The sequence below is a fragment of the Silene latifolia genome, chromosome 1 (assembly GCF_048544455.1).
Source record: "Silene latifolia isolate original U9 population chromosome 1, ASM4854445v1, whole genome shotgun sequence".
Taxonomy (NCBI): domain Eukaryota; kingdom Viridiplantae; phylum Streptophyta; class Magnoliopsida; order Caryophyllales; family Caryophyllaceae; genus Silene; species Silene latifolia.
In genome coordinates, this window is record NC_133526.1 from 1 (window position 1) to 137,500 (window position 137,500).

At 38.9% G+C, this 137,500-nt stretch overlaps 15 protein-coding genes, 2 long non-coding RNA genes and 1 other non-coding gene across 23 annotated transcripts; 10 read left to right on the forward strand and 8 right to left on the reverse strand.

Annotated features, from left to right (window-relative positions):
- Positions 1–5,117: 5,117 nt before the first annotated feature.
- Positions 5,118–10,615, forward strand: LOC141590943 (squamosa promoter-binding-like protein 1). Its single transcript, XM_074411453.1, has 9 exons — positions 5,118–5,948; positions 6,071–6,525; positions 6,614–6,688; positions 6,788–6,895; positions 6,982–7,096; positions 7,188–7,329; positions 7,449–7,596; positions 9,281–9,898; positions 9,971–10,615. Exons 1-9 carry the CDS (start codon positions 5,390–5,392, stop codon positions 10,385–10,387), a joined length of 2,637 nt encoding a protein of 878 aa, XP_074267554.1. The 5' UTR covers positions 5,118–5,389; the 3' UTR covers positions 10,388–10,615.
- A 788-nt stretch (positions 10,616–11,403) lies between these two features.
- LOC141590964 (autophagy-related protein 8i) lies at positions 11,404–13,023 on the forward strand. The gene is made up of 5 exons (XM_074411469.1): positions 11,404–12,101; positions 12,183–12,238; positions 12,320–12,372; positions 12,565–12,683; positions 12,785–13,023. The coding sequence occupies exons 1-5, from the start codon at positions 12,062–12,064 to the stop codon at positions 12,892–12,894; spliced, it is 378 nt and encodes a 125-aa protein (XP_074267570.1). The 5' UTR covers positions 11,404–12,061; the 3' UTR covers positions 12,895–13,023.
- A 632-nt stretch (positions 13,024–13,655) lies between these two features.
- LOC141590953 (uncharacterized) lies at positions 13,656–17,396 on the reverse strand. Its single transcript, XM_074411461.1, has 6 exons — positions 17,087–17,396; positions 16,482–16,987; positions 16,347–16,395; positions 16,160–16,249; positions 15,831–15,893; positions 13,656–15,612 (listed from the first exon to the last, which is right to left on the reverse strand). Exons 1-6 carry the CDS (start codon positions 17,252–17,254, stop codon positions 13,918–13,920), a joined length of 2,571 nt encoding a protein of 856 aa, XP_074267562.1. The 5' UTR covers positions 17,255–17,396; the 3' UTR covers positions 13,656–13,917.
- Positions 17,397–43,524: 26,128 nt separating this feature from the next.
- Positions 43,525–44,679, forward strand: LOC141590987 (short-chain dehydrogenase reductase 3b-like). Its single transcript, XM_074411479.1, has one exon. It carries the CDS (start codon positions 43,614–43,616, stop codon positions 44,418–44,420), a length of 807 nt encoding a protein of 268 aa, XP_074267580.1. The 5' UTR covers positions 43,525–43,613; the 3' UTR covers positions 44,421–44,679.
- LOC141590975 (putative protein phosphatase 2C 49) lies at positions 44,659–46,866 on the reverse strand. Its single transcript, XM_074411474.1, has 3 exons — positions 46,537–46,866; positions 45,539–45,963; positions 44,659–45,468 (listed from the first exon to the last, which is right to left on the reverse strand). Exons 1-3 carry the CDS (start codon positions 46,630–46,632, stop codon positions 44,892–44,894), a joined length of 1,098 nt encoding a protein of 365 aa, XP_074267575.1. The 5' UTR covers positions 46,633–46,866; the 3' UTR covers positions 44,659–44,891.
- A 2,009-nt stretch (positions 46,867–48,875) lies between these two features.
- On the forward strand, positions 48,876–55,923 carry LOC141591014 (nuclear cap-binding protein subunit 2-like). 2 transcript variants are annotated; one of them, XM_074411490.1, is made up of 9 exons: positions 48,876–49,032; positions 49,377–49,404; positions 49,967–50,190; positions 50,775–50,913; positions 51,006–51,039; positions 53,307–53,417; positions 55,032–55,088; positions 55,187–55,290; positions 55,610–55,923. In XM_074411490.1, the coding sequence occupies exons 2-9, from the start codon at positions 49,387–49,389 to the stop codon at positions 55,685–55,687; spliced, it is 765 nt and encodes a 254-aa protein (XP_074267591.1). In that variant the 5' UTR covers positions 48,876–49,032; positions 49,377–49,386; the 3' UTR covers positions 55,688–55,923. The 2 variants fall into 2 exon arrangements, with proteins under 2 accessions (XP_074267591.1, XP_074267596.1); XM_074411495.1 differs by lacking the exon at positions 49,377–49,404 and having other exon boundaries at positions 48,918–49,032.
- Positions 55,924–57,126: 1,203 nt separating this feature from the next.
- Positions 57,127–62,837, reverse strand: LOC141591001 (boron transporter 1). The gene is made up of 12 exons (XM_074411485.1): positions 60,411–62,837; positions 60,222–60,304; positions 59,903–60,095; positions 59,672–59,810; positions 59,383–59,548; positions 59,118–59,284; positions 58,862–59,035; positions 58,670–58,765; positions 58,441–58,578; positions 58,030–58,349; positions 57,674–57,941; positions 57,127–57,585 (listed from the first exon to the last, which is right to left on the reverse strand). The coding sequence occupies exons 1-12, from the start codon at positions 60,512–60,514 to the stop codon at positions 57,283–57,285; spliced, it is 2,151 nt and encodes a 716-aa protein (XP_074267586.1). The 5' UTR covers positions 60,515–62,837; the 3' UTR covers positions 57,127–57,282.
- A 6,712-nt stretch (positions 62,838–69,549) lies between these two features.
- Positions 69,550–69,622, reverse strand: TRNAF-GAA (transfer RNA phenylalanine (anticodon GAA)). The gene has a single exon. It is a non-coding gene; the product is annotated as a tRNA-Phe (tRNA).
- A 2,890-nt stretch (positions 69,623–72,512) lies between these two features.
- Positions 72,513–75,758, forward strand: LOC141591033 (heavy metal-associated isoprenylated plant protein 26-like). Its single transcript, XM_074411503.1, has 2 exons — positions 72,513–72,844; positions 75,174–75,758. The coding sequence occupies exons 1-2, from the start codon at positions 72,755–72,757 to the stop codon at positions 75,555–75,557; spliced, it is 474 nt and encodes a 157-aa protein (XP_074267604.1). The 5' UTR covers positions 72,513–72,754; the 3' UTR covers positions 75,558–75,758.
- A 2,885-nt stretch (positions 75,759–78,643) lies between these two features.
- Positions 78,644–81,138, forward strand: LOC141591065 (putative pectinesterase 53). 2 transcript variants are annotated; one of them, XM_074411519.1, is made up of 5 exons: positions 78,644–79,089; positions 79,801–79,990; positions 80,104–80,307; positions 80,425–80,660; positions 80,769–81,138. In XM_074411519.1, the coding sequence occupies exons 1-5, from the start codon at positions 78,767–78,769 to the stop codon at positions 80,923–80,925; spliced, it is 1,110 nt and encodes a 369-aa protein (XP_074267620.1). In that variant the 5' UTR covers positions 78,644–78,766; the 3' UTR covers positions 80,926–81,138. The 2 variants fall into 2 exon arrangements, with proteins under 2 accessions (XP_074267620.1, XP_074267621.1); XM_074411520.1 differs by having other exon boundaries at positions 78,650–79,089; positions 80,774–81,050.
- A 553-nt stretch (positions 81,139–81,691) lies between these two features.
- LOC141591096 (uncharacterized) lies at positions 81,692–82,896 on the reverse strand. Its single transcript, XR_012520656.1, has 3 exons — positions 82,822–82,896; positions 82,217–82,292; positions 81,692–82,113 (listed from the first exon to the last, which is right to left on the reverse strand). It is a non-coding gene; the product is annotated as an uncharacterized LOC141591096 (long non-coding RNA).
- Positions 82,897–83,637: 741 nt separating this feature from the next.
- On the forward strand, positions 83,638–88,700 carry LOC141591045 (SWR1-complex protein 4). Of its 2 annotated transcripts, none has more exons than XM_074411511.1 (17): positions 83,638–83,907; positions 83,999–84,085; positions 84,196–84,261; positions 84,344–84,403; positions 84,577–84,633; positions 84,808–84,937; positions 85,027–85,094; positions 85,210–85,302; positions 85,430–85,477; positions 86,240–86,380; positions 86,619–86,729; positions 87,443–87,538; positions 87,618–87,689; positions 87,849–87,903; positions 88,009–88,043; positions 88,149–88,233; positions 88,391–88,700. In XM_074411511.1, exons 1-16 carry the CDS (start codon positions 83,791–83,793, stop codon positions 88,221–88,223), a joined length of 1,311 nt encoding a protein of 436 aa, XP_074267612.1. In that variant the 5' UTR covers positions 83,638–83,790; the 3' UTR covers positions 88,224–88,233; positions 88,391–88,700. The 2 variants fall into 2 exon arrangements, with proteins under 2 accessions (XP_074267612.1, XP_074267616.1); XM_074411515.1 differs by having other exon boundaries at positions 83,652–83,907; positions 88,149–88,226; positions 88,389–88,611.
- A 1,313-nt stretch (positions 88,701–90,013) lies between these two features.
- On the reverse strand, positions 90,014–91,600 carry LOC141591085 (nifU-like protein 1, chloroplastic). The gene is made up of 3 exons (XM_074411528.1): positions 91,141–91,600; positions 90,465–90,601; positions 90,014–90,341 (listed from the first exon to the last, which is right to left on the reverse strand). Exons 1-3 carry the CDS (start codon positions 91,454–91,456, stop codon positions 90,153–90,155), a joined length of 642 nt encoding a protein of 213 aa, XP_074267629.1. The 5' UTR covers positions 91,457–91,600; the 3' UTR covers positions 90,014–90,152.
- A 556-nt stretch (positions 91,601–92,156) lies between these two features.
- On the reverse strand, positions 92,157–96,685 carry LOC141591107 (putative pre-mRNA-splicing factor ATP-dependent RNA helicase DEAH2). 3 transcript variants are annotated; one of them, XR_012520672.1, is made up of 7 exons: positions 96,248–96,685; positions 95,214–95,416; positions 94,039–95,123; positions 93,350–93,566; positions 92,849–93,087; positions 92,616–92,734; positions 92,157–92,504 (listed from the first exon to the last, which is right to left on the reverse strand). XR_012520672.1 is itself a non-coding variant. In XM_074411537.1 (7 exons), the coding sequence occupies exons 1-7, from the start codon at positions 96,551–96,553 to the stop codon at positions 92,378–92,380; spliced, it is 2,205 nt and encodes a 734-aa protein (XP_074267638.1). In that variant the 5' UTR covers positions 96,554–96,685; the 3' UTR covers positions 92,157–92,377. The 3 variants fall into 3 exon arrangements, 1 of the variants encoding a protein (XP_074267638.1); XR_012520668.1 differs by having other exon boundaries at positions 93,350–93,574; XM_074411537.1 differs by having other exon boundaries at positions 93,350–93,475.
- A 7,274-nt stretch (positions 96,686–103,959) lies between these two features.
- Positions 103,960–107,224, forward strand: LOC141641327 (uncharacterized). The gene is made up of 5 exons (XM_074450154.1): positions 103,960–104,524; positions 104,757–105,003; positions 105,175–105,409; positions 105,754–106,340; positions 106,609–107,224. The coding sequence occupies exons 1-5, from the start codon at positions 103,960–103,962 to the stop codon at positions 107,222–107,224; spliced, it is 2,250 nt and encodes a 749-aa protein (XP_074306255.1).
- A 7,944-nt stretch (positions 107,225–115,168) lies between these two features.
- LOC141642563 (uncharacterized) lies at positions 115,169–119,074 on the forward strand. The gene is made up of 2 exons (XM_074451742.1): positions 115,169–118,425; positions 118,906–119,074. Exons 1-2 carry the CDS (start codon positions 115,169–115,171, stop codon positions 119,072–119,074), a joined length of 3,426 nt encoding a protein of 1,141 aa, XP_074307843.1.
- A 2,434-nt stretch (positions 119,075–121,508) lies between these two features.
- LOC141641384 (uncharacterized) lies at positions 121,509–124,319 on the forward strand. The gene is made up of 3 exons (XR_012543136.1): positions 121,509–121,653; positions 121,751–121,820; positions 124,125–124,319. It is a non-coding gene; the product is annotated as an uncharacterized LOC141641384 (long non-coding RNA).
- A 10,145-nt stretch (positions 124,320–134,464) lies between these two features.
- LOC141591128 (putative glycerol-3-phosphate acyltransferase 3) lies at positions 134,465–137,411 on the reverse strand. The gene is made up of 2 exons (XM_074411545.1): positions 136,602–137,411; positions 134,465–135,753 (listed from the first exon to the last, which is right to left on the reverse strand). The coding sequence occupies exons 1-2, from the start codon at positions 137,352–137,354 to the stop codon at positions 134,893–134,895; spliced, it is 1,614 nt and encodes a 537-aa protein (XP_074267646.1). The 5' UTR covers positions 137,355–137,411; the 3' UTR covers positions 134,465–134,892.
- Positions 137,412–137,500: the final 89 nt, after the last annotated feature.

The following is a 137,500-nucleotide window of genomic DNA, read 5'->3' on the forward strand; positions in this document are numbered from 1 at the left end:
ACAATTTGTCCACCAGCCTAGTGTAAGTTGCGCCAACGTTTTTCAAACCGAACGGCATCATTTTATACATGTATGTGCGTGTATGGTGATGAATGCGCACTTAGGCATGTCTTCTTCGGCCATGAATACCGATGGTACCCGAGAAGGCGTCTAGCAGGCTTAGCATAGTGTAGTCTGCCGTTGCATCAATTAAGCTATCTATTCGAGGCAAGGGATAGCAATATTTAGGGCATGCTTTATTAAGATTTGTAAAATCAACACACATCCTCCACCCCCTGATGACTTCTTCACCATTACAACATTTGTTAGCCACTCGGGGTAAGTACAGGCATGATAAAACCCGCCTCAACAATTTGTCTACCTCGGCCTTGATGGCCTCATCTTTCTCGGCCGAGTAGTTCCTCATCTTCCGCTTGCCGGGCGAGCGGTGGAGAGCACGTTCGGCTTGTGAACGATTACCTCTCGGCTCACGCCGGCATCTCGGCGGGCGAGTACGCGAAGACGTCTTTGTTCTTCCTCGGCGGTCTAGGAGATCGGCTCGAATTTTGGCTCCAGGCCGGCAAACGATTATGGTGCGTCCTGGGTCAATTTCCACTTGCTCGGTCTCGGCTCCCTCGACCATGCCGACGTTGTTGGTGCTCATCGGATCACCCTCCTGTCGTAAGGATGGGCTCTTCCCTTCTCTGATTTCTTCGCCACTTTGAGGGATTGCATGTTACATCCTCCTGCGCGAGATATTTAGACATTGACAATTTCGTCTCTCTCGTCCTTTGAGACGAGCTTTTGTGCCTCCCCCGGTCCGAGACATACATCAATGTCGGGCCCGAATGGACATTCTGACATCGGCCTCGCTCAAAGTGACCCGGCCTATTAAGACATTGTAGGCGGACGAACCATCAATAACCACGAACTCGGACCAAACATTTTTGGCCGCATTTGCTTGCCAAACATCACCGGAATCTGATTGACCCAGGGGTACCGTAGCCGGCCCCGGAGAAGGCGTATAGTGGGTTGGTGCGGGGGCTCGGGTCCTCGATCTTGGGCCGAGATTGAGGAAGCATTCCCTGAACATGATGTTCGTGTAGGCGCCTGTATCAATTAGCCACCTCTTAACCAAGTGGTTGGCTATGTCCAGCTGGACTACCAGCGGGTCGCTGTGCGGCGCTACGACTCATTCGTAGTCTTTCTTTCCGATGGTTATATCGGGGACGGTGGAAGCGGGGATCGCTGTGGTGGGCACAAAGTTGATGGCTTGGTAAAGCTCATTTAGGTGCCGTTTGTGCCCATTAGCTGACCCTCCATTCTCGTTTCCTCCGATAACAACCTGGATCACTCCCATCCTCTGGAATACTGATTTCCTATTCGCCCCGTCGGAGCTCGTTTCCGGGACTCCAGCTACGTACTTGCTGAGGGCCCCCTTTCGGATCAGCTCCTCGATGGCATTCTTCAGATGCCGACAGTTGTCGGTCTTATGGCCGGGCTGGCCGTGGTAATCGCAAAATTGGCTTGCGTCGCCTTCCGCCCTCGTCTTGGGGGGTCTTGCCCACTTCTGCCCTTCATTCTTGCTCAGGGCGAAGACCTCGGCCGGAGATTTGACCAGGGGGGTGAGACCGCTGTACCGCTTCTGGGTGTATGGTCCCGAACTCCCCCCGGCGCCCGCCGAGTTCTGTTTCCTATTAAATCTCTCAGGCCGTGACCGATTCATGTCACGGCGACCTTCATCAACGTTGTCCCGGCGGCTCCTCCTTTCTGGGTGCCCAACTTCACTTTGGCCTACCCAGGTCTTGTGGTAGTCTTCCACCTTTACGGCTCGGTCGGCCATCTTTCTGGCGGAGTCCAGGTTGAGGACCTCGCACTTGATCAGCTCATTTTTGAGCTCGCCTTTCGGGAGGCCTTTCATCAGTGCGAAGGCCGCCAGTTCGGTGTTCAGCTCACGGATCTGCTGAGCTTTTGCGTCGAACCTCTTCACATAGCTTCGTAGAGACTCGTCCTCCCCCTGTCGGATAGTGAGGAGATCCGATGTCTCCACGGCCCTCCTCTTGTTGCAGGCGTACTGGGCTATGAAGTTATCCCTTAGGTCGGCGTAACGATATCTGAACCATTAGGCAGCCCCTTGTACCAACTCTGGGCCATCCCATGCAGGGTTGTTGGGAAGACTCGGCACCATACCTCATCAGGCTGCTCCCATACCGACATGTAAGACTCGAAAGCCTCGGCATGGTCGGTTGGGTCACTGTCCCCTTTGTATGATAGGGACGGCAGCTTCAGTTTGGTCGGCACAGAGACTTCGAGGACATAGGCACTGAGGGGCTGTCTTACCACGTGTCGAATGACACGTGGCGATCGGCTCCTCGCAGCCCTACTCCGGCTTCTCTCCCCGTGGCGGGAAGGGCTTCTTGTTGTCCGACTTTGGAGAGTCGGACTTCTTTCTTCATTTCTTCGGGTGTGGCCTCGTTGTTGCCGCGGCGACGCTGTCCTCCCGCGAGTGGGGGAAGGACTTTGGTCTGCCACTGGCAGCACAGGCTTCGCCGGCGTCCTAGTATGCATGGCTTCTTGTTACGCCCCGGACAAGTTGTTCGGGGTCACTTTATGGGCCGTGGTCACCTGTGGGTGTGCTGCCGTCACCGTCGTTGCGGCGGGGGTGATCGGCGTCTACCCATCGAGTCCGAGAATAACTTCGGTTGGGTGCATCGACCACATGTCCCATGATAGTGACTGGCCGTGACGGCGGTGTTTACAGCTCACTTGGCATCCGTACTTCACCGGCTCAATCACTCGGCGGTGGGGACGCGATCTCGAAATTAGGGAATGTGTCATCCTGGTAGAGTTCGGTTTCTACACTCACAAATTAAATTTTTTTGACATTTTCTTAGCTTTTTGAATGGTTTTTTTTTTTTTTGGTTTGTTTTTTTTTTAAAAGGTAGGTGACCAGCTTTTAGTATGGTTTCCCACAGATGGCGCCAATTGTTCCGGGTGTAATTCCGGAGCAGTGTTTGTGACCACGTAAGCTTGATGAATGACGTCTTTGCTTGACTCTTCCTTTCGGCCTCTCCTGAAACAATGAACAAACGAGGCTCGGCTTGTGCAGGCGTACTCGTTCCGACGCTCAAGTCAGTAAACTTAAAGAGATTAAGTTGTATGTTACTTGGCAAAGTATATTGTAGAGAGATAAAAGAGTTTATACCAGATTAATAGTGAGTTTATGGATGAATTGTGGATTATTGGATCGTTTTCTCAATGAGGATTGAGAAGTATTTATAGACTTTCACCTTTTGTCACGTAGTGGCCAAGTGGCGAAGCGGTGGAAAGATCGTTCTCTACCCTCGCCCAAGGACCCATGGCGGCCGGTGACTGGTTGACTCCATCTTGGGGACTTGGATGTGAGTACGCGGATTTGTCTCCTACCGGTGTGGTTTGCCTAGCCAGAGACCAGTAATGATAGGCCATTTGCGTCGGTTAAGGGTCGAGAGATGTTGACTTGCTGTGGATATCCTTGACCATGCTCAATATGTTGACTCGGTCAGCGGGTGCAGAATATGCCCCATCAACGGCACTTAATGAGATTTCGAGACTATTCCTCTTAAAAGTAGCCCTACAAATTTAATGACATCATTAAAACCCTCGATTAATATAATTTATTACCGAAAAGCCTAATCAGTGTCAAATTTATGGTGTATATAAATGGTTATGAACGGTAATAAACGGCCTTGGACGTTGGTCACCATTAGAGTCGCAAAACTCAGAGCCCGACCTGTAGACCCCATAAACCCAGTTAAGCCACAATACAAATGAAGTTCGACGACTGCTTTCGGTTGCAAAATAAGTTTTTAAGATTTCCGTTATATATACACTTCATTGATTTAGGTATTCATATCCTACCCTATCATTCTTAATCAGTATAATTGTCAATTTATTCAAGGTTACTATATTAATTGAATCATTCTTAATCAATTTGGCTTATCTCCAATTTTAATTTTGTACCTCAAAGTCATTTCAATTGTTTGTTTTTATTTGTATTTAAGGGAACTTGCTTTACTTTCATGCTCTACGCTGACTCAAATGTTGTTGTACTCCATCAATTCAAAGCTGAGGTTAATTTGTGTGCTGTGAATTTGTGAGAATGAATGGACAATTTTTTGCTGTTAATGAATTTTGGACTTGTTGGTAGACACAGACCGACCCAGATCCAACGGGTATGGGTTTGGGTCTGCTGATTTTGGACCCTTGTGGAGTTGCGGGTTTATGTCGGGTTTGGGTCCAAGGTGAATGTTGCTGGTCCGGGTCTTATAGGATCCAACCCAAAGCCAACTCCCGTCAATCACTACTTTTTATAATAAGGTCATTAAGGTTTTTTGTAATATGATTTTTTTGAAGGTGTTCAAGTGTGAGCTTGGGCCGGATACAAGCGGGTTAGTGGTTTGGGGACGGATTAATAGGCTGGTCTTCGTATTTTACTTAAAATGTCTTATTCGTACCTATTTTTTTAGCGGGTAAGATGGACCAGGTTTAATGAAAGAGATGACCAATAAACAACTCTAGATTTTTTTGTTTGGAGTGTTACACTAACAAGGAAGAGTTGGGTGCACATGGGTATGTGGATGGGTTTGGGCAATCGTAATAAAGTAGAGTAGTAGTTAGTTACACAAATTCGGCATATATCCGTCACTCTTAAGTGACGGATACCATTTTACCTCACAAAATAATCACTTTTTTTCTCTCTGCAACATTATTTATGTGGTCCCCTTTCTCCACTAACCCATTTTGTTACCATTTTATCTCACAAAATATCCGTCACAAATGGTAACCCGTCACAAGGGAGACCAATTGAGTTAGTTATTACGGCAGTTAAAAAAAAGACACAAAATCTCAATTGTGACGGCACGTATCCGTCACTTTGGAGTGACGGATACCATTTTCCCTCACAAATGACCCAAATAGAGGTGAGAGGGAAGCACATGGGGGTGCTCCCACCTTATCCCCCTATCCGTTTTGTGAGTGGTATTATCCGTCACTTACCTCGACCCGTCTTCAGCAAGACTAATTGAAAAAAAGAAGAATCCTGATCAAGACAGGGAGACAAATAGGTCTATCAATTCATAAAGCACCCAACCCAACCCAACCCAACCCACCTCTTCTAACTTTGTGTTCCTCTTTCTATTTCACTTTCCATGCTTGTATCTTGGACAATTGGCTTCTATTCTGCCCATCCTTTATTTCCCTCTTTCTTCTCTTATTTTTATAATAATAATATTATATTCGTTTGGTTGTGTTAATTTGATTGAATTGAGGAATCTGGTGAAATGATGAATTAAGCAAGCAGCTGCTACTAGTGTTGTTTATTCCCTAGATTTACAAGTGATCAATCTCTGTTATTGTAATTTAATTAAGAATGGAGATGGAAGTTAGGGGGTCGGGGAAGAGAAGGTTAGAATGGGATTTGAATGAGTGGAGATGGGATGGTGACTTGTTTATAGCTTCATCATCATCATCATCCACCACATGCTCATCACATGAACATCAACATGAAGATGCTTTGGGTTTCAACCTTGGGGGGCCTTCTAATCCTAATATTCCTAATATTCCTACTACTACTACTACTAAGGTTGGTGGTGCAGGTGTTGTTATTTCAGTGTGTCAGGTTCAGAACTGCGTGGCTGATCTCTCCAAAGCAAAAGACTATCACCGACGTCACAAGGTGTGTCAGATCCATTCCAAATCAACTCATGCTCTTGTCAATAATATCCTTCAACGTTTTTGCCAGCAGTGTAGCAGGTTTCATCTTCTTCATGAATTTGATGACGGCAAGCGAAGTTGTCGACGTCGCTTGGCTGGCCACAATAAGCGCCGTAGAAAAACACACCCTCCTCCTCCTCCTTCTCCTCCTGGAACCCCTATCACTAACAACCTTGTCTTAATTAGCTTGCTCAACATACTCTCCAACATCCACTGTATGTTTCTTCCTTTTTCTATTATATACACTACATTTACTTTTCATTACCCCTCCTCCATATGTTTTATGCTCATAATACTCATTCTTCTTGTTTATTCTGTCACACACTCTGTTGTTCAGCTAATAACAGCTCTGCCCACCCGGACCTAGTTGCTCAGCTTTTAACTACCCTTGCTAACCCGTCTGGACTGCACAAGGGCAAACCCATTTCTGGAGTTTTGCTGGATTCCCAAATTACAAGAGAGACACTTGATAAGAGGGGCCTGGAATTGCAGACTGCCTCTCCTCAAAGTCCCCGCAGCTTGTTCCCTATTAACCAAAGTCCTCCCGCTGCTTATTCTAACACCACTCAAGGCCGCAAAAACAACATGAATAATTTTGACCTCAACGACATTTACGTTGATTCCGATGATGGAATGGACGATTTGGAGAGATCGCCAGTTACTCACAACAATGCTAGTGGTTCTACTGCTTACCCTCCATGGGGACCTCATGATTCACACAACTCAAGTCCACCTCAGAATTCTGATTCCGCTTCTGGACACTCACCTTCTAGTTCTAGTGAAGAAGCACAGGTAGCTCCCTTTTCCCTTCTACGTGTATTGCTATTCCCATGTTTATGTAAAACTATAAGCTTTCTTTTTATACGTGTTACCTTTGCAGAGCCGTACTGATCGAATTGTTTTCAAGCTATTTGGTAAAGAACCTAGTGAGTTCCCTATGGCGCTTCGTGGACAGGTATCAAGGACTACAAGTTTTAAAGTTCAATACTTCAATGATTGATGTCGACACAAACACTGACACAGGTGCTGATATCTAGAATTTACAATTCTGCAGATCCTTGACTGGCTGGCCCATACTCCTACTGATGTCGAGAGCTACATCAGGCCTGGCTGTATAATTCTGACTGTCTATCTTCGTTTAGCGGACTCCATGTGGGAGGAGGTAATAACGTCTTTGTCAACCGTATGTTACTCCTATTTGTTGGATAATACTGTGTAGTTACTTAGTTCTTTGACTACTGTATCTAGATGCGCTCGGATCTTTCATCCTGCTTAACTCGACTATTGGACACTGATGACTCCTTTTGGACTACTGGATGGGTATTTGTTCGGGTGCAAAATCAAATTGCATTCGTCCATGATGGTTAGCTGTCTTCACCATTCTCCTTTTCCTGCTTATCAGTAGTTTGTTTGTTGAAGTCTACTCATTTCTTTTAAAATGTCTGTTTTTCCAGGCCAGGTCCTCTTGGATAAGTCATTATCTCTTGAGAGTAGCAAGTGCCGTAGGATATTGAGTGTCGTACCTTTAGCAGTATCTGCCGGTGAACAAGCACAATTTCACGTTACAGGTTGCAGCCTCTCTCGTTCAGGGACAAGGTATGTAGTGCACGTGCTTCATTAGATTTAGGGCTTTGTGCTTACCTTGTGCTGCAAGAGCCTGCAACCTTAACAGAATTAAAGGGTATCATTATTTTTCCTCCATGACTTTTTTTCAGATTACTCTGTGCACTGGAAGGAAAATATCTTGATCAAGAGCCAAGTCAAGACGTTGGTGAGGATGGTGACTGTGAGGACGAAGATGATATTGAGAATGCCAATTTAACATGTCCCATACCCAACGTCGTTGGCAGAGGTTTTATCGAGGTATCACTTGCTCTAATGGAAGTTTTACTATTTTAGGCATTTCAAGATCATTCAGTAAAAATAAGTTTTGGTTAAGCCTAAACTCTGGAATTATCAGTCATGTGTAAACATGGGAAATCAAAGAAAATAAATATTTTCGGACGACCCTTGATCTTATACAGCGGGCAGCGGCAGTCAAGTTTTTGGTTCCATTTCCTGGTTCAGTTCAGGATGTCTCCTTACAAGTTCCTCGAGTCTTATAGGAGGGCTGGCCGTCTCATATAAGTTTAGAGTTACCAGGTCATTTGGTTTTATTTTCTGACCTTTTTAGGTGAAATCGGTTGAATGATTCATTGTTAGCAGACTCCAAATCCTTTGAGGATTAAAGCTCTGATGTTTTGTTGTCTTAGACGATATTGTTTTAAGAACGCTAAGGAGGTGTCGCTCATGTTATTTGAAACCAGCCGGTATATTTGTTTTTATCTCCCATCTCTTTTTCTGCCCCTATTCTATCCTTTTAATATAGGGTTATTTAATAACAATAATCCAACCTAAGGTTCTTCTTCCCCATTTAATCCATCTTATTGATTATCCCATATTAATCTTATCTTTGCTATCATTTATCTTATTTTACACCCACTTTTATGTTTACCGGCTGTGACATGTTATGCTTACTTATTAGCAGGTATTTTTTTTAAAGACTTCATCTTCCTGTTCTTCCTTCATCTTCAACCTTCCTTTTTATCTTCTCCATTTTATTCACCACCATGGCTGCCAAATCACCCAACTATTACCATTACCTATAGCCTTCCGACCTCCATGCTAACAATCACTCTCCTCTAATGGCTCTATACCACATGACCCCACTCACCACCGCCTTATGAATCCTCACCGTCCGACATCGCCGCCACCAGCAGCCACCCCAACACGATTACACTATGCAAATCATCACCCCAATTTCAACCATTGAATTCGCACACCATCACACCATATAAACCATCTTATACACCACCAGTACCAAAGCCCCTCACAACCCTTACGCACCACACCTTCAAGCCATCATCGTTCACCACTAACAAGAGCACCATCTTCAACCAGCGAGCACTTTTTATCAATCAAACACCATCATTCACGCCACCAACAGTAGTGAGAATTTTCGAACCTAGATCCCTAATTCAATTTGGGAGTAAATTTTAATTTAGGTTTTGGGTGATTGTGTGATGGTGGTGTTAAATTGGAGAATGAAAATGAAGAAAAAAGGAGAAATGATACTGATAATGATGAAAGAAGAAGAAATGGAAGATGGCAAAAAAAATTAAGATGATAATGATAATGATGAATGGAGAACAAGATCTGGGAAAATGAAGGAAAAATTGGAGAATGAAAATGAAGAAAGGAAAGTGACGAAAGATAAAGGTGGTGTTAAATAAAGGGGTGACCCGTTTAACAGGTTGCCCTTCCAAAAGATCAAAATATGATAAATGATAGCAAAGATAAGATTAATATGGGATAATCAATAGGATGGATTAAATGGAGAAGGGGAGCCTTAGGTTGGATTATTGTCATTAAATAACCCTTTAATATATTATCCTTGGGGAGAGTTGTTGTAGATGAAATCACTGAACTTCTAGGGCAATCCTATTCGAACTTATCAATATCTTGTGAAAGTTGACGCACTGACGGGCGCTCACTTTTAACTATCCAGGTTGAAGATCATGGCCTCAGCAGTAGTTTCTTCCCTTTCATTGTCGCAGAACAGGATGTATGCTCTGATATACGCAAGCTAGAAAGTGTCTTTGAATTGAAGGAGAATACTGAAGATATGTATGAATTCAACGAAAACTCAGAGGCTAGGCGTCAAGCCATGGACTTCTTAAATGAGATGGGATGGTTACTTCACAGAATCCAATCGAAATCTCGATTGGGACACCTAGATCCCAACACGGCCACATTTGTCTTTAAAAGGTTTAGATGGCTGATGGACTTCTCTATGGATCATGATTGGTGTGCGGTGGTTAAGAAACTATTAGATGTTTGGATGACTGGAAGTGTAGGGTTTGGAGACCACCCTACCTTGAATGCTGCATTGTCCGAGATGAGTCTCCTTCATCGAGCTGTACGTAGAAATTGCAGGTCTATGGTGGAGCTTCTGGTTGGATATGTGGCTACAACTTGTGCAGAAGAGTTGCGATCAACCAATGATGGAGACTATTTGTTTACGCCTGATGCCCAGGGACCTGGTGGGTTGACACCATTACATGTTGCTGCTGGTAGGGATGGGTCTGAGGAAATTTTGGACGCTTTGACTGATGATCCTAGAAAGGTATAGTGTTCTTCCTTTGTTTGCATCTTACATTCGGTTGACTGGATTATCTGACTGTGCTTGTGTGCACAGATTGGGGTTGAAGCATGGAAAAATGCAAGGGATAGCACGGGGGCCACCCCAGAGGATTATGCACGTTTACGAGGCCACTATTCATACATCCATTTGGTCCAGAGGAAATTGAAACGCAGCGCGAGGGCAGGGGGGGAGCAGGTGGTAATAGACATCCCAGGAGAGAGTCAGCAGGTGGATAAAGTGGAGAAGCAATTTGAGATTGGATCAGTGGCAATAACATGCAAACAATGTGATAGGAAGATGGGGTATTACGGAAATGCACGTACGGCAATGGTGTACAGGCCTGCAATGCTGTCAATGGTTGCAGTAGCGGCAGTGTGCGTGTGCGTGGCACTGTTGTTCAAGAGTATGCCTACGGTTGTGTGTCTATTCCAGCCGTTCCGTTGGGAGTCACTGAATTATGGGTCCAGCTAAAGTGGGTAATCCAACATATATATACATATATATATATATTGTATAATAGTACATGTATTTGCAATTCTATATGAGTAATGTAATTGGGTGGTAAAGTATGGTATTTCAATCAAGAATGTACAAGATGTGGCGCCATCACCATGTGAAGAAGACAATGCATTTATTATAAGAACAAGGAAACCATGTGAATGTGAATGTGGGCAATGCCTACTGCATTTGTGATTTGCCTAATCTACTCTATCTACCAAGACAGAAGAACAAGCTTAATGGTAGCATGTGCTAATAAAAATAAACCCACAACTTAAGGAACTTGTTTTCAACTGCCTCACATGCTCTTGTCCTCTTCATAGCATACTAGTACTACTATAACCAACTCAACACTTATAAGTACCAAATTTACACTAGTTATTGTATTAAGAATTTATTTCTCCTAAATTGGATTTTCCTAATTACATTTTTACGACCATCAATATTTTTGTACGCAACCTCGCACTTAGTGACTATGAGAGATTAAGAGCGATAGCAATGACGAAATATGAGTTTTATAAGTACTATACAAGGAACATCTTATTATCTTAACTATTGAGCTAGAAATCATCTAGAGTGTCTATATTTGAGCCACACTATTGCATTCCTAAGAGGCTAAGATCCGAAAAGGAATTCTCTCTGATGCGAAATGCGGAAGCGGAATAACAGAAAAATAAAATAAAAAGGATATTTGTCTTGAATTCATGTGTTGAATTTAAGTCAATGGGATATTTACTCGGTGCTAGACCTATAACACGAGTAATGGTGAGAATACTCAAGACCTATTGAATATTACTCGGGCTAAACCTTGATCGCGTCAAACTCTAACAATTTTTATCGAATGCATCGATTTTTTTTTTCATCTCAATTCTCTCTTCAATATGTATCTTACAAATGATGGCAAAGACCTCTATTTATATTAAAAGAAATAACTACTAACATTGAATCTAGTCTCTACTACTTGTAGTCTAAATGCAAAGGCTTGAAAAAAAGACATTGAACATAGTCCAACATCAAAAACAATAAACCTTAATACATTGAACATAGTCTCAGATGAATGATAGCGATATTTGTATCACTCTCATTAGCTAAAACACCACATTAGTAGGATGAGAAGAGAATTTTAGACGTGTGTCTAATGCACAAATAAGATTATACATCCAAATGTCTGTAAGTTGTCACAACTTCTATAAGAAATCCAGAACTTTATATGTATTTTTTAAGAGATAATTCAAAGTTCATGCTTTTAATGTGTAATTGAATGAGTTTAATACTTTGTAATAAAGCTCGTGTTATTTAACATAGCTCGTGTTATTGAACATAAATCGCTCAGATTTTACACCGTATAACATATACAACTGGTTATACTCCCTCTATTTTTCTATATATGACTTTCTCACATTTCGAGACACACACTTCTCTCTTCAATATCTCTCAAATTATATGCTTAAATAATAATAAATTTGAGAAAATAAAAAGGAGTTACTTTTGACTTAGGCATATGCTTAATCTCAAAAATTGAGTAAGCCAAATAATATGGTACTCGAAAATAATTAAGAAGATAGCAAAAATTCCTTAAATTATAAGTTTGGTAGCGTATTAAAGAGGAAGACGTGTATTGAAAGGGAGAAGCAGGCAAAGAGAAAGATGGGGAAGATGAAAGGTTTCAAGGAGGAATTGAGTTTGGGTATGTAATTTGAACTTTGAAGTGCGTTTGCCTTCCTTATGTTTAATTAGATTGAAAAGTTGTTAATGGTTGGTTTTGCAGATGAAAGGTGCCATGAATCTACTGATATGCTTGCCAAGTATCCTGACCGTCTTCCTGTTAGTCTTATTTTTCGGATCATTTTATTTTTAATTTGTATGTAAATCACTATATATATTAAATAATTGATTGATGTGCAGGTGATCGCTGAAAAATATTCAAAAAGTGAGCTTCCTGCAATTGAGAAGAAAAAGTGGGTATCCTTCCTTGTTCACTTTTCAACTTATTAGATATTTCTGCCTATTATGTAGTAATCATTCATTCATTTTGATAACATAGCAATCAAACAAGGAACAAATTGAATACAATATAATACACCTGAATCAATCAATCAATCAATCAATAAAATGAATGTGTCATGCTTGTTTGTTGAATGTTGATCCAGGTTTTTAGTTCCTAGAGACATGTCTGTTGGGGCATTCAATCACATATTAAGCACCAGGCTTCAGCTCACTCCGGGCAAGGCTCTTTTTATTTTTGTCAACGATACATTGCCTCCAACATGTAAGTCCGACAATATATTATATGTATTTATTAATGTCAAGTTTAAAAGCAAGCCAACATTCTCATTTAATTAATTAATTAATTAATTGATGTTGTTGCAGCTAGTTTGATGGAGTCTGTGTATGAATCATGCAAGGATGAAGATGGATTTCTGTATATATGTTATAGCACTGAAAGCACCTTTGGTGGAGCTGCCTCCACCATCTATTAATTCACTAAATAAATATGGAGTACTTCCTTTTTCACTTGTTGCCCCTCATCTTAAGTTACTCTTGTAATTTCCAACAACATAAGCATACTCTGTAAATTAATGACTTAAATTCCCGTTATACTTGCTGTATCTGTTAAGTCTGTTTCCGATACTGATGCAAATCACTGAATCAAAGTCGATAACATACGACTTTGTTGAAGCTTATGCTAGCATTCACACCATTCATCACAATTACAGCCAGCCCAACCCCATAACACTCCTGCAAATTGGTCGTTTTTTAAAGGTCTGCGGAGCATCTAAGCGAGTAAAAGGGGCTAACTTGGATGCCCGGGCATGGGCTAGACTTACATTCCGAAAAACCTAAAAGCTAATCCCAAAGATTCCTGGAGTAGCTGTGAAAGTTGAAATCAAATAGGTGGTGTTTGCTTTCATGGAGACGCTGATCCAGTGCTCAATTCACCGACCTAAGAGGATGGCATTAAGCTCTAGGTATAACATCAATCGCTAAGGTCACTACTGAAGTAGAAAAGGGTACCACTAATGTTTTGGAAAAACAAGGGGTGCCATGTAGAATTTGAAAAACGAGGATGGTACCACATAAAGAAAAAAAACACCACTTTTTTGTGCTCTAGAGCTTCGGGACAAGTAGTGCAAAAACAAAACAGGTATTCTAATCCCCAAGCTTGCAAAATATGTGGAGAAATGCAGCTTATTGTCCTGCAATTTCAGGACACTAGTCAAATTTTCGGGGTAAAAAAACATAACAAAGCATTCCGATCAGTCATAAACCAAGGTTAACAATCATACTGTCTTACAGCAATTATTATTTTCTCATGTATACACTTGTATCATATCATACTACGTAATAAACTTGAGCTCGCCCTCGGCTAAAACAAGGCAAAATTAAGCTTGTGACCAAAACACAACATGATGCACAATATCCAAAAAGCATCTCATGACATGAAAAATGATATCAATCCAGACTGAATAATAGCGCCTCAAAAGGCATAGGCAAAACTATCATCACTTTGTAAACAGTCTCTGCCCACCTCCACCACTCCATACGCTGCGAGTAGATGCCCCTTTAGATGGGTTCATGGCCTCATCTGAAGTGGCATCGGTATTGGAATTCCTAACATCTAAAGTGGCTGCGGGGGAGTTATCTCCCAGTCGCAGTCTGTGAAACTTTGATGTCTTCTTTTTCTGAGTCTTTGCTCCACCCCCGTCCACTGAGCTTTGACCATTTTTGCTTCCAGCTGATTGCAAAGGAGGTTGCTGGTCTGCCATAGTTGACTTCCCTTTACTTCCCCTGTAACCATCCTTTTCTAAAACCTCCACTTCTTCGGTGGGCTTCAACTGAGACTGCAAACTTCTCACAGTGCTAATGACACTCTCTGCCAGCGACTCTTGAGAATTCATCGCCTTCTTCCCTTTGGTTATTGAACTACTGCTTCCCTTCATATAAAAATTGCCGTCATCCCAAAATGTTTCCCGTGACCCATTACTCTGCACAGTAGCATTATAAGCCTCAAGAAGCTCTTTCTGTTTCTGAATATCAGGCAACAATCTAGCCAAGTCGGGAACAAGGTGTGTCAAGTCAAACTGCTTCACATATTCCAGATATTCCCATGTATCTACTGAACCTTGGCGATATTCTTGAGAAATTCCCTTGAAAGCATTATATTTGCCTTCATCGTAATCTAAAGCAGCCCGCATTCTCTCCACGACGGTCTTATTAGCAGTATGAGCATCCTCTGTTTTCTTTTTTCCACTAGAATGCAATCTATTATGTTGTGCGGCTGAGACAGGCGGAAAATCAGTTGCAGAATCTAATGATCTACTATCCATGAGATTAGGAGCTGAGGTAGAGTGGTTCAATCGACTACTACCCCCTGAATTCCTTAAAGTCCATGAACCGCCCATTGCACTACCGTGCTCATCAGCTGATCGCAGAGAGCTGGCATAGCTAGATGACTCAGACCCATTAATTGCTACTGCCTTTGTTGAACCAGCGGTAGAATTAGGAACAAGAGAAGGCCATGGGGTTGAAGTAGCAGGAGCAGGCCCGGCTGCAGCAGCTTCCTGAGAATACTGGGTTGCTGAGGTAGGGGTGGCAGTGCGTGGGGCAAGCAGCGAGGCAGCAGGGCGTGGGGATGGGGCCGTAGGGCGTGAGGCTGGGGCTGGGACCACAGAGCGTGAGGCTGGGGCTGGGACCGCAGGGCGTGAGGCTGGGGCTGGGACCGCAGGGCGGGGCGCCGGAACAACTGGAGCATGCCAGGGGCTTGAAGAAGCAGTTCTAGGCTGCGCAGAATTAAGAACGGTTGCCTTATTCTGACGCCGTAGCTTGGCTGCCAAAGTGTTCTTCGATTTTGGTTGAGACTGTTGTTGGCTGCTGCTGGGTGCAGTTGATAGTGGAGGAAAGGAAGATTCTACAAGAGGTCCTGCGGGTGAGATCTGAGATACAGCCTGACGGTATCTTAATGAAGATTCAGACTCACTAGTGCCCAATGATTCAAATGATTGCACAAGGCTTGGCTCGGAGGAAGCTGAGGTTGAAGAAGGATCAGGCAACACGACACTTGAGTTAACACTCTCAACAATGTTTTGGAAAGCCATATCTTGCTCACTATCCGGTGAAGATTCACGACGGAAAGATCGCCTCCGTCCACGATGATAACCCGACTCATTGTTGCTCCGGTATCTAAAACTGGTTGGTATCTGTGAGCAGAACAAGGAAGAAGTGATTGAACATAAATTGCAATGACACGGCCCTGAGGTATCAACCTCTTACATGCTTGCATTTCAGCCCCTCAAAATGGAAATCAGTTCTTTATTTATTTGAGGGTTACATCAACTGATAATCCCCACCCGATGGCAGTAACAATTCCCGACAACTATTGGATTCTGGATAAGCCTACACGTAACTTCGAGCATACCTGAAGCACAGCATTCCGTTTCGACCTAGACATGCGGCCTCCATGTTCCAAAGCATTATGTCTCTGCATAAAAGCATACAAAAAAGGTAGTCCCAATCATTAAAAGGTAACAGTACAGCATTGAACAGATAGAGTACTTGGGAATCCGTGGATCAGGATCCAAAATTCCAAAGCATGCAGAAACAAGACACCAAAAAGGAGTCATTTAAAATTCCCTAATTTTCTATAGACATAGCATACGGTAGCATGGGGTGAGGTTTGAAATTGAAAACTGGAAAGACAGATTTAAGTATTTAACACAATTGGCCAGCCCAAATTCTCCAGTATACCTTTAAATCTTCGGCTGTTTGGAAAGCGATAAACTTTTTCCGAAGGCATTCTTCATCCTCACACAGGTGATGAACATGACGAAAATGATTCTGTAACAAAAAAAAGAAAGAGAAAGTAACATAAGATATGCATGGGGTTGACAATGTAGAAGGGTATTCAAGTTAAGTATGGGAGAAGAGTCCTTGCCTCAAGGTCGTCATAATCTTTAAAATATTCGTATCGCTCAGGATGTTGCCTGGGAAGTAATTGGCAAAATGTTAAATGGGTTGAGAAGCAAGTGATAAAAGCAGGGAGAAAGAAAGAAAGGGAAGTAAAAGAAACCTTTGACAAAAATGACAAGTGAAGTGTTCCCTGGACATATGATTATAAAGTTCGTTTTCTCCGTAAAAAGAAGTGCGACAAAATTCACAAATGGGATGACCAGCAAATCCACCTCTTTCGGTTTCAGTTCCATCGACGAGGGAATCCCCAGTGCGTTTATGCTGATTGAGCTGTGACCTGGTATAAAGCTTTTGCTCGCAGATAAACACCTTACGGCCTTCCAAACAAAGGTCACACATAAAGAGCTTGTGTTGGTGAGCCAAGTGACCCTTGAGCTGACCAATGTTCCTAAAGCGAAGGCGCTTGGTAATGTTGGAGTCTTGATCACAAACACTGCAGGAAAGCCTGCAGGTAGCCTTGATCATGTTGTATTGTTCAACATCGTCAAAGTAAGCCTGAGTATCCTCGTGGTACCAGTATGACCCCACCTTCCCTTCCCTCCCTTGTGATACACCAGGCAGCTGCTTCGAGAAGTCCCCTATCATTTTCGTATAATCCCCCATCGCCTACATACATACATACATATATTCACAGCTAAGAATTGTTGAATTAACAAGTGAAAGGAAAGAATGAAATAAAGAAACAATTCAGGAATTGTTAGTTACCTTGGTGACGAAAACGACGTCGCAGAGTGATTTGCAGATGCAGCAGCGGCGATCGTCGCAGATGAAGCGAAGACGGGCGACGCAAGTGGAACAAACATCTCGGTGTCCGCATGCTCCGTAGGCAACCCATTCAAGATTATCCGCACATACAGCACAACTGTCGTCCATTGTTGATACTTTCAATTCTGGGAATTTGGGGGAATTTTTAGGGTTAAGGAGATTTGGAGATGGAGAAAACAATACGGAGTATAAAAGAGGAGAGAGAGGAGCTTTTATTCTTTTATTTTAACTTTAAACAAGATTCTCAATTGTTTGTGATTTCTGAGTTCCCCTATTTGGGCTCCCAATTCCCAATTCCTAATTCCCTACCAGGCTTAGCCTAAACTCCTAATTCAGCCCGTCGGCCCACTTCTATTTATTCAAAATATCGTTAATTCTTGTGACTAAAACCACTTTTTATCTTATTAAACTAACCTCCAATATTTAACCATTTCCTTAATTGATGTTTCCTTCCTTTTTATCTACCACTTTTACTCCATCATATGTAAATTAAATCACCTCGTTTTAAATTTGTCAACATTAAAATTGTCCTTACGAATTATAAACTAGTTTTGTCACCCATAAAAATCACGGGTTTGACTTTTTTTGTTATTTTGTTTTCGTTGTATTTTTCGTAAAAGTGTTTTTTGACTTTTTCCTACACTTTCTTTTTGACTTGGAGATATATTATAGTTAGGGTATTTTGAAATTTTGTGATATTAGTCAAAACTATGTAATGAGGATTGACACCAAAACCCTTGAATCTATATGATGGTTTGATTTGTCTTAATGACAACCCCTAAGTTAGTATTCCATTTTAATATCCGAGAATTGTAACCACTAAATCAAACTTATTTAAAGGAAACAAAAATAATTGGTATATATGTGAAATAATAGAAGAATTAAATATTAACGTCATTGCTCATTCATGGACATGTTTTACTTATTCATGGACATTTTGCCATAACTTTTCCATTCATTGTCCTTTATCAAAAATCAGAAGAAAATAACTCTTTCTTCCTCTAGCTATCAAAGTTGGCCAAATTTTCACCAAATTTCTCAATTAGAAATTGTAATTCTCATACTAACCAAGTAATAATTCAAACTCCATCAATCAAACATCAATTTTGTAATTCAATTAAGTAGGTGTAAATCGAATTAGGATTTAAAAAATAATCAGAGTTTATTAAAAAATTAGTTTAGGGGTGGCAGGGAAGGAGGGGCACAGATCGGACGTCGACAGTGGAGGGTGGTCTGTCGTGCAAGGGGGTCAGATACGGGGTAGGGCCGTACGGATGGTGGTGTTGCCAGGGGTGGAAGAGAGGTGGTGGTTGTTTTATTTGTTAATGTTTATTTTAGCCGGGAATGGGAGGACTGTCGATTTTGTCGAAGTATCTGGCATGAGAGTGCGTGTAAGAGGGGTGGTGCAGAAGGTGGCGCATGTTGGTGTTTTATGGTGGTTGAAAGGTTGAGGGAGGAAATTGAGTTAGGAACAAAACTGTAAAATCTTAGAAATGGGAGGGATAAAGTTGTAAATCGTGTCCATGATTAAGTAAATCATGTACATGAATGAACATGACCCAATATTAATTGTTTATACCTTGACATTTCACATTTAGATCCTTAATAAGTACACTCTGAAAATAAATAAAAATAAATTAGAATCCAATTGAATAGAGTGTAAAACTGTAAAAGACTAAACAAAATTATGCAAATAAAAAGTTATAGGTGAATGGAAGTCTCGCCGCCTTTTGTGGTCTTATTTATAATTTTGAATTAAATGGCTTTTAATTGATATATCTCTTGAGTTCTTCGGTTATAATTGGTCTCAATAAACCCTCCTAATGCTAATGATAAATGAGAGTTATTGAAATTAGACTTTAATGAATTAGAGGAAGTTATAAGATGTAAACATCATTTTAATGAGTCAATTTAACTAATTTTTATTTTTTATCTTTTTAGTTTCCAAAATCATTAACGATTGAGTAATGAAAAATTACTCATGCATATTTTCTTAAAGAGTTTGTGAAAGTTTTTAAATGATCACTTAGTCATTTTGATGGGGCATATTCTGCACCGCTGACCAAGTCAACGTATTGAGCAAGGTCAAAGATATCCACAGCAAGTCAACGACTTAGACAGCCTAGCCGATCGACCCATCGGCCGGTCACTGGTCTCGGCATGACAACCTGCCAGCCGGGACACATACCCGCGTACTCATATCCAAGACCCCTCGGCGGTGAGTCAACAGGGCCCGCCGGCCTGCCATAGGTCCCTCGGCCGAGGGGTAGATCAGTCTTTCCACCTGCTAGCCACTTGGCCACTACGTGACAAAAGGTGAAAGCCTATAAATACTCCTCAACCTTCATTGAGGAGAAGGGCCAACTAATCCACAACTAAACCTAAATACACTATTCATCTGGTAATATCTTCCTTATCTCTCTACAATATACATTCAAATTGAAGTAACAACTTACCCCTTAAGTTTACGACTTGAGCGTCGGAGTGAGTACGCTTGCACAAAGCCAAGCCCTCGCCTCGTTCATTGTGCAGGAGAGGCCGAGAGGAACGATTAAGACCAAAGGAGAATCCAACTCAAGACATCATTCAACAAGCCACGGGTGGTAACTATACTTGCTCTGGAATTACACCCGGAACAATTGGCGCCGTCTGTGGGGAAAGACACTAGAAGCTAGTCAAATTCATTCCCAAAACAACAAAAACCCACCCAAAAAGCTAAGAAGATGTCGAAACAATAAGACGCAGTCGTGACCGACGAAACCCCATTCCACCAGGATGATACCTTCAACAATTCTGGAGTCGTGCAGCCCTCCACCGGCGGAGTAATCCAACCGGAGTTCGGGATGCCAATAATGCCGGACACGCCGCGCCATAACCAGTCACCATCATGGGACATGTGGTTGACATAGCAAAATCGAAAATGGTCCTGGACTTAATTAGTAATACGCTTTGCTCACACTTTGTCACACCGACAAGAGCGGCGGAAACCGTCCGGAGACCAGGGGCCCAAAACGTGACTCCGAGGAATTTGAACGGAGCACTGGGAGAAGCTGACCCAGCCAAGTCGCCGGGGGAGCCCAAAGTGGGCGTGGTAGACCTAAGTCCTTCCCGCACTCATGGGAGGACAGCGTCCCCGCAACACGAACGAGGCTTACCCCAAAGGAACCGGAGGAGTCCGACTCGGCGAGTTGGAGAAGAAGCCCGAGTCGAAGAAGGAGTCCTTCCCGCTACGAGGAGAGGAGCCGGATTAGGAATGCGAGGAGCCGATCGCCGCGTGTCGTTCGACACGTAGTCGAGACCCCTCAACGCCTACGTCCTAGAAGTCCAGGTGTCGACTAAGCTCAAGTTGCCACCCCTATCATACAAAGGAGATAGTGATCCAGCCGACCACGCCGAGGCTTTCGAGTCTTACATGTCGGTATGGGAGCAGCGGATGAGGTCCGGTGCCGAGTTTTCCCAACAACTTTGCATGGGATGGCTCAAAGTTGGTACAAAGGGCTTCCCGACGGCTCGGTATACTATTACGCCGACCTAAGAGACGCCTTTCTAGCCCAGTACTCTTGCAACAAGAGAAGGGCCGTGGAGACATCGGACCTCCTAACTATCAAACAGGAGGGGGGGCGAGTCTCTACGAAGCTATGTGAAGAGGTTCGATGGAAAGGTCCAGATTCGGAAATTAATCCCGAATCGGCGGCCTTCGCGCCGATGAAGGGCCTCCCAAGGGGAGACTTAAAAAATGAGCTCATCAAGTGCGGAGGCCTGAGCTTGGATGCCGCCCGGAGGATGGCCGACCAGGCCATCAAGGTAGAAGACTATCACAAGACATGGGTAGGCCCCAAATGAGGCCGAACACTCGAGAAAAGAAGAACCGCCGGGAGGACAACCCGATGAAAGACGCCGTGACAACAATGGATCACGGTCCGATGAGAGACGCCGTGACAATAATAGGTCACGGTCGGACAAATCTGCGGGGGAGCTCGGGAACGTACTACAAAAAAAAACGTACGATGATCACACCCCCCTAGTCGTATCGGCCGCCGAGGTCTTCGCGTTGAGCAAGAACGAGGGCCAGAAGTGGGAAAGACCCCCTAGGCCGAGGAGTGACGGTGACACGAGCCAGTACTGTGAGTACCACGGCCACACCGGACACTTAACCAACGACTGCCGACATCTGAAGAATGCCATTGAAGAACTGATCCGTAAGGGGAGCCTCGGCAAATATGTTGCGGAGGCCAAAACCAGATGCCGGCGGGTCAAATAGCAAGCCCGTCTTTGAACGGATAGGAGTAATCCACGTTGTCATCGGGGGCAACGGGAACGATGGGTCCGCTCATGGGCACAAACGGCACCTGAATGAACCATATCAGGCCATCAACTTTGTGCCCAACACAGCCACCCCCGCTCCCAACATCCCCGATATGACCATCGGGCGGGAGGACTACGAGGAGTCATCGCTCCTCACAAATGACCCACTTGCAGTCCATCCGGACATAGCCAACCACTTGGTGAAGAGGTGCCTGATTGACACAGGCGCCTACACAAACGTCATGTACAGATAATGCTTTCTCAGCCTCGGTCTGAGGATTGAAGACCTGAGCCCCTGCACCAACCCGTTGTACAGCTTTTATAGAGCCGGTCTGGTACCCCTGGGGTCAGTCAGATTGCCGATGAGGTTCGGCGAGGGAGGCGCAGCCAAGAACGTCATGTCTGAATTCGTAGTCATCGACGGCACGTCTGCCTACAACGTTCTCATAGGACGGGTCACTTTGAGCGAAATCGACGCTGTGATCTCCATCCGGGCCCTGACATTGATATACGTCTCGGACCGGGGGGAAGCACATAAACCCGTCTCGAAGAACGAGAAGGATCCCGGTGTATGGGAGATACACACTAACGGCCCTTCCACGACGGATAGCTCGGAAGCCAGCATCGTTATTTTTAGCCCAAACGGAGACGTATTTGAGCACGCCTTGAAGCTTACCTCCGTGACCTCAAACAACGAATCCAAGTACGAGGCGAATAACCGGAGTCAAGCTAGCCAGAACCGCCAAGGCGGAGCATGTCGTGGTGAAAACAGATTCGCTCTTATTGACCAACCGGATCAAAGGAGAGTACAAGGCTCGGGACTATAGGACGACAAGGTATCTAGAGAAGGTGAGAGCCGCGCTTCAAAATTAAAATCCTTCCGATACAAAGACACTCCCGGGCCCGAGAACGACCGAACCATCGCATGGTTGAAGGAGCGAGAGACGAGAGGAGATGGAGATTGATCCAGGCCGCACCGTAACCGTCGGTGTCAACCTAGAACCAAAATTCAGGGCCAAACTCCTGGACTGCTAAGGAAGAATAAGGACGTCTTCGCCTACTCGGCGGCCGAGATGCGGTGTGAGCCGGAGGTAATTACTCACAAGCTAAACGTACTTCCCACCGCTCGCCCCGTCAAACAAAGGATGAGGAACTCCTCAGTCGAGAAAGATGAGGCCATCAAAGCCGAAGTAGATAAACTACTTACGGCGGGTTTTATTATGCCTTGCACTTACCCTGAGTGGCTAGCCAATGTTGTGATGGTGAGGAAATCATCGGGAGCATGGAGAATGTGTGTAGATTTCACCAATCTTAATAAAGCATGCCCCAAAGATTGTTATCCTTTGCCTCGAATAGATAGCTTAATCGACGCCACGGCAGCTACACCATCTTGAGCCTGCTAGACGCCTTCTCGGGGTACCACCAGGTATTCATGGCTGAGGAAGACATGCCTAAATGCGCATTCATCACCGCTAACGGCACATACATGTACAAAATGATGCCGTTTGGTTTGAAAAACGCCGGCGCAACGTATACAAGACTGGTGGTGGACAAAGTGTTCCAAAATCAAAAAGGGCGAAACATTGAGGCTTACGTCGACGATGCTATTGTGAAAAGCAAGTCCGACAACGAGCACACTGCCGATTTACACGAAACATTTTGTTCACTAAGGAAATACAAGATGAAGCTCAACCCAATGAAATGCAACTTCGGTGTCCGGGCAGGTAAATTCCTCGGTGTACTTGTCAGTGCCAGAGGAATCGATGCAAATCCAGACAAAATCCAAGCAATCCTAGACCTGCCGGAACCAAGGAATCGAAAAGAGGTTATGATGCTTGACCGGAGAATGGCGGCTCTCGCCCGTTTCATCTCTCGGTCAGCCGACAAGAGCACCCCATTCTTCAAAGTATTGAAAGGGAATAAAGACTTGGTGGGGGAGGAACAGAGCACGGCTTTCAAGCAACCGAAAGCTCATCTTCGGACTCTCCCAACTCTGTCCGGGCCGATCTTTGGGGAGACGCTATACCTATATATAGAAGTTACCTCGGCCACGGTCAGTGTTGTAATCATCAGGGAAGAAGACAAACAGCAACACCCAATCTACTTTGTCAGCCATACGCTGTTGCCCGCCGAGAGAAATTACCCACTAATTGAAAAAGCGATCAGCCCGAGGAAGTTAAAACCCTACTTCGACGCACACCCCGTGACGGTCCTAACCGATCAGCCATTGGAGAAAGCTTTGGAAAAATTCGAACAATCCGGCAGGCTCATCAAATGGGCAGTGGAACTCTCTGGTTTCGGCATTCAGTACAAACCAAGGCCTTTGATAAAGGGGCAAGCACTTGCAGATTTCCTGGCCGAATGCACATATCAAGAAGAACCAAACCCAGGCATATGGGAGGTTTACACCGACGGCTCCTCCACGACGAACAGCTCAGGAGCCGGTATCCTTATCATCAGCCCAAACGGAGACGAGTTTGAGTACGCCTTGAAATTCACCTTCTCGGCCTCGAACAACGAATCCGAATACGAGGCGGTGATAACCGGAGTCGAGCTAGCTAGGGTCAGCTGGGAGCGAGAACACATTGTGTTGAAAATGGACTCACCGTTGGTTACTAACCAAATCAGAGGGAGTTTGAGGCTCGGGACGACGGAATGGTAAGGTACCTAGAGAGGGTAAAAGCCGACATAGCGAAATTGAAATCTTTCCAAATCCAATGCGTTCCCGATCCGAGAATAACCGGCCGACGCTCTCTCCAAACTTGCCACTCAACCATCAAGAATGTCACCAACCGTCTTTGGTAGATATCGAGAATGCGAAGAGCATCACCGAGACCGTCGGCATGGTGGGCAACATAGAGACCGAGACAACGTGGATGACTCCGATAATGAAATACAAACTTACGGGTGAATTGGAGGGCCGCAATCCCTCGGCCAAAATAAAAAGGATCGCCGCCAGGTACTTGGTGTTCGAAGGGGAACTGTACAGAAAATCCGTAATAAGACCACTCTTGAAGTGTGTCGGTCCGGTAAACGACGCAGAACGAGCATCGACAGAGATTCACGAAGGCATCTGTGGACACCACATGGGGGCAAGAACACTAGCCCACAAAGCTCTCCGCGCCGGCTACTTCTGGCCCACCATGCTTCAAGACTCCGAACAAAGACCAAGAAGTGCACGAACCGTCGATGCATGCCCGGTGATACACGCTCCCTCCAGGGACCTACAACCGGTGCTTAGTCCCCTTCTTTTCGCACAGTGGGGGATGGACATGCTAGGACCGTTCCCAACGGCCTCCGGAGGAAGGAAGTTCTTAATCGTCGCCGTTGATTACTTCACCAAATGGGTTGAAGCCGTAGCATTACCGGCCAAGACCACAAAGCCCGTCGAAAGGTAATCTGGGAAAATGTTATAACTCGCTTCGGGTTACCCCAAGTTATGGTATTTGACCACGGCCGAGAGTTTTGGAGCGACTGATAATGAACTCGTTAGAAGAGCTTGGCATCAAGTTTGCGTACTCCTCGATGGCCTCCACCCACAGAGCAACGGGCAGGCGGAGGCAGCCAACAAAACAATCCTCAACGGTTTGAAGAAGACAGTTGAAGACCTTAAGGGAAGGTGGGCCGATGAACTACCCGGCGTCCTGTGGTCCCTTCGGACCACGGAGAAAGAAGCAACGGGTACACCCCTTCCACCTAGTCTACGGTTCCGAAGCGATCCTACCAATTGAAGCAACGGTGCCAACATTCGAACGGCTACCTTTAACCCGATTGAAAACGAGGAAGGCCTGAAAGCTTCCCTAGACCTGGTCGAAGAAAGCCGAGATACAGCACGCCTCAACTTGGCCGTATATCAAAACCGGATGAGAAGAGCCTACAACCGAAGAGTCCACAAAAGGGACTTAAAAGTGGGAGACCTAGTCCTAAGGAAGTCGGCTGCCACCAACAAAGGAAATATTCATGGTAAGCTGACGGCCAACTGGGAGGGTCCCTACAAAGTGGCCGAAGAGATGAGGCCGGTATAACCGGCCGACAGACATGGGAGGTGTGCCTTTGATGAGCCATTGGAACACCGATAACTTAAGAAAATACTTTGTATAGCGGCGGAGGTGTCCAAACCCATTGTGGACACCCCAACGCACGATCATAACAAACAAATGAATCACCCAAGTTCTCAATCGAAGTGCTTGTCTCCTCCATAATTGCCACCAGGCGGGCACTCAAAGAGAAGAACTGCTATCGAGCCATAACCCCGATTACCTCGGCCTTAGCCGAGAGCGACGGGGATACAATGACCGATACGCTAGAAGAACTGCTATCGAGCCATAACCCCGATTACCTCGGCCTTAGTCGAGAGCGACAGGGATACAATGACCGATACGCTAGAAGAACTATTTGTCGAGCCATAACCCCGATTACCTCGGCCTTAGCCGAGAGCGACGGGGATACAATGACCGATACGCTAAGAGCCGCTATCGAGCCATAACCCCGATTACCTCGGCCTTAGCCGAGAGCGACGGGGATACAATGACCGATACGCTAGAAGAATCGCTATCGAGCCATAACCCCGATTACCTCGGCCTTAGCCGAGAGCGACGGGGATACAATGACCGATACGCTAAGAAGAAGCTCGCTATCGAGCCATAACCCCGATTACCTCGGCCTTAGCCGAGAGCGACGGGGACACAATGACCGATACGCTAGAAGAAATGCTAGATGTTACGCAGTTGAGATATGCATTCTAACTGACTCGGCCATGCCGACGGTAAAAACGAAGGCACTCAATTAATAACGCAAAAAGGTAAGTAAAGGATCGTGATCAAAGTCCCGGCCAAGCCAAGGACCAAAAAGATAAAACTTTATCGAAAATGATTGCAAGGAGAGTACAGACGACGGCCGTCCCCATAAGGATAGCCTAAACTCTACCTACCAAAGCTTTACAAAAAGCAAGGAAACAAAAAAAAAAACAAAGGTTACAGACTTGTGAGTTGAAGCGCCAAAAGATGGCAGGGAGAGAAGGCTCAATAATTGGCCCCGAACAGCTAAAGCTATCCGAGACGCCGGATGAGTCCGGTGACGACCGCCCGTCTCCCTATGCCTCGTTGTTTGCCCTCCATCGATGTGCAAAGAAGATCTTCGGTGGCCGGCTCAGAAGAGGGCTCGACGTTTTCAAGTGCCTTTAGCCCCTCAACCTCCTTCACCTCTGCATCATAGGCCGCCTTGGCCTCAGCTATCTGAGCCGCCTTCGCCGCCTCCATCTTCTCTGCAGCCGCTGCCTCCGCAGCCTCAGCCATCTCGTCCAGAAGCTGGTCAAATTTATCCCACGGGAAGGAGCCCTCGGGAACGAGCTTTTTGATTGCCTCCCTGGTCGCCTCCTCGGCTGGTCCCTAATTGGGCGCACATTTTGGGAAGAAGATAATCTTGAAGCATTTCAATATCCTTCTCCCTTTGAGCAAGGGTAGCTGCGCGTCCCCGAGCACCTCCGCCTGGTTGTCGAAAAAATCCTTCCACTTTTCCCCTTGGCAACCGCGCGTCATAAGCACCTTTATACCGTCCCGCTCCTCCATCATCTTGGCAAAGGCGGCATCGCGTCCTCAACTTTGGCCCTCTCGGCCGCTAGCTGCTTCCCAGTCTCCTCCACGCGCTTCTTGGCAGCAAGGAGATCCAGTTTAGCCTTTTCGGCTTCCCCTTTTGCGGCGGAGAGATCAAGTTTAAGCTTTGCGATCAGTGGCGCAGCCTGGGCCATGGTTTTCTCCTGCTCCAAGATGTAGGAGCCGGCTTGATTGGTCCATTTGGCCAGCCTCTTATATAGTTTCACACCCTCTGCCACAAGCTCGGAGGGAGGAATCTTCTCGAGCCGAGGAGTCAACGATGACATTTCACACCCGCCTTCTCAATAGCCTTCTCAGTGCTTCTTCCCGATTGTCGTTCAGTAAGAACGGCGGTTGCCGAAGGAGGATCTACAAAAAATTTACACAGAGCATCCATGTCACCTTGCATTGACACATCGTAAAGCTTCTGGTCATCCGGGATGTCCAAATGAACCGCCTAAATCCGAACCACAAGTTAGATCCGTACCAGTTTGGACCCTCTTCGTTCGAGGGCCGGCTGAGTCAGTTTTCTCCCCGGCAACGGTGGAAGCAGACGGTGGCTCTTTCCTCTTCTCCCCGGCAACGGTGGAAGCAGACGGTGGCTCTTTCTTCTTCTCCCCGGCAACGGTGGAAGCAAGCGGTGGCTCCTTAGCAACGGTCACCGACCCCCCAGTAATATCAATGACCTCCACAGGCTCCTTCTGAACCACTGGGGTCGAAGAGGGAGTCGACCCAGACGCCTTCGCCACCGGACGCTGCCTTCTTTGCTCTCTTGACGCCACCTAGAACCCGCGCTTGGGCCGCCGTCAGATCCAGTGACTTCAGCTGCTTGTCCATAAGCTCGTTGGGAGCCGGTCTACGATCACTTTTTTCAGCCGTAGGATGCTGCTCAACGACCTTCCCGTCCTTATCAAGGCCTAACCTCTTCAAGGTACTCTCGGACAGATCCTGGCCAAACCGGTCTGCAAGAAACCAAACAAGAATTACATGAAAGAAATAAAACATAGCTCTAAAAACAGGAGCATAACAGGCAAAGATGGGCCTCACACCGACCCCACTCACCCTGGCTGAGGGCCGGTATGAGGCCGACGTGGCAGAGCAGCTCATCCTGAAGAATAATCTGAGTCGGGGGCAGCCATCCCTTCTCAGCATCAAACAGCTGCATCGCACGCTTCTCATCCTCAGTAAGAGGGACCATCGAAGCGTCCATTTTAACTTTACCCCGGGAGGTACACTCCTCATACTCTTCCCGGTTCTCACACCGCAAGTAAACAGGGCTCTGGAAAGACCGAGGCAGGGGGTAGTCCTCCGGCACTTGCACGTACACCCATCGCCGTTGCCAGTCCTTGCAAGAAGTAAGTTTGGACACGGAGACGAAGCCTGGCTCCGCCTGCACGCTATACCAACCCACTTTACCAGCGATTGACGGCCGTAGATGATGAAGGCGGCGGAACAAGTTGACTGTCGGATCTCCCCCTAAAAGACAAAGCCACACAAAGCCAACTATCGTCCTCATGGCCAGCGGATGCAGCTGGGCCACAGCGACGTTCATAGCTTTGATGATGGCCATGACGTATTTATTCAGAGGAAACCGCAGCCCATACTCCAGGTGCCTGAGGTACACGCCGGTGTGACCCGGTGGAGGGCAACAGACCGCCTGACCCTTCTTAGGGATAACGATCTTGTACCCCTCACCGAAGGAGAAATGGCCTCCGAAAAGTGTCTCGCCGGAACAACTGGCGAACTTATGAGACCAAGCACGGTCAAGACCAGTCGTGCAGGGCTCGCCATGATCCGGGATAGACAGCCTCCCACCATCAGAAGGAGTCCCCTCATCCTCATCAGCATCGTCATCCTCATCCTCCCGTCCCTCCAAAGTTGGTGGATCGGCTACGAGAGAAGGAGACCTAGGGCCACCAAACCTTATTGGGATGGCGTCTAGTATCCCCTTCCCATCAAGACGCGACGGGGAACCCTCCGGCACAGAAACGCTAGTCCCGGCGTCAGCAGAAGACATAATCGCAACAATTATTTAACAAAATAAAAAGTGAAGAAATTTGTTTGTTTACCTTGAAGAAAAACACTCGCCGGAGTAACAACTGAAAATCAGAAGACGAAGAAGCCTTTGAAAGTTTAGAGAGGAGAAAAGTTTTGGAGAATGAAATTGGTGGCCAATTTCACGGGATAACTGCCCTATTTATAGGGAAAAGCCCATAAAGAAGGACCAATCAACGAACAGCCCATGAAGCGTCAACCAATCAGCGTGCAGACACGTGTCGGACATGCAACCACGGGATGTCAATCGTTGCAACGAGCTTAGACGTCAATCAATGAAACAATGACCAAGCGTCTTCAACACGCCTATTCATATCTCCTTGCCTATTCACCTTCCTCAACGAATTCCCAAGCACCACTCTCCGCCGCCACATAATCAACCAAGTTAAGAAGCGCCGGCCGGGGGCAATCAAAAACAACCGGCACACTCAATCCTGGTCTCGGCCAGCGTCACTTTCTTTTCCACATCGGATGCCCTTTACACATCCATGTGGAGGGGGGATATGGTACGGCCTAAGAAAGACCAGGCCGAGGTAAAAGAGGCCGCCGCAGAAGAAGCCGATCGCGAAAAATTTTCCACAAATTACTTACGCAGAATATACGCTCAAACGTACATCGGAGCCCATACCACTAAGGCATGTAGACTACGCTGGGGCAAATTGATGGGGCATATTCTCGCACCGCCGACCAAGTCAACGTATTGAGCAAGGTCAAAGATATCCACAAAGAAGTCAACGACTTAGACAAACCCTAGCCGATGCAGCCCATCGGCCGGTCGGCCACTGGTCTCGGCATGACAACCTGCCGCCAAAATGGACACATACCCGCGTACTCATATCCAAGACCCCTCGGCGGTGAGTCAACAGGGCCCGCCGGCCTGCCATAGGTCCCTCGGCCGAGGGGTAGATCAGTCTTTCCACCTGCTAGCCACTTGGCCACTACGTGACAAAAGGTGAAAGCCTATAAATACTCCTCAACCTTCATTGAGGAGAAGGGCCAACTAATCCACAACTAAACCTAAATACACTATTCATCTGGTAATATCTTCCTTATCTCTCTACAATATACATTCAGCCAAGTAACAACTTACCCCTTAAGTTTACTGACTTGAGCGTCGGAGTGAGTACGCTTGGCACAAAGCCAAGCCCTCAGTTCGTTCATTGTGCAGGAGAGGCCGAGAGGAACGATTAAGACCAAAGGAGAATCCAACTCAAGACATCATTCAACAAGCCACGGGTGGTAACTATACTTGCTCTGGAATTACACCCGGAACACATTTATTTAACCAATTTTTATTCTTTGTCTTTATAGTTACCAAGATCATTACTCATGTAACTATAAAAAATTTAGTGCATATTTATCTTTCTTTGTCTTTTAAGTTACCAAGATCATTATATATTCATGGGGTTATGAAAAATTTAATGCTTATGTATGTTAGAAAAATTATAAAGTTTTTAAATGATTACTTAGCTAGAGTAAGATGATGTCACTTGACATTTTAAGGAATTGCTCAAAATATCATTTTTTATGTTATTGTATAGATGATGATGATGATGATGATGATGATGATGATGATGATAATAACAATAACAATAACAATAACAATAACAATAACAATAACAATAACAATAACAATAACAATAACAATAACAATAACAATAACAATAACAATAACAATAACAATAACAATAACAATAATAATAATAATAATAATAATTTCATGTAAACTTTTATATAAACTTTTATTTTTCTATCTATAAAAGCTGTGCGCATCCCTTTATAATAATAATAATAATAATAATAATAATAATAATAATAATAATAATAATAATAATAATAATAATAATAATAATAATAATAATAATAATAATAATAATAATAATAATAATAATAGTAATAATAATAATAATAATTCTCGGATTTTGTGTCTGACTGGGTTGTCGCTGATGCTGCGCAGCGAAAGTGTGCTAAGTATGGGGATTTGTGCGCGGTAGCGGGTTATGGTTTTCTTCCTTTCTTTTTCTCTTCACTTGGGGAGCTGGGTTCAGATGTTGTTGCCTTGCTCAAGCGGATCCAGAAATTCTCGGTATCTCAGGATGCGGGGGCTCGGGTGGCCGCTTACATTTTTACTAGACTTAGCTTTGCTATTGCTAAGGGTGTGGGAGCCCAGATTGTCTCTCGGCTCCCCACCAATTTCATGTAAACTTTTATTTTTATTTTAATGAAAACTGCGCGCATCCTTCTATAAAAAAAAAATATATAATAATAATAATAATAATAATAAAAGTTGCGGTGTTTTTATAAAATAATAATAATAATAATAATAATAATAATAATTTATGAATGAATGGATTATAAAAATTTCATGTGAAATAAAATTAAATAATTTAGGTAGCCTTTTGATTGTATAAATAATAATAATAATAATAATAATAATAATAATAATAATAATAATAATAATAATAATAATAATAATAATAATAATAATAATAATAATAATAATAATAATAATAATAATAATAATAATAATAATAATAATATAGTACGAAGTAATGGATTATAAAATGTCATTTGAAATAAAATTAAATGGTTTAGGTTGTAATACTCCGTATTTATAAGTCTTGGGGTACTCTATCGAGTAGCCCTTACTCTGTCGAGTAAGGGCAAGTTGCGAAATAAAATAGTTTCTGACCTGTTGGGTACTCGATCGAGTAGCTGGGGTACTCGATCGAGTAGGGGGTACTCGATCGAGTACCTTGGGTACTCGATCGAGTGTCCTATTTACGGGGAGTTTTCTCGGGTTTTGTTAATTACGCGATTAAGGTATTTAAACCAATTCGTCTTTGTTCTAAATCACTTTTTACAAAACCTAAAACCTGTTTAAGAGAGAAAGCAACTTGTCTTCTTCCTAATCGCGTTCTTGACAATTCCCGGAGTTCAGACGGTCGGTTTGCATTGTAGTTTGTGTCGTTGGATTCCTTGCGTCGAGGGTAAGCTTTTAATGTAATTTATATAATGTTTTGTTAAGATTAGTGAAACCCCAATTTAGGAATTGGGGGTTTTTATGAATAGTAATTGAATAGTAGTATCTATGTGTTGTATGGTAGGAGGAGAGTTCATAGAAGAGCGTTTTGAGACAAATTGTAGATACCGTCTGCGTGTTGTGCTATCCAGGTAGGATTTCCTACTCGCATTAGTCCCATAATGGGATATTGGTGATGTCTTTGTAGTTAGTGATTGATATGATGATTGTAATTGTAATTGTGTTTGTGATTGTGGTTGTGTTTGTTGATGGTTCTCGAGATGCGTTCTCGGCTGAGTGGGGTCACTTGCGGGAGTGATCTCACGCCCTAGTTTCGCCCTTCGTGGAACCCGCCATGAAAGGGGATGTGCACATTAATGGACAGGGTTATCGCTCGTACGATGAGCGGGGCTTAGGTGGGAACGGCCGGTCCCCCATCGCGGCGGTAGGTCCAAAGGTGGACGGTCGATATTGAGACGATGGGAGTTGGTGGTGTGTGTGTGTGTGTGTGTGTGTGATTCAGTTCAAATTGTCTGTTTATCTTATTGTTGATATATGTATTGAATTGTGTGATTAGTACTGACCCGTTTAAATGTTTTAAAAACTGTGGTGATCCATTCGGGGTGGTGAGCGATTATTGAGCAGTGTGATATGACGCGTATGGGATAGGCCGGATGAGTCATCACGTGGCAGTTAGAAGTCTTCCGCTGTGTCCGACGAAGTCTAGTAGCTTTGATAGTTTTAGCTGTAGACCGTATGAGAACCTTGTAATTCCTTTTGTTAGCTTTGGTTTTATAATGTAATCACTTAAACTTATTTAATAAAGTATGTTTCTTCATTGTCTTATGATTATCATGCCTCGGGTAACCGAGATGGTGGCATCCTTATACCTGAGTGGTCCTGGTAAGGCACTTGGAGTATGGGGGTGTTACAAATGGTATCAGAGCGACGATTTTGGAACCTGTAACAAATGAACATAATGAACATAGGGAGTCTAATAAAATGAACCTGGTGTATGTGTAATGGGAGCCCCTGACGATGCTAGGTTTTGGGTGAGTAGGCGCCCTCACTTCAAAATCTTGGCCCCATGATACTTAAGCCACCACATGGTATGGGAACGTGGAGTCCGTGGGTATATGTGTGACGTGTATGTTAATTGTGTTGTATATGGTTTGTTGAAAGTATGTTGCATGATAGTTGGTTGACATGTTGGTTGGAATCGTTGAAAAAGTATATGAGAATGATGAATGATATGGTAGAAAAAGAAAGTAGTTCGTATATGATGATGTGTGATGAAGTGGATTTGTAATGTTGTTGTATTAGCAACATGGAAATAGGATTTGTAGTGTATGGGTGTGGTTTGTGTTATGAAAAGTTATGAAAATTTAAAACATACGAGTAATACATGATTGAAAGTTGAATGTTATATGAGCATGATAGGTGGTAATATTTGACTTTTGGTAAGTAGTAACATGAAGAATAGAGGTTCAATGATATGTGTTTTGTATAACGAATTGGATGAAAAGCATGATGGTTGTTTATAACGTGGCACTTAATAACACGAAGTAGATTATTTTGTTAATTGTATGAGGAGTCTCGCAGATTTGAATGCGTAGTTGTAATCATAATGTTGAAATAATAATGAATGCATAGTACGTTAGGGTATGTGAGATAACATGCGGGTAGTATTCACGAAATCATGACTCGATCGAGTGGGTTTGATTCGATCGAGTGGGTACTTGTCGTTATTTTGACCCGAATCGTGTTTAGGGCACTCGATCGAGTACCTCGGGCACTCGATCGAGTATGGGGTCACTCGATCGAGTAGCCGCCACTACTCGGTCGAGTAAGTCGAGATCGGAAGGTCTATTTGGGTTCTCGAGTCGGGGCACTCGATCGAGCATGTTGGGCACTCGATCGAGTAGCCTCAACTCGATCGAGTAGGTTCGTACTCGATCGAGTGGGTCCGTCAGTGTCATATGCGTATTTCGGGTCATATGTTTGTCTTTTGACATTCGTTGCATATTACGTTTAATTCAAAGGTGTTGTATTACTTCTTTATGCATTGTTTTACGTATGTGTTGGTCCTGAAGCGTAAGTTACCCAATCTTATGTTGTAAAGAGTGGCACTATGATGAGTATGAGTTCGGTGGGGAGGACATGAATTATGAGTGATTATGATAGATGGTGGAAAAAGGAAAAGGAAGATTGGTATAGTTTATTGAGGCAAGGCGCACGTTTTGCGAGACGGGATGAGTGATATGATTGTGTGTTGAGTAATGTAGAAATAAGTGAATATAGACAAGGGATGATGTGAGTATAATGAACGTGAGAATGAAAAGATTGAAAGTAAGAATGTGGATAGTGGCAGCTTGAGATGTGTAAAGAGTTAAGGAGGGAAATGGTTAGGAGTCGTGTGGGTTATGGATTTAGGTAGTGAAAGTTCGTTTAAAGGGGTTGAGAAGAGTAATATATAGTGAACTTTGTGGAGACATGTCGCGAGGTGTATTTATAGACAGTGAGTGAGTTTGGGAGGTTTATTAAAAGATGAAACTACATGTGAGTTCCTTGGGTAATTGGCGGTATGAAAGGAATTTTGATTTCTAGAGATGTAAGAAGGAGATGCAATTGTTGAACAAGAACGTTGATTCTATGGATGTATTAGTGGCAAGGGTGATTGATGACATAATAAGAGAATATTTGTGGTAAGAAAGAGGGAGATGATATCGATATAAAATAATGGGATTTGAGTTTTGGAGCGATGAGAAGGTAATTGGTGCACAAAAGGGTTAGATAGAAGTAATAAGGAGTTGAGCTATTAAATTGGTATTATTGAGTGTAAAGAGAAAAGAAGGATAAAAGTAAGTTGAGGAAAAGGTTCACCGGAGTTATGTGATGTAAAGGTAAGGAATCATCGAAATGTGTGATAGTATCACGAAGATGTTAGCTGAAGGTTATATAGGAGTTTCAAGACAACATGATTGATAATGAGTTTCGAGGAATTAAGGAAAGTAAGAAGTTAGAAGAATATCCGCATGATATGAGATTTTGGTGGAGAAATGGATGATGATTCAATTAAGGAAAATATTGGGAAGAATGTTGAGATAATTTTGTTCATGGATTCGATGTTCGTTGTTTGGGATGTTAACCAAAGATAGAAAAGAAATCATGATATTTAGAGATGAGTGAAGAGGTTTGATGTCCTGGACAAAGGTGGTAGTGTTATGGTCTTTGACTAGTGGTTAAGGAAAAGTGTATATTAGAAAAGTGGCAATTCTAAAGAGGTTGATTTTGTAAAGACTGAATTGATAAAAGTATGGTTGTCAGGAAGAATAAGACATAGTCTTAGGAGGTGGTTTCTCATAATGAGTGTTAGTGTATGGTTATGTATGGCGAAGGTCTTTGGTGATGCGAATGGAAGAATGTGATGATGAGGGCATGCGAGTTAAGCTCGGACAAAGCGGGTAACCTTAGTTGAGTGGTAACTTACGTGGTCGGGATTGACTAGTTGGTTGTGATTACGGGTCTATGATATGTGTAAATGTTTGTGTGAGGTTCTGACCTCACAAGAAGTGGTACGGTGTGATAATTATAAAGCTATTTTATGAATGTTCTCAGAATATATATATGTTGGACACGGTAGTTTAATTGAATGATATCCAAAAAGGTAATAATTTGATTAATTTGACATGGCTAGTTATAATTTTATGTGTATTAATAACACACGTGTATTCCGTGAAATGGTAGAGATGATGTTCATGAGATGCTTATCCGTTATTTCATATAATATGTTGCGTTGTGATAGAGTAAAGTGGATTGGAGTAAGTTTCCTTGTCCGAAAGGTTAATTCCAGTCGTATTTATGGAATCTTATGTAGTTGTGATGTCTATCGATGTGGTTGTGGTGCCTCGGGTGGTGATCCTGCTCGATATTTAGTGTTGTGATGCGGGTATTTTCGCACTACGGTGTGGCTGTTGGTGGCGGTGTTGTGATGCCGTCACCGGTTGTGGTGGAGTAGGCGGGATGTTTATGATTCGAGTTTTCGAAAGTGCATACCAGTTATACATAGATTGTTGTTTTGGTTGCTGTTGTTCTCTGTGAGTTTTGGTTGAACATGTAGACAGTTGTCTTGCTTATTGATGTTTTCTTTACCGGGTTAAGTTAAGAATGAGGTAGAGTATGATATGAAATGGAGTTGAATATGTTTCGTTGTTGTCATGGGACAGGTGATAATCATTGATGGGACACGGTTGTGAGAGGTTGTTACGGTAAAGTTGATCTTGTTTTCAGATGAGACATCGTTAGACATGGTAATGGAAAATGATTCGTGGAACATGTGTTGTAATGATCCAAAGCGGCGGTAGTTCATAATCTTTTGATGAGACAGTGAGTGTAGGGTGTTGGGGAAATTAGTGTCATGTTAAGTTGTGTATGAATTTTGCGGTAATGAAAGAAAGAACTTGAGGATCTAGTGTGCGTGTACGTGCGTAACGAGTGCGGATCGTGAGTTATGCTTCCGGAAGATAAGTGCTTTACATAGCGAGGTATCTTTGGTTTGCAGTGATAATGGAGAGTTAGTATGGTGATTTTGCTACGAGCCTTATGGTATAGGTTAGGGATGTGCGATTGATTTGAAGTATGAGAACTGTTGAAGTAAGAGAGCTTGAGAAATAGGAGTGATTATGGAAATGAGGTTATAGGCGATTATCTTTGACATAGGGTGGTGATGAGGATAATGAGATAATATAGCTAAGGGTTTAGTATTAGCGAGTTACGAGGACGTAACATTTGTCTTAAGAGGAGTAGGATGCAATAAAAGAGAGTTTCATGGTGGTGCATGCGGTAATATAATTGGAAGTAGAGTGTTAGCGTAGCGTAAAGGAGGGATTTGTTTTGTGGACAATACTTATAAAAGGGCCATGGCCGTGCTCGTAGTAGTGTGATGCTTCAGAGTGGGGGAATATTTTATATAATGTTAACAGTTGGAGGATGATGTTATGAGTGTGAGTAAACTTCGAGGACGAAGTTCCTTTTAAGGGTGGTGGAATGTAACATTCCGTTTGATGTCTATGAGTGTCTTGGTATTGGATTTGATAGTTGATGATATTATGGAGCTAGCAGCATTAGAGGATGGTAGTTGGTTATGTATGGAGTTGGTGTCGTGAAAGATATATATGTGGTAGATACGATGTAGTGAGTCATGTTGTGGAAGTAAACATAGCTGGTAGAATGGGGGTTAAGAGTTCATGTTCTATGTTCGGTCGAGTTCTCAAGTCCTTAGCTAAGTTGTTGTGTCTTGGTCGAGTCAGTATGGTTGTTTTTATGTATGGGTTGAACTTCGGGGACGAAGTTCCTTTTAAGGAGGGAAGACTGTAATACTCCGTATTTATAAGTCTTGGGGTACTCTATCGAGTAGCCCTTACTCTGTCGAGTAAGGGCAAGTTGCGAAATAAAATAGTTTCTGACCTGTTGGGTACTCGATCGAGTAGCTGGGGTACTCGATCGAGTAGGGGGGTACTCGATCGAGTACCTTGGGTACTCGATCGAGTGTCCGGTTTTACGGGGGAGTTTTCTCGGGTTTTGTTAATTACGCGATTAAGGTATTTAAACCAATTCGTCTTTGTTCTAAATCACTTTTTACAAAACCTAAAACCTGTTTAAGAGAGAAAGCAACTTGTCTTCTTCCTAATCGCGTTCTTGACAATTCCGAGTTCGACGGTCGGTTTGCATTGTAGTTTGTGTCGTTGGATTCCTTGCGTCGAGGGTAAGCTTTTAATGTAATTTATATAATGTTTTGTTAAGATTAGTGAAACCCTAATTTAGGAATTGGGGGTTTTTATGAATAGTAATTGAATAGTAGTATCTATGTGTTGTATGGTAGGAGGAGAGTTCATAGAAGAGGCGTTTTGAGACAAATTGAGATACCGTCTGCGTGTTGTGCTATCCAGGTAGGATTTCCTACTCAGTATTAGTCCCATAATGGGATATTGGTGATGTGCTGTAGTTAGTGATTGATATGATGATTGTAATTGTAATTGTGTTTGTGATTGTGGTTGTGTTTGTTGATGGTTCTCGAGATGCGTTCTCGGCTGAGTGGGGTCACTTGCGGGAGTGATCTCACGCCCTAGTTTCGCCCTTCGTGGAACCCGCCACGAAAGGGGATGTGCACATTAATGGACAGGGTTATCGCTCGTACGATGAGCGGGGCTTAGGTGGGAACGGCCGCGTCCCCCATCGCGTAATGGTCCAAAGGACGGTCGATTTGAGACGATGGGAGTTGGTGGTGTGTGTGTGTGTGTGTGTGTGTGATTCAAATTTGTCTGTTTATCTTATTGTTGATATATGTATTGAATTGTGTGATTAGTATCTTGACCCGTTTAAATGTTTTAAAATCGTGGTGATCCATTCGGGGTGGTGAGCGCTTATTGAGCAGGTGTGATATGACGCGTATGGGATAGGCCGGGATGAGTCATCACGTGGCGCTTAGAAGTCTTCCGCCGTGTCCGACGAAGTCTAGTAGCTTTGATAGTTTTAGTCAGAGACCGTATGAGAACCTTGTAATTCCTTTTGTTAGCTTTGGTTTTATAATGTAATCACTTAAACTTATTTAATAAAGTATGTTTCTTCATTGTCTTATGATTATCATGCCTCGGGTAACCGAGATGGTGGCATCCTTATACCTGAGTGGTCCTGGTAAGGCACTTGGAGTATGGGGGTGTTACATAGGTAGCCTTTGTTTAACTTTACCCTTTTAATTATAATTAATAATAATGTACTCCCTCCGTCCCGGTCATTTGTTGTCCTTTGCTTTTGGCACAAAGACCAAGGAAATGGGAGAGGGCCAATGACTAAATGACAAGTGGAATAAATTGAGTGGGAATGATCAAATTACTCATCAAATTCAATCTTAAAATAGAAAGGAAAACAAATGATTGAGACACCCCAAAATGGAAAAGGACAACAAATGACCGGGACGGAGGGAGTAATATTTTCTGGATTAATGGATTAAAAAAATGTCACGTGGATTAAAGTTAAATGTTAGAAATGTCATGTGAAATAAAATTAAGGCGCTGTTTGGTAAACAGCATATTGGCCAAATTTTAGCATATTCAAGGCTTTTAGCATGTTTGACCAATCAATATGCTAATTTTAGTGTTTGGTAAACAACATATTTGGGGTCAATATGCTGTTTTACAATATGCTGCTTACCCCAGCATATTGGTTAGCATATTGTAAAATAGAAAATTTTTCTCCATTTTACAAAGAAAACTAACAATCTACTAATCGTAATCTGACAATTACCAAACACTCAAATCATTTCTGCTAATTATAATATGCTAGTCAACCCTCTGATAAAATCTGTCATTTATAATCTGCTTTTGCAATCTGCTTATGCTGAAATTAATCAGCTGTTTACCAAACAGGACCTAATAAATGGTTTATGTAGTGTTTTAAGCAAATTGTATAATAGATAGATAGATAATAGGAAGGGAGTGAAGTTGGTATTTTGGTGTCGGTGGAATTGGAAGTGAAATTGGATGAGGTTGTGTGAAATGTGAATAATAAACTACTCTTTTTTTTTGTCATTTTTTTGCTTTTCCGTTTCTTTGCTACTCCTTTTTCTACTTTTTTTTTTGCTTGATAATTAATAAATAAATTAAATAAATAATTAAAATGAATAGAAAGTAAATTGATTGCTAATCCTATGTGGAATTAAATTAATTGCTAGTGACATGTGGAATAAACTTAATTGTTTTTGCCTAACCTTTTAGTTATATAGTATAGATATTATTATTTATTAGAACATGGTTCAAGGACGGATATCAAGTTTTTGTTCAACAAAATCCTTCTGTTGCCTACCCATTTTCCGTGTAGTTTTTTTTTTAACATACTATGTTAATATTATGAAAAGACAAAGGAAGCATCACCTACAAAAATAGAATAAGAAACAAACATACATTTAACGATAATTCAATTAATCTTGTAAGAGGGTTTACATAAAGATAGTATAAAATAAATCTACCACAAAGCGATATTAGTGGATAAATTACAAAAACTGTGCATTTTACAATAAGCTTATATAAATTACACAAACAAAACTCGTAGAACATACCTTATGTATAACATAATTAACTGCACAATCCAACTTTACAATAATAAGAAAATTGTACCATTCCATCTGCAAAAATAAATCAAGGTGAGAAATACAAATTGCCATCAATAAAAGTTATTTAAACAATACCAAATAAAACACAAATCTTATGTATGATATAACTTTATTTTTTTCACAAATGCAAATGATTAATAAAAATTATATGCAACGGAAAGTTTTAATAACATATGAATATGCCAAAAGGTTAGAAAAAGAAGGTAAAAAATAAAAGTGCTTATTTTAAAGACTTTACTTATATTAACTTAGCATCAAATAAGGAGTTAAATTTTAGGGGGAGAAAAGAATCACCAAAAAAGAAATGAAGACCTAAAGAGAAAATGAAGAGTTAGAGATGAATAAGGGGTCATAAACGTGATAATAAGTATTCTATCTTAATTTTATGAATGAATATTATTAATTAGTCACATATTATCAAATGAAAGTTTCGTAGTGATTCTACGCTGTCGCATGTCTTATACATATGCTCTAAGGTAGCCTTTTTATATTATTGTATAGATATGACATGTTGATTATGATAGGTAATTTAGCATGCCTTTAAGTTAGATATATAGATTTTGTATTTAGACTATAGAGTTATTGATTTTACATACATAAATATGGAGTAAGGAGAAATGTAATGTAAAAGGTTTGCATGAGAGTGATTTATAAATTATCTTATGAAATTAAAATAAGACATATAGTTGATGATTGATAGTTTGACTTACTTTTTAATTATATTTATAGATTTATAGATTATTATTATTATTATTAAATCCACTTTGCATGAGAGTGGTTTAAAAATTATCCTATGAAATTTAAATTATCTAAATTTAGTTTTTTACCTTAATTATGAGAGTAACTTTTAAATGTAAAATTGATAATTTTTTTTCATGTGTACTACTATGCTAGTCTTTCCACGTGGACTACATTTTGCCACGTCACATTTAATTGTTGCCATGTCACATTTGTCTACGTGGCATTTAATGTCTAGCCTTTTAATAATATTTATAGATTTCTTTACGGGTCCACACACATACAAAAACAATGTTCCAAAAGAAATGTACCCAATAAAATTTTTATTTCCTCAACTCCTTCTCAAGCCTCAACAAAGAAAAATGAACTATTTAAAGAAAATGAAGGAATTGTTATTTAAAATAATGTCAATTCATTTTTCACTTTTACTTTTTAATTTCTATTGTATATTCTTAAACATTAAGGATCGTTTGGTTGGAAGTATTGGAATAGTATGGAATGAATTGTGATACCATAATCATATTAGTTAAAATCTCATACTTGCTCATAAGTGTTTGGTTCGACCTTGGAATGGATATAGAGGTGGTAATAATATAAAATGGAGTTAGAAACTTGAGTGAAAACAGGGGTATGAGATTTGAAGGAGTTGGAATGGAGTTAGAATCCTTTGATATCTAACTCCATTCCAAAAACCTACAACCAAACACTAAAATGAATTAAATTTATTCTAAAAATTCCAACCATTTCAGATGGACTATTTCATCTGGAGCCAAAGTATTCAAACACAAAATCTCATTTGTGACCATCAATATCCGTCACTCTTGAGTGACGGATACCATTTTACCTCACAAAGTACCCACTTTTTCTCTCTCTGCAACACTATTTATGTGGTCCCCTTTCTCCACTAACCCATTTTGTTACCATTTTAACTCACAAAATATCCGCCACAAATGATAACCCGTCACAAGGGAGACCAATTGGTATTCAAAATGGGTGTACATGTAGTTTCAACATTTTATGCGACTTATTTGATTGAAAGCAATTAATGTCAACGTTTGTGTGATTTTGTATTTTTGTATGGTTGCGTGTTCTCTTACGTTTTGAGTTTAGGGAACAATCTTTGACGAAGGTGTAATTAATATTTATGACACACCGTCATATGTTGACACCTTTGAGAACTGAGCTAGCCAAGCCTTGCCCATGTGAAAAATCGCATACTTCTGCCAATAACAAGGATCTCATAACGGCTCATTTGCTCTCAAAAAAGTCGTTAGTCTCCAACTATGCATGCATCACCATTAATTTTAATTAATTAATGGGTAATGCTAAATACAATCCACTGGGTTGTATTTAAGAAACCAAAAAAATAAATAAATTCTTAATATATGCATTAATTGTATTGGTTAATGTGTAAGGGTGTGTTTGGTTCACCAATATAGGTATAAGGTATGAGTTTGGAATGAACCAAACCCATACCATGTGTTTGTTTGACAAAATTGAAGGTTTCATATCCATACCTTAAACCCATGAGGTATGTGTTTCTCATACCCAGGGAGAGGGGTGGGTATGAGATTGATACCCATGGTATCAAATTACAAATATTAAAAAATGATAAAAACAATTGTAAAAAAATCATTTTATATTTGATTAAATTTTCTCTACATGATTTAATAGTATAAAAATTTTTATTAAAAATATTGTATTTTGAAGAGTTTTTAGCTTTGATTAATTTCTAACCCCATACCCCTCAAAATTGAATCAAACACAAGGTATGAGGTATCAAGTTCCAACCCGATAACACCCAGGTATGATTCCCGATTCCAAACCTATACCCACGCGTGAACCAAACACATCCTAATTTAGTTCTTAATTCCTAAATTAATACCCAAATTAAAAGGTATTTAATGCTTATTACCCTTAATTAATTAATTAATTGGCTCTATTAACCATGTTCTTGAAGAACCTAACAAGAAACAAGGCACAATATTGGAGTTTGGTCATTTTGAAAATACATTGCAACTTGCAAGTCTTGTGTAAAGTGGAAATACGGTGTGCAGTAATTTAAGCATCTCATTAATTTAAGTAGTAGTAGTATATTTTAGGTGGAAATGTGGAATGTAAATGAGAGAAAAAAAGAAGACTTGCTTCGAAATTGCAAGATAGCAATGGGAATTGGGAAGTGAGGATTAAAAAGGCTGTATTTAAGCATTTAATACCTTCTATATAAGGTATTAACTTAGGAATTAAGAATTAGATTACACATTAATCAATGTAATTAATACATTATTAAGGATTTATTTCCTTTTATGACTCCTTAAATACAGCCCTTATTTATCATTTCCCATATATATATATATATATAATGTCATCTCTTTTGAACAAGTCACATGCTTGTTAGTTATCAAATACTCTGTATGATGCCAAGTTTGCCGCATTCTGTTTCGTAAGACTTGTTGTGGTATATATATATCCAAACATTGGCACCCTTTGTAACACATAACCAATATATCATCATCATCATCTTTCTCTATTATCACTTTATTAATAATAATAATCTTTCAAAATAAAAATAAAACATAAACACAAAGAATGTCACAAGACAGATTACAAGGGAAGGTAGCCTTGATAACAGGAGCTGCCAGCGGTATCGGCGAGGAGACGGCCAGGCTATTTGCAGAGAAGGGTGCTGTGGTTGTAGTAGCAGATATCCAAGATTCACTTGCTCACGCTGTGGTTGACTCCATTGGCGTCCACAAGGCTTGCTTCTTCCACTGCGACGTCACTGATGAGTCCCAAGTCGAAGCTGCTGTCAACTTTACTTTGCTTAAATACGGCACCCTTGACATCTTGTTCAGCAATGCCGGCATCATGGGCCCTCTTGCTCCCGTTTTGGATCTCGATTTGTCCCTCTTTGACCGCACCTTCGCCACCAACGTCCGCGGGGTTGCTGCTACCATCAAGCATGCTGCCCGAGCCATGGTGTCCCGCAGCATTCGCGGCTCCATCATCTGCACTGCTAGTGTCGCCTCCTGCCTTGGGGGTGTCGGTCCCCTCTCCTACACTGCCTCCAAGCATGCCGTGCTGGGTATCGTGCGCTCTGCAAGCAGTGAGCTGGGAGTCCATGGGATTCGTGTCAACTGCATCTCTCCCTCCGGAGTCAGCACACCCTTGCCTTGCAAGGCCTACAATCTGGAGCCAGCTCAGCTTGAACAAGCCGTAACTGGAATAGCTTGTCTTAAGGGAATTGTCCTAAAGCCACGCCATATTGCTGAAGCCGCTCTCTTCTTCGCTTCTGATGAATCTGCCTACATTAGCGGCCACAATCTTGTTGTCGACGGTGGCTTCACTGTCGGCAATCATGCTCCAACTGTCTCTACTACCACCCAAGCTCCCTAGTCATACACCCTTCCTTATCTCCCCCACCCCCTACCCCCACCTGGTATTCTACCCTTCATAGCATTTGCAGTCCAAATATCCAACTGCATCATCAGTTTTATGAACCGCATCTTATTTACTCTGTTTTTCGGTTTTTTATTTCTTGATGGAGGGCTCTTATTTACTAGTTTCATGTTCGCACTAGCTCTTCTCAACAATATAATAACAGCTTATTTAATTTAAAAAAGAGACGGATCAATTTGAAGTAATCACATACAAATGTAATTACAAATATTATGAATGATGGTCCCTATAATAATGAATGGGTGTCCAAATTCTTGTATTTACAAACAAATCGGCCTCCTGACGCATACAGTAAATAATGGAAGATGAAACCTAACAAAACTGTAAGCTGCTATTTCTAACACTTGTACAGGAGCAGCAGCTAAATGAAGTAACAAGACATACATAAGTTTGCCTGGATACACAAAACTAGTGACCATCACTTCCATCCAGCAACTTCTGCAGAGTAGTCAACGTATCTGAAGAGAGTCTACACTTGAATCTGCGTGGTCTCCACACTGTCGCCTGATCTTCTTCATAACTCCTCGGGGATGAAAAACAGACCACCACTACTGTGAGGTTGTCATAAGTGTTGAGCCTTAAGGCCTCTCTAACAACCTCCTTTGCACATTGCTCTGGGTCATTGTGTCGTCTCAATCCTCGCCTCACTATGCTCACTGCTTGCTGGCTTGACATCACATCCCAGACTCCATCACACCCTATTATTAGGAATTCGTCCTCTTCCGTCAGAATAACCTGTTTAACCTCTGGTTCCGCGATTAGGGGAGATGTCGATCCCTTGGGCAGTTTCAAGTCCCAGTCCCCCAAAGCCCTTGACACTGACAGTACTCCATTTACATATCCATCCTCCACATATCCTCCTGCTTCTTCCACTCTTCTCTTCTCAGATGGGCATGTAGGTCTGTGGTCTTTAGACATATCAATCGCTTCTCCTTTCCGACATAGAACAGCTCGGCAATCCCCAGCATTAGCGACCACCAAGACCCTGGAGTGAGCAAAGATAAAATTAGAAACAGAAAAACAAATAAAAGACAAACAAAATCACGCATTCATACCTTCCTAATAGCAAAGCAGTAAGAGCAGTTGTTCCTGTAGAGGTGCTGATGGTGCAATCCTCAGCTAGGGCTAGGTCGGCTAGTTGAAATGCTCTGCGAAGGCAATTCTCAACCCCTTGATCAAGTATGTTCTCTAGTTCGGATGATTCCAGAAAACCGGAATCTTGAAAAAAGAGTCTAGTCATATTTTGGGAAACATATGCTGCTGCTTCTGGACCTCCATGGCCATCAAAGACCCCGTAGAAAGCACTGGGCTTGGGACAGGGAAAGAGAGATGGGAGATGCATGGAAAGATCATCAATCAAAATATGCTCATCCTCCATACAACGACGTGGGCCGATGTCAGCAAAACTTCCAGAGCGAATAGTTGGGACAAAGTGCAGCAAAGGAGAGTTGTCTGAAACAGCATCTGAGGTTTTCTTGACCTGAAAAGAGGGAGACAATATATGAGAATGGCAAGTATTAGTGTAAGGAGAAAGAGAGACATTATGAGGATGTTATGTTGGGAAAGAGAAACATTGGATTAGCAGAGTATGAATAAACCAAATCATCTAGTAATAAGGTTGGTTGCTTTAAAACAAGTAAGTTTAAGGCAAACATTAAACTAGAAAGCATCAAAATTAAGGCTTCAAGTTTGCAATCCGATTGCGGGCAGCTTCAAATTAAGGCCTGGTTTGTAATCAACAAAATGATGTGGTCGGTTACAAGCAACAAAGTTAGAAGAGGAGAAGGAGGAGGTTGAATCAACAAAATCTTAACGCAAATACACTACTATTATTCACCCCTCAATTTATCCATTCATTATACATTAAGCATCTATCTAATCTATCTATCTATGTGATACAATTATTATACAAACAAAAGGGGATTTACAAACACGTCAAATTAGCCTAAACCCTGATTGAATCGATTTGTGAATTACAGAAATCAGGAATCTATGAACAAGTAACCAAATCAAATAAAAAGAATTGAATTGAATTGGAAGAAAAGAAACTTACAAATTGAGAGCATGCAATGAGAGCATCTATATTATGAAGGGTTGTTGTTGTTGTTGTTGTTGTTGGACAAACGACTTCAGCTTCCGCACCCATCATTCAATTCAATAACACAAAAAGCAAACCCTAATTGCAATCAACACACACAATTAAACCCTAATTTGGAATTGAATTGAATTGAATCGAATCAAATCAAAGGAAGGATTGATGGAAATTATTATTTGTGATTTCTGAGTATTTGTTTGTGGTCGTTGAGTTTGTGTTTATAAGGAGAGCTTTGTAATTGTAATTGTAAAATTGGAAAACAGCCAAGTAATACCCCCTTTTATATACCAAGTACTACTCTTTATATGGCGGCCGTATGGGCTCTTTTTATACGCGTGTCTTCCCTCTATGCCATTTACTTTCTCTTCCTTTTCCTTTTTTACCCTTACTTACCCCCCGCTCTTCTTACTTCTTACGCGCACTCCTCTTTTCATCTAGTATCTTCCGGGTCTTCTCTCCCCTTTTTCTGGGGGTATATCTGGAATTTTCCTTTTTTAAGGAAATGTATCTCAAATTGGTCTGACATCAGATTGAAATAATTTTGGAAACTTTCCAAATTAAATTCTCCCAAACAATCTCAGATTTCAAAGTTAATTATCCCGCCTAACACCTATCCATTAAATTTCAAAAAATTCATAATATATTACTCCTATGTAAATGTAAATTAGATAGATTATTATTATAACTATATTCTCTGTAAATATACAAGAATTTGGTTAAAGATCGGAACTTTTGAGATAAACTTATAAATCTAAGTAAAAATATATTCATGTAGGATCTTGTTTGATTCGTCTATACGAGTACATTAAAAATATATATCTTTTATAATTTTTGCAAATATTAGCTAACGATATTTACAACGTAAAACACGTGTTGCCAAACGTGAAAAAACAAAGTGGTAGAGTGGAGTTGAATGGAGGGAGTAAGATCCCAATTTTAGAAAGTTGACCATTACTTTTTTATTGGTTGCATCCTTATAGTGAGCTCATTTAAAATAATAATTTTATGGAGTTAGCAATTCAAACTAAGCTATATATACGAAGGACTAAACTAAAAAGTAAACATGAATATGTAAATGAAGCCGAATCATGTCAACCTAAAAGATATTTTGAGGCTTTGACTTTATTTTTATACATTCGAGGTTCTCATCTCCGAGATAAAAGGGGAAAAAAATACGTCAAAAGCAATGCTAAAAACGTAAACATGTAAATGAAATTGAAACATGATAGTGGCTCCCGTTTTGATGCTAAATCGAGTAACCTCAGGATTCACAATTGGTAAAAGTGGGGAAAAAAGGTAAACGACATTAGAAATATATTTTTATGAATTCGCTATGCACTACATTATTTAATAATTGTATTATGAAAAATTTAGAAAACTAATCAATTTAAGATAATAGTGAAAAAATGATTGTAACTTAACATGTCTTAAGTTACTGGATGATAGTTCAAACTTAACACATATCACGAATATTATTTACAAATTTGTTGCTCGTGCGTTGCACGGATTTTAAAATAATGGGCTAAATGTATAATGTGTAATAATGTTGTTTTAGTCTTTATTGTGTAAAGAGAAATCTAGAACAACTTTAATGCTACCATATTCTGTTTGACAATCATTATTGTTTCAACTTCCAATTTTGACGGAATTGTAGTTTATACCTCGTGTAACTACGTAAGATTACATTACATCATCTTAACATATCTTAAGTTACTGGATTATAGTCCAACCTTAACACATATCACGAACATTATTGATTCGAATTTTTAAAATCTGGAAAGTCTTACTTAAGATCGTCTTGACCTAAGACCACTTACACTCTCTTTTCATTTTCAATTCTATTCTATTCGGCTTTGTGAGACGTGTAAGTTAGACCATCTTAAACAAAAAATAATATTCCAAATACTACTAGGTATTTATAGAACGAGTTGATCTGATGCAAAAAGGTTAGTTTTTGAGCATTACAACAAAGTTTTTGAGTTTTATTTTAAACTTTTTGAGTTTTACTATAAAGTTTCCGAGTTTATTCAATTAGACATTAAGTTCAAAAAGTTACAATATAACTCAAAAACATTATATATAAGCATAATTAAATTTGAGTTTGATGGCAAAAAATTAAAATATAACTTATAAACTTTAAAAAGCTCAGAAAAATACACATAAATTTAAAAACTAATGAGGTTCTAAATATTAAAATAGCTCAAAAATACACATTCAATTAATATTTCTCTAACCTTATTAAAATAGTTACTAAATATTCACCTTAAAATAGTTAATAAACCCAACCCTATCAAATCACCTTACATGGGTATTTGGGTTATAAAAACTAGGGATGGGAAAGAGAATGGAAATTGAGTGAATTAGGGAGCATAAACAATTACGTATGCGAATGCGATTGCTTCATCTGTGGAAGTATCGACCTTGGTTGGTGACGACATTCTTATTTTGGTCAAGGTCAGTTGTTACGGACTGCCTCTTCCTCTGCACCTCTGTTACTGTTTATTTATTTATTTAATCATCTTAATTAAATTTGATATCCCTTAATTTTACGGTTAAACTCCATTTACAAAAAGGGTAGAGGAGTTGTTACTTGTTAGTGCCCTAATTTGGGTTGAGCCTGCTCTTGTTTTCAATTTGTTGATTTTTACTAGAAGCTCTGAGAAATGCTGAATATCTTAATTTGTTGATTGATTGATTGATTGATTCGTTGGTATCGAGTATTTGCATTGCATTCCGCTTCCATTTTCGATTTGGGGGATTTTAATTGATTTCACCCTTCTCATTGGCCTTGTTTGCAGGACATAAGTAATGGCTTTACTATTCAAGGTAAGCCACCAAGTCCGCATCCCGTATTCAACCGTGTTTTTCATTAGTAGTTTTTTTTTATGTTAAAAAACTTTCTGCACAGATATGAAAGTAGGCCTCTTTGATCTAGGTGTCAAACTTATAATATCCTTAACCTCTATTTAGGAGGACCTTTGGGACCAACACAATACATGCGGCCTTAATGTTATAAACTTTCACCAAATCTATTACGCACTACTTCTTCTCCGTGAGATTAGGATTTTGAGTACATTTTCCATCTTACTTGTCCATGTCCTCGTTTTCCACTGTTACTTGCATAATTTCCGAATACACCATTTACCAATCATTTCATTTGAAAAATAGCGGCTAATATACAACAAGTTCCCGAAATTGGCGATATATAGGAAGACAACACATACGAATTTAGGAATATCAGTGGCTGAGCCTCAAATATCACCGTTTTTTTTGTACACTCGTCTGTTTGTTTGTACGGGTATGTTTATATGCAATTTTTGATGGGTAGCTTGTGTCACACTGGCTAAAAGTTACTCTTATCACAAGTGCATTTTCTACCTGCACCTAGGATCTGAACAAGTTATCTGCCTACCGAGATAGGCGATTTCCTGGTAACCAAGAAGATTTTGAGGAAGCATTGAAGAATTCAATTACTGTGTATGTTGGGAATATGTCATTTTATACAACAGAAGAGCAAGTTTATGAGCTGTTTTCTCGAGTTGGAGAGATTAAGAAGATAATCATGGGTCTGGATAAGAACTCAAAAACTCCTTGTGGATTTTGCTTTATATTGTAAGTCTCATTACTCTTCTCAGAAGTTACTTCAGGAATCTACTCTTGTATGATTGTTCATATATTTAAACCATCTGTTTTCTTTGGCACTCTTACTTTTGCTAAACTACTACTCCGTAATATATTGGCTTATTTCCCATTTGTAATGTTCTGATATTCTGCTAACTTCAACATCGTCGAGATAACCTTTCAAAGCTGCATTTTGATATCTGCATAACTAGAGAGACTTTTTCACAATTTCTTTTAAGTTCCTGCCATGTCAGAATTGATTTACGTTCTCTTATGTTAGTCAACCAGTGCAGCAGAATAATCCCGGCTATCAGTATATTTTAATTCATGTTATGTTAAGAAGTGAAACCTTTGTCAATCTTCATGAACTTGCCTCTGTTTGTCAGTGAAATTTCTGTATTTTATGTTAATAAGTGGTACAAGTAGCTCTTCGAGTAATTATTAGTATCTTACTGAATACTGATTTAGATATCTAACTGCCTTCGGAATGCTGCACAATTTATGTTTCATGTGACACTAAGACATGATTCACTTTTATCCTAGAGATTACTTATTACTTAAAATTACTTTTTAAGGTATTACTCTAGAGAAGACACTGAGGATGCTGTCAAATATATAAGTGGAACAATTCTTGATGATCGTCCTATCCGTGTGGATTTTGACTGGGGGTTCCAAGAAGGGAGACAATGGGGGCGTGGTAGAAGTGGTGGTCAGGTGTGGATTCTTCTAGGCATGCTCTCTCACCCTTTGCATTTGTCTCAGTTGTCGGTAGTTTGGTTATTTATTCTGCTGTCTCTTTATTTCAGGTCCGAGATGAATATCGTACCGACTATGATCCTGATATCCTTTGGACGATTAGTATCATCTCCGTTTATCTGCCTAGTTGCACTAGGTTTAGTATACATCTGTATAAGCCTGTCTAATTGTGAGTATTGTTATATGTGTGCATGTCCGACCAATTTTTGTGCACTCCATACCCCGTTTGATGGTCCAACGATTGTCATGTTTAAGCGTTATAGTCATCTGGTGGTCCAACCACCTAATCATATAAATGGAAGGGCAAGTAGTTAACTAAAAAGGAGATGCTTTTGACATGGAGAAGATCTGTGTTACTCAGACACGCCGACACGTGTCGGCGTGTCGGACACGGCTATTTGGGGTGAATTTTCCTGTTTTGTGGTCTAAATTGAAGTGTCGAAGTGTCGTGTCGTGTCTGACACGCGACACGGCACTTAAGTGAAGTGTCGGAGTAACATAGGAGAAGATATAACCTAACTGATTGAGTTTGATTGACTGGCAGTTTCTGTAACACTATTTTCACTTGTCTTTTCAGTTTTTGTTGTGGGATGGATCTTATTATTTGGGTGTTTGAAATCAGGGGCTGCTTGCAGGGTGTGCTACATATGCCCTTTTGTTTATAGTAGAGATAATTGTGCAAGTTGCTTGAAAATTTTCACAAAGTTGGTGTCCTTGAAATTCCCTGCAGCCTTAGCCAACTGGAAAATAATATGCATGGATCTTTTACACAAATCGTGATGGCAATCTGTTATCACAACATTCACGTCAACTGTTCTCATGTTATAATTGTGCAAGTGCTTCAGGGTTTCTATGCGATAAAGATATGCCCCAAAGATTAAAGGGAAAATTTTATCGCACGGCAATTAGGCCTGCCCTACTTTACGGCTCCGAGTGTTGGGCCGTGAAACATTGTCACATTCAAAAGATGAGTGTGGCGGAGATGCGCATGTTTGAGGTGGATGTGCGGACATACAAGGAAAGATCGGTTAAGGAATGAGGTGATTAGGGAAAAGGTAAAAGTGGCGCCAATAGAGGACAAGATGATGGAAAACCGACTAAGATGGTTTGGCCATGTGAGAAGGAGACCTATGGACGCCTTTTGATTAGGAGGCTCGAGATTTGGAGAACAGAAAAGGTCCCTAGAGGGAGAGGAAGACCGAGACAGACATGGTTGAGAGTGATAGAGCATGATATGAGAGTTATGGGGCTTGAGGAGAGTATGGTGACGGAGAGGGCACAATGGAGGGATACATGTGGATTTTTAGTATTGGATGTTTTTTTTTGATTTTAGTGTTTTTTTATTTATTTAATTTAAAGAAATTAATTTATTTATTTTCCTCTCCTTTATTACACACTTTTTCAACAACCACTTTCTTATGGATTTTACCTGGTTCATTCCGGATCCTTAACTCTATTTCGGTTTTTAAAAATCGTTTTAACCTTTTCTCTCAATTTAAATTTTAAGTTTTTATAAAAGAAAGACGGAATTCGATTTTAAAACCCCTAAGTTCACCTTGACTTTCCATTACATTTTCGTTCTCCCTTTTGTTTTTTATCTTCCCTTTTTTATTCGCATTTTGAGGCGTGCGTTCACCCATAGACGGTTCGAAAGGATGATTCATGTCAGCCGACCCCAAATCATTTTGGGATTAAGGCTCTGATGTTGTTGTTGTTGTTGTTGTTGTGATCATAGGAACAGTTGTTTATCTACCTTGCTTTCTAAAGTCAGGTCAATGTGTGAAATGGTCATTACTAGCCATACCAAATCAATACCTTCCGCCTCTGGATAAAGCTTCAATTTATAGCTGGGTATTTGGCTGGGAATCTGGGATGCTTATATCCTACATGGCTACATGTGTGTCAACATTTTTACTGGACCTTTGCCATGAATGTGACATACCGGTAGTATTATTTATTTTGAACTCTAAGGGGGTGTTTGGTTGGGACGTTTGGAATGGAATGGATTCTATTCATTCCAGTGTTTGGTTGGGGCATTTTGGAATGGAGTTAGAATCCCGATGGATTCTAATTCCACCCCAACCCCTTGGAATCCCATACCCACCTCCTTCCCATGGATTCTAACTCCATTCCTTTGTGTTTGTTTTTCTAATGAACCAAACATGATTTGTAAGGTATGGAATTGGAACCCCATACTCCTATGGTTTCTCATTCCAATCCATTCCATTCCTAAGTTTTGAACCAAACGACCCCTAAGTTTCTCTACTATTTCAAGGACACTAACATATAGCTTTAGTTGAACATTGGATCTGAGAAACAATAGTTTCAGTCATTACCTTGACAAGTTGTACGTAGAGGTGGTTATGGAAAGTTGGTCCAACGAGAACTAGAGGCTCAGAGGACCCTTGTTGACTATGGTGCTGGTTCTCTGGGAGCTTTTCAACCCGTCATGACTGCACACCGTAAGTCTCGTATTATCATAATTCTGTCAGTTGTATTGTTGATTTTTATTTCCTGGATCTGCACGTGACATAGCATGTTTTGTGAATATGTGCTAATATGTGGTCAAATTCGACACTCTGCATATGCATATGATTGAACTCGCTACGTGCTAGACTGCGAATTTGTGTATATAATGTGCCTAGAGGCTCATCTTGAAGATGTTAGATCTAATATGTGACATGTCATCTGCTGTGAGTCTGTGACCTGATGATAGAAATCACACTTTTTCTTCTAGCAACGTAGTAAGTATATTAGCTTTTTTGGTGATAAGTTGGTTTTGATATGTTTTGTGCGAACAAATATTGAAGGTACTTTCGTCTATTACTACTGTTGAACAGAAGCAAGCATAATTCATATCCTTGGCTACTTAAGTTTTGAAAATCATGCATTAGGTGCACCTAGATGCAAACCTTGGTGAAGTACTATACAAAATGCCTCGGGGCATCTTAGGTGCGCTTTTTACACAAGGTGCAGTTCACAAAGCGCACAATTATGCAATTTTCGTTTTATTTTCCTTCCAATTCAGTTATCATGCTCTTCCCTTTTACCTTGTTATCTCTAACTTTTACCTCTTTACTTGGTAACCATCTTTAAAACGTAAAAGTCGTATTGTTTCACAAAATATTATATTGAAAATAAAATTTTGTTTGCAAAACAGTGTGCCTTGTGTGCATGATGTACGCACCTTTGTCTCCCGACTCTTGTCACTTCGGTGTGCCTTTTGCCTTTTGAACCCTATGTTTGGTAATGGCTGATATGCTGCTAATCAGGTTACTCAATGAAGGTTGTCTATTAAAACCTTTTACAGCTAAATGCTCTAGCAGTTACTAGTATAACAGAGGAATTGATGGGGGCCCACACAAGCGGTGGAGCTTTGTCATTTGATCCAATAGTGTTCCATTAGCCTTAGCCGGAAAGATATGTGGCCATGAAAGGAGGGTCCATGACATTTTATTGAATTTGAAAGAAAATTTCATCTTTGGACCAAAAACAAGCAAGAGGCGGAATCTTTAATTTGACGAAAGAAAAGATAAAAAAAAACAAATGTGGTATTGGAAAAATTTGTCCTATATGTGCCCAATAAATATAGGCCTGCCTGCCACCCACACCAGAATAAATAGAGGAACATAGGAGTTTGTCGCTAGGTATTTGACCAAATAGGATCGTCCAGGCTCCTATAGAACCTATCACTAAAATACCCCTAGAGAGGGGCATGCGGTCAGAGCTTCCACGCCGCCTCCTCCGCGGGTTCAATTCCCGTCGTTCGCCCATTATGGATAGCATTTTCTAATATTTGACTCCGTACCACTGAAGGATCAAGATCAAACAACCGGGAATTCTCTTTCTTTCGAACAAATAATTTATAGTGAAAGGCAATTCGATCCTGTTTTGAGTTTTAGGAGGATTCAGGAGATTCCTCCACAATTTACCCTGCAAATTAGACTAGTCCTTGACAATTCGAGTTTAGAACACGGTGCTCGATTGATAAAATTTAGCTGTGCTTTTATGTCTTAAAAAGCAAGGCTTTAGCTAGTTGCTTTAGTTTTTTTTTTTATTTGGACATCTTAATGCAGATGGAAGACAGGAAAGGAGCCACGGTCATGGAGGTTCTTACAACCGACAGGGTAGAGGTAGTCACTGTCTTTATATTTTTCCCTCAATGTCTTACAACCGAAAAAGGAGGATCCTCTTATTTGTTCCTAATGTCGCCTTTTATTGTGACTGACAGATTACCATCGAAAGCGGCATAGGGAGGATGAACGGCATCCCACTGTAATGTCGAAGAGAATTGACCGTGAACCTCGCAGGAATTCTGATCATGAATCTAGACCAGTGAGTTTTAGTTATCTCAGAAGTTTTTTTTAACTGGTGTCTGTCTTGACTCACTATGAATCCCAATAAATGATGACCACAGCAGCAGTGCTGCTACTATGTTTTTTTTTTCTTTTTTAGAAAGTGAGGGTTATAGTGCACGGCTGACTAGGGAGGGTAGAGCTACTGAAGTATTGATCCATTCCAACTTTTCTGTAGATTTCTTGGAGATATGGGCTAAATTATTAAATGCAACAAGTTTTGTTACATAACCATGTATTTTTCCCTGTGCGTTAAATTATGAATAATCACAATGGCATTTTCGCATTGACAAATGCAGGAGAAAAATCCTCGTTTCCGTGAAAGTGGCGACTCTGATGAAGATGACGAAGATGATGACAGGAAGCAGCGCACTTAAGCGAACTTGGTGGATTCTGAAATCCATTCTCACTGGGTTTGGTATATTGGTTTTTAGCTTTAGATTTGAAGAAAGCTTCGCCGGTTGAAAGGTACTCTAGTCTCTATTATCTGGCTTTACCAAAGTCCAATCTGGTTGGTTAATGTTATGGTGGTGGCCTTACTGGCCTAGCAATGTTATGTGTAGCAATTACTTCTGTACATTCGCTAATTTATTTCAATATTTGTATGGAAAAATCACCGACTCTGCGCTCGATTTTGGCGAGGCTGCCATGGGTGGTAACCCCTGTTTTCAAGAAGCGAGGCTTCTGAGATGCTCATTTATTTCAAACTCGTAAGGTGGCATGAAACAGTGATCCTACTCGATGTTCTCTAAAAAGTGGATGCTTGAATGAACATTGGATGGATAAATATGAAGTCCAGATTTAGGATTGAGGTGAGCGTGAGATTGAATGATTAAACAGAGCTAGTGCTTTGCTTGGATAGGATTGGGCTTGAGATTAGTTGATTGAACTGTAGCGGAGCTTTGAGCGAAACAGTTTTGAGGGCTTGCCTTGCCGAGTCGGCTCAACTCATGCATGTATAACCCTGTTCTCCCTGTATAGTTAGTTGTCAAAGAGCATGTCATACATCACCTCTAAATCGAAACGGACGTTCCCCACCATTATGAATTTATGAGTAAGTCTATTTTTTAGGGGAGTTACTTGCACTAAATAAAGCACGACGACAAAGATCTCAAAATTATTCCTAGACGGAGGCAGGTTATGATTGAAAGAGAATAAGGGTACGACATCCACCGAACCAAAGAAGAAAAAACAATAAGAAATGCATGCATAGGTCAAATGCTACTCCATATGAAATGGATGTATTATGAGATATTCCCAACATTTTTGGGTGCAATCAAGTTTGTAGGGTCTATACTAAACTCTAATACGATTTAACTTATTTACTCTCAACATCAAATTTTGTCCATTGCTTTTCCCATACAAACTATTCAAAAAGGTGTTTTTATTTCCAACTTTGGATTGCATGTCATTGTGTAGTAGTAATCACAATGATGACCATCTCTTATCACGGGTTGAGGTTGAGGTCGAGGACATGAGTGATTAGTAAGTATAATGAGTGATCCAGTCAGTCAGTAATGGAGGATTTGGTGTTGCAAACTAACTGCTAATTAAATGTAGAAGTTTAGAGATGCTCAAATAATGATGATGGAAAATACAAAAGAGTCAAAGGCATTCATGATTGTGATTGACAATTAGAAAGCCATAGACAATGCATAGTGGAGGTGAATATAGATAGGCCTAAACACACATTTCTTATACGCACATTTTTACTGGAGAACTATGCAGTGCTACGAGCAAGAGTACGAGAGCTTAATTCGTTGGAGAAAGAGAGAGAAGATTACAGACTTTGTGAATATAGAGATGACTAGGACGATTATACAATATTCCTTTAATTAATTAATTAATTAATAGGATTACAATCCAATTTAGTTATAGCCTAGTACAATAATAAACAATGCCCAATTAACATCTCACAAAGGAGAGAAAGCTGCCAAAAAAACAAATACACCCTACTACCAAATATTAGCAATTACTTGTCTGTTGGAGTTGCAGGACTTTTTCCTAGTTTAGATGACCGAGATTGTGTCAGGCTCGGACTGTATGGTCCAGTGACACCAGAGAGGGGACTTAGTTGCGCTCTAAGCTCACCGACTCGAGGACTATATGCTGCGCGTCTGGGGCTATGAATGCCTATCTCCCTTGCTGGTGTTGTTGTCGAGCTTGTTACTTTCGGACTACAAACGCGCCTAACCTCACCTCGGCTTCTTGTCACCATTTCATCCAATATTTCAGCATCCCCCACAAGTGCAGCTCCTGATGCCAGCTCCAGTTCCTGTTTCAGATATCATCAGATTTATACATTCAGATTTAAGACCCGACTAAAGTGCCAGCCACTGTGCTATTAAATAGTAATGTAATACCGTTGCCAGATTGAATGGCAGAGCAGGCGACTCTTCAAACTCGGCTGCGTCTAAATCTTGAAGGTGGGCTCCTTTGAAAAACTTTGGGAGAATGTATTGTCTGACAGGAACTAATAGCATGATCATGAGAGGGAATAACACCCCTGCTATTGGTATCCATGTTATTCCAAAACATACTCCCAGATACAATGTCTGGAATATGGTGAACAAAGCAATGCTCTTGAAAGGCACCGTCTCCACAAATGTCGCATGATAGTCCTCCAGAACTCTGCAATTACGACATTCGTCAATGACTTCACATTCTTACATGAAAACCCCAACGATACAAAAATACGCTAAAGTGAGCAGGTGCTTACTTGTAACGCCTGCTAGGCGCTGTAAACAGGAGGAGGATTCTTTCCCAAAACTGATTACCAGGTAAGCTTTCAATGGCCATGAAAGCAAAATAACCCCAAAGTACAGAGGTTGGGATCATTTTTAGAATAGGCATGGCCGCAACACATCCACCTACCATTGTTGCTTGAAGCAGGTTGCTCACACGTTGCTCTTTAACCTCGACTGGCAGTAACTCATCAATCTCCTTCTCCACATCAAACACGCTGTCATCTACAGGTGCGTTTATTTGTCCCATACTTGCTGCAGCTTGAATGGTTGAGTCTTTTAGCTCCTTCAACCCCTATTCAACAATAAATTTTGCTCAAGCGAGTTTATTTCATGCAAACTTAACTAGATGGTCTAGGCAAAGAGAACGAGTTGAAGAATTGTACTCGAGCTGAAGGCTCTTGGTAGACAAGAGGGGTTTGCATCTGCTGATATGCTTCTTGCATATTTCCATATAGCTCTCCCAGACTTGCATTCTTTCCCATGCTAGACCGAGCTGTTGCGACAAGCCGGTTCCTGAGAAGCTGGATACAAATTTGTCGATTGTTGATCAAAGCCCCTAATGTCGACTATACATTGCACTCCTTGTTATAATAGTGCTTTTCGAGAAATTACCTGGTGTTTAAGGGTAGCTAGGCTCTTTGTATGCATAGGAGACTGAGGAATGACACCATTAGAGGGGGGAATACCGAGAAGACCACAAAGTAATGTCTACGCACAAGAAAAAGGGAGCTGAGAGTTGAGTACCTCGAAAATAAACAAGAAAGAAGCAAAGGGAAAACGAAGATGAAAAAGAGTGGTGGATACCATAAAACCAAGAAGAAGCAAGTCATAGTGAAAAGAAGGTGGCTTTCTCAAATTGAACTCTTTCTGCTGAGCAAGCTGGGATGCTACACTGTGATCAAAATAGTAAAGCACTGCAATCATAGTTGCTGGTACGAAAGCCCCGACTATGTACATTACTGGAACATTTAGCATATCCTGTCATAATGAATCAGTAGCAGTAAGTAGGCGTATTTTGTAGCTTGAAATCATTCGAATTTAATATTAATTTGACACCAACCTTGACGACTGTCCAGTTGTCATATGCACCAGGAGACCATGGGTTTGGGCTGAAGAGACGTCTAGGTATTCCATGTGGTACACTTTGAGATGGTATGTAGGAAGCACCTGTCCAAACTAGAACCATTAATGGAACTCCATAGTCTGCTATCAAGCTCCGGACCCAACCTGAAAAAGGAAGGCGTACATCCATGAATTTCTAAATCCAAGCAATATATGTAACGTTTTGGTTTTAGAAACAATAATAAGCAGGAAGTTATGCATACCCGCTCCATATCTCCATGACCGCGCTTTTCTGCTTCTTAACGCTGTCAGCACAAGTCCGAAAGAGAGGACCAAGGCAAACATCCCATTAGCAAACCTCCACGAAGACATGAATTCTATTGCTTTTGGATTTTCTCGTTCAGGTATGCCAAACTCCTCCACTAGCCCCTAAGACAATCATGACATAGCAATTCCACAATAAGCAGTAGAAACAATAGGTTTGCAATTTGCATCTTCTTAGTAAGTGGTACATAAGTCTAATAGGAGTTGGTTTTAAGGCTGAATGAATACCTTGATAGCTTGCTGCATAAAAAGCATAGCAATAAGAAGACCAAACAATTCTCCAGCGAGACGGGTGAATCGGTTAATAATGGAACAAGCCCCTAAGATAGCCATAATGAACAATAGGGCTGCTGTCCAAACACAAACCCTGAGACAAGTTGGAAATGGTATTTTTAAGAAGAGATTAAATAAATAGTATTACTCCAAGGGTATGTATGTATGTATGAGTGTATGACTGACCATCCAGCCCAAGCTAAGAAGAGATTGCGACCCAAACCAGCGCGGTCTTTGGCAAAATTGAACATGAAAGTGTACATGATGACAGTGGGTTCAGCAACACCTAGGATGAGGAGGGGTTGACCACCGATAATTGAGTGTATAATGCCACAAAGTGCAGTAGATGACAGCGTCTGGACTGCAGATAAAACTCCATCTGCAATTCATCATGTCCATTTATTTGTTGAAAAATTGATGATCTATAATAATATGATGTAATATGTTGAAATGACTATCTAGTAGTAGACTAGTAGTAGTAGTAGTAGATACATGATACACGTACCTGTACTTCTCCCAAGTTGCTCTCCAAAAGAAATGACTGGGATTGCAGAAGCAAAGAATATATATGTGGTTGGAGCTAGAATCCTGGAATTAATTAAGTAATGAATAATAAAGCATTGCATTGCATTCATGATTGATTGATGAAGAAATTTAAAAAAGGAAAAACAAGTAAGTATATACACGAATATACCTGTATCCTGCTTTGAATCCACCAGTCCAATCCTGCTTGTAACACATGAGTCTCCCTTTTAAGTCATTTTTGATCCCTTGGAATGGTATGAATGTCTCCTCCATTTTTATTTATTTATTTATTGCTTCAAGATCTCTAATACTGCTTCACTCACAATCTAAACTAACTGCACTTGATTCTACTTCCTTAGCACACACAATGGATCCACTTACAATAATGCTTAGCTCACTGATCCCAGATATATCATATATATTACATGATTTTCTAAGGAGCTCTTAATTTAAACTAACAATAATAATAATAAAGAGAGTAGTATAGAAGAAAGAAAAGCTAGAAAGGTGGTAGGTAATTAGATGAAGTCAAATTTTGAAGGAAAGTGACGAGTATATTCCCCTTAGAATTAGAAAGGCTATAGCAGCAATACAAGCTGGAGGTGATGGTATTTTATTAAATAAGCTGCTGCAGGGAATAATTAAAAGGAAGTGTAAGATGCAATCATGCAGCAGCAGCAGCAGCAAGTGCTACCAAACACAAACTTAAACTCCCAAACCTTTTGGCTGATGTTATTGATGAATTTAAAGTGGGCTTTCTTGTTTCTTGGCTTTAATGTGATGAGGTGAAGGTAGCAAGGAAACCTCCAAATATATAATGCTTGTAAAGTAATAAAGGAGAAAGGAGGTTGGGTGACGGACTGAGGAGGACTTATGTCCAATGGTGACATAGTATTTGCTCATTTGATATGCATATTATTATTATTATTATTATTAATTAATAAATTAAAACCGAGGGTCAACCGCCAATCTTACTAACATTTACACATCAATATCCAGGTCATAGCCTTAAATCTCCCTCCCAAACAAAAAAAGAAATCTTAATTTAGTTAGGTTGCCCTGAATTCCATATATGTCCTAGACGACTTGCTTGTTTGTTGTTCATTCATTGTATTGGGCTATTGGCCTTTTTTAGGTTATTAATCCATATTGAAAACAAAATCGGCTATCATCCCTTTAGTATTATTGTTAATCAGTAGTACGCAGCATTACATGATTACATCGTAGTCATAGACATAGTAGTAGTACTCCGTATAATACAATACACATGCATCATTATTGATAATTGGTAGGCCGGCTATTAAAATAAAAGAAATAAACAGGTAAAGATAAAAGAGAGAGAGGGTGCATTGGAAAGAAGCTCATTTCCACAAAAAAACAAACTGGCGGGTGACACCAACTTCGACCAGATATATAAAACTATATATACAGATTACAGTAGTAGTACTGTCTAAACAAGTACTGTAATAAATATGAATGCTACGTATGTACAGTACAAGCCAGCTAATAATATTACTGCTTAGCTATCTTGCAAATAATGATGTGCTTTATAATTAATCAAAACTCCTCCAGTATTACTATTACTATTACTCAAAAATGTGAGCTACTCAAGGTTGGATCATTTCCATTTGTGACTTGCAAAATGGCTTCATAAACTCACAATCTTACATTGTCCCCCCATTACCTCCCCTATAATTTCAGCTCCTTCCAAATCCACTTATCTCAATTATCTATCAGGTTGTCACTTTGTATAGTTCAGCTCTATTAAACTCAGCAACCTGATTACCGTTGTTATAAAATACTTGCCGACATACTGTAAGTAATAATAAGGAACCTGATCAATATGGGTATATTAATTAAAAACAAAGTAATCAGGCCATCTAGTTAACATGTCAACTTAAACGTATGAGTATAATGTAGGTGTGAAGAGTCATCATATCATATGATAAATGTATTAAAAATGTATATGTAGAAATTCTGGTGATCTCATCTTTGCAGAGAGTCAATCTTGTAAATTATAATTAAAGAGCAAGATAAGAGTTGGACGAGGCTAGAGACGGTGGACATCAAATCAAGAGACTATCACGACATGGACGTGTTGATGCTTACATACCCAAGTGTAAGCGTAATGAATTAGCAACAAGTCTCCCTTGCGACGGGTCAAATATTACCCACATGGGTAATCCCTCGACAATTTGCTTTTGCCTTATCTCCCCATGCGGGTTGTATTTGGCCCGTCGCAAGTTTGCGACGGATATGCCCGTCACAAATGAGAATTTGTGATAAATTAGAAATTGGTGGGAGCTAATTAATTTCTCCATAGTAAGGCCAAATCATTTTAAAAAAAATAGGAGTAAACAAAGGTAAATAAAATAAAAATAAGGTAGGAGTTAATAAAGTGGTGAAAAATAAATGAAGAAATTAAAGTAGTTGATGCTATATATGTTTGACGCTTACTATTAGCCGCGCCACTCTTAAGAGTTAAGAGTGCTTCTTGTGGTGATGTGGTATATTCATGTCTGTGTCGTAGCCATAGACGCGAGTGGCGTGGTGCTGGCCGGTGCTTTGCAAATTAAATGGCAATAAGATGGTGAATAATGCATGCTGCTAGATTGAGGACGGACATGATCATCTTCAATTCCCAACTGGACTAGTTACTTAGTTAGTTAGTTGTGCTTAATATATATTAGTGATAGATAGTCACCTCTGAAATTTAATTTAATAATCTATCTATCTTGATTACACCCAAAGAAACAAAGAAAGGCAGATGCAATATGTTATATGCATGCAGAATCGCAGATCCATCCCATGGCATGTGGGCGGGCTACATACATTATTTCTTCTCACGTCAATTTAATCACATTGATTATATATAAATATTGTTATTGATTCATTGATTAACTTACCTGCCTCCTAGTTAGTGCTCTATCTCAAAACAATGACTAAGGGCTAAGCATCAAAATTTAGTCACTCATTCTAAACACACACATATAATTATATCATCCCGTCTTTATCTAATACATACGGAGAGTAACTACTTCTTATTAGTGAGTGGTAGATACTAGATTGTGTGTAAATTGTAATGATTGAGTTGCACCATATATATATATATATAATTGTGCGTTTAATTTGCAGATTCGACCTCTCAGCTTTTCAATTTAAGTATGTAGCAACTTTACATGATTGGAAACAAGAGGCTATCAACACCCTACTTGTCACAAATGACTCCTTTACTACTGTCAGTATTTTCTAGAGTCAAGAGTGGTCATCACTTGGAAGACAGCTTCAATATACTCATACTCCGTAGAGTCCATACTTCATAATACTAATAGTTAGTCTCGCTAATTTATGAGGCTCCCTGTCTCAGCATGCATGCTATCTATATCCTGCACTGCTTCTGCTTGTTTTCCTCCAAATTTAGCGACTTGTTAAGACAAGCACAAGATCGAGGTATGTATTCCAATCCAAAACCCCGGCTAAAAATGTACAGGGTGACATGATATGTAGTCTTTTTCATTTAGCGCATGCATGCTTACTTGAATTACCAGTGTTTGGTACACCATAATAGTGCATAAGTGGGTAAGGTTTAATAAAGATGGATTGTTGACCTTCTTTTCTGCTAGTTTCTTAGCCCCTCATGTCCATTGCTTCCTTTACAAAGTTGCCATGAAATCATTTTGTCTACATTCTTTGCTTTTCCAGCGTGTGGACACAATAAATCTTTGTCAAATTAGAGAGCACAAGCAAACCAAATCTTTTGTTTTTTGTGCTAAACATATGTGATACGTAACGCAGCGGATGAAAACACGGAAAGATAAAAGATCGAAAAGCTAGACCTATAGCTCGACAATCTCGAGTTCAAGACAAGACCTATTGACTCGAAACTCCGCTTAAACAACACAAGAGACTCGTCAAGCGTTGAATAAGATTTGTGTTCAACAAACTGTCGAAAGCACAAAGTTTTGATAGAAATTTTCAGTGTAAAACTTGATTGTTATTCCAATAATTATAAGACTATTTATAGTCAAGCAACGAAGTCAGTTGAACAAGGAAACAATACCAAAGGTTGCCTTAAACAACCATAATAAAATAAGCCATTAACTAAATTAAATAAGGTGCACCACCCCTTTGCATGCTCTGTTGAACGCTTCCTTTATTGCCATCCTCTATTGCCATAATTCCACTTGCCTCAATTAAGTCCTGAACAAGTAACCAAACTCACGAATCGAGCCCGCACATTCACGCCAATGTCACGCCCGAATCCATGCTCCAAACAGACAATGGAGCGATGCTTTGTCCATACTTGTCCACCACCGTATCATCCCCTCCCCCTTGAAACGGAATTGACCTCAATTCAAGAAGACCGTCATCATCAAGATAAGGAGAAAGATCACCCACATTAAAGGTAGCATGCACGCCGCAATAACCAGGCAACTCGATTTTATAAGCATTGTCATTGATACGATCAATCACCTTGAAAGGACCCTCGGCTCGGGGCATAAGTTTATTCTTCCTTTTACTCGGAAATCGCTCCTTCCGCAAATTAACCCATACCAAGTCGCCCTTTTGATAAACACGTGGCTTCCTATGCTTGTTCGTTTTGCGTCGGTAACCGGCATTGACGGACTCAATACGCTCACGCACTTGTTGGTGCAATTTCATCATTGACTTTAGCTTGGACTCGGCGTCTTTATGGACCAATTCAGCCTTTGGAAACGGAATTAAATCAAGAGGCATATAAGGATTAATCCCATACACCACCTCAAATGGAGAATGACCCGTCGCATAGGTAGGTGAGCGATTATAAGCAAATTCGGCATGAGCGAGTTTAATATCCCAATCCTTTTGAGTACGACTAACCAACCCACGCAACAATACTCCCAAGGTCCGATTAGTAACTTCCGTTTGCCCATCCGTCTGAGGGTGATGAGATGTGCTAAACAAAAGTTTGGTACCCACCTTTCTCCAAAGCGTATTCCAAAAATAACTTAGAAATTTCGAATCACGGTCTGAAACAATTGTCTTGGGAATTCCGTGGAGGCGAACAATTTCACGAAAATACAATTCCGCTACATTACTAGCGTCATCAGTTTTGTGACACGCAACAAAATGAGCCATTTTGGAAAATCGATCCACCACTACTAGAATTGAGTCTTTACCTCTTTGAGTGCGCGGGAGTGCCACGATGAAGTCCATGGACACGTCCTCCCAAGGATGAGTAGGAACCTAAGCAATGAGTATAAAGACCCGGCTTGAACGAACTCTTCGCCATTTTGCAAGTCACACACTTCGCTACAATGCTAGTTACGTCTCCAAGTAATTTCGGCCAAAAGAAGTGCTCTTTCAACACTTCGACTGTTTTCACGACACCAAAATGCCCGGCTAATCCTCCACCATGGGCCTCACGAATCAATAACTCCCGAATTGGGTGTCTCGGCACACATAGACGATTTCCTTTAAAAAGGAATCCGTCTTGAATTAAAAATTCACCATGGGCCCCAGTTTTGCATTTATCAAATAGCTCCCCAAACTCCTTATCACTTGCGTAACAAGACTTCAGAACTTCAAAACCCAACAATCGGGTCTCCAATACGGCTATTAACGTGTACCTGCGAGACAAAGCATCGGCTACAACATTGCTCTTACCATCCTTATACTTCGATGAGAAGTGAAAGGATTGTAAAAACTCGACCCATTTAGCATGACGCGGACTCAATTTTTGCGGTCCATTTATATACTTTAACGACTCATGGTCCGAGTGTAAAATGAAATGATTTGGACGCAAATAATGACTCCAATGACTAAGAGCTCTAACAATGGCATAAAACTCTTTGTCGTAGGTGCAATAATTTAATCTCGCTCCTCCTAATTTTTCCGAAAAGTAAGCAATGGGTCGCTTACCTTGTAACAAAACTGCTCCGATGCCTACCCCGCTTGCGTCACACTCGACCTCAAAGGGTTGCGAAAAATCTGGCAGTGCCAAAATAGGTGCGGAGCATAATCGTTTTTTGATTAATTCGAATGCTTCTTGAGCTTCTTTGGTCCACACAAACACGCCCTTCTTCAAGCAATTGGTGATAGGGCTAACAAGCGAACTGAAATCGCGTATGAACCGTCTATAAAAGGAGGCAAGACCATGAAAGGAGCGTACCTCGCTTACTGTTTTAGGAATGGGCCAAGTACTAATAGCTTCGATTTTTGCCATGTCTACTGATACTCCGTCTTTTGACACCATGTAACCCAAAAATAACACACTGTCAACCAAGAATGAGCATTTCTCCCTTTTTCCAAAGAGCTTCTGATTTCGAAGCACTCCAAATACGAGCCGTAAATGCTGCAAATGATCATCAATATTCCGGCTATACACCAAAATATCGTCAAGATAAACAACCACAAATTTACCCAAAAATGATTTTAAAACTTCATTCATCAGGCGCATAAAAGTACTTGGCGCATTTGTGAGTCCAAACGGCATGACAGTCCATTCGTAAAGGCCGTGCTTTGTTTTGAAAGCGGTCTTCCACTCATCTCCCTCACGCATACGAATTTGGTGGTACCCACTTCGGAGATCGATTTTCGAGAACACTTGTGATCCGCACAATTCATCGAGCATATCGTCGAGCCTCGGAATTGGGAACCGGTATTTAATCGTGATATTATTCACTGCTCTCGAGTCAACGCACATACGCCACGTACCATCCTTTTTTGGAACGAGCAAAACAGGTACAGCACATGGGCTCATACTTTCTCGAACATATCCACGTTCCACCAACTCGTCAATCTGCCTTTGAAGCTCCTTAGTTTCTTCCGGGTTACACCTATAGGCTGCCTTATTCGGTAATGGGGCTCCAGGAATAAGGTCAATTTGATGCTCGATTCCCCTAATTGGAGGTAGGCCGGGTGGTAATTCATCAGGAAAGACATCCTGATATTCAATTAGCAATTTATCAACTAATGAGTTTGAGTGGGAACTTGCCCTTGTACTCAATTCGTCTTTGGCTGTCAACAAATAAACCACCTCCCCTTGATTTATTGCTTGTTCAATTTCTTGCTCTTTCACCAACATCACCAGTCCATCGTCTTTCTTCTTTTTTTTTGTACTCATGGAACGAACTTCGCCGATGACATGGGCTTCAAAATAATTCTCTTGCCTTTGTCTTTCAATTCGTACTCATTGCTTCTCCCTCGATGGATTACGTCCCTATCGAACTGCCAAGGACGGCCCAATAGTACGTGACACGCATCCATAGGGATCACGTCACATAATATCTCGTCAACATAAGAGCCCATTGACAAGCCCAATCGAACCTGCTTCGTTACCTTCACCTTGTTACCATCATTCAACCAGTGAAGCGAGTATGGTTTATGATGCGCCAAGGTAGCCAATCCTAGCTTCGAAACCATCTCACTGGACGCCACATTCGTACAGCTACCCCCGTCTATAATCACACTACACCATTTATCCTTGACTTGGCATTTGGTATGGAATAATTATTCTCGCTGATCGGAGTCGATGGACTCGGGTTGAATCTGTAACGACCGAAGAACCAAAAGTGTATCGTATACAGGTGCTTCGTACCCTTCTATTTCTTCCTCCTCCTCTTCCTGTTCAAGACTAAAAATTCCGCCCAACCTCTCTTCCTCTTCAGCCTGCTCACGAAATTCTACTGCCTCCCGTAAGGTCACGACTCGTTTGTTTGGACACGCACTTTGATAGTGACCGAAACCCTGACATTTAAAACACCTCACTTTTGACAAGGTGATTTCTTTTGGTGTATTGGTTGTTTTAAGAGTGGACGTTGGATGGGGATTTTTGTTTGGATTGTAGTTGGACGCGGGGAATCGTTCTTTGAAGAAGACTCGGTTTTAGTCCAGTTCTATTTTTTTTGTATTCCGTCCTGGACCCTTCCCCATATTTGTTTTTGCCCTGGGACTCGAGTTTTAAACAAAGTCCGCAAAGTGTGTCGAAATCAGAGTATGGGTACATCTCTACGACACTAGCAATATTATTATTTAATCCCCGTAAAAACCTAGCCATTTTCTGTTCCTCGATTTCCTCCAATTCTCCCATCAACGACAATCCCTCAAATTCATCTATATATTCTCCCACACTCAACTTCCCCTGTTTAAATTCCGCAATTTTACGGTAAGTGGTTATTCGATGGTTCGATGGTACATACCTCTTCCGTAGTTTGCGTTTTAGCGATTCCCATGAAGCGATTTTCTCCTTTCCAGCCCGAGTACGTTTGGCCTTCAGTCCCTCGAACCACAACGAGGCTCCCTTACCCAATTTCAAGATTGCGTATTTGCACCTTTTTTCGTCGTTGAGATCCTTGAAATCGAACATTCGTTCAATCTTTCTTTCCCATTCCAAATAGTCCTCCGGATTCGTACCTCCCGTGAATTCCGGAGTTCGTTAATTTTAAACTCATCTTGTTTAGTTCGATAACGGCTCCCAGTGGGTTGATTTCGAAGCATCTCGCGCACTTGAGCAAGCAATGTTTCGTCATCGAAATCTCCCATGGCTCGTGGTACTGTAAATTGAGGTTTGTGATTTTTTTTTTTTTTTTAAATTGGATCGTCTCGATATATGGAAATCAAGAGCCGAAGCTCTGATACCACTTATGATACGTAACGCAGCGGATGAAAACACGGAAAGATAAAAGATCGAAAAGCTAGACCTATAGCTCGACAATCTCGAGTTCAAGACAAGACCTATTGACTCGAAACTCCGCTTAAACAACACAAGAGACTCGTCAAGCGTTGAATAAGATTTGTGTTCAACAAACTGTCGAAAGCACAAAGTTTTGATAGAAATTTTTAGTGTAAAACTTGATTGTTATTCCAATAATTATAAGACTATTTATAGTCAAGCAACGAAGTCACTTGAACAAGGAAACAATACCAAAGGTTGCCTTAAACAACCATAATAAAATAAGCCATTAACTAAATTAAATAAGGTGCACCACCCCTTTGCATGCTCTGTTGAACGCTTCCTTTATTGCCATCCTCTATTGCCATAATTCCACTTGCCTCAATTAAGTCCTGAACAAGTAACCAAACTCACGAACTGAGCCCGCACATTCACGCCAATGTCACGCCCCGAATCCATGCTCCAAACAGACAATGGAGCGATGCTGTCCATACTGTCCACCACCGTATCAATATGGGTTATAAAATAATATTCACCCTATAGCAAATCAATAGCAAACTAGAATAAGGAACAAGGGGAAAAAAATAGAATTATATTAGCAAACTAGTATAAGGAACAAGGGAAAAGAAATGAAAAATAAAATAAAAATATAATTTGCGGTGAGCGTGGATCGAACACGCGACCTTCAGATCTTCAGTCTGACGCTCTCCCAACTGAGCTATCCCCGCAATTTGTTTAATTGTCAAGGTTCAATGTACAAGAATCGTATGTAAATAACGTGGAAAAAATGAAGAGGACAAAACAATGCCTTAAAAGAGACGCGCAAATGATATGATACATATCACATTAACATATTTATGGACAGCATAAAATAGTCCGTATAAACTGAAACGGAAGCAGTTGGTGTTAGACATATCACATTAACATATGTATGGACAGCATCTTATTTTATGTCATTAACTAAATTTTATACAGTATAATAGTCCGTATAACGTGTTAGAGAAGAAAGAGCGAATGAAGTTGGGAATTGAGTTTTGAGAGAGTAAGATTGTAAAATTGTGAGAGCATAGTGAGGAAGAGGAGTCAGAGAAGCAATGGTAGAATTGGTAGGTAGTTGAGATAATGGGCCTCAACTCAACAACCAATGTCTACGGCTGCTTCCAGATTATCAGTTTGCTAACCCATTCTTTTTTTGGCCCAATTTTCTGCCCCATTTACAATTCCACATTTCTAAATTGTACTCCTTTCGCATGCAAATAACAAGTGGTATTAGCTCATAATTTTTAGGGTAAATTGATTATTACATCTTTATATAATTCACTTTTTGAAACATACTCTCTTATATTATTTTTTTCGAAAATTACTGCCATAAAATGTCGCATTTATCAAATATTGCTACCATTTAACGACCCCAGTCAATAAAATGAAAATATTTAATTCAAAATATGAAATTCGGTACTAATTTTTGCTGTTTATGACTATATTGTCTCTAGCCTTATTTTATTCAAGACTTCAACTTCACCGACAGGGAGAAAAGGATTTAAGAAATTTGGGAGGAAGGAGGTGAATTTCACAAATTTAGGAGAAAGAGTTGATTTAAATTAAGCATATAATAAGGCTAAGGGTAACATAGTCATATGCAAGAAAAATTAGTACCAAATTTCAAATTTTGGAGGAAATATAGTCATATGCAAGAAAAATTAGTAACAAATTTCAAATTTTTGAGAAAATATTTCTCTTTTGTTTGGCCGAAATCACTGAATGAGAATAATATTTGAAAGAGTTACATTTTATGGGAGTAAGTTTCGAAAAAAATTATATAAAGGAGTAAGTTTCAAAAAGTGAATTATATAAGGGAGTAATAATCAATTTACCCAATTTTTATTATGTCAAATTAGAGATATTTACGTTATAATTTGTACACAGATAAATATGTAAAGTTAGGACATGAGAAATAGAGGTACTTTTGTACTTCACAAAATTTTCATTTAAGACGGCACTGTCTGTGATAAGCTTAAGATAGTTCAAGTATTATACACACAAGTGATATGTACTTAATCTGTCTTAAGCTTAACAGTGATAGTACCGTTTTAAATGAGACTTAAAAGGTGTACTTTTTGGTGTGGGTGGTTAATAGTTTAAGGCTTATATGAGGGTATTTTGGTAAGTAAGCACATAATAAGTAGAGGTATATCACTTTTCTGCCATTTTCCTAATATTTGTGTAAAAAATAAAATGTAAAAAATTCATTGAAATGAAAAAAAGTAACAATAATGAGGGTATTGAAATAAAAACTATAGAATCAACGGAAGTAGTGAAAGTAATAATAATTGTACTCCTTTTGTTCGGGTCATTTTTTTTTTACTGTTTTCATTTTAGGGCGTCTCATTTATTTGTTTATCTTTGAATATTAGGCATGTCTCTAATGTGTTATTTGATCATTTAATTTTATTATTGTCTATTTGTCATTTAGTTCACTACCCTCGAATGATCTCATCCCAATATAGCAAAAATAAAGGTTAACAAATAATCGGAACAAAAAGAGTAAAAAGTTAAGTGTAGGTAGCCAACAGATAACAAATGAAGAAGACGGAGGAAGTAATAAAAAATAGTAAATAATTTTATTTAATTACAAATTATTATTTTAGACGGTGACTCAATTCTCGTCTAAAGGAAGACAAGTGTTATTTTATAAGTTAATAAAAAAACGGTTTTTCTAACCTATGCCCACTAGGCATAGGATAAGAAACCCAAAAAGGAAAGAATTAAATGCATTCTTGTAAAGAAAAGTAAAAAGTGATAGAATATTACAATTTTCCATAAAAATAACATTTAATTATTTGCTTTTTAGGTTTCTTATCCTATGCCTAGTGGGCATAGGTTAGAAAAACCCATAAAAAAATGGAAAAGAAAAAGAGAAAAGGTGGTGGTGTAAAATGGTAACATGTGAGAATGGAATGTGACTAGATTTAAGGATCTCAACAATCCTGAGGTAGAAGAGTCAGCTAGAAACAATTCTAGTAAGGAAGAGATTTGGTGGGAAAAACCTACAAACGGTTTCCTAAAGCTAAATTTTGACGGATCGAGAATAGAAGGTAATAAAAACGTTCGCTTTAGGATATTCTATAAGAGATCACAATGGTAAAGTCGTTTTGTTGGGAGCAAAAAGTGCGGATCCAATAGTATCCTTGTTGCGGAAGACTTGCTTAAAAGAAGGTATTTTAGCAAACCTAAATACTTAGGAATCTCCAAGTTAATTGTGGAGGGTGACAACTTATGTGTTATTAACTCGATTCGGCGATTTGCAAATTCCGTGGGAAATTTCTAGTATTATCGAGGATGTGAAATTAGACCTTCATTTTTTCGATGAAGTGATAATTAAACATTCTTTCGTGAAGCCAACAAGTTCTTGACTTCATGGGCTTCGGTTGGACATTCACGTCCAACTCTTTCGAGTGGTTTGATAATGGTGGCTTCAACTTACCTCCTCCTCATTCGAAAGGATGAGATAGGTTGGTCCTACTCTAGAGGATCAACCTAGTTTTCTTACCTAATCAAAAAAAAAAAAAAAAAAAAAAAAAAAAAAAAAAAAATGGTAACATGTGAGAAACCCCCTCTATGAGTCATCATATTATAATGAGTTGGCAAAGATATTGAAGAGAGAGAAGTCTGAAAATTGAAGGGGTGAGTCATAAGTGGTAAAAGCAGTATATTTTGTGATATTTGAGATAGAATATCCCGTCCGTCCTTCCTTCCTTCCTTGAGTGGATTTGAGTATTTGACAGTTGACACACACACACACACAGAAAAGAGAAAAGAAAGAAAGGAAAGAAAGTTGATTCAGAAAGAAAGAAAGAAAGATGGGAGCATTGGATCATATAGCAGAGTACTTTGATTGCGGTGGTGGTCACAGCCACCGCCACCGCCACAACAGACGCAAGATGCTTCAGGTATGTATTATTAATATTAATACTCTATTACTCTCTGTGTATGTTATTTATATCATCCATCCATCCTCTTCTTGTTTATGTTTATGTTTATGTTTATGATATCAGCACCCAGTGCCATTGCGAGGGAGCGATACTCTCATTTGTTTGTTATTCATCAAATCAAAATCAAATCATATATAAGTATTTCAGATCTGCCTAAAAATGACTACCTACATAATAATAACTCCTTGAGCTTAGCTCTTGGATCCCTATATGATTAGGTGCCAAACATCTGTGTTCAATCATTAGCTGCTTTATGTTGTCCGCCAATACAATTGGCTGTTTGTTTGTTTGTTTGTGGCCAAACTACCAAATTGGTAAATAAAGTGGAGGTAGTTCGCCGGATTGGTAAAAAAAGTATCATTTGAGACAAATTGGTAAAAAAAGTGAAAGGTAGTGACAAATTGGCCAAAATGCTACATTTTGTTTTCATTTTCTTTTCTTCCAACTAAAGTGGACAAAATTACCCTCGTCCACGTAGCAAGTCCAACCCGAAATTTTGAAGTCAAACTCGTCCGACAAAAACTCAACTCGTAACCCAAAGTACGTAGTGATCCAACTCAACCCAAATTTGAGATAAACATTTCTTGCGACGTATTTAACATTTATCATAATTATATAAATGACCTAAAAATGATACCAAAATAACTCGTATCTAGACCTAACAAACGGGTTAATCGGCTCGCGTAAGTTCGGGTGCATTACATTTTCGGATTAATTCAGGTCGGATCCTTTTGAGTTTCGGGTCTGTTTCGATATGTTGGTCAGGTCATTTTCGGGTCAAACGGATCGGTTTATTTTGGGTCCGGTCATTTTCGGGTCAATGTTCGGATCGGACGGGTCAATTCGGGTTTTGAGTCACATAGAGGGTTTTAATTTGGGTCAATTCCGAGTCTCGGGTCATCTTTTTTGGTCTAGTCAATTAGGCGGGCAGATCTACTCGTATCCGAATGACACATAATCAACTTAATTTGAATAAAGAAATTAACCCGTTCTTAGTCCTCGTAAACTTATAAATTTATAATAATAACTCACTCGAACAAGTCTGAACCCAAATAATTAACCAATCTTGAAACATATATTACATCTGACTAATATGCAAACATAAAATGACTTATTTGTCAGCTTTCGGATTATATATTAAGAGTATGGCAAGGGCAGTTTGGTCATATCAAATTATTAAGGTAGTAAATTAAATATGGTGAAATTTTTATGGCCAATTTGTCGCATTCTTGCACTTTTTTTACCAATCCGGCACAAGTTATACTTTTTTTACCAATCTGGCGATTACCTCCCACTTTATTTACCAATTTGGTTGTTTGGCCGTTTGTTTGTTTGTTTGTTTTCCGGCTGTCAAATTCTCAACTTTTCATCTTAATGGGAGATGGATCCTCCATACTCCATACACAGATTGCCTCTCTGCCTCATTTCTGCTGCTTAACAATAACTCCCACCATATTGCCTATTCCGCATACACAATCTTTCTTTTATACACAACTAATGTCTATTCGTAGCTTATTTCTGTTTAACACATTAATAATCACTTCTCTCATTTTATACTTTCTCACTTATCATTGCCACACCATTTTTACAAAGTTGTGCATTATTACTCTCTGACTTGGGTTTTGAATGCTTATTAAGTTAGCAACTTGATCATAAATTAATCTCCATTTTGTGTCCCCACCTACCTCACTTACATCTGACGACGGTATCTTTGTCTTTTCTGTCTCATTGCTTGTCAATATTGTTTGCACTTGACTTCCTTGCTCACTAAGATAACGACCTCTGTCTTCTATTTCTGCTAATTAATTCACACAACACAAATCAACCCAAATGCATTAACTTAATGATTGATTATAGAGATGCCCCAAAGTTTATTTCTCTTTCAAACTTGTATTGGACTCATTTTAATGCGCCTCCTACTTATATGTGACATTATCACAACTCGTATTTGAGCATACCATTTTGACTTGGACGGAAATATGGTATCTAATCACGTAACTCCCACCATTGGAAATATGAATAGATTCCAACATCCAGCTATGGAACACTTGTGCTGAACCACGCAATAATATGTCCTCTTAGGTGGAATTGCCGCCGTATTGACTAGTAATAATATTGTATCAATTACATTTCATCACTTGTACAATTGGTTGGATTATGTACTTCAGTGGTGACCAAAAACATTGAAAACACTTGGGTGTATTAATTAGTTTTGCCAATGTGCTTGGTATTCATTTGTGTACGTTAAATATGCCACTTCTAATTCCAAAGTGACTTTCTTCTTCAGACGGTAGAGATTAAGGTGAAGATAGATTGTGAAGGATGCGAGAGAAAGGTGAGGAGGGCTGTGGAAGGGATGAAGGGAGTCACACAAGTGGACATCGAGCCTAAACAGAGCAAACTCACTGTAACAGGTTATGTGGAGCCCAACAAGGTGGTGGCCCGTGTTAAGCATAGGACAGGAAAGAGGGCAGAGCTGTGGCCTTACGTCCCATATGATGTCGTGGCTCACCCTTATGCTGCCGGGGTTTATGACCGCAGAGCACCTGCCGGTTATGTCAGGAGGGCCGATGATCAACAGGTTAACCAGCTAGCTCGTATGAGCTCCACTGAGGTTCGCTACACCACTGCGTTTAGTGATGAGAATCCTGGTGCTTGTTCTATCATGTAATCTGCATCAAGTATAATATGAGTTTATTGTGTGTATTTCAAATCATTTTATTTGGTCGTTATAATTGAACCTCCTGTGTATTATGCAATGTAGTAGTTTGAGATGAAATGTGTGCGAAAACGCTGTCTAAACTAAGCTGTTTATTGTAATTCTGATTTAAAAATTTGGGATCAAAGAGGACTGGCGGTAAATTTATGTTAATTGCACGTCCCATTTAGTTCCTTTTGGCAGTGAACACCAAAACTTCACATGATTGAATGCGTATCTGGCTTGACAGAACCGAACTCCTGGAGAATATCCTCGACCCGGAGATCCATATGCAGGTACCTAAGATGGAGGGAAAATAGTGGGTCTACCAGGATATATGTCTTGGTCTTAGTCTCATAATCCAGAGTAAAGAGCTCCAAGATCTAATTACACACTTGTGGCCATTGATTTAAATGTCCTATTTATGATAAAATGAAGGGAATTTTACGAAGGGGCCATGACCATTACATAGCCTGCATTGGTTTATTAGAGCAAGTTCAATGGTGAGCTACTAGCTTATCAAAGCCACTTCATATTTTAAGCTACATTCATTTTGAGCTAGCAAACTTTTTCAATAGTTTAGCTAAATTATATATTAACTTAATTAATTGAACTAATTTTCTATTGCTTGTTCAATCGTGGGCCAATTTAAGGTTGCTCAACCCAAGCACACATGAACCATCTTCAATGGTTTAACCACTAATTTGCAATTTTAAGCTAAATTATTGGACTTGTTCTTATACAATTTAATTTTTTTTTTTTTTTTTTTTTAATCTAATTTTTTCTCACATGTAATGTTAGGAGAGTGAATAAAGCGTTAGAGAGTGATACCAAGCCATAGTGTTATTACTGTAGGTGGTTGTGAGTAGGGATGGCAATGGGTAGGGTCTGGGTAGGGTCCGCCTGCACTTAATTCGACCCGATTTTTCTTTGACCCGTCACCGACCCGCACCGCATGGTCTAAAATTTGAGGACCCATACCCGGACCCTGGGGTAAGGGTAGAGGTCTGCCCTCATGGGGCCCGAGTTTATTGGCTTTAAGAATAAGATTAATTAATACATGTGGTCTATAATATTAAAAAAAAAAATCATACTACTTTAACACTATGAGTTTATTAATCTTCCGTTAATGGTGGTTGTCGGCCGCCGGCTATTAGAGAGGTGGTTGCCAGTCGCGTATCAGTGCTGTGGTGGTGGTTTTCTTGTGTCAGTGGTGGAATGGTGGTATTGTTAGAATAGTTTGTTGGGTTTTATCACTTTATGGGATGAGGGGAGAGAAAGAGACTTTAGTTGGGTTTCTACAGTCTGTCAGTATGAATTCAGAAAAGTTGTAATTTTGATTTTTTTTTTCTTTAATAAAGGGTCTAAGGGTCGGGGTATGGGTCTCATAACTTAGACCCGAACCCGAAATATTTTCTTAAGACCCAAACCCGACCCATACCCATTGGGTCTGAAAAAATGAGACCCATACCCGACCCATTAGGGTCCGACCCTCAGGGTCTGGGTCGGGTATGGGTCTCATTTTTTCAGACCCAATGGGTATGGGTCGGGTTTGGGTCTTAAGAAAATATAGACAGGGATATTTGTCTATAACTATAGATGAGCCAAATATTCACCTACTTTAAGCGAAACGGACTAAATGTCACCATCTTAACGCCAAATGTCACCAGTACCATTTCCATGATATAAACTACCTGTTGTAGCTTAGGAAATGACACTGGTGACATTTGACGTTAAGGTGGTGACATTTGACCCGTTTTGCTTAAAGTGAGTGGATATTTGGCCCATTTTGCTTAAAGTGAGTGGATATTTGGCCCGTCTACAGCTATAAACGGATATGCGCCGTCTATAATGAAAATTTGTGAGTGTATGGTTACCAGCGCATATGCATATATATTATCTGGTGGCATTCGTTTAGTAGTCTTTGATCATCATCATCAATTTTAATGGTTATAGTTGAAGAAGGCAAAATGAGATGGGTTACAGGCAATTGTCTTTCATCTTCTTCTCTGACCTTATATGGTGGCCCTCTAGTCTGCCTACATAACATTTTGTTTTGTTTTAGTCCCACCACTATGCATTCCTCCAATACAATAATACATTACATGCATTTCATTTGTAATTTGGTACTCCATCCTCTAACAAAAATACTACCGTCTCCCCGGAGGACGGTACTTCTCACACACAAATACAATCCAGCTAAGTGGAATATTATAATGGCTTGTGTGTGAGGAGTATCGTCCTCCGGGAAGACGGTAGAATTACTCTTCCTCTAATGCCCCTTTAACAGTTTCCAGACCTCTCCTTGTGTTTCTCAAATCTGTATTGCCTCTTTAATTCGTTATACACCACACTTTAACATACTAGTTCCTTGATAAAAGAAAATTCTATACAAAGATGGGTTGTCCTTCGACCTAAAGACAAACTTATAGTAGTGGAAAATCAAGCATTGTAAATTTGGTTAATTACTCAAGACATGAACGAATGATGATATCTAAAATCTATCGACATACACACCACAGATTCACACGTACGTGACTACGTGCTACTAGAAATTTACAGTAGCCCGATTGCCTCATGTTAAACTACATCCACAAAAAGGGAAAAAAATGACAAAATGGTTTAAAATTGAAGAAAGGATGAGGTAGATTATGATGTCATAAAGTCCAACTAATAAGGACATAAATTGGATGGATGGTCCATTATTATTATATTCCCTTGGGTAGGACTACTACTGTAGGAGGAGGAGGACCTATCACCTCTGCATGAATAAAAGGCAATTGCAAGGTTGGATCCATTATCTCATCATACTACATATATACATACTACTGCATAATGTGCTCGCTTAATATAACATACTTCAACATACGTAGTATACAGTTTAATTAATATGGGTTTTTATAACATGTGCCCTTAGGGCACATGGTAATAAGTTAAGTATAGAAAGATTTTCAACATTATATTACAAATTATGGTAAATATGAGTTTTATCTCTAATTTGTCATGATATATTCTCATCAAACCTTCCCTAATTAGCTTATTATCATGTACCCTAAGGGCACATGTTAGAAAATCCGAATTAATATAGTACTGAGTAGGATAATTATAATTTATAATATAAATAGTATACAAGTTTGTCCATACTCAACTTCTTAACCCTCACTGCTAGCTACTTTCATTTTATGATGATACTGCCTCTTTTATCCATTTTCTGTGTTTTGCAACTCCAAATATCCAGTGCTACAAATGAGTTAACCTATGAAGAATGGTTACATTGGAACGTTAAAAATCAGCACCGGAGGAGCAGGGTCACTCTGGAACAAGTAGAGGGAGTCACAACCAAGGTGTTGGATGTGAGGCTGGAAAATGCTGAGAGTAATCCAACAAGGTTGATAATTAACCAAGACGGGAGTGGTGATTATACTAGTATTGCCCAAGCACTCAATACCATTCCTCCCAATAACACTCGCAGATTCCTTCTTCATATCGCTCCTGGTCTTTATAGGTATGCTACTACATATATATACTCCCTCGTTAGTCTAATTCATTTATTTGCTTTCTATAGCCTGTCTTTTTTATGAGATACTCGTATATAACCAAAGCCAAATAAATAATTGGGATTAAAGGAATACATATTTGAGTACTCGGTATTTGTTTATATTTACGCCAGATAAGCTCACGTCTCAAAAATGACGTCAAAACTTGATAAAACCCAAGTATTAAATGAAATAAAGTGTAATTATCCCTTGATTCAAGAATTGCTGAGTGCGTCAAGTAGTGCAAATATAGGACCGACAACTAACTTAACAGTAGTTCAAATTCAAAATCCATGCCATCTGTCAGCTTACAGAATACTAATTTAATAAAACAACAAAGCCATAAACGATACTGGGTAGTATTTAATTTGCCAATTCTCATATGATTGTCTCAAGTGTACTCTGACTACTACACCATTAAGTCATTAACCAACCAATGGACCCTTATGTCCAGTATGAGACGATTCGTGCAAAGTTAAACTATGTTCCATGGTGTCCAACAGAGATGGACTTATATACTCATGTTGCAGATTGCATGTCTATATTAGTATTTAAATCCCCCTATATAGTACGGAGTAATATTAAACTAGTTGTATGCCCCCTCTCTTACCCCCCCAAAAAAAGAGAAAAAAACTGACAAGGAATCCTGAATTTTGACGTGCTGACGGAAAATACGGAAGGGAGAAGATACACATTCCAAAAATAAAGCCCTTCATAAGTTTTGTGGGGGACGTAAACAACCCACCAACCATCACGGGAAATGACACTGCCTCTATCACCCGTGGAGCCGGTTCTACTTTCAACACTTTCCAGACTGCTACCGTTGGCGTGGACGCCGATTACTTCATCGCTCTCAATATCATTTTTCAGGTACCCTTTCCTCGACACTCTTTTATTTCCACTCTTCTTTGTTTTTTAAATGTAGATAGTGTAATATGGATTGTATGTTCATTTAATTGTGTTGTAAATGGCACTCCGTGTAGAACACGGCACCACATGAAGTAGGTAGGACAGGGGAGCAAGCAGTAGCTCTAAGGATATCAGGAAACAAAGCCGCCTTTTATAACTGTAGCTTCTACGGTTCACAAGACACCCTCTACGACCACAAAGGCCTTCACTATTTCCGCAATTGCTTTATTCAAGGCTCTGTTGACTTCATCTTTGGCTATGGAAGGTCCTTCTATGAGGTTTGTTTTGTTTCACTCATGGTTATGTTTTCCAGTCCACTGCAATGCAATAGCCAATAGGTGAGGACAAATTAAAGTATTTACTGTGTGATCCGATATTACGTATGGCCTCCACAGAACTGCACATTGAACTCAATAGCAAAGAAGGTGGCCTCAGTAACAGCCCAAAAGAGGAGCCCATCATCAATGTCAAGTGGTTTTTCATTCAAGGACTGCAGCGTCACTGGGAGTGGACTGGTATACTTGGGAAGGGCATGGGGAGATTACTCTAGGGTCGTCTTTACTTTCACTTTCCTCGACAAACTTGTGCTCCCTCAAGCCTGGAGCAACTGGGGCAACCCTCTTCGAAATTTGTATCTTCTTCTCTCTCCTCAGTCCTCTCATCTCTTAACTAATTTACCATTCACCTACGTGCAGCACTTCTAACTCCACCTTTTTGTGCTACTAATAAATTGCCGCAGGACAGTGTACTACGGGGAATACAAATGCAGTGGACCTGGATCTAACATGACAGGAAGGGTACCTTGGGCTCGGGCTCTTACTGATGAAGAGGCTCAGCCTTTTGTTGGCACTCATTTTGTGGAGGGCGATTCTTGGCTCGTCACCCCATTTACCTAATACCCTGAATATATCCCTTACCACAAACTCACATATCCTAAATCATAAGTAATAACTCTTGGAAACATTTAAGTATTGGTTTGTGAACTAAGATAGAGGAAGAGCTGAAGAATATTACACACATTTAACCAATTCTGAATATTCAGCTCGTTTATGTTTACCTTATATGATTACTTGCTATTCAAAATAATTGCAATTTGTTAAAAATTGTCACTCTACTGTCTATGTCTTTCAACTCTGAAAACCATAGTTCGGAATTTAGGAATGGGCGGCATTGCTATGCTCCTCACGTGACTAACAGTTCTTGAATCACTACCTGACCATTTCTAACCAAGCAAATACTTCATATATCTTGTTTTGTTATATCATAGACTTGGTGAGTTTTGTTTGATGCATGCTTTCAATATATGCATAACAAGACCACATTGTCTCCTACTCTTTTGTGAAAGTAAACTAGCTTGCTTCACTGCTCCCTCTCATTAACCCCAAAGCCCTAACTAGATCCAGTTGTATTATATGGCTAAATATTACTGTTCAGAATATTGTTCTAATTGACTTATTCCTCCTATGTTCCGGAAAAGTAGAATACTCCATATAAATAGTAGGCTGCAGATGATAAGTTGCTTGAAATACAACTCAGATTTTCTATATGAAGCTCAGTCAGACAGCCATTCCTGCCTTTCTCTGATTGTATACAATCGAGTATAGGAAAACATAGGCTTATAGGATAGGATAGTCCCCCTCCCATACATTAAAGCTATTTTAACGCGTCAATCTTATAACTTTCTCTATATGGTGAAGTTAGCCACAAGTGTAAGATTTTAATACACTGCACTATGTATCTGTAGATCAGCTATTTACTAACAAAATTTGAAGGTAAGGTATTTAACCATCGAAATAAAAGATACCTTTGTCCGAAAACTGCCAGAAGTGGATGTCATCAGGAGAAACAGGCCTGTTAACCACCTATCACAGATGCACTTCGCCAACCCAGTGAGCATATCATCGCAATTCTTCATGCCCAGGTTCTACAGTATCATTATTTGTCACTGAGCCTTGAGTGTTGTCAGGAGCTTCCTTACTAAAATTCTCCTGGGAAGTATCAGAAGAGGAACTAGATTCTTCCCCGTTCTTTACCGGTTTCTCTGCCTTTGGCTTTGGTTTTGGAATTCTATCTATATTTGCAACCTGAAAACAATATAAACCATTATTGAGAAGCTACATATGGCACCACAAGGCAGAGAGTAACTATTCATCTTCCATCTCATTTCACTGCTTAATATAACATTACCTTTGCCTGAAGATCGGCGGCCAGCTTTTGATAAACTTCCTCCGATGTGAAAACAGCCACACTTGAAGCAGGAGACCTATGACAATACACGCATTAAAAATCCTAAAGCATCAATTCTTGCGCTAGACAAAACTCTGAAAGGCACAAAAGCGACCTATTTGCTGCTTCATATAAGACTTTAATACAACAGCAGGAGAGACACTGACACTGCCAATCTATCTAAAGGAGAACAAGAATGTGCGGGCTATTAAGGAACTAAAATTCCCAGAAGCACACTTCTTTAGGGACAGACAACAATCAAACTGCGGATTCGATATATTCCAAGCCAAATATTTATAGCTTCAAATAATAAGACTCTCTCCAATGTGAACTACTTTTTGTGTCGCCAAGATGTTTTTAACCTTTCAGTAGAGCATAGGTTTCACATAATCTCTTTAGGAACAGGAGGAAATAAAGTATGCAGTAATATGCAAAAAACGCAATTCACTCTGCGGGACCAGTGGCAACTGTTGTGTGACGTTTGTTCTCTCTCAAGTTTAGACAAAAATATTACTCCATATACTTGGTTACGAATAATTTAGAGAACCGGTAGACACAAAGCTTACTTGTCTTGTTCAGCTTGCTTCTCGTCCAGCCACTTCCTGAAATGATCAGCATGACTCAAAATCTGCAAGTTCAGAAGTAATTTGCAGCCAATTATAAGATTGCATGAGAATGCTGCCCAATAATCTGTACTCAGCCAAATGAAGCGTATAATAAAAAACCATAGCCAGCATTTCGTCCAACGTATAAACCTGATCATCATCAACCTTAATAGCCGCAAGTCCTCTAGAATCTTGTACAATTTGGTATTGCAGGTAGTAAGAGTCAATAAATCTGCTGGTGTGATGATAAGGTTTGGAAATAAGGTCGCGAAATTGAGCGTAAACTTTGTGAGGATATCGCGCAATTAATCCGGCTGCTTCTTCACCGATAAGTCGATTTCCGGAGTGAAATGCGATTAAATGAGGAGACTTTCGTTAATGGCGACGGAAATTGGAGGAAGGCCTGGTTTCAAGTTGATGATACCTACTTTGAGCCATTCTGAACCAAGATCAATGCTCATCACTGCTGATTCTAATCTAATTGGGATTACAGACAATATTATAATTAACACAATTCCTAACCGAATTAACATGCTTGCTTGATAGATACTACTTGATTATTCTAGTGGAAGGAGCTCTTGAAAGATTTAAGCAGGGGTTTTATTGTCAGGTCTGATACCGCTGGGTGACGCTATTTCATTTTCGTCCCGTCTTTTTAAGCCGGGAAGGTTGAAAAATGCCAGCTCGGATTAATTAATATTAATGTCATATAACCAATAAAATCAGTACAGGTGGAGTAACTGACACGTCAGCTGGAAGGAAATTGAGTTTCTGTTTTTTCTTTTTTCTGCATTAACAAGCTGATTTGAGTTCTTCCCCCTTTTGGCGCTCGAACCAATTTCTGGGGTATAAAACAAACCCTAATTTTGACTCGCGCTAATTCAAAATCTTTCCTCAATTTCATCCAATTCGTAATCCAGAAAACATCGGATGGATGCGAAGGACATACTAGGAATACCTAAAAATGGGAATATACATCATCCAGCTGAGAAGAAATCTAAACCTCCAAAAGAACATCATCGAAAGCCTGATGGCATATCTCGCGAGGTCTGCTATTTTACTACTCTTTGTTTTGTATTATTGTTTAATTTGATTGATTGATTGATTGAGAATGAATGAATGAATGAATTGTGAATAGGTGTACATGCTTACTGGCGGAGTCGCCCCTTTGATGCCTGCCATTGACACTTCTCAACTCAAAAAGCGACCGCCTTCCGATGAAAAGGTCCGTCTTTCCTCTTTTATCTACACTATTCTCTTCCTTATCTAACTGCTGCTATGCTATCCCTTCATTTCAACTGAATTCTTGTTTCGTCTTTATCCATGTCACATCAGGTTACCTGGCAGTGGTTGTCTTTCAAAAACTCGGCTCGCAAAGATGACTTGGAACTTTACCATTGGGTATTCTTTTTCTTCCATTTGCTTAAGGTAAATGAATATGGAACACATGTGAGTACTAATGAAATTTTGGTTTCGCTTTTAGGTCAGAGTTGTTAACGGTGTCCCCCCAACTGGTGATTACCCTTTCGCCAAGTATAATAAGGTATGCAAATCCACCAATTAAAACATTGCCAATTTGTTTCCCAGCTGAATTTTTAGAACCTGAGTCCTGAGTGCCCTCGGATTTTGTTTCACAATTAAAATGGTGTTTGGCACTTGGATTTGCTGATGTTCTTCACTCCTTCCTAATTTTGTGTGTTTGCGTGGATCTTGCAGTCGGTTGATGTTATAAGATATACAGATGAAGAGTATGAGAAGTACTTGACTAATCCTGTAGGTATCTTTTGAGCTTTCCGCTATCTTGTGCATGTTTTATATCTTAATGATTTTGCCTAAACATTTTTGTCCACCTCATAAAGCCTATAAGGCTTTGTATAAGAGTTCTTTTTTTTTTTGTAATGTATCTGTAAAATGTGTTATGGTTCCTGAGGTTTTTCATTTTGCTAGAAATGGACCAAGGAAGAAACAGATACATTGTTTGACCTATGTGAAAGGTTCGATCTTCGGTTTGTAGTAATAGCCGATAGGTTTCCTTCGCCTCGGACCATGGAGGAATTGAAGGATCGGTACTACTGTGGTATTTGACTAATCTAATGATACCAATGTGACCGACTACTTCTTTCCCACACCCTTTTTATTTGACTCCTGTTTTTTGCTTGCCTACAGTATCTCGTACGATATTGATCGCCAGAGCTCCAACTCCTGCTGAGGTATCAGGGCATCCACTGGTGAAGGTATGCCTAAATCCTTCTTGTGATTTTTGACTTGGAGTAAGACTATCATTTTCCCGTGTACTTCTCTCCCACTTGAATGATACTAAAGTAAGTCTGTTCTCTTTTATGTTTTTAGGAACCATACAATGCACAACAGGAAACTGAACGCAAGCGTGCTTTATCGATGGTCTTATCTCAATCTAAGCATCAAGAGCGCAAAGATGCTGAGGTTTAAATTTGTTTACAAAATTTTGGTGAAAAGAGTTTTTCTGCGACATTTAGAATTTTTACCTTGAATGATACTAAAGTACATCTGTTTTCTTCTGTGATTTCATCATGTGTGCATCGTTTTGCAGGTTCTTGCTGAAGCCAAAAGAATTCATGAGTTACGTATGTTGTCTAAGGTATGTTACGAGTTTACTGTCTCCACAATGTGGCTTTTGTGTATTGTGTAATTAAATGAGTCATGTTGAATTTTTGTAGTTTAAGCTCCTGCCTGTTATTAGGATGAACTACATGATTATATTTTATGCTTTTTTGTCCTTGTATAGCTTGAATGTTAAATATGCTTAAGCTCAATTGAGAATCTGTGAGTTATTTGTTTGAACTAGTTATCTGGAAACTTCTGCAACTTCTAAATTCTAATTTCAGAACGTTGTGCCTAATATGATTGAGGACTTATCGAACAGAATGCATACATCGTATGTAAAGATAAGGTGTGAGCACGAATCCTCTTCAGACCTGCAAAATGTTGGATATACTGGTCTAGACTTTTAGGAGTTGTTGAATATTTCTTCCGTGACTTCCATCCCAAACTTATAGATTACTTTTATTTTGGCCTCATTATTAATGATGGTAGGTGATGTAACATAAATGCCTATATTCAGTTAAAATGTTCCCTTCCTGCATGACTCTTTTAAAAAAGTTTTTTTTGAAAAGGTTCCAATATGCATATTTTGATTCAGACCAGTTGAATCTACTTAGTCTAGAGGTGGTCACTGGTCAGGCGATCGCAATTCTCTATGGCATTATAGTAAAATGAGTTGTTTATAAACTGAACTTGAGTTTGTGCCCTCGGCTGCTTGTATATAATAGTGATTTGAAGTTTGTCCTATAAAGTTACCGTTAAGAGTGTATAAATTTGATTTCTGAATATTGCTCTCCAGAGTGCAGAAGATGATAAACCATCAGCAAAAGATGTTGCTGCAGAACATACTGATCTTGCTCCTGATGAAGTATCACCATCTGCATCTGCTGCAGCAATTGCTGCAGTAGACACTACAACTATTCCAGCCTCTGTTCGTATGGTAAGTTTCAAAATCTTTGTCCTTTCGGAATTCCCCGTTGCTTGGTGATTTGTAATTTAGTATCCTTCCTTTAATAGTTTGTAACATGTTATCTTTCCTCTTGTTTCGTTCAATACTTATAGAGTTATAGCTGACCGTTATCTGCTCTTTTAGCCAATGCCTTCTACAGTTCATTTTATATATTTTTGTGAAATTCGGACAAGTGAGCATTTAACTTAAGACTGTAAACGCATTTCAGTTGCAGGTCTACTTGAGGTCTTATGCTTTAGATAAAATGGTGGAGGCTGCAAACTCAACGGCTGGCCCTAGGTCCATCAAACGGGTTGAGGAGGCTTTACAAGATCTTGGGGTTTGTCCTTATTTCTTTTTCTTAGGACTTGCATTTTTTGTCTAGGTAGTTATACATTTGCAGAGGTATACATTCTTAAGCATCATTAGTGACTTAGTGTGCATTGGTTACTGCTTAAAAATTAAGCGTCTATCAAGTTCTCATTTTGAAATAACTGAATCATCTTCCAGACCACAAAATGCAGTCTGAGAGCTATGCTTCACCTGGTGTTGATTGTTATCATGCTAAATTGCTACTTTTGAAGTACATATCGTGCCTGATTGTCACTTCTGTTGTCTAAGCTTACATGTCCGTCTATATTACATATACAATTTGGCTCAAGGATGCATTGACTGGATTTTATCCGGAGAGTTGGCAAAAGTTGTGCAATTTGCTTGTCTTAAATTTTAAAAAGTATTAAATAAGAGTTGTTCTCCTTGCTTGCTAATTCGCACAATGTCTAATGAATTCCTTGTGCTGAAAGCTCAAAAATAGAAGCAACCCATGCTAGACATGTAGGAGCTTGATCATCAGCAAGGTGATCCTTTCTCACAGATTGATAGGGATTATATAGAGCAAAAAGGAGTTATTAAGGCTTTCGAGCAAACTGGGAATTTATCTGGCCCTAGTTTGATGATGTGTTTGACTCATCTATCATATTGTTCGAACTTATGATCATTTTGTTTCTTTCTTGTTAATATTTGAATAAGATGAAATTGGTTTCTTTCTTTCAGGTTAATTTGAAACCAAAGGTTCCAACGAAAGCTGTTTGTGCAGAGCATCTTGAGCTAAGAAAGGAGATACTGACTTTACTGAATCTCCAGAAGCAGGTACTTCACTGACTGAGATTGCACATTTCATTTTATCTTGTCCCTTCACCAACTTATTTTCTGTATATGCTAATATTAGTTGCAGTACAAAGCAGCGGACGGGTCATCTTACCGTGATGGCGCATATGCTGATACACCAGGGACACCCAAGGTACGGAATTAATTTGTCATGCTGTTTTTAGCTACATAGTACTCCATATAAGCTATATACTGTTATAGATGGAGTTACAAGTATATTTTGACTTATGATACGTGGATTTATACCATTTTCTTACTCGAACTTACATTTTGGTATTTATCTGTTTAACAGCGCCGTGTTGGCGATCAAGACCGCCCTTTTATTCCCGATGCATTGAATTTTGGAGGTAATCATTTACAAGTTCGCATTTGCCTATTTTTCTTGGCAGAATCAGTGAAGGGGAGGCTCTTTGTGCAGAGGAACTAATTATTACTCCTTAATCTTATGACAGGTGATAGAGTTGGCAAAAAGGATCAGAAAAGAAAGGTCTTAAAAATCTGTCTTATTCATTTGTGTATAATTATGCTGTTTTCCCTGCAGGTTTCATTAGCTTAACGAAAGAGTTTCTTATTTTATAATTGTGACTTGTAGGGTCCTGGAAGACCACCAGATGCTCCTTCATCTCCTGCAACAAAAAGGGCTCGTAAATTCAAAGTAGATGGATGATCAAGCTAAGGTACAGCAATTCTTTGTTCTGAATGTTTCACCTCATCTTATGACATTGGTGTCTTTTGTCTTAGTGTAAAAAAGGATTAAAAACATGTTTGGAATAATACAAAAGCTTAGTGAATTCTGTGTCCGATCAATAGTTGGTGGTTCGGTTGCTTATGCAGATAGGCTGATTTGAAGTCGAGTTGCATCGAAACCGTGTGAAAAGCTTCAGATCCTTGCTAACAATGACGAAGGCTTAGCATATTTTCTGTTTTATATGGCTTGTGTTTTAGTTCAGCCGAGTTATGACGATAAATGAGTAGATTTGGTGTAATTTTATGCATATCAAAATCGTAATGTCCATACATGAATCTCGTCCGCTATGCTAGAATAGCTAGTGTTAGCACTCCTCTATGAAACAGACACGAATTTGAAGCAGTTGTTCATGTAGCAAGGAATATATATCAAAATTTGAGTCATGTATTTTGAAAATATCTATTGAAGTGGAAAAGAATAGTCGATAATTATAATAACTGTATAAAATCCAGATAAACTGATGATAACGAGTTAGGAAGCTGAATGTGGCCGCAGCCCGCAAGAACAAGACCCTTTTTGGAGGCTAAGCTAGTTTCATGTATACGCGTTTGCTGACATGAGCATGATGATATCCAGTGGAGCAACTTCTATGATTTTAGGAAAGTATTTTTACCAAAAACAAACTAGTACGGAGTATGATATTAGGAAAGTACTTTAGATTTAAGAAAATCAGATATTTAGTAATAATATTATTTCTCCTAACTCAAGTATTCCACTATAAATATACGTCTCATAAACAACAAGAAGAACAAGAACACATAACAACAACAACAGGAACACGTACAAAAACAAGAAGAAGAAGAAGAAGAAGAAGAAGAAGAAGAAGAAGAAGAAGAAGAATATCATTATTTGCTGAAAAACAAAACAAAAAAGAAGAAGAATATCATTAACAACAACAATGGGACGAGTACCACACTACGTAGTAGCAGAACCAACAGAATACTTAGCCATAACAGGTTGGAGAATCCCCGACATTAAGATCGCTAAAAAGGCATTAATCCTCCCTGGCCAACGCTACGTCCGCTTCATCGTCTCCCCTCTAAACTACACCTTCGAAATACAAGCAATGAGTGCAGACAAATTCCCCTTCCTCCTTCCTGCTGTCTTCACTATCGGACCAAACGTCAACGACAAGGCGTCGCTTGTGCTCTACGCAAAAACAGTCATGAACTCGAACCACTTGAATGACCTCGTACATGGGATCATTGAGGATGAAATCCGTGCACTCGCGGCTTCCAAGACGATGGAGAAGATATTTAAACATACTAAGCACTATTTTATGATGGTTTTTTATAAGGCGCACATGAAGTTGAACCAGTTTGGGTTGGTTGTTTTTAACATAAATTTCAAGCAATTTGTTGATGTTAGAGGTCCATTGTTGGATTATGTTGATTAACTTTTATCACTTTCATCATACTCCAGTTGGTAGCATATCGTTGTAGTTTTTCCGTTGTCTTTGCCCTTATTTGTAGTAGTGAGAGTACTCACTCGATCATAGTTTCTCTGTTTGTAATTCTAACCGGTATTTGTTGTTGGTTAATCTACAATAGGCCTATAGGAACTTAGCACGCAACTAACTTTGACATGAAATTTATTTCAGTAGGTCGGCTTTACAAGATCTTGGGGTTTGTCCTTATTTCTTGTTCTCAGTTTGTATGATACTACTTTTACAAGTTGACTCGGAAATGCATTTTATTCAGAGAATCATATTGTTTCAACTGGTTGTTGTACTATCCAGATGATGAAGATTGTATTAATAATATCCAAGCTCCGATGATAAAAATTGTAAATCAAAGACAAAATTGTACAGTGGATACATTAACAATTTATGTAAGGAAAGCATATAACCTATTTAGTGAAGAGCACATTAACAATCTCTGGAAACTTTTCTCTGATAGCAGCCTTAATTCCTGAACCAATGGTGTCGGGTCCATCATATTTCACGGTGCAATCTCCTCCTTGAATTGCTATAACATCCACCTCTCCTCCATAATTCTTTATAGCAGGCCTTAGTATGTCTAAATGACGGTTAACCGCCTAAAACACCAAGACAAGGTTCATCAGGGTTAACTGTCATGCATATATATATATATATATATATATATATATATATATATATATATATGCTTGTTTCAAGGTTGGAGAGTTAAACATACATACCTCAACTGTGGTTTCATTTAGTAGCTCTGCGTTGACTTGCCTGATATCCTTGACTGCATCACCAAACTTCTCCTTGAGAACTCGCTCTATCCCCATTTTCATAGTTGTTGTAGAGCTAGGACAACTCCCACATGCACCTGCCATCCAATACAAACCACTACTACACTCACAAACCGAACCTTTATCAAGTCTGAAAGCAGCAGGCTAGATTAGAACCATATATTGTATGGAAGATATTATTATATGAACAGCTTTTCAACCTTGTAACATCTAGAGTTGAGGAAATATTAGAAGAAACAGATGCATTTCAAGTGTTGTGTTATCAACTCTCAAGGCAGCAGGCTAGATTACAACCATACATAGCTTCAATTCACCACCAAATCCCAAGTCCCCAATATACAAAGGATACAAAGTTAATAACACAAGGTTGGCACGGCACAACTGAGATTGCAAGCCAACATTTTTTACCTCTCAGAGTTGATAATCCAAGATTCCACCTTTCCCAACAATTTACCTTGGAACTTGAATCTACTAGCTAGAAACTAACAATCAAAGACTACACCTTTATTTATTATATATAAAGCTACCAAATTCATGTACAAATAGTTATACACAAGCAAAGAAATGAAAAAGATAAAAAGGATAAGAAATGAAAAAGAGGAGGGGGGAAGCTAACCTTGAAGTTGGAGGGAAATGATACCATGTTCAACAGAAACAACATCAACATTACCACCATCAGCAATTAGATAAGGCCGAACTTCTTCCAACACCAAGTCAACGTTCTCACTATTCAGCTCATATTTCTTTGATGATGAATACACCGACCCATTTGATGACGACGACGATGATGATCTAATTGCCCATCTCACAAGTTTCAATCTTTTCCCACCAAACGTAGCAAAGCATGGAGTTTTACGGGAGTTAAGTGCAAGTTTGGGGAGATTAATTGAGGGATTATTCAATAAAGTAGCTGATGATATTTGTGAAGCCATTCTAAACAAAACGGTGGAAGGTGGATCCTACAATTCCAGGATTCAGCTGCTCAAATGATAGCCTCTTTTTCGTTTAACTCACAATTTAAGGCCGTCTTAACTTAAAAACGAGTCTCATACCTGATTATTATAGAGCTCCCTCTTAACTTAAAATGATTTTCAAACCTGATTATTAATATACTTTACAAGAGGCCTCCTCAAAGACGGTCCGAATCTCGATGATCTTAAGACGGTTAATTTGTGAGTGGAAATGGGTAGAGGAGACAGGTGACCCACCCCACGCGCTTCCTTCTCTCACCCCCTTTTATGGTTTTTTATGGATAATATGGGATATTAACCACCGTGGCGCAATCTTCAGATAAATAAAAGGGATATTCATGTCATTGATAAACAATCATCGCCAAAATAGGATAATTGACGGAGGATGTTCACATCACTTACAGTCAATTATGATTAACTAACCTCAAGAAGAGTAATAAACCATATTCAAACTGTTCGACAAAACCAAAGTGGACAACCATGAGAGAATATGTATGATATTCCCCTGGTGCACCCACCAAAGTGTTTTGGCAGGCACTATGATACTAATGTGGCGTACAAAATCAATGCCGTGCCGGTGCAACTCCTCACAAGTCACAAGTCACAAGTCTTAACATAACTGGCACTGCCTCTTTGATAGAGTAATGGCATTTTCAGCTAATAGGCATATAACAACAATCTTAACATTAAGAAATCAATTGAACATATCTTTAAAAGTCATTACACGCTCAAAATTCAAACATGGAGCCAAGTCATACAAAATAATTATGAAACTATAGCATAAATTTAGGAATAGGCAGCTTCAAAAATGGCAAGTATCCATAGAAACAAAGCTCCCTTCCTCGACTAGTAGCACCCACGCGTTTCCCAATCCTAAACACCCTAGCTCTTGTTCTTGCTCTCTTCCCTATCTTTCTCACGCTTTTTGTACAGCTTCTCAAGTACCCGTTTCGCCTCACAGTTGGGGAAGTTTATCAGATCGTAATAATGTGGTGCTATATCAACAAGCCTGCTCCAGATAACAAAAAAATCTCACATTAAGAGATTGTTCCATGGATTGAGAGCATGTAGTAGAATCAAGGAGCAAATCAAAGCAATGTCGAGGGATATGAAAACTTACCATTCTCCACGAATATCAGTAACTGTACGGATGAAATTCCGACTGGTCAACACATATTCGTTGTATATGACCCACTCGGGCTTATGATCCAAGCAATTTGAAGGGTGCAGGTGAACGACCTTGAAACAGTTAAACACCAGATGGTCAAGAAATGAACTTGTTGAAGAAAAAATAATCTAGGAGAAGATTTAAAACACACAAAACAAATATAAGTATGTCAGAATCTAACTCACTTGGTTATCTTTCACGGTCAGGTAGTGTCCTGTTCTTTCCAGGTGAGCAACTTGCATGAAGTATCCTGCTAGCATCGCTTTCCTTATGTTGAGATAGTAATCTCTGCTGTTAAAGTTGGTGCTGCAGCACTTGAGGTTGTATCTAACCATAATGCGCTCTAACTGCATCCTCACGTTTTCAGCCGACTTCATAGCCCTGAAGTTGATAAAATTCTCGTAACACCAGTTTGAGTCCTCCTCTGTCATGTCATTGAGTGAAAAATAAATGAGTAATTATGATGAGCAAACAAACACCCTCGGACAAATCCCAGAATGGGCAAAACCGTACAATGGTTGAATGCAGAGAGCTTATAAAGACTTCAGTTGAGTTTTCAATTCAAAACTCTAAAAGCTCACCCCAAATCCATAGCACAATTTTGCCCACGTTTTTCGCAATAAAATAATGTTATCTAAGTTTTCGCATTATAAGGAAACAAACAGAAAAAGGGAAAAGTGACTTACGGTTCTGTTTGAAGGCGTGATATACATTCAACAGAGTGAGGTGATCCCCGTCAATGTGTCCAAACCTAGCTTTTGCTTCATCTGCAGCTTTCTGGGCCTCCCGAGGCCTCACAAAGCAATTGGGTACTAAATAAAGTAATTGTTATCACAGACGAGGCCCACGGAGGTCAGCAGATGCATAGAGGCGAGACGATACCATTTGCTTGATGAGAAAATACTGAAAAACTGGAACTATCTTCATCAGCACTTACTTAGAAACACTATGGTACATGCCAACCAAGGGCATGAAACCCAGGCTAAATAGTTGCTGATGGTGACCTATACAGACTTAAAAAGACACAATGCACATGATTTCAACCAGATGCAACGACAAACTTGGCATACTGAGCAAGTGTAACAACGTATGCCCTATGCATATATAGATTATATGTGTAAGAAGACGCTGTGTGGGCGCTGTGTGGGCATACTTTCAGACACAAACTTCGCAATACATGCAAACACCTCTGTATAACAGATGGGGACTCCATACTTTTGAATTTAAAAACAGGGAAAAGAATGTGGGGCATAAGACATGTATGTATGAATACTTCCAGGGACATTCCTTTGTCCCTTGCAAACTAAAGCAAATACTCAATAACGCAGATATGAGACTCCATGATTTTGAAATATACAATAACAGAGAAGGTTACCTGAAAGCATTGCTGAAATCGAAAGAATTTCATTGGAACAGTTGAACTCAGGACTGACAACAAGCATCTTCGCCATCTGAGGGTCCAGTGGAAATTCACTCATGATTGTGCCAAGCTTGGTCAAATTACCTTCATCATCCAATGCCCCGAGGTAATTCAGGACCTCCAATGCTCGCATCAGTGTCTCTGGGGCAGGAGGATCCATGAAATCAAAATGCACCAAATCATCAATTCCCAATTTCTTCAATGTAAGCACCGTATTTGCAAGATTAGACCGTAATATCTCTGGATAAGTCTGAGGCTGGAGGTCATTATGGAAACTTTTCTCTGTGTACAACCTGAAGCATTTTCCTGGTTGAGTTCTTCCAGCACGACCAGCTCTTTGATGTGCACTAGCCTTCGATATGGGAGAGACCAACAAGGACTCCACACGAACTCTAGGATTATACACTTTTTGTTTAGCAAAACCAGGGTCAATAACGTAAACTATACCATCGATGGTCAAAGATGTTTCTGCGATGTTAGTAGACACCACAATTTTCCTTCCAGCAGGACCTCCTTCTTTTACAGGTGGTGGAGCAGCTTCAAATATCTTCTGCTGCATTGCAGGAGGGAGAGTAGAGTACAACGGGACTACTTTTACAGGACCGACTTGATCGCCTAGGTTGGCAACTTCTTTATTGATTTTACGACATGCATCCTCTATCTCTTCCTCTCCGGTAAGAAAGACAAGAATGTCGCCAACAGGTTCACACATGTGTATCTGTACAACCGTCCGGATAGCTGCTTCTAAGTAATCTCTTTCAGGCTCTTGGGTGTAAAATATCTCCACAGGATGGAGCCTGCCAGGAACTTTCATAAGAGGTGCATCACTAAAATATCCTTGAAACTTCTCGGCTTCAAGAGTAGCACTCATAACTACCAACTTCAAGTCAGGTCTGTTTTTCAAAACTTCTTTCAAAAGTCCAAAGAGCACATCTGTAGCCAAAGTTCTCTCGTGCGCTTCATCGAGGACTATAACTTTGTATCTCTCGAGGAGTGGATCTGTCATTGCTTCTCTCAGAAGCATACCATCTGTCAAATACCTACAAACACATAGGTAACAAAGAATCTTATGGAAATGTACAACACACGAATATAAACATATAATTTGCGAAAAAAAAAGGCATACATACTTCAAAACTGTTTTTGCGCTGCTGCAGTCCTCGAACCGGATGCTATAACCAACTTCTTCTCCCAAAGTTACGTCCATTTCCTCTGCAACCCTACGGGAGACAGACATTGCCGCAACTCTACGAGGCTGTGTACAAGCAACCATCATCTTCCTTCGTTTATCAGCAGTTTCTAACTCAACTGCTTCCAGAACAAATTGAGGAATCTGCCAATGTGATTCAACCAAAGCCGTAATTGTAAATAGGGGTAAAGGATATGAACACAATCCCCGAAAAAGATCCCTACACATCCACTCAATCAAAAACAAGAGGATAAAGCTGAAGAGTATCCCTAAACTCTCTAGGCCAAAGTTATCACCTTTAACAGTTGTATGGCAAGTAATCAGGCAACTAGACTCCTACTTGTTAATTCAAAAAAAGGAAGAACTTTATCTGCAGTTAACAAGGACATCAAGAGCACCCCAAAAGTATTCACAGATCTATCCCTTCAAACATTATGTTCTAAACTCCAAAGATAACACCTTTAGCAGTTGTGATCAAAAATATTCAGCAATCAAACTCATGATTGCTAATTCACATAAAAGGACAACTTGTTCTGCTAACAATTGGGTTTCGAGAAATCCGACAAAAAAGAATTCCAACAACTAAGTCAGATCGGATGATAGAGCACAGGTAAATGAGGGTATCAATTAAAGTAAACTAGCTAAACATGAAGCAAACATCAGAATCATTGCCACTGAAAAAGAATAATTACCATTCTATTATAATTTGTCCTTGAATACAGATCACGAAAATCCCTAATACCACTATGTATGTGCTCCATAATGAATCTCTTATTGCCAATTAATAGAACACATAGAAATAATAGCGGTGGTCTACAAACAATAGCAACCTTCCGTATCATTCATTTGTTTACCCTTTTTATTCTACGGGACAAAGGATCAAACTAGAACATAATAAATACTCCTGAGTATATGGCCGCTCTTGTGAGGGGTATTTTAATCAAAGGTAAAAAAAGAAAGAAAAACAAAACTGACCTGAGTAGTTTTACCACTACCGGTTTCACCGACAAGAATAATAGTCTGATTATTCTTCAAGACATCAAGGAAATCCTTTTTCTGCTGCCAAACCGGTAAGGATTTACGCTTTTCAAGAATCTCGAAGAATCTAGCAGAATAAGGACGAAGATTCCAGGGATTAACGGAGGGATTAAGATTAGCGGCGGCGGCGTTGAACATGGTGCCGTTAGATTTAAGAAGCTTGTTGTTGTTGTTGTTACCAGGGATGGCGCTCTCATCCACGACGTCGAATAAACTAACCTTCCTCTTTCTCTCAGTCCCCATTATTGATTGATTGTTACCCTAATTTATCGCTAATTAACAAAACCAAACCAAACCCTAGGAGAGAGAAACAATAGAGGCGAAGTCAAGAGGAGAAATAGAATATGCCTTGAGGCTTTTAAGTAATGTACACACTCTCTTCTTCTCGCTTTGGTTTTTGGTAATTAAGTCGGCTTAACTCTAATTACTGGACTGGGCTACCACGCTCATATTATTATGTTTTTAAGTCCATGGGCCGACACCATCTTCGCCCACCTCATGACTCCATTTAACCGAGACTTCTTTCATGAAGATAACCCAACTCCCAGGAAACTCGACCCAACAGAACTCGAGAATTTTGCAAACCAAAACCAACCCGACTATGACCTGTAACTTGACACGACTTGATAATCAATGACCAATTTGATATTGACCCGATTAAATTGATGACCCAATAATTAGTAAGCTTAATATGAATCAAAATGAATGTGGTTTAGCGTTTTGTTTAATGCCTTTGGCGTTTAATAACGGAGTCTCTACCAAATATGCTTAAAAAGTGAAAACTAAACTTAATGGTCAAAATTTTTTAAATGTGATAAAGTAACTGGATTCGATAGTGACTCGACCCAAATATGACAATACACCATTTTGATTAAAAACTCAAGTCACATAAGACTGTAAACGCATTTCAGTTGCAGGTCTACTTGAGGTCTTATGCTTTAGATAAAATGGTCCATCAAACGGGTTGAGGAGGCTTTACAAGATCTTGGGGTTTGTCCTTATTTCTTTTTCTTTGGAATTGCACTTTTTTTTGTCTAGGTGGTTGTACATTTGCAGAGGTATACATTCTTAAACATCATTAGTGACTTAGGCCCTGTTCTTTCTAGCTTTTTAGAGTTGAACTGAGCTGAACTGAACTGAATGGAGCTGAGCTGAACAATTAACTATTCTTTTTTCTATTTTTTTTATATATACCCGTGTAATTTTGCACGGGTTCTAAACTAGTTTCTTTAGTTGATTAATAATGAATCTCGATAATGTTAAATGGGTTTAAAACCCATTTGTTCATTATTTTACGTGTTTAAACCCTTTTTTTGTTGTTTTGGTTATTAATTAATGGGTCATCACCCTTTTAGTTGATTAATAATGGATCTTGATTATGTTAAATGGGTTTAAAACCCATTTGTTCATTTTTCTTATGTATTTAAACCCTTTTTTTCTTCTTTTTTTGTTACTCCCTCCGATTCACTATGATCTTCCACATTACTTTTTGCGGAGTTTTTAAGAGGAAGGAGATTTGTGGTGGAAAATGGAGGAAAATGAAAATAAGAGAGAGAATGTGGGGTCACAAGTCATAAAAACCACAAATAATAGACTAATAAGGAAAGTGGAAGAAGTTAGTGAATTTGTCATTTTCGGAATTGTGGAAGATCTTAGTGAATAGGAGGGAGTATTAATTAATGCATGGGTCATCTTGACTATGTTAGGAGGTTGATTAATGACGATAGATCTTGATAATTTTACTTGGGTTTAAACCCTTTTGTTCAATATTTACTATTTTTTTAATGACGTGGTACAATTGTAATGTTACACAAATGGTTTGTTAATGAATGGGTTACTCGTTATTAATCAATGGGTGATAGGCTATCGCACACCTATGTAAAAATAATATTTATACCCTAGCAAAACAAATGAATGTAGTACGTAGGGGTCGAACCACAGAGAGACGGGAGTTGTTAATTAGTTGTTATGGGTTGAATTCTATCGAGGTCGGTTACGTTTGATTGATTGGTTTGCTGATTAGAAAATAATAAACTATATGATAAAAGGAGTCTAGGGAAGTCGGGTCACACATGCAAATTATGTAAATGCTTAAATTAAATATAGGAGTTGATGAAACGTTAATTGTTTAGGCTTAGAGACACCCACCTTACGGCATTAATGTCAACCATAGACCGGGTCCTAAAGAAACTCCCGTCCATGGCTAGGTCGTCCTACTACACATGCTTAGTCTAATTCAATTCCGTGCATGTGATAGAAACAAATAGACAATATTATATCAACCTAATTTAACATTTTACAAATACTTTTTATGCATGGCTCCCTTCATTCCCTAGACAAGATAAACCACTCTAACATAATGTAAATGCAAACTAAACTAATGACAAATAAAATGATGAACATAATGGAAATGTGAATAGGATTACCTTGCAATGGAAGTGAGAATGAAACTTGGAAGAACAACACTTGAAATGTAAATTGTAAATAAACTTGAATGGAAATTATATTGAAATGCTTAAGGTAAAATGTTTATAACATAAAACTAAAAGTAATTCTAATCTAAACTAAACTAAACTAAAGACTAAACTAAACTAAAACTTAGAGAGAATTTCTATGTGAAAATTGTGTAAAAAGGATGGTGTGTAAAAGTGTGTGATTAACACCCCTTATATAGGAAATAAGAGAGTAAAATTTGTAGAGGAATCCAAAATGTCATCCTAAGCACACTCTTAATTTTCTCTTCAATTCTTGAGTAATTGCCAAGAGAAATCTCATGCAAATCCTTAATGCCTCTTTAATCACTTGGTTAAATGTGATATAAGACCTTATTTTGCATTTCTCAAATTAATCCATTACTTTATCCATGCAAGTCCATGCACATCTTCCATGTTGGTCCATCATCTCTTCTTTAACTTAGCTCTTGCTTCTAATATTTGTACTTGAGTAGAATTGGGCTCATTTTAGCTCATTTTCCTACAAAACATGAGAAAACATACAAATGGAACTAGAAAGCAAATATTAGCTCATAAACACTAAAGGTAGTGCATAATACAAATATATTAGAGCTAAAATAAGAAGATAAAGTTTATATAAAATGTACTTATCAATGGGTTAATGATTTTTAATCAATGGGTTAACTAGTTTAATTACCCGTGAAATTTATGCTGCGTGTTGGTGGTGTTATGTAAACCCGGATTTGCGATCACAGTGGGCCTCAAGGAAAAAAAGGGTTCGTAAGTAAAAACAATTTTTTAATCAATACGTATACTGTCATAATATATCATCAAAGTATATATATTTTTTGTTATATATATGAGCACAACTTACTAAACTAATGCCACGGTTTATTGGTATTTTGTCACGAATATTGCTACGTTTGTTAGTGTTTTGCAACGATTATTGTTATTATTATTTCATATTAGAATGATGTGATTTTTTTCGTTTATCTCTAACGATAAACGTAGAAATTTAAAATTTAGTATGTATCTTAATTTTTGATTGTTGTTTAATTTATTTTAAAAGTAAATAGGTCAAAGTTTAATACATAGTATTTATTATGCTATTTATTTGTACTCAATGTTTACAAATTCATTTTTCTTTTCATTTTTCTTTTTAAAATAAGAAATGGTGATGTGGTTTGATAAATTGCTCTTAAATAGTTGAATGGTAAAATATAATATTTTGGATTCTCTTTTTATTATATTTATTATATTTATAGATGGTGGAATTATCATGCATATTGAATGGTTACCAACGTAGTTGATTGATAAATGATGATTGATGAATGATGATTGATAATAATATATGGGTTTTTACGTATTAATGACATAGTAACAAGTAACAACATTATTATTGTATGTTTATACAAATATATAGTGTTAAACCTATTTAGTTTTGTTAGTAATTAATTAATTAATGGGTTAATGGATTAATTGTATATATAGAATTTACCATCTAGATTAGTTACCCATATAATATAGTAGTTGTTGATCGATAATGTTACACTATTTTGGTACAAGCTAAGTTTGCTACTGTAATAATTTGCTTTTTTCTTTTTCTTTTTTTCCCTATGTAGAATTTCGGTTTTTGAGTCCTGAACATTTGCGCTAAGTCCGTGAAATCCGTGAAAGGAATAAACGTTTTGATGAAAAATGGCGCGAAAACCGTCAAAGGCTAGAACTTCTCGATAGTATTAAAGATGATCCAGGTAATAAATTCACAATTGATTGATTCTTCCTACTTATTGTATATTATGTGCTCCTTAGCATTAATTCTGATCTTTCTCTACGCTATATTTGCAGCTGATATGGATAAAACTCTCCCAAAACCTGACCGTATTATTCTAAACCGAACACTCGAAGTCTACAAAATGTCTTGGGGAAAGTCGCAGTTTGTCCGCGTAAAGCGCCTCTTGATCCGGACAGAGGCAGAGTCTTTCTACGAAGAGGAGCGATGTGTTTGTTGTAGATCGTGGGCATCGATCAAATATGAAATTGAGGAATAATACCCGCCAGCGAAGTACATCACTCATTATTCTTTTGTGAACGTAGTATGAGTTGTAGACGGAGAGAAAGTTTATCAAGTGGTTGGTGAGGAGGGGTGGTCTCAACTCGATTGTTATCTCCGTGCCAGGACAGTTCAGATATATGTTGATGAGAAGAAAGGGAGTCATATGACTCATATCCATTTTATCCGTCATAGCTTTTGAGCTACACATTTTTTAAAGTTTTGATTTGCACATTTTTATGGGTCGGCTCAGTTCCAAAATCCGGGTTTGGTGCCTTTACCGGATTTTAGGTTAGGTCGGCACAAAAAAAAAAGTAAAAAATCAGAAAAAAGAAAAAAAAATATAGACTATGTTTTTCCTTTATTATTTTGTTTTGTATTGAACTATTTTTTTTTTTGATGACGAGGGGGTTGAGTCCCCCCCGGGCCCATGCATTCCCGCACCACCACATGGACCATGTAAGCCACCCCCTTCGGGGGCTGCAGTGGTCAAGTGATCATCGCCCCAGTATTGAACTATTTTTATTAATGTTGGATTTTCTCGTTTATTATTAGTTCATTAGTTTTCGTCTGCTCCGTTATACTTCCTCCGTTTTATTGAATTGTGTACGTTTGCTTCGCTTTGCTTTTTGGCCACTTTTCACAACAACATAAAAGATAAAAGATAGTCATGTCTTGTTTAAATTGTTTTACATAGTACATTATTATAAATATCAAATGTTTACCATCAATCAATCTTCTATTTATATTAATAAAGGAAGCTTTTTTCGAGCGATTACAGTGTCTCCAACATTGCCGAAATACCATAATTAATAAATAATGCTAAATAACATTAACTGAAATAAAAAAATTATTTCATACAAATACGACTAGAAGATAGAAGTTTCTTATAAAGGAGTCCTATTAGAGTCAAATATCCATCTTATAAACAATCTAATTTCACCTGCCAGCTTGAGTGATAACGGTTTGATAAATTCCAATAAAATATTGTTTAAAGATAATAAAAAAAAGCTCATTTGATTAACTAAGGAGTTTGTGTTGGAATCAAACAAATTTTTTACGTGTATAAAAGGAAAAGAAATTACGTGTTCTGTTTATATCCTTCCTTCTTTCTTTATAGTACTCCGTATGATTTATGATATTATGAGTATCTTTATACACCGTATGATATATGATAATGGTTTCTTAGTGTGATTTATGCATGCATGTTGATTTATTTTTAGCATCAAATTAATTACTCCTAATAACATCTACACTCTTTCACGTTGTATGTCTACCTACAAGTTTCGGGTTCATGCAATCAATTCCGTAACAATCTCGTGTTCTATGGTAAGTTATGGTCATTTATTTTGTAATTAGCTTGGTTCTTTGTTATTGGGTGTTTTGCAGGTTTTCTAATACTCCGTAGTTATATTGTGGTGATGATGAACAAGTAATATTAAACTACATATTGTGGACGGAATTTGGTGTATACGACCAAATTGCTAATTAAAGACATCTTTAAAATAGAAAGGTAAACAATTGAAGGATATTAAAAAAATCCAAATTTAACGGATCACTTCATTTTAGTTTGTTACCAATTGTTTATCTTTTTCGGAAAGAACTACGCCAACGGCCTATAGTTTTATTTGAGGTAGAATTTGTGTAGTAATAAGAATTAATGAGCTAATGAGGCAACACTATTTAAATCTTAGATTATATAGTATGAATTTAAAAGCGTGAAAAAACAAGATGCAGATACATATGCCGTTTATTTCTGTGCAAATCCTACTACATACTACAACAAAATACTATATTGTATGTGTACCAGAAAAGTAATATATATTTCTACCAAAAAAAGCAATATATATTGTATGCAAATACTACTTATATAACAATACGTTAACGATATAAGTATTTTAGCGGTGTTTCAAACAAGCCTTAAATTATGCACACAATACATATACTCAATGTCAACATAGGAGACTTACACCATCGTATATTCATGTGTTTACACGCTTGCAACTTTCTTAGTGTCTTTGTTTTCCTCTTTCCAATTATCTATCACTTTAATATGATGTGAATTGGGTTTCTTAACTACTCTCGAGCACAACTAATTAATTCAGATAGTGTTCCTCTATAATGATGTGTTAAATCATTTCGATATGAAATCGAGTAAGAACGTACAATTACTCTCACGTACACATGTAATTACATTGAACAATTAAATTAAAAAAATCCTAATATCATCACAATTTTAGCTAAACACGGGTGGCAGAAATCAAAGAATGAGACAAATGTATTAAAGACAATAAAGCATAATATAATGTAAATCAATTTTGGTTGTTCTCAAAATGAGTTACCGTAGTTATTGGGTACGGCGGTTATATAGTGTTATAGATTGATAATTTTAGATAAAAAGTGACCATTTTATGTTAAAAAAGTGAGAACTTCAAAAAAGTGTTCACTTTTAAACATTAACTGGTCATTTATTTTTAAGTAGGGGTTTTCTAATGTGTGTCATAAGGGCACATGTTAATAACCCCTATATGGTAAGATTAACAATATATTCTTATTAAATATGGTAAAAATGAGAATATAATTGAGTATCTCATGTGAACTAGTTTGAATGCCCGTGCGTTGTGTGATGATCCGCACACTTGAACCCTTAGTTTTATTTATGCTTATGTAATTTTATTTCCCTTGTACTTTTTTAGTAAGTAAGTTCTTAGTTTAGCTTAGTTGTAGAATAGCTTTTATTTCCATAAATGGGTATATCGCTATTCTGAACTAAACTTGTAAAATCAATGTTTCCTGCTATCAGGATGTAAATATCATATTTCCCTCTTTGGGGAGTACTAGTCAATCAAACATCTGCTTCCCACCAAGTTGCCTTCTTATTGCTTGTTGATGCTTTCTTGTGAACGACTCTTGCCTTCACCTTCTAACAAGCCCGTGTGTGTCGATCGAGACTAGGATTTCGACACCCACAACCCGAGACCGATTACGAGTGCCTAGTGCTTGACAAACACTAGTGCCTAACGCTCTCGCTTTCATTCTTGTCAAAGCGTTTAGACAAAGGTGCGCGTCACGCCCCGACTCAAAGTTTCGGACCGTGACATTTGGTATCAGAGCCCGGTCTTCTTGACGGGCTGCTGTATACGATGGCAACAAAGGCGGTAGAACCGAGTGGGACTAAAAGTGATATTAAGGCCAAACTGGCGGCTTTAGAGAAATTGATGGACGAGAAAATTCCATCCTTGGAGGCACTCATTGTGAGTTTGGGGAATACTCACCATGTAGTTGAGGAGACGGTAAAGGGGCATGCTGCCCGCTTCGAGACCGTAGACGAGTCCATAGAGGGGCATGAGAGTCGCCTTGTGGCCGTCGAAGAGGCGATTCCGAAAGAGTATAACTCGGATATGGGTTATCTCTATGATAAAGTCGAGCAACTCGAGAACATGTGCAATACCTTGATGAAAATGGCCGCGGACGGGAGTTTTGGTGGAACTCCTAAGGTGAAGCCGCCTACACCCCTCAAGTATAGTGGGGCGAGAGATTCGAAAGAAGTCGATAACTTCATCTTCGACATGGAACAATACTTCCGAGTGAGTGCGCTCGATGAAGGTCTAAAGGTCAGTACCGCGAGTATGTACCTAACGGACGACGCTAAACAATGGTGGCGCTCGAAGCATGCCGAGATCGAAGCAGGAAACATTGATTTTACAAGTTTAGTTCAGAATAGCGATATACCCATTTATGGAAATAAAAGCTATTCTACAACTAAGCTAAACTAAGAACTTACTTACTAAAAAAGTACAAGGGAAATAAAATTACATAAGCATAAATAAAACTAAGGGTTCAAGTGTGCGGATCATCACACGACTCTTCAAGGAACAATTCTACCCGGAGAACACCGATTTCCTAGCTCGAAGGAAATTAAAGAACTTGAAACATACAGGCTCGATTCGCGATTATGTGAAAGCATATTCGGCTTGTATGTTGGAGATAGCGGACATGACCGAGAAGGATCGGGTGTTTCAGTTTATTGATGGTTTGAAGGAGTGGGCTCAGCGAGAAATCATGCGACAACGACCTGAGTCCCTCGCAACTGCGATGACAGCTGCTGAAAGGCTAGTTGACTATTACACGGAGCGCGAAACCTCCCAGAAGAAGGGATTCGCTGCAACGGGCGGAAGCAACCAAAGGTTTGGAGGGACGACTTCACAAACAAGACCTCCCTTTACGGGTAATAGTCGATTTCGTCCCGGAGGTGATAATAGGAGATAGGGTCCGACGAATTCCACTCCAACCTCTTCTAAGGGTAGTAATTCTGAAGCGTCGACTGCTAGAAAGCCGTTCGCGTGCTTCCTTTGTAGAGGACCGCACCGAATGTCCGAGTGCCCTCACCAAGGGGAGTTCAACACCTTTAAGAAGAATTTGTCCAAGATGTCGGTAGAACAGAATCCCGAGGGGATAGGCCCTGATGCAGAGGGGTGCGATGATGATGAGGCTAGTGAGCAAGGAGAAATGGCTCGAATGGGAGCAGTCCACATGATGTGCTCAATGGACAAAGGCGCTGAGCGCTCCGAGACCAAGTCCACTTTAATCGATGTACGTGGAGATAAACGTCAATGGGAAGGCCACTCGAGCAATGATAGATACGAGCCTCCCACAATTTCGTCACCCCGACGAAGCGAAGAGACTCGGAATGAAGTTGAACCGCGAAGGAGGAAGCATGAAAGTCATCAACTTCAAAGCCTTGCCAATTCAGGGCGTGGCTAGAGAAGTGGTGATCAAGATGGGCGAGTGGACGGGGAAGCTCGACTTCACCAGCGTCCCGATGGATGACTTTAAGATCGTCCTCGGCATGGATTTTCTGAAGCGGACCTCAACCTTTCTGGCACCCCACAATGGATCTTTAATAATGGTGGGATCAAAACCATGTCTTGTGAAAGCTGTTGAAACTGACCGAAAGCAAAAGGGGCCACTCCTCTCGCGATGCATTGAAGAGGGGACTTCAAAAGGGAGAGCCTACATACTTGTGTACAGTGTCCATGAAAGAAGACACCTTTGCTGAATGTGTAGACCCACAAGTAGAGAAGGTGCTAGAAGAAAATAAGGACTTGATGCCCGATCAACTACCTATGAGTCTGCCACCCCGACGTTCGGTAGACCATCAAATTGAATTACTCCCGGGCACAAGACCTCCTGCTCGAGGGCCATATCGGATGGCGCCTCCCGAATTAGCGGAACTACGAAGACAACTAGACGATCTGATTCGCTCGGGGTCGATACGACCTTCCAAAGCTCCCTATGGAGCCCATGTGCTCTTCCAGAAAAAACAGGACGGTAGTCTGAGATTGTGTATCGACTACCGGCTCGAACAAGCCGACGTGAGGAACCGCTACCCCATCCCATTGGTAGCGGATTTGTTCGATCAATTACAAGGCGCTGTATACTTCACCAAGCTCGACCTAAGATCTGGTTATCATCAAGTTCGAATTGCCGAAGGAGATGAGCCGAAGACTGCTTGTGTGACGAGGTATGGGTCTTTTGAATGGTTGGTCATGCCCTTCGGCTTGACAAACGCCCCTGCAACGTTTTGTACGTTGATGAACCATGTTTTCCACGAGTACCTGGACAAATTCGTGGTGGTATATCTAGACGATATCGTTGTATATAGTCGCTCGTTGGCGGAACACGTAAAACACTTGGAGTTGGTTTCGCGAAGCTCCGAGAGAACCACCTATTCGTGAAGAGAGAGAAATGTGAATTTGCCCAATCTGAAGTGAATTTCCTTGGTCACATAGTGGGCAAAGGCAAACTGAAGATGGACCCGAAGAAGATTGCCGCTATCAAGGACTGGGAACCCTGTGGAATGTGTCCGAGCTCCGCTCTTTCTTGGGGCTCGCAAACTATTATCGAAGATTCATACGAGCGTATTCGAAAATTGCTTCCCCGCTCACCGACTTGTTGAAGAAAGATACTAAGTGGGAGTGGTCTATCGACAAGAAGAGGCCATTTGAGAAGCTCAAGGAAGCGGTGGTACAGGAACCGGTCTTGGCGTTGCCGGATATCACGAAGCCTTTTGAAGTTGAGACGGATGCATCTTATTACGCCCTCGGGGGGGTGCTACTCCAGGAGGGTCACCCTGTGGCTTTCGAGAGCAGAAAGTTTAATGGAGCCGAGACTCGTTATGCGGTACAAGAGAAAGAACTCCTAGCTATTGTTCATTGCTTGCGGGGATGGAGGCATTATCTCTTGGGATCAAAGTTCGTTGTCAAGACTGATAATACCGCTGCGTCTCACTTCCTGACTCAGCCCAAGCTGACAAGCCGACAAGCTAGATGGCAAGAGTTGTTGGCGAGTTCGATGTGGAATTTGCTTACGCACTCAGAGCCGCAAACAGAGTCGCTGATGCCCTAAGCCGAAGATGTGATTTGGCTACATTACACACGATTGCTCATTTGTCCACCACCACCGTGGTCACAGATATTCGAGCTAAGGCAAAGGAACACCTCGACCAAGACCCAATGGCGAGGACTCAAAACAGTTGGCCTTAGAAGGAAAGACTCGCAAGTTTTGGGTGGAAGATGGGCTTTTATTCACGAAAGGACATCGCATCTTTGTTCCAAAGGCGGCCGGGTTGAGGAAGATGCTTCTACAGGAGTGTCATGATACCTTGTGGGCGGGTCATCCGGGATGGCAGAGAACCTTATGCCTATTGAAGAGAAGTTACTACTGGCCCCAGATGAAGGATGATGTGATGGAGTACACGAAGACATGCCTCATTTGCCAGCAAGATAAGGGAGAGAAACAGGCGGGGTCATTAAATCCGTTGCCCGTACCTACACGACCATGGGAGAGTATCTCTATGGACTTTATCTCCGGGTTGCCGAAGGTAGGGCGTTAAGTGTGATCCTTGTCATTGTGGATCGATTCTCAAAATACGCGACTTTCATTCCTCTTCCTAAGGCGTGTAGCGCTGAAGAAACTGCCACCATGTTCTTCAGACATGTTGTGAAATATTGGGGATTGCCTCAAAGTATAGTCAGTGATCGCGATTCTCGCTTCACGGGACTATTTTGGGGAGAATTGTTCAATCTCCTGGGTTCGAAGCTGCGGATGTCCTCAAGTTACCATCCTCAAACGGATGGCCAGACTGAACGATTCAATAGCATCTTTGGAAGAGTATTTGAGACACTTTGTTGGGGCAACTCAAATGGAGTGGGTAAGACTCCTTGATGTTGCCCGCTTACTTTTTAATGTGCGACGAGCTCTTCATCCAACAAGAGCCCGTTTGAGCTTGTTACAGGTCAACAACCGCTATTGCCTCCCACAGTTGCAGATACATATGGAGTCCGGACAAAGAAAGCCCACGAATATGTGAAAGAATGGAACGTGAATGCCGAAATTGCTCGAGCTTACTTGGAGAAAGCGTCTCGCCGCATGAAGAAGTGGGCGAATCAGAATCGGAGACCAAGGGAGTTTAAAGTAGGCGACGTGGTCATGGTGAAGCTGAACAAAGAGCAGATGAGATTCCTCCGAGGACGAGACAAGCGTCTAGTGCGGAAGTACGAAGGCCCGATCCAAGTGATCAAACGGATTGGGGAAGTAGCATACAAGCTGGACCGCCCTGTCTGGATGAAGTGTCACCATGTCTTTCATGTGAGCTGTCTAAAACCTTACCATCCAGATCCTGAAGATCCCACCCGCAACAAGAGCAAGTGCGCCAACATCCGCTCCAATCAACTCCCAGCGACATCAGCCGACTGAACCAGCCATGAAGATTTTGAAGCGTTGCCGAGGACGGCAACAGATTAGGTGGGGGAGAGTGTGATGATCCGCACACTTGAACCCTTAGTTTTATTTATGCTTATGTAATTTTATTTCCCTTGTACTTTTTTAGTAAGTAAGTTCTTAGTTTAGCTTAGTTGTAGAATAACTTTTATTTCCATAAATGGGTATATCGCTATTCTGAACTAAACTTGTAAAATCAATGTTTCCTGCTACCAGGATGTAAATATCATATTTCCCTCTTTGGGGAGTACTAGTCAATCAAACATCTGCTTCCCACCAAGTTGCCTTCTTATTGCTTGTTGATGCTTTCTTGTGAACGACTCTTGCCTTCACCTTCTAACAAGCCCGTGTGTGTCGATCGAGACTAGAATTTCGACACCCACAACCCGAGACCGATTACGAGTGCCTAGTGCTTGACAAACACTAGTGCCTAACGCTCTCGCTTTCATTCTTGTCAAAGCGTTTAGACAAAGGTGCGCGTCACGCCCCGACTCAAAGTTTCGGACCGTGACACGTTGCAACGGGGTAATTAACTTATTTATAATGCAAAAAAAAAAAACTTTATAAGGGTTTAATATTTACATTCCATGTCTTATGACTTGTTTACATATTATTAAAATATCTCTTTCAAAGAAAATAAAAGATTAATATATACGTGGGTTAACTCTTATTTATAATCATATAATCACCCCACCTTATACTAATCTTTCGATGTGGGACAATTCTGCTATTTATAAGTAATATATTCACAAAACTTGGATTTTTTTCTGATGTGGGACAATTCTACTATTTATACGTAATATATATTTTCATCAAACCTGCATTGTTTTTCAATGTGGGACAAATAACATATTCAGAATTACACCATATTTTTTGCACTTAGTTCGACATCCAACCAAATCTCGAATACCGAATACAGACAATTGCTACTCATTATATCTAATAGTTCTATTTAAATTTAATAACGTGATCAAGTACTCTCCATTAATATTTGTACGTTGTTTTTCTTCAAAAAAAAATTTAACATAATTGAGATATGGAAATTTCCCGTGGTACCCCTTAATTTTGTCAGATTTTCCATGTTACCCCTACTTTTAAGAATCTGCCTATGGTACCCTTGAGGTTCCATTTTTTTGCCCATGGTACCCCTAATGTAAAGGTCATAAATGGACGTTATGTTTGATGTCGTGGCAATAAAATAACAATTAAAAAATAATACCCCATTTATTATTTTATTGGTACGGATATCTCTCTCTTTTAAATGAAAATTTAATTACCTATATCATTATAATATTAAAAATTTCTCATGGTAATCTTGAACTTTGATAGATTACACATGCTACCATGGACGTTTTTTTTTTTTATCATAATTAAAATATGTGCAAATGATAAGAACCTATACTCTAATGATAGAATTTTTTTTAACACAATTCTAATTATATTATTTAAAAATAGTTTATTTACCACACCTACATTATTTTTCAATATGGGACATATAAAATCTATAGGTAGAAAATATAATGATATAATCTTTTAAGAGCTCTCTAAGACAATACTTAAGAGACTCAAAAGATTTTGGATTGATGCCTAAGTTCCAAGGATGCCTACTATTTATAATCATAGAATCACCCACCTTATGCTATATTTCGATGTGAAAAAATTTTATTTTTCATATGCAGTATATTTATCACACCTATATTATTTTTCAATGTGAGACATATAACATACTATGAAATACACCATCTTTAATATGTGCAAATTATATGAAATCTATATATACTCTAATGATAGCATTTCTTACCATGAATCTAATAATATTATTTTCATAATTTTTTTACCGACATTATTTTGCCAAATGAAATGTAAAAGTTTTTATATAAAAATTAGAAACATCACTTGAATATAAAATAAGAAATACAGAGTATATATTATAATAACTAAAAGATTTTCCAAAGATTAACTTAGGTTAGAAATCATTATTGTAGAGACAGTAATACAAACTCTTTTAAGAGCTCTCTCTGACAATACTTAAGAGAATCAAAAGATTTTAGGTTATGACTTCTATTTATAATCATAAGATCACCCTGCCTTATGGTAATCTTCCGATGTGGGTCAATTCTAATACTTATACATAGTATATTCACCACACTTACATTACTTTTCAATGTAAGACAAATAACATACTAAGTACACCATTTTTTATGCACCTACTTTGACATCAACCCGATTTAATAATGAGAAAATACAATACAATACAATACAATCTACACTCTAATGATAACATTTTTTTGTCACAATCTAATTATATAATTTTCACCAATTACACAACTTCTACATATTTAACTAACTCGTGGTTTCGTGGACGGGTTATCTAGCTCACTTCTACACAACTTCTACATATTGTATTACTCGTAATATTTTGTAATAGTTTAATGATGAACAATTGTATGTGTAATTCTAAATAATTAGTATTGCTCCTTATTGTTATAGTGTAATGAGACGATGATTGAATGAAATGTTCTTCTATTTTACCTTAAAATTTTGGGTTAATACTTAAGTTTCAAGGATGCCTCCTATTTATATTTATAGAATCACCTTACCGTATGCTATTATTTCAATGTGAGATACATAATTTAATTATTTAGACGTATTATGTTCATCAGGCCTACATTATTTTTCAATGTGAAAGATATAACATACCAAGAAATACATGTCTCTTCTTAAAAAAAATCACTATTGTATACATATTATTTTTCTTTGAAGGTAAAACCACTTAATCTCGATAATTAGATAGAAATCTCTACATCGTACATATATAACGACTCATTAACGCTCTATTACTCATTAACGCTCTATTACTGCATTCAGAAGACAACCATTAGTAAAATTTTTAGTTTTATTTTTTATATCATATCGTAGATAATGATAGAAAATCTTAAGAGCTCTTTAAAACAATATTTATGAGACTCAAAAAATTTTGGGTGGATACATAAGTTCCAAATATGCCTCCTATTTATAATCATAGGATCACATCAACTTATACTATTTATAGAATCACCTTACCGTATGCTATTATTTCAATGTGAGATACATAATTTAATTATTTAGACGTATTATGTTCATCAGGCCTACATTATTTTTCAATGTGAAAGATATAACATACCAAGAAATACATGTCTCTTCTTAAAAAAAATCACTATTGTATACATATTATTTTTCTTTGAAGGTAAAACCACTTAATCTCGATAATTAGATAGAAATCTCTACATCGTACATATATAACGACTCATTAACGCTCTATTACTGCATTCAGAAGACAACCATTAGTAAAATTTTTATTTTTATTTTTTATATCATATCGTAGATAATGATAGAAAATCTTAAGAGCTCTTTAAAACAATATTTATGAGACTCAAAAAATTTTGGGTGGATACATAAGTTCCAAATATGCCTCCTATTTATAATCATAGGATCACATCAACTTATACTAATCTTTCGATGTGGGACAATTCTACTATTTATACTAATCTTTTTTATATTATAATAATTAAAAGATTTTCCACTTTATTTTTTACATCAAAAATTATACTTTCCTAAATTGATTTTTGATGATGTGGACGCTCTAAGATCGCTCGAAAAAACTCTCTTTTATATATATATATATATATAGATTTGTTGTTAATATTACCATAAATGGGTTATTAATGTGTGCCCTTAGGGCACACGTTAGAAAAACCCTTTTAAGTAATTACACCATACAACAATCTTATATATTATCCGTGAATCGGTTATTGAAGTTGATGTAAGCACACAATACGAAGTATTTGGTTAAAAGCAATATTACTTCAATTCATGAGTAGTTGATGGTGTTGATTGATTTATTAACATGCACACTTTTTTTTTTTACTATAGTTAAAGAGGGTATTATTTTAATTCATGTGTAGTTCAGTTTAGCTCTTATAAGTTTAGTTCATAAAAGTTAAACTCAATTTATACCCATTTCTCTATAAGTTAAGCTCCTATAAGTTGAATATAGAAAAGTTTAGCTCTTATAAGTTTAGCTCAACCTTTATATTTTCAATTCAGAAAAATTAAACTCCTATCACTTCAATTCAGTAAAATTAAGTCCAAAAGAGCAGGAACTTATTACATCATAATTATAAGATATTACAAATTGGCCCGGGCATCGCCCGGGCATTAAATTTAGTGTATATATATAAAAAAGGGTTTTTTTAGGCAATTTTATAGACTCCAACTATTTTAAAACACCTAAAATAATTTGTATTAAATTTAACTATAAAGATAATGCAAAAGATAAATACCTAAAATAATTTTTATTAAATTTGACCATAAAGATAAGAAAAATGAGATGGCGCCACCGGGTGACACTCATTCTGAGTGCCACCCGGGGCATAATCGTATTTTCATTCATTATTTTCGTTTCCCTCCAATAATTTTTCAGTTTCAAACAAATTAATGGTGAAGGGTAATTTAGGAACTTCGAAGTATATAATTAATAACAACTTTTTTTTAGAATAACTGCAAATATTCTCACACCAAATTTTTATATCAGCTGCAAATTTGTTTGTTACAATGAAGAACCCGATATTTTATCATCAATCAAAAGCATAGCAAACACTAGTACAATTAAGGCAAATGGCATCGCCATAGTGGCATCGGTTCAAGGAAAAACCGATGCCAAATGCTATTTAAATAGATAATGACATCGGTTTTAATTAAATAACCGATGCCAATATTTTATTTGTGTGAGTGCCATCGGTTGTAATATATGACCGATGCCAATTTTATTATTAAAATAAAGAATAGAATTCTGTAGAAAGGAAAAACCCTTTGACTTCCAACATAATCCCGCTTATTTGTGTTTACCCAAACCCAAACCCAAACCCAAACCCTAACACCCATCCCCCCCTCTCGTATCACCACCGTGTCCTCACGCAACAACCACCACCACGTCCTCACGCAGCAACCATCGCGCACCATAGACTATTGCAGCAACCATCACGCGTCTTCTTGCTGTATTTCTTCGTCGTTCTATTGCACAAACACCATAGTCATCGTTGTTTTAAGTATGATCAGTCGCTGCTGTCTGTAATTCGCTGCTGTCGTTCTATTGCACAAACACTAGTACTACCACGGACGTTTAGAGTTCTATCTGTAATTCGCACAATCAAATTATTCGATCAGTCGCTGCTGTCTTCATCTTTCTATCGCACAAATCACTGTTACATCCCGACGTCCTGTTCCGCAACTTCCCTCATTCGTTCATTCCCGTGTGCTAGCAGGTATATTACGACTACATACTAATTTTATTATTAATTGTCGTTTTTTGTTTTGTTTTATTTATTCATTTCGCTGGAATTTTCCCAATTGTTATTTCTTTTGCTTTGATGCATTAGGCTGCGTGTTTGCCATTTACAGAGAGTTATTACAAATAAACATAGCATTATTACAATTATTAGAATATGTCTTCTTCACTATTTAATTATCTTGTTTAGAGAGGCAAGGTTGTTATGTAATATTGAAGTTCGGCAAAGTTAAGTTAAACAGATGAAAAATACGATGAGATAATCATAACGGGAAATAAGAAGGCTGAATAGCAGCTTATGTAATTAGTGAAGTGGAAACTTATTAAGAGCCTCTTGATTAGTTATTAGTACTAACTCAGTTTACATAAAATTTAGGTTACATTTCAATAAGAAATCAGATAAATCGCACATGTGAATTATAGTAGGAATATATAGAAACAAATAGAGGAATAACAAACTAAACATTTAGTCTGCTTGAGATGGTCGAAGCTCATAAGCAATTCATACCCTTGGGAAAATGCTACGAGTATGATCCAATGAAACCAAACACCATTGTCCTCTTACGACTTTAAAATATCATTTATAGAAAAAAATTACTGTAAAAGAATGGTTGCATTATACTACTCAAGGGCGAATCCATGCCTTTTTTGCCCTACTACTTTTCCAGGTTACAATGTTTTACAACAACATATTACTCATTAGTAACAAGTAGCATAGATGGTAAGTATAGAGTCTATATGCATTTTGTCTAGAGGTTACAGGTTCTATTCTTGCAATGGACATTTTCAGTGTTTTTTCTCTTTTTTTTTTTTTTAACTTTAATGCCTTTTTTTTCAACCTTAATATAGTTGTTTTTATAATTATTTATTATATCACAATGGTTCTTGCAATGGACATTTTCAGTGTTTTTTCTCTCTTTGTTTTTTTTTTACCTTTAATGCCTTTTTTTTCAACCTTAATATAGTTGTTTTTATAATTATTTATTATATCACAATGGTCAAACGCGTACTCTCTTCCAAAAAAATTGCATAAAAAATCTTGCGCCATGAGTATCATATTTTTGTAAATACAATTTCGTAAAATGTTGAGAGAGAATTTAAGAATAGAAAAATCCTAATATTTTCTTAAGAAAATTGTAATATCTTATAGTGCCTCGTATCTTATAGTGCCTTGTATTTTCTCCTCGTATTTTCTTAAGAAAATTGTGTTAATGTAATTCATGTATGTGTGTATTTATTAGACTATGGACCGGAGTTGGATGTATGGACAACGTGATTTTGATTTTCTTCGACGGCTTGATGAAGAATTTATTAGTTGCGCGGTAAAGCATCAACGATTGCATGATAATGATCGCCTCATATGCCCGTGTAGTCTATGCCAGAATCGAAAAAGGGTGAATTCTGTTAATGAGTTGAGGGAGCATTTAATTGTTAAAGGGTTTACCTCATATTATAATGTATGGATATGGCATGGAGAGAATGATAACGATATTCGTAGTTCTAGTAACATAAATACAAATATAACATTAGATAATACTGAGGAGATTAGAAATGATGATGAGCATTGTAATGCCAATGAAATTAGTGATGACGTGATTGATAAGGGCGATAAAGTGGAGGGGGAGAACATTGATGTTATGATGGATGACCTTGAAAAAGATTTTATAGAATGTCCTATTATGTTTCAGAGAATGGTGAGTGATTCTAAAAAGCCTTTATATCCCGCATGTTTGAAGTTCACCCGTTTATCAGCTTTGTTGAAGTTGTACACCCTCAAAGCCGGGAACGGTTGGAGTGACAAAAGTTTTACTGCATTATTGGAACTTTTGTCAAACATGTTGCCCGAAGGTAATGAGCTACCTACTACCACATATGAGTGCAAAAAAATACTATGTCCATTAGCTACTAAATACCAGAAGATTCATGCATGCCCGAATGATTGCATTTTGTATCGGAATGAGTATAACGAGTTGATAGAGTGTCCAAGATGCGGCGATTCACGGTACAAGAGGAGAGACAATGATAATGGTGGCAAGAAAGGCGGTCCGGCCAAGACTTTGTGGTATTTACCGATAATACCAAGGTTTAGACGTATGTTTGCTAATCGTAAAGATGTAGAGTACATGTTATGGCATCACAAAGGGAGGAATAACGATGGAAGACTGAGGCATGTGGCTGACGCTCCCCAATGGAGAACATTCGACAGGACCTTTCCAAATTTTGGTAAAGAACCAAGAAATTTGAGATTAGGACTATGCACTGACGGTATTAACCCTTTTGGAACTTTGAGTACCCAGCATAGTTGTTGGCCAGTTATGTTGATAATCTACAATATCCCCCATTGGCTTACGAATAAGAGCAAGTACATTTTGTTAACCCTTCTAATTTCTGGACCAAAACAGCCTGGAAATGACATCGATGTATACCTAGCACCCCTAATTGAAGACTTGAAGATGTTGTGGAATGATGGGGTGCAAGTATTCGATGCAGCTACCGGACTAGAGTTTCAAATGCACGCTATGCTCTACTGTACAATTAATGACTTTCCTGCTTATGGAAACCTCTCTGGTTATCGGTTAAAGACCGATAAGGGATGCCCGGTATGTTTGAATGACACCGAGTCTGATTGGTTGGAAAATAGTGGCAAATATGCATACCCGGGTAGTCGTCGGTTGCTACCGTTAGATCACGAATATCGAAAGAAGAAGAAGGCTTTTTATGGGAAAACCGAGCATAGGCCGCCGCCTTTGTTTTTGAGTGGAAAACAGTATTATAACCAAGTTAAGAATATAACTAGAGAATTCGGAAAACCATACGTACCTCCACCGGCTGGGGTATATCACACAAAGAAGTCGATATTTTGGGAACTTCCATATTGGGAGTACTTGTCTGTGAGGCATTGTATTGATGTCATGCACGTTGAGAAGAACGTGTTTGACAGTATAATTGGAACATTGTTGAACATGCCTAACAAGACTAAGGATGGGGTGAAAGCTCGAAATGACATGTTTGCTAGAGGGCGTCTTGAGCTAAAACCAATTGAGAGAGGGAAACGTATATATATTCCCCCCTCTTGCACAACTCTATCCAAGAAAGAGAAGACGGTCGTATGTGAGTCACTAAAAGGTACAAAGGTACCACATGGATATTGCTCTAACATAAGTCGGTTTGTGTCTGTGAAAGACTCTAAGTTAGTAGGCATGAAATCTCACGATTGTCATGTTATGCTTACACAAATTCTTCCGGTGGCTATTAGATCAGTATTACCTAATCATGTTAGACAAGTTATTACCAAGCTTTACCTCTTTTTTAATGCAATAAATTCCAAGGATATTGATCCTGACACCTTAGATGTGTTACAAGCTGAAGTAGTCGTGACTCTTTGTGAAATGGAAATGTATTTCCCGATATCTTTCTTTGACATTATGGTTCACTTGATTGTTCATTTAGTGAGGGAGATAAAACTTTGTGGTCCGGTGTTCCAACGAAGTATGTGGGCGATGGAGCGTGAGATGGGAACGTATAAGAGACGAATGAAAAATCGCTATCGGCCTGAAGGTAGTATTGTGGAAGCAACGATTGCTTGTGAGACAATCGAATTTTGTGTTGATTACATGGCGAATGTGCAACCTATTGGACTTCCCGGATCTCGACACGAAGGAAGACTTTTAGGGAAGGGTACTTTGGGTAAGAAGCGCATAAGAGTCGATCGTGAATGCTTTAAGAAAGCCCATATGTATGTTTTACAACATATGACAGAGGTTCATCCTTATTTAACTGAACATTTGGCATCACTAAAGCAACAAAATCCCCATAAACGTGATACTTGGTTGATGAGTGAACATAATCGAACTTTTGTGGATTGGTTTAAAGATAAGGTGATGAATGAGTTGTCTAACTCATCAAATAATGTAAGTGACAACTTACGGTGGTTAGCACATGGCCCTAAACCGAAGATAATCTCATTTGAAGGATATGATATCAATGGTTTTTGTTTTTATACAAGCCGTCAAGATAGTAAGAGTACAATGCAAAACAGTGGTGTCACTGTTGTTGCATCATCAAAAGAATATGTTGGGAGGAGTAAGGATCTTGTTGACATAACAAGATCCTACTATGGGATAATTGATGATATTTGGGAACTTGAGTATGTAACATTTAATGTGCCCTTGTTTCGGTGTAAATGGGCAGATTCTAATAAGGGCGTTACTGTAGATGACATGGAATTTATTTTGGTAAATTTCAACGTTGTTGGACACATGGACGATCCCTTTATTCTTGCATCTCAAGTGAAACAAGTTTTCTACATTGAAGATCCTTTAGATAAGAGGTGGTCTGTTGTCTGTTATGGTAAAAGGCGTATTCTTGGTGTTGAGGGTGTTGCTGACGAAGAAGAGTACGATCAACTTGATGATCTTCCTCCTATTTCGGTCAAGCGTCAATCGGTACACGATATACGTGTTGAAACTTATCTGAGGGAAGATCATGATGAGGGGCTATGGTTTGATAAACCTAAATAGTTTTTCCTGAATGATGATAACTTTTTTTGTTAAATTTGATTATACTAATTTGTTTATATATATTTTTTTTTACCTAATTATTATATGTTTTTATATTATTTGATGAGCCAAGCATTGAAGCTGTGCTTTGGCGTATTCAACCTGTTCCAGACAATGTTACACCAGGCCACCTTAGGGAAATGCCCTTGCCTAAGCCAATCATATACCCAACATCAATAGTGTAGATCCCGTCCTTACCTCTCCAACCAGTGGCCAATAAGTTGCAGGAGCCTCTTACTAAACTGACTCCTCAAATAAGTGCTAATGCGTTTCAGTAGTTAACTGGCACAGACAACACAAGTCATCTTGCGCAATCTGTAGATGAGCTAGCTTATCCTTCAGTAAAAGTGCATTATTTGAGATTTTATTATATTATTTGATCGTACTGAATGTCTGACATTTTATGTATTATTTTTCATCAGGTACATAATGGCGGACACGGACAACACAATGAGCACAAATAACCAAGATTCACGCGCCAAACGTAAAAGAAAAGGAAAGAAAGGAAAAAAAGGGGAGCCAAAAGAGCCTAAGTCTATTAAGTTCGATAAAGTCGATAGGCCAATAGAGTCCAAGGCCAATATTTGCTAATGATATTGGGAGAATTGTTCGCAATAATATCAAGATCATGTATCAAGATTGGTCTCTAGTACCAGAGGGCATTAAGGATACAGTATGGCAAGAGGCAAAGGTACTATAGTTAAATATGATTATTGATTTAAATTTTATTCTTACTCATTTAATATTTACATAAAATGCTGCCTTTGCCTCATTTTAATAGAAAGAATGGAACATAACTGATGAAGAGATGCGTGAAAATGTTTTAAAAATCGCGGGGGAACGATTGAGAGGTTGGAGGACATACATGACATCCTATTTTGTCTTCAAGACAAGAAAGCAAAGGAGAAAAGTGCCGATAAATGATCCTTCGACCATTTATGATGGGATCACGAAAGAGGATTGGGCACAGTTTGTGAGGCAGCGTATGGACGAGAAATTTCAGGTCAGATTTTTTTTTCTGTGCATAATAAGATAACATTGCAGTTATTGTTCAAATTATTTTACGAATACAAATATGGAATAAATTAATTTGCAGGAAAAGAGTAAAAAAGCAAGAGAATCCCAGAAGAATAACTTGCATCCACATTATATGGGGAGAACTGGTTATGCAGGGAAGTTGCCTCAATGGCATAAAGAAGAAGTAGAAGCAATATTGTCTAGCAATCCTGCGCAATGATCCCGTAGCAACACATAAATCATTAAACGTCTTGAGGATCGGGGTTATGCTTGGATCAAAGGTCATACTCCTTCATTAAAAATCCACCCGAATGACACAAAAATTAATAGAAGAGATCGTAAGTGTTATTTTAACTAACTTGTAATTTCGCTTTTCTTTTACGGGTCAATTTTTTTTTCACCTACCTTTTGTTTAATTTGTTATTTTCTTGCTGCTTATGTTATGATCCATTTAATTTTACATGAATCTGCCGCTGCTTTTAATAATAATATACTTCATTTGGATGAGAACAGAAGCATTGGAAAAAGATGGAAGAAAAGGGTGAGTTTGTACCTACTCGAAAGGAAGATGTGTTGGTAAAGGCCATGGGGAAACCCGAGCACTGTGGGAGAACGAGAGGAGTAGGAAGTCGTGTTGGCATCCAATCTTATTTCGGAAAACCTACTAGTCGACGACGACCTCATGAAACTTTGTATACAGAGAATGACTTGATGATGTTTAAGGAAGAGGTGAAGAAAGAGACGATGACACGGATGAATGACATTGTAAATCGAAAAGTGTCCGAAATTTACAAGAAGCTTAAATTGACTTTGCCTCCAGAACTTGAAAAAACTGCTCACCTAGATCAACTTGAAGAATCTACTAACCTAGATCAAAGTAGTGTTCGTTTCATTGAGCCTAATGACCCGTTTCTTGAGTTACAGTGTCACTACGCTTTTTCATAGTTCACTTATTTTCCGCTTTTAAGTTAACCTTTGTTTCACGAAACTTTTATTATTGCGCTCTGTTCCCTGTCGTCTTGCTGTGTATGGAATTGATTCTGAAATAATTGTTGCCGAGGGGACAGCTTGGCCATGGAAAGAAGGGGCAATGGTACATAACACTCCATTGAGCCAGCAAAATGTTCGAGTGTCCATTGATAATATTATAGACGGGAAGTCTGTACTTCCGGTTCCTTGGGATGAAAATGTAAGGGTTGCTGAAGTGTTTGGAAGCTTTGCACAGTGGCCTAAATCTTTGGTTTTGTTAGAAAATAAAGAGGTAAAGTTGTAAAGTCGCTGAATATTCCTATCAATTTTATGCTAAATTTTTGATAAATTAACAATGCATCATTTGAATATATTACATTTTTTATAATGGATGAATCTGCAGGATAATCCTAATGAGAAGCTTAAAGACCATGCAAAGTCAAAAGATCCCAAGGAGTGCGATAATGATTTTCAACATGGTGATGATACCATTGTTCACCTAAACAAGGACGAGGTAAACACCATGTACCTTAGTTGGGGTGTAACACCCGCGAATTTCCCATTTTGACATTTAAAATTTATTTAGCCGTTCAATTACCTTATTTTATATTTTTAAACTATTTAATTTAATTAATTCATTTCAAGCACGATTTTAATGAAAAGAATATTTTTAAAGTACGTATTATTAAATTATATTCTGAGACATAATTTATATGAGAATAAATGTATACGTATTTTTGGTCGGATAATAATAGTGACGGTAATAATAATAATTTCCGTCTCAATTTCCGTCTAGCTATAGACCGTCACATTTTCATATGTAAGACTATCCTTAACCTCGACCAATCAAAATTCAACAACACTCATACACCTACTCACTCACACCCCACATTTATATATTATTATTATTATTATTATTATTATTATTATATATATTATATATATTATTATGATGACTATATTATTATTGTTGTTGATACCGTGTCCTAGGCATCCCCACCCTTCCTCTTTCTTTCCTTCTTTCGTCCTTTTCCTTTATAAACAGCAACAACACAGCGAAGCAGCAGCATCAATGGCACGCCCCATTTCCGTCTCCTTCTATCCCCATTTCCTCCCTTATTTCTCAACCAAATTCAATGATTTTTGCACCACTAGCTTCCTCTCTCCGCCCTCGTTCTTTTAAGGTAAGAAAGCTTACGTTTTGACTTATTTTCGAAATGGGCATCTTATTACAAATTCGGTTTTGGTAACTCAAACAACCCGTTTTTCCTCCCTTTTTAGTTGAAGACCTCGAATAATGAAGAAAAGCTCGTGCTTTGGACGTTTTCACTCGGGAATTCGAAGAGTTAAGGTAACGGTGATAGGTTACTCGACAATGAGTCGATATTTCGCCCTTTCTACTCAGTTTTCACTCTTATTTGCTGTAAAGTTTAGTCCTTTATGTCCGTTATTAACGTGGTTGCATATGCGAATTTATTGGTCTTTGTTACATGGTCATCGAGTGCTTTTTATAGTCTGTTTTACCTTGATGAAATCGGGTATGGGGTGGTTGTTTTGAGTTCGGTTTCCGTCTCAAAAGGACGGGTGTTTGTAGCTTCTTTTCCTGGTTTTGGGTCGAGCTTGGTGATGGTTAATTATGGCGGTTATTCGCATTTGAGTCGTGCATACTTCAGTCTCAACTATACCTTCGAAATCTGTTTTCATTCGAGTGGAACAGTCTGCTAGGGTCCGGGGTTGAAACCGAGACAGGGGGAGTCCGTGAGCCCCGTTTCGGGCATGTTTTATGGGCAGGTTTTGGAGACGAGTTCTTGTCGAGTCTGGGAGACGGGTTGTATGCGTTTTAGGACCATTGTGAGTTACTTTGTGCAGATGGTCTGTATGGTACCAATTGGGAATGTTTTCGAATCTGTTTAGGATGGACAGATGGGTGTTTGTCTTGGGACGGGTATGTGGAGTGTCGAGGTTGTATTGACTCGGGTGTTGGAGCCGTTTTGCAGGCTACTGGCAGCCGCATAATGGCATTTGAGTGGACGGTTTTAGGCGGTCATGGGACGATATTTAAGTGTCGAAATGGGTTGTTGGTTTTGGGATGTGTGAACCATTAAATTCCATCTTGTTTATGCTCGATAATCCCGTGTCAAATAGCTCTTTATGGATCGTGATGGGTACGATTTTGGTGGTCGGCGTGGTTGGTCGGTGACTGGCCGTGGGTCGGTGGCGTAGCCGCGGTTGGTAACTCGTGTCAGTGGACAAGGTTGATGAGTAGCAAGGGTTGTTTTTGTTTTTAAAAGATAGGCTCACTATTCCTCTTTTGTTGGGCTAACTATTTCTCTTTTGTTGGGCTTGTCATGCTTTGCCTACTAGGCTCACCTTATTTTATCTATTAGATTGGTGTGCTCTTTGTGGTTGGACTTACATGCTCTCCTTTTGTTATGCTTGTGTGCCTTTGGTTTGGTCAACCCATCATCATGAGAATGTCTAAAAATGACCCACTTGAGTCGGTTCCATTTTACTCCGTAAATTCATTTAACGTAAATTATTTCTCATCGCTCCTTATATTTTATTTAACCGGCATGTTAAATTATAAAGTGGAATATTTATTAATATAAGACAAGTATGAGTTATTTATTGTTAAATAATTATTTGTGAAGGGTCATATCCTTGATAATGTCTTGTATTGTTCGGTGCTCGTGGTCCTATCGGACACTAGGGGTGAGCCATGGGCCCTCTAGTTGCGATATGATCGTCAGGACCGATGTTCCCATCCGTACTTATGGCGAGATGCAAGCCATAAGTATGAGTGTGACATTAATAATTTCGTCCCATGTACTTGTTTGTTGTACTGGTTTATTTTATTTAACCGGCACGTATAATTATGAAATGAGATGTTTATTTATATGTTACAAGCATGAAAAGGGTGTTATAAATAATTACTTGTAAGAATCGTATTCTTGTGGAAATGCCATATTACCATCGTATGTGCTTGACATACCTTTGCCCTGCTTGTGTTGTTCTGGCAAGCATGGGTTTGACCTACTCGTGCTGTTCTGGCGAGTACGGTTTTGGCCTACTTGTGCTGTTCTGGCAAGTACGGCTTTTGGCCACTTGTGCTGTTCTGGCAAGTGAGCCTTATCTTAGTCTTTCCGCCACTTTCGTGCTGTTCTGGCGATTGAGGTACTCGGTCTCCATGAGTAGTCGAGTCTTGGGTGCGTGCTGTGCTGGCGCACGTCGAATCGGGATGTACACCCGAGAATCTGCAGATTTAGACTAGGACCGTATTATTATCGTAGTCCTACCCGGGGAAATTATAGTCTAAGAGTGATAAATGTCTTGCATTATTTGGATGGTTACTTTGGTCATATCTCCTTGAAATACGTGCTCGTGGCTAAGTGGCCGTGTCTGCTATCTTGTCTTTCATATTATTTAATTGTCTCACATGAACAGTTTAACCGTCATCATGCTAATGTTGATCTATCTCGTTCCATCTCATTTAATCACCATGTTTAAACATAAACTTGACATCCCTATTTTTGTAAGAGTCTTACATGACTTACCTGTTTTAGTTCTTTGTTATTTTCGTTTCGACATTTTGTGGCTGGGAGAACCTTGAGTTACTCCCCACTGACTGTGGCGTTCATGTTTACATGAATGACAGGTATTAGTGATGCATTCTTGGGGTGAAGACATGTGTGAGCTAGCGAGCACTTCGGCCTAGTAGTTGGTTTATTAGGATTGTTTAGACCTACCTTTTATTGTATTGTCATTCGAGGGATATATTTTCCCTCACCTCGACTATCACGTTTGTATAATTTAAAATCTTTATTTCCGCACTCTTTATTTATGTTTTGGATTTTGGTTGAACCCGCGGTTTAAATTTTAAAAGTTTCAAAAATTCCCTAAAATTCTGTATTTTATTAGTTATATTTTCCGCTTTATCGCGGGGTGTCGCAGTTGGTATCAGAGCCTATGTTGCTCCCGACGCACACACGTGTACCCCAAATTTAAATTTGAACTTGACCTTGAATAATGAATGAGAGATGGGTAGACTTAAGGACCTAAGGTGGTAGTCTATAGTGTATTTGCTATTTGTTAGGTTCTAACATGTTTGTTGATTGTCATTTAATATTTGTTGTGCCTTTGGATCATGACCGTGAACTTACAATATGGTGATCAAGAGTTGGTGCCTATTACTGAGGATTGAAGATTGTTCAACCTTTGAAGAACGCTTCTACTTCCATGAAAATGTATCTCATTCTTTGTGTACCATGCCATGTTCTTCACTTCTTAATGCTTATTCCTTCTTCTAAATCCTCTTTTCTTTTCCCTTGTAAGTCACTCTTGTATCCCCTAACTTGTCCTTTGTTCATTGCTAATCCTCCCTTAACGCCTTTTGATGGTATTATTTCTTTTGAGTAATGTTGATCTTGGTTGGAAAATTTGACTTTTGTGGAAAGTTTGTGATGTTAGAAATACTTAGGTAGTGGATGAGACACACTTGGTGGTTCTAATACCTAGATCTTTAATAAAGTGAGTATATTTGATTGGTGGATTTTGTGTGTCAAGTGTGAGTTGCATTTGTTACTAAGGTTATAGAACTTGGCTTTGTGGTTTATGTTTGTGGTTTGTAAGGCTTGGTAAGTGTAGTGAGACGTGTCTTGGGATACTAGTGTTTAGTTCTTGATATAAAATGGATGGAATTGAATGGTGGATTTGAGGATATAGGTTTGACTAAGTAAGTCGAGTTTATAATTGACTTTCGTAATCACTTTGGACATGAGAGCTTGATAATGTATATGTGACCAAATGAGAAAAGCTAATGGTGGGATTATTAGTTGGTCTAAGTGAGTGATTTTGATTTCTACTTGAGGTATGGTACGAAAGTGAGACTAAGCTACATGGTCGGAAAGTCTTAGCACTTGTTTTAGTAACTAGAAAGGGTAATGGTATGGTTGACACCAATTGTTAGGTTAAAGAACATGGTTTCAATTTATGGTTTTCGGAACTTTGAGGTGGTAAAGTGTTGTTACATTTAAGACCTTGTTTCTTGGGAATGTTGTGATTATAAGTTTTGTTGTTAGGAAGTTTCATAACCGCTTAGAATGACGTTGCTGTTTGAAGTTTGAGTACTTGGCATTTCCTTGTTGTCTAGTTCCCTTCTTCTTTGATCATAAGCGTTACCGTTCATACCTCTCTTCCTCGCTTCATCTTGCTTCTCCCTTAAGTTTGATTCTAGTGACCTATAAAAACTCTACCTTTGACATTCCTATTGTTTTGACTTCAATTCTTACCTCTACGATGCTCATCATAGCTCTTTGTGTTGGTTAAGTTTGAACTCTCTTAGCTTACTTTTTATTTATGTTGTCTAAATTGCCTTTCATTTTATATAATGTTTAACTTTCAAGCTACCATTGTTGTTTCGTCTTTAAAAGTTTATGTTACTTTTACCAAACCTTACCTATTATAAAAATTTTGAAAATGAAAATTTGATTTAATTCCACATTCGTTCCTTGAGTATAGACTTCTTTATCATGATTTTAATTGCTAAACCTGTGATCTCTTTAAATTTTACCCAATTTCTATTAACTTTGATCTATTTATGATTTCTTTGTCAAAGTTTAATGTTATATTTTCGAAAACTTAACTCCTTTTTGAGTTTACCATGAATCTTTTAATTTTCATTTGGCTTTTACAAAAGAAAATTTGAGTGGATTACCTTTTTCTTTTGGGTTTAACGTTGATAGGATGTTAGAACTCGTTATTGGAGACGTTTGATAACTTGTTCTACGCTTGTCGGCGAGTGATTTTTTTGTCTTAAATTTGTCTTTGACTTGGAAAGTTAACGTTCTTGTGTGCACGACAAGAGCAATTTCGTTCCATGAATGAGACCTATACTTTGGAAAACTCTTCATAAATGTTTTGAAAGCATTTTGATTTTCGATTTATACAAATGATTGGCCTTCTTACCCTATCTTTGATTTGGAATGTGATGTTCTTGAATACGTAACGGGAGCACTTCCGTTCTTTTGATGAGAATCTAGTTCCGTCGGAAAATTTTATTTGAAACTTTTGAAAGAATTTTAATTCTTACGATAAGTAACCTTTTAAATGTTTTGGTTACCGATTCCAAAGTTCAGTTTTATTTTTATAATCTTTCATTTCTACTTTCAAGTTTCGAGGACGAAACTTTTTAAAAGATGGGGTGATTGTAACACCCCCGAATTTCCCATTTTGACATTTAAAATTTATTTAGCCGTTCAATTACCTTATTTTATATTTTTAAACTATTTAATTTAATTAATTCATTTCAAGCACGATTTTAATGAAAAGAATATTTTTAAAGTACGTATTATTAAATTATATTCTGAGACATAATTTATATGAGAATAAATGAATACGTATTTTTGGTCGGATAATAATAGTGACGGTAATAATAATAATTTCCGTCTCAATTTCCGTCTAGCTATAGACCGTCACATTTTCATATGTAAGACTATCCTTAACCTCGACCAATCAAAATTCAACAACACTCATACACCTACTCACTCACACCCCACATTTATATATTATTATTATTATTATTATTATTATTATTATTATTATTATTATTATTATTATTATTATTATTATTATTATTATTATTATTATTATGATGACTATATTATTACTGTTGTTGATACCGTGTCCTAGGCATCCCCACCCTTCCTCTTTCTTTCCTTCTTTCGTCCTTTTCCTTTATAAACAGCAACAACACAGCGAAGCAGCAGCATCAATGGCACGCCCCATTTCCGTCTCCTTCTATCCCCATTTCCTCCCTTATTTCTCAACCAAATTCAATGATTTTTGCACCACTAGCTTCCTCTCTCCGCCCTCGTTCTTTTAAGGTAAGAAAGCTTACGTTTTGACTTATTTTCGAAATGGGCATCTTATTACAAATTCGGTTTTGGTAACTCAAACAACCCGTTTTTCCTCCCTTTTTAGTTGAAGACCTCGAATAATGAAGAAAAGCTCGTGCTTTGGACGTTTTCACTCGGGAATTCGAAGAGTTAAGGTAACGGTGATAGGTTACTCGACAATGAGTCGATATTTCGCCCTTTCTACTCAGTTTTCACTCTTATTTGCTGTAAAGTTTAGTCCTTTATGTCCGTTATTAACGTGGTTGCATATGCGAATTTATTGGTCTTTGTTACATGGTCATCGAGTGCTTTTTATAGTCTGTTTTACCTTGATGAAATCGGGTATGGGGTGGTTGTTTTGAGTTCAGTTTCCGTCTCAAAAGGACGGGTGTTTGTAGCTTCTTTTCCTGGTTTTGGGTCGAGCTTGGTGATGGTTAATTATGGCGGTTATTCGCATTTGAGTCGTGCATACTTCAGTCTCAACTATACCTTCGAAATCTGTTTTCATTCGAGTGGAACAGTCTGCTAGGGTCCGGGGTTGAAACCGAGACAGGGGGAGTCCGTGAGCCCCGTTTCGGGCATGTTTTATGGGCAGGTTTTGGAGACGAGTTCTTGTCGAGTCTGGGAGACGGGTTGTATGCGTTTTAGGACCATTGTGAGTTACTTTGTGCAGATGGTCTGTATGGTACCAATTGGGAATGTTTTCGAATCTGTTTAGGATGGACAGATGGGTGTTTGTCTTGGGACGGGTATGTGGAGTGTCGAGGTTGTATTGACTCGGGTGTTGGAGCCGTTTTGCAGGCTACTGGCAGCCGCATAATGGCATTTGAGTGGACGGTTTTAGGCGGTCATGGGACGATATTTAAGTGTCGAAATGGGTTGTTGGTTTTGGGATGTGTGAACCATTAAATTCCATCTTGTTTATGCTCGATAATCCCGTGTCAAATAGCTCTTTATGGATCGTGATGGGTACGATTTTGGTGGTCGGCGTGGTTGGTCGGTGACTGGCCGTGGGTCGGTGGCGTAGCCGCGGTTGGTAACTCGTGTCAGTGGACAAGGTTGATGAGCCTTCTACTCACCTCCTCTTCCTCCTTGTTTTGTTAGTAGCAAGGGTTGTTTTTGTTTTTAAAAGATAGGCTCACTATTCCTCTTTTGTTGGGCTAACTATTTCTCTTTTGTTGGGCTTGTCATGTTTTGCCTACTAGGCTCACCTTATTTTATCTATTAGATTGGTGTGCTCTTTGTGGTTGGACTTACATGCTCTCCTTTTGTTATGCTTGTGTGCCTTTGGTTTGGTCAACCCATCATCATGAGAATGTCTAAAAATGACCCACTTGAGTCGGTTCCATTTTACTCCGTAAATTCATTTAACGTAAATTATTTCTCATCGCTCCTTATATTTTATTTAACCGGCATGTTAAATTATAAAGTGGAATATTTATTAATATAAGACAAGTATGAGTTATTTATTGTTAAATAATTATTTGTGAAGGGTCATATCCTTGATAATGTCTTGTATTGTTCGGTGCTCGTGGTCCTATCGGACACTAGGGGTGAGCCATGGGCCCTCTAGTTGCGATATGATCGTCAGGACCGATGTTCCCATCCGTACTTATGGCGAGATGCAAGCCATAAGTATGAGTGTGACATTAATAATTTCGTCCCATGTACTTGTTTGTTGTACTGGTTTATTTTATTTAACCGGCACGTATAATTATGAAATGAGATGTTTATTTATATGTTACAAGCATGAAAAGGGTGTTATAAATAATTACTTGTAAGAATCGTATTCTTGTGGAAATGCCATATTACCATCGTATGTGCTTGACATACCTTTGCCCTGCTTGTGTTGTTCTGGCAAGCATGGGTTTGACCTACTCGTCTTTGTTACGCGAGTACGGTTTTGGCCTACTTGTCTTTGTTCGGCAAGTACGACTTTTGGCCACTTGTCTTTGTTCTCGGCAAGTGAGTCTTATCTTAGTCTTTCCGCCACTTTCGTGCTTTTTACAGCGATTGAGGTACTCGGTCTCCATGAGTAGTCGAGTCTTGGTGCGTCTTTGTCTTTGGCGCACGTCGAATCGGGATGTACACCCGAGAATCTGCAGATTTAGACTAGGACCGTATTATTATCGTAGTCCTACCCGGGGAAATTATAGTCTAAGAGTGATAAATGTCTTGCATTATTTGGATGGTTACTTTGGTCATATCTCCTTGAAATACGTGCTCGTGGCTAAGTGGCCGTGTCTGCTATCTTGTCTTTCATATTATTTAATTGTCTCACATGAACAGTTTAACCGTCATCATGCTAATGTTGATCTATCTCGTTCCATCTCATTTAATCACCATGTTTAAACATAAACTTGACATCCATATTTTTGTAAGAGTCTTACATGACTTACCTGTTTTAGTTCTTTGTTATTTTCGTTTCGACATTTTGTGGCTGGGAGAACCTTGAGTTACTCCCACCGATCGTGGCGTTCATGTTTACATGAATGACATGTATTAGTGATGCATTCTTGGGGTGAAGACATGTGTGAGCTAGCGAGCACTTCGGCCTAGTAGTTGGTTTATTAGGATTGTTTAGACCTACCTTTTATTGTATTGTCATTCGAGGGATATATTTTCCCTCACCTCGACTATCACGTTTGTATAATTTAAAATCTTTATTTCCGCACTCTTTATTTATGTTTTGGATTTTGGTTGAACCCGCGGTTTAAATTTTAAAAGTTTCAAAAATTCCCTAAAATTCTGTATTTTATTAGTTATATTTTCCGCTTTATCGCGGGGTGTCACATGGGGTATGTATTAGCATGAACTTCTTGAACATCTTTATAATTCTAATTCTAATTTATAGGACAAGAGTATGGAGGTCAACTCAAAAGGTACCAAGGCGTCGAGTATCAGTGCTCAACATGGTAATAAAGAGGTAAAATGTCATGGTCTTATTAATATTGCTAAACATATATTCCGTTATGTTTTTTTTAGTACTTAGTTTTTTTTTAAACATTAAAATAGTTAATTTAAATGTGCAGTGTTTTGAGAAAAAGGGTCCCCTAAGTGTGAATGAGCTAAGTGAGCTGGGGCAACATTGTCAAAGGTTGGAACGTAATATATGTTCAGCTATATTGGGTGAACATTCATTATTTAATATAAAGATTAGTAAATTGGTTTATGCCTACGAACAAGACATTGAGCAACTCATGCTTTTCGAAGATATTAGGGAGATGTTCAGATATTATTGTCTAAACATAACCATGCTTCAAGTTTGGGGAAGGTTTTACTTATCTTTCTCATTTTAATTTCAATTTCAGTTACTTATGGTTTTTCATCATATATATACACACACACACACACACACACACACACACACACACACACACACACACACACACACACACACACACACACACACACACACACACACACACACACACACACACACACACACACACACACACACACACACACACACACACACACACACTTATGATTTCGTCTTATATTTGATAATAATGTAGCTTCTTATACGAGTATGCGACACAATTTAAAGAGAAACTTCCAGTTGGATTTTTGTGTCCCGATAAACTGTGCACCTACACACGTGCTCCGCTTGACATGGAGGAATATGTGACAAACACCTTGAAGAAACAAGAAAAGAATAGATATATCATGGGCGCATTTCGTGAGGGGTTAGTATTCAATTTCATTTTTTAGATATTTGATTATATATATATTTCGATTAAACTTATATGTTTTGATATTTGTATAGCTATCATTGGATGTTGCTTGTATTTGATATTCGGGAGAACATCTTGTATATTTTTGACTCGGCTCAAACGCCAAGGAAGAAGTACTTGATTAAAACAAGCTTGCAAGAGTAAGGTTTACTAATTCATAAATGAGTTTACTAACTCATTCATACTTATTACAGCAAGGTTTAATATAGATAATACCTTTTTTATTATGTATACATTTTCAGGGCTTGGATACCATATTGTTTTATGGCTGGAAGACGTCATCCATACAAAAAAAATCATCTTCAAGTCAAAATAATTGATGTAAGTAGCAATAACAATTTATATATGCATTAAAATTGTATAGTATTTTAAAAGTTCATATGATTAGCGTGGATAACATTTTGTTTTCAACAACTCTAATGCCCTCAACAGCCAAATAACTATGAATGTGCTTACTATGTCATGAAATGGATGTGGGACATTACTGTACATCATTCAATCTCAAAAGACAACTTGGAGAAGGTATTTTGATGTTATTTTTTCTGATTCTGAATTGTGCAAGTTAGTTTACAACCTATAATGTTTGACTAGGACGGATGAATTGGGTAGTTTAAGTTTGTTGTTCTCTTGCGCGAATTTGTTAGAAATCTGAGTGAGTGTGGCCTAGACGTTGGATGCAGGGCTTGCTACTTAACTTCGTTCTGCTGCCCCAACATTATCCTTAAATCCATGGACGGGGGAGAGGGCTCAAAAGTAGATTTACGTTGCGTCTTTTAGTGTATTAACGGTTGAAAATCTAAATAATGTGTAATGCTGAAATAAAGTGTTGTCCAGTAATTCTATTGTCGTAATAGTATTAACGCTCTTGTCTTGTCTGGAACACACTGTGTACCCTTCTTGTTCAGGTGTGAGTCTGTCCTTTTTCTTGAGTCTTTTTAGTAATCTCTCTCTGCCATTATAAGAGTAACATGCTGTGTTCATACTGTTTTCATGTTTCTTTTACCCTAAAAGTGTCTTTTATCAAAATAAATCTACCGAGATATTCCATATAGTTCATGAACTTTAGTCAGTTGCGACTTGGGAAGTTGGAGAAAACAGCAATTCATTTGGATCACATTGCCGACTTATAGTTTCTGTGGTGTTGAAACTGGAGCATATAAATTATGTGGATATGGTCTTATTAATGTGTGCCAAATTATCAGTTCATTTTTATAGTAGTTTATTTTATTTGAAGACAAGCTATTAAAGTATTTCAATTTCATTTCGCATTCTAAATTTTTTTAAGTTGTAGCTTATCTCTTTCTAAGTTGTACTTTATTAGATAATCATTATATTGTTCTTGTTTATAGTGTGTTTCAGGTTCAACAATTACACTTGAAGAAATGAACGAGGTTCGGGAGCTTTGGGCACTATATTGCAGAAAAAATATATAATGTAGTGAATTGTTGATTTAGATACTTAAATAGTTATGGGTAGTATGTGTTGTGTTGTTGGATACAATTTTGTTGAATGGTTGTATTGGAACCTGATTTTGCAGGGTGTTATAAATTTTGGATTTTTCAATTTATAAGGAAGTGCTGCCAAATTTTCTGTAGCTTTTGTGAAAATGGAATACCAGGGTGTATAAATGGCAGAAAAAAAAAAGTCACGATTGACATCGGTTTTTATAATACAACCGATGCCAACAAGTCCACAAGGCGCCAAAAGTAAATGTAAATTGGCATCGGTTAGAAACCGATGCCAATTGAGAATAAACCGAGGCAAACTTGCAAACATTAGCATCGGTTTGAAACCGATGCCAATTGAAAATAACCGATGCCAATATGTGTAAATTGGCATCGGTTATAAACCGATGCCAATTGAGAAAAATGTCATTGGCATCGCCCGCATTGGCATCGGTTAGGAACCGATGCCAATCACTGTTTAGAACCGATGCCAATTGCGTTAATTGTACTAGTGAAAACTCATGAATTTTACAGTAAAAAATATTCCTTTAATGTCTTAGGCTCTGTTTGGTAAAACTGACCGAGAAGGTACCTGAAACCTAAAAAGGTACCTGAAACCTGATAAGGTGACTGAAATTAAAAAGGTACCTGAAATGCTAGCTGAAAATTGGAAACTGATAAGGTAGCTGATTAATTGTAAAGTGTTTGGTAAAACTAACTGAAAAGGTAACTATTTTTTTGTAAAATGACATAAAAGGACATTAATAATTATAATAAATTAATTTAAATAAAGGGTAGATATATAAAGTAGAACATTTCAGCTACCTGAAACTTTAAAAAACTACCTGGAGTAGCTTTTCATTTCAGGTACCTGAAATGACTTTACCAAACAGCACTAGATAAAACAACTACCTGAAATATTAGTCAAATCAGGTTGCTTGGTCAAATCAGGTACCTGAAATGTCTTGCCAAACATAGCCTTAGTGCGTGGGAAACAACACAAATATTATCCTACAACCAGTTGTATAATAGCATTGTACAACCGCCTCAAAGTTGTTGAGCTCTTACACAAAGTTGTTGATTTATTTTACAAGTTATTGAGCTATTTTACGAAGTTATTGAGCTTAATAATTATTCTGTTAAGTTCAATAACTTTGTATCATAACTCGATAATTTTGGTAGTAGAGCTCGATAACTTTATAACAAAGCTCAACTACATTGAATAAGTTGCATATACAACCAGTTGTATTATATATTAACTGGGGAAACAATGAAACATTGAGCTTTCAATTCCTTCATGGCTATATCGTGTGTTTTTGCCAAATAGACTAATTCAGTCTAAATTTTAGTACTACCTTAAATCCTTAATCGATGGACTACATTTCGTTTTCAAATCAAGTGATGTTTCTAATTTTTATATAAAAAATTTTAGATTTCATTTGGCAAAAAAATATCGTTAAGAAAATTATGAAAATAACATAATTTGATTCGTGGTAAAAATGCTATCATTAGCGATTTAGCGTATAGATTTCATATAATCTGTACATATATAAAATTGTGTGCTTCTTAGTATATATATGTCTCACATTGAAAAATAATGTAGGATTATATAAAAATAATAGAATTGTTCCACATCGAAAGATTAACATAAGATCTGGTGGTCTTATGATTATAAATATGAGACATCAGTGGAACTTAGGTATCAACCCAACATCTTTTGCGTCTCTTAAATAAGATGTTTGACTTTTGATCATATCTAAATAAATGATTAAACATGAGATATAAATCTTAAGACCTTATAACCATTTTTTTGTTACTAAGTTAATTACCCCGTTGCAATACACGGGCATCCAAGCTAGTAAAGATGAGATTTGAAAGTCACTTCACATAATGCACGTAACTATAGCTTGAGTAAGTTAATTTTTGAAGATGGATATGCAATAGCCCAATTTCCAACAATTAATAGGAGTACATAAAAGCAATTAAGCATAACATACATAATTTGGAATTTGTCACCTTGCTTTCCTTACGCAAGGCTGCACTTGAACTTGTTCTAATTTAAAGTGCTAGACGTATAAATCTAGCAAAAATTAATTCTGTTGTGAAATTTGTAGTTCAAAAATATACACAAAACTAGAAGTTACTCCTACGTATAAGCCGTGGAGGAGCTAGGGAGGGCTAGCAAGAGCACTTGTCCATGCCGGAGGATATATAGAAATTTCGAAGTTTAAAATTTTGCATTTCTTCCAAGTTTACGTCGTTCTAATATTATCCATTTGTCCTCTTGCTATCTTCAAATTCGGGCTCCGCTACTGCGTATAAGGAAAACCGCTTTTAAGAAAAGCTATCTACACAACCCCATGATTACCAGCCAAGATTAAGTACTTGTCTTTCCTAGTAAGGTTAGTGCACCTAAAACTTAATGCCTCCCCAATCTGTCTTTGCACATGATTGGCTACGTCGAACTTTGATCGGCTCGACTCTTGACACGTGGCCAGACCGCGAACTGGTTGGAGCAGCTGAACAGTGTAACTGGGACGTGGGTTCAAGAGGAAGAAGAGCGGATCCAGACACTTGAGGCCGCTAGCAGTAGTCCCGTAAAACATAGTCACGTGACAGTCCAAAGCGACAGGCACAATTTGATCAGTCATCTCAGCAAACAAAGGACTAAACCTTAAAACATATGGTTCTCTGCAAGTGGTCCCTTCAGGGCAAACCACAAGGTCCCCTTGACTCAACAGTTTCTGCATCATTAACCCATCCTGATTGCGGTCACGCGTCAACCGGACTGTCCTGATTGGCGCTAACATCTCCGAAATTCTGCTTAGACTGTAGGTAACTGCAGTGAGTGGTTTCATTAGGATATATGATAGGTAAAGTGGGTCCAACAGTGTCCTATGGTTACACACGTAGAGTTGTCCCTTGTTATTACATTCCCTGCCGTAGGGATTTGGTGGATTGGATAAGAGCCTTAGTCCTGTAAATGCTATCAAAGGAGTACCAAGTGTTTTGGGGAGGGACAAAACAATGAGGGCTCTAAAAATGGCAAGAATAAATGCAAAGGGAAGCCATAAAAATAAGGTAAAAGTAGCCGCTGGTGTTGGTTTAAGGGACAATCTACCATCATGGAAGATTAATGGTTTTGGGTAGCTTTCTCTTGGAAGTTGTTGCCACTTCTTTTTTATTGCTGCACTTGACAAATAAATTTCCTGCATTTATTCATACAAATAATAATAAGTTACTCTTGTTAATTAGATGCATGCACACTTGGATCATTTTAATTTCAGTCACAAATTATAGAATAAGCGACAGCGTATCATAGCGTTAATGGTTATATTCAAAGTTTATAATTATGGATTGATGTTAATTCATGATCCACATCTCATGTTTATTCACAAGTGCTTGCACCGTATTTAAAGGTTGCTATAAACTAACTAACTAACTAGAAGGCTAACTACTCATTTCCTAGGTCATTTAACATCCTTCTAGCTCTTTCAAATAATCCAACCCAACAATTAATAGAGACTATCAAATACACTAAGTTTTACGAAATACGAGTCATTTTAATTTGTAGGGAGTATATTCTATAGGAAGCTTAAGTTTAAGTGTTGTATTTAGAAAGACCAATAATATATTTAATTTTTACGCATGTTGTATACAACTAGTTAGACATATACTCAATGCGATTTAAAATAAGCATCTACGGAGTAATTATTTTATCAAGACTTCAACTTTCTTAAGACGTAAACAAATTTCTAACTTTTTCTGTAAGAGACAAATACCTACGGAGTATGTTTTAGTCTGCTAATGAGAGATGTTCCTTGTTACAAAAAAAAAAAATATTCATCTATTTACTTGGATTCTTTTTTACTAGGTCATCAAAAGTATAATAAAATGTAAAATTTATACACGAACACACTTTAGACACACCCTACAAGTGTTGCATTAACAAATAAATGGAAAACCAAAATGAATAAAATGAGTAAACCATCAAGGAAATAAACAAAGTAGCACTTTAAAGAATTTTAATAAAGCATTCAAAACCTTAGTTAGTTACCTTGCAAAATGAAAAGAATGGATGTTTAAGAGATGGTCTTGTGCCACATATTCCAACAATATTATTATCAACCTCATCTCCTAACAAATCCTTCATTTTACTCATCACATTTGATCCCATTTGTTGTTCCATTAGTCCAATAAAATATCCATTATAAACTTTAAGTTCCCTTCCAAAAACATAATCAATCTCCAAATAATCTTTCAAAAAACTCTCAACCATTATTTGAGGTAATTCAGTGACACCCACTTTTGTCTTAAACTTGTTCACCACCTCAAAACCTTCCAACCCAACATCCTCAAGAAAAAACTTTGGCAAAACTGCCCTTCCAACCATAAACTTGTCTTTTTTAATTCCAAAGAAACATACCATCACCATAATCTTCACCCTCATTTGTTTTCCAAACAAGCATGTAATAGGGTACAACAAAAGGAGGATGAGTGCCCTAATGGGGGTACCGGCCTCGAAAGCGACAAGCATAAAATAAGGAAACAAAGAGGATGATTTGAGTAGGGTTTCTTCGACATTGAAGATGACGGTTTGATGATCATCGTCGTCGTTAGTAGTAGAGAAACAAGGTTGGAGTGATTTAGTAAAAGAAGAGTATTTGTGAAGCTTACGATGAGGGGAAGAAGAATTATTAAGGGCATTGCTGAATTGTCTATGGAGGTAACGAGGAGTTTTGTAGTGGAAATGAAGAATACGAGAGAATAAGAATATAATAGCCTTAAACAAAAATTCATAAGTTGCCATGCTTTTTTTTAAAAATTTTTATTTTGTTGATTTATTTAGAATGGAAAATGAGTGAATAAGGAAGGGGGTATGTGAGAATGTATATATAGGGTTGACAATAGGGAAAGTGCCACTAAAAAAGGAGGTTAATTACGAAAAAGGGATTG

Coding starts and splice junctions, on each gene's coding strand:
- LOC141590975 (XM_074411474.1), bottom strand. CDS start 46,632: ATGATGGGTGCGGAAGCTGAAGTCGTTTGTCCAACAACAACAACAACA. Junction 45,964..46,536: donor TCATTGCATGCTCTCAATTT/GTAAGTTTCTTT, acceptor CCCTCTTTTCAG/GTCAAGAAAACCTCAGATGC. Junction 45,469..45,538: donor ACTGCTTTGCTATTAGGAAG/GTATGAATGCGT, acceptor TGCTCACTCCAG/GGTCTTGGTGGTCGCTAATG.
- LOC141591001 (XM_074411485.1), bottom strand. CDS start 60,514: ATGGAGGAGACATTCATACCATTCCAAGGGATCAAAAATGACTTAAAA. Junction 59,285..59,382: donor GTCATGGAGATATGGAGCGG/GTATGCATAACT, acceptor TTCCTTTTTCAG/GTTGGGTCCGGAGCTTGATA. Junction 58,579..58,669: donor TAGCTACCCTTAAACACCAG/GTAATTTCTCGA, acceptor ATTTGTATCCAG/CTTCTCAGGAACCGGCTTGT.
- LOC141591045 (XM_074411511.1), top strand. CDS start 83,791: ATGGATGCGAAGGACATACTAGGAATACCTAAAAATGGGAATATACAT. Junction 85,478..86,239: donor AGTTACGTATGTTGTCTAAG/GTATGTTACGAG, acceptor ATTGCTCTCCAG/AGTGCAGAAGATGATAAACC. Junction 87,539..87,617: donor TACTGAATCTCCAGAAGCAG/GTACTTCACTGA, acceptor TGCTAATATTAG/TTGCAGTACAAAGCAGCGGA.
- LOC141641327 (XM_074450154.1), top strand. CDS start 103,960: ATGGCAACAAAGGCGGTAGAACCGAGTGGGACTAAAAGTGATATTAAG. Junction 105,004..105,174: donor ACGGGCGGAAGCAACCAAAG/GTTTGGAGGGAC, acceptor CTTCCTTTGTAG/AGGACCGCACCGAATGTCCG. Junction 106,341..106,608: donor AAGACTGCTTGTGTGACGAG/GTATGGGTCTTT, acceptor TTGGTCACATAG/TGGGCAAAGGCAAACTGAAG.
- LOC141591107 (XM_074411537.1), bottom strand. CDS start 96,553: ATGGGGACTGAGAGAAAGAGGAAGGTTAGTTTATTCGACGTCGTGGAT. Junction 93,088..93,349: donor TCACGCCTTCAAACAGAACC/GTAAGTCACTTT, acceptor ATGACATGACAG/AGGAGGACTCAAACTGGTGT. Junction 92,505..92,615: donor ACTGATATTCGTGGAGAATG/GTAAGTTTTCAT, acceptor TATCTGGAGCAG/GCTTGTTGATATAGCACCAC.
- LOC141590964 (XM_074411469.1), top strand. CDS start 12,062: ATGGGGAAGATGAAAGGTTTCAAGGAGGAATTGAGTTTGG. Junction 12,373..12,564: donor CCTGCAATTGAGAAGAAAAA/GTGGGTATCCTT, acceptor ATGTTGATCCAG/GTTTTTAGTTCCTAGAGACA. Junction 12,684..12,784: donor CGATACATTGCCTCCAACAT/GTAAGTCCGACA, acceptor ATGTTGTTGCAG/CTAGTTTGATGGAGTCTGTG.
- LOC141590987 (XM_074411479.1), top strand. CDS start 43,614: ATGTCACAAGACAGATTACAAGGGAAGGTAGCCTTGATAACAGGAGCT.
- LOC141591014 (XM_074411490.1), top strand. Junction 50,191..50,774: donor TGTGGATTTTGCTTTATATT/GTAAGTCTCATT, acceptor TTACTTTTTAAG/GTATTACTCTAGAGAAGACA. Junction 51,040..53,306: donor TCGTACCGACTATGATCCTG/ATATCCTTTGGA, acceptor GACAAGTTGTAC/GTAGAGGTGGTTATGGAAAG.
- LOC141590953 (XM_074411461.1), bottom strand. CDS start 17,254: ATGGACGACAGTTGTGCTGTATGTGCGGATAATCTTGAATGGGTTGCC. Junction 16,396..16,481: donor ACTTGTCATTTTTGTCAAAG/GTTTCTTTTACT, acceptor ATTACTTCCCAG/GCAACATCCTGAGCGATACG. Junction 16,250..16,346: donor AAGATTATGACGACCTTGAG/GCAAGGACTCTT, acceptor TTTTTGTTACAG/AATCATTTTCGTCATGTTCA.
- LOC141591065 (XM_074411519.1), top strand. CDS start 78,767: ATGATGATACTGCCTCTTTTATCCATTTTCTGTGTTTTGCAACTCCAA. Junction 79,090..79,800: donor ATCGCTCCTGGTCTTTATAG/GTATGCTACTAC, acceptor AAAATACGGAAG/GGAGAAGATACACATTCCAA. Junction 79,991..80,103: donor CTCTCAATATCATTTTTCAG/GTACCCTTTCCT, acceptor CACTCCGTGTAG/AACACGGCACCACATGAAGT.
- LOC141642563 (XM_074451742.1), top strand. CDS start 115,169: ATGGACCGGAGTTGGATGTATGGACAACGTGATTTTGATTTTCTTCGA. Junction 118,426..118,905: donor GATCATGATGAGGGGCTATG/GTTTGATAAACC, acceptor ATTTTTCATCAG/GTACATAATGGCGGACACGG.
- LOC141591128 (XM_074411545.1), bottom strand. CDS start 137,354: ATGGCAACTTATGAATTTTTGTTTAAGGCTATTATATTCTTATTCTCT. Junction 135,754..136,601: donor CATTCTTTTCATTTTGCAAG/GTAACTAACTAA, acceptor GAATAAATGCAG/GAAATTTATTTGTCAAGTGC.
- LOC141590943 (XM_074411453.1), top strand. CDS start 5,390: ATGGAGATGGAAGTTAGGGGGTCGGGGAAGAGAAGGTTAGAATGGGAT. Junction 5,949..6,070: donor CATACTCTCCAACATCCACT/GTATGTTTCTTC, acceptor TCTGTTGTTCAG/CTAATAACAGCTCTGCCCAC. Junction 7,597..9,280: donor TTGGCAGAGGTTTTATCGAG/GTATCACTTGCT, acceptor TTAACTATCCAG/GTTGAAGATCATGGCCTCAG.
- LOC141591085 (XM_074411528.1), bottom strand. CDS start 91,456: ATGGCTTCACAAATATCATCAGCTACTTTATTGAATAATCCCTCAATT. Junction 90,602..91,140: donor CATTTCCCTCCAACTTCAAG/GTTAGCTTCCCC, acceptor ATTGGATGGCAG/GTGCATGTGGGAGTTGTCCT. Junction 90,342..90,464: donor TAAATGAAACCACAGTTGAG/GTATGTATGTTT, acceptor TTGGTGTTTTAG/GCGGTTAACCGTCATTTAGA.
- LOC141591033 (XM_074411503.1), top strand. CDS start 72,755: ATGGGAGCATTGGATCATATAGCAGAGTACTTTGATTGCGGTGGTGGT. Junction 72,845..75,173: donor ACAGACGCAAGATGCTTCAG/GTATGTATTATT, acceptor TTTCTTCTTCAG/ACGGTAGAGATTAAGGTGAA.